The sequence below is a fragment of the Ascaphus truei genome, chromosome 6 (genome assembly GCF_040206685.1).
Source record: "Ascaphus truei isolate aAscTru1 chromosome 6, aAscTru1.hap1, whole genome shotgun sequence".
NCBI classification, from domain to species: Eukaryota; Metazoa; Chordata; class Amphibia; order Anura; family Ascaphidae; genus Ascaphus; species Ascaphus truei.
The window spans coordinates 57,343,586-57,487,764 of record NC_134488.1 but is presented as its reverse complement, the minus strand read 5'-3'; the positions used below and the strand labels follow the sequence as shown (position 1 = coordinate 57,487,764).

The 144,179-nt window shown below is 42.2% G+C and overlaps 1 protein-coding gene across 1 annotated transcript; it reads left to right on the top strand.

Annotated features, from left to right (window-relative positions):
• Positions 1–33,833: 33,833 nt before the first annotated feature.
• Positions 33,834–131,796, top strand: VSIG10L2 (V-set and immunoglobulin domain containing 10 like 2). Its single transcript, XM_075606608.1, has 13 exons — positions 33,834–33,923; positions 42,325–42,445; positions 43,622–43,960; positions 61,994–62,269; positions 63,740–64,015; positions 83,346–83,606; positions 84,547–84,798; positions 86,339–86,629; positions 93,714–94,031; positions 117,117–117,239; positions 117,763–117,787; positions 118,266–118,408; positions 129,063–131,796. Exons 1-13 carry the CDS (start codon positions 33,834–33,836, stop codon positions 129,179–129,181), a joined length of 2,634 nt encoding a protein of 877 aa, XP_075462723.1. The 3' UTR covers positions 129,182–131,796.
• Positions 131,797–144,179: the final 12,383 nt, after the last annotated feature.

Below are 144,179 nucleotides of genomic sequence, written 5' to 3'. Positions count from 1 at the left end.
ACTGTCTTTCTTACCCTCTGTTTGCACTTCTCCTGCCCCATGTGCACACTGCTCTCCATTCCCTCCTCCTCATTGCTGTCTCTCTCTGTCTCTTCCTCTCCTTGCTATCTATCTCTCTACGTCTCCTCCTCTCCTCCTTGCTGTCTATCTCTCCTCCCCTCATTGCTGTCTCTTCTCCCCTCCTGCTGTCTCTCTCTCTGTCTCCGCCTCTCCTTGCTATCTTTCTCCTTTACCCTCCTTGCTGTCTCTCCTCCCCTCCTTTCTCTCTCTGTCATAATCTTACTAACTCCTCCATCATGACGTGCTCCTCTTTGCACTCTCTCCACTCCTGACAGACATCGTTGTCTGTTTCCTTCTCCTATTCACCTTGCTGTCTACTCCCCTCTCTTTTCACTCCCTTTTGCCCTGTGTGCACACTGCTATCCATTCCCTCCTCTTCATTGCTGTCTCCGTATCTCCTTGCTGTCTCTTTCTGTCTCCTCTCCTGTCCTTGCTGTCTCTCCGCCCCTCCTTGCAGTCTCTCTCTCTGTCTCCTCCCCTTCTTGCTATAAAAAAATGCATTGTTTTTAAGGTGTAAGTCATCAATGCGTTTACGCCAAAAATAAAGTGTTTTTGAGAACAGTGATATGAAAGTATTAAAATGACCGGAGTCACGATATTAACTACAGAGAAGGATGTACATGTGAGAGTCATCAAACTGTGTTGTCCGGCGATAATGTATTTCCCCATCTCTCTCTAACTCTGTCCCCTTTCTTTCTCTTCCCCCTTCTTTACCCGCTCTCTCACACTCCGTTTTCTCACCCACCCCTGTTTCTCTCACTCATCCGTCCATCTCACTCACTCACCCCTCTCACTCACCCTCACCACTCACCTACACTTATCACTCACCACTCTCTATCTTGCCCCTCTCATCACTAAATCACTCAACCAACCCCTTTCTCTCACTGTCACTCTCACTCGTATACCCGCCCCTCTCACTGATCCCTCTCTCACTCCACCCCTAATAATTTTACCTGATGGAGGGTCTTCGCTCATAAATGAACCCGGGTGGAAGGGAGCTGGGGCCCCCCAGCTGGATGGGAAAGTTGAATCCGACTTCTCGGCGGGCCTAACTCACAACAGAGACTGGGTGCACCAGTGAGGTAGTTTGGCGAGATAGGGCCCACAGCTGGCGGCCCTACACAAAATCTGGGCCCGACCTTTAGGCGAGTTGAACTTCCAGCATCAGCTGGGCCACCTTTACGCAGCTTGACACCCTCCTTGTCGGCGGCCTGCATTGTGTACTAGTCTCAGAAGTACTGTGCTGAGATGACGTGGTTGCTGTTGTTGTAGTTTGTGGATTAAATAGAGTACATCAATAACCTGCTGTATTAAGGACTCATATTAATGACTACTATGCCGGGACAGACTCCAATGTGAGAATTACCTTAAACTGAATTACTGAATACACAGTATACTGTTTGAACACGTGGACAGTCTTGGCAGGCTGAAGTCATAAAGGACCTTGAATATATATGACATATTAAATACGGGAACAATTGAATTTAATTTTTTGTCATTTTGTAAATATTTGTGGATAAAATATTACTATGATCTCTGTTTTCCTTTTAGTATGTATAATTATAGTTCTTTAATGTAACATCCTATCTTTTAACATGTGATTGTACATACACATATTACTGTCTTTCTTAAATTGTTTAATATATTCATTTTGGTTATAAATGTGTTACGTTTTCTAAGCAATCACAAACATATGTTAGTGGGTAGATACTGTATAAGTAGAGAGAGGAAAACCAGCCCAAATCCGTTCCCCAGAATTTTCTAACGTTTTCCCTTCAAAATCCGTTTCACGGGGTAAAATCCGCAGACGGATTGTTTCAACTTCAATCTGTGTCGATTGGTTAAGATCTCCCTATATAGCTCGGTTATGCGGCTTTAAAATAAATACCCAGTTGGTTTAACGTAAATTCATTCTGCAGAATGTGTTTATTTCTAATCCGTCGTCGTATTGTATGAAAACAGTGCAACGGATTAATCTGCAGTAGGACATTTTGAAAATCCAGCTACGAATTAATCAATCATTATAAAAATCAAACGGAACAAGAAAATGCATTACAAATATTCTTGTCTATTAATATTATTTTCTTCTTTTGTAAATTTGTTACATTATTTTTTATTAGGAGTGGTGGCAGACTGACAGACCGTGTCAGCCAGGGCCGGAATGACTCTCAATGTCACCATGCCCTTCCTGTGAGACGGTGGAAGTCAAATTCAACAACTTTTTTTAGAATCGGTTGACAGTGTGGGCATAAGAGCAAGTTGGCGGTGTGGGCAAGTTACCGGTGGTTGATTTACCAGCGACTGTTCCTGCTGGTACCAGGCGTCGCAGTAGGCATTCTACTGGGTCTGTCTCAACTTCAGTTCTAATCTGGTGTGGAACATCAAAACAAATTTTGGAATTCTTCGTGAAAAGTTTACTTAATCTCGTTGACCCAGGCCTTCAGGTCACTTCTGATGCTTGAGCTTCGTTCCGTATCTGAGTCTGTGTCAACCTCCTCTTGTTCATGTACCGTGGCATCACTTGTTTTTTCTGGAGGTATTGATGACATGCTCTTTTTACTGAAGAACGACGACACCTCTGTTTTTTGTGTTTTCTTGGGTGCCATTCTGCTATTTCTTAAGAGTCAGTTGTTGCACGATATATGTATATTATTTTATTTCTTCTTCTTTTTTTGGGGGGGGGAGGGAGAGGGGGTGTAACTCCCTTTCTGAGTTGCGCTGCGGGAATTTGCCTTTTAACTGGTGTCGCGTATCTTGGCTTATCAAAATTCAAACTTACTCCATCTTCTAGTACGTACCACTTATGTACTGTGCATTTTTTTTACTGCATTAAAGCTGTTAGCTACAGTACTCTAGCTCAGAATAACACCTCTCCTAGCTCTCACTTCCAACTCTGCTTAAGTTTATTTGGGCTTCTCTTTCTAGGTGTTAGGGGGTGTCTGGCTCCTTTGCCTTCTTGCACACAGTCACCTTAGCCTCAGTGCTTAGCTTGACTTCTTCCTTTTTTTTTTAAATGCCAGAGTTCAGTGGGGTGACAGGGCCTCTTCAGCTCTCTCAGCTTGGGGGTGCTCTTTACTCTCCCCTGGGCTCTTAGCTCGTTCTATTACCCTGGTTTATATGTTTTCACATATCTGCAGGCCACTGTAGGGCCATCCCCACAGATTTGTGGATGTAGCTGTCTGGCTGAGGTTCACCCTTTGGCTCTCCACTGCCTCCTGGTGATCTTTCCCTGCAGGTTAGTCTGCAGAGGGTGGGCCCGGTCTGCCTCCTACCTCGCCTCCGCTAGGGGCATGGTATCTGTTCAGCTGATGCTAATGCTGCCCCAGCCCCTCTGTCTCCATCTCTTTACTGGCCTGTGGTGTCCATCTTTACTTCGCGCCCGATCATCCTCACAGCTGAGCCCGCCCCCACCGGTGTTGACCATGTAGAGGCAAGGTAGTTGCCCCAGAGTGGGTGTTTAGGCCTCTAGGGTGGGTAGTGGGAGGGGTTAACCCCTTCATTATCATAGCGGTTACCACTGCTATCGTAGTGAAAGGGTTAACTCCTCCCGCAAACCTCCGGTAGGCATAACCACCCACCCTGGGGCAACTAGCCCTTCACCCACCCCCTCTATCCCAAAGAAACCAGGTACTCTGGCTTACCCCTTCATTACCTTAGCGGCTAGCCTCTAAGATAATGTAGCTGTTTTTATTTTAATAACTAAGTATTGAAGCAGGGAGTCTCCGGAGCACAACCGCATTAAATTTAGCCTATATCTCCCTGGATTGTTTAAATGTCCCAGTCACGGGAGATTTAAACATTGCAAAGATACCGGAACGCCATACCGGGACCGGTAACTCGGGAAGCGGGGGGTACCCGGGGATGAAATTATTGCGGTCCAGCTCCGAAAACCCCCCTGCTTCAATACTGTGTGTTAAAATGTAAATGAAAAAAGTTACAGACTGCAGCAATAGAATTTAGAAAAATACTGAGATAAGGACACTGCGATAATTTTTTGTGGATACCATAACACAAATGTCAGACTGGGAAGTAGGGTCATGTCAAATCGTTCGATTTTTGTCAGTGATAAAATCAAAGCTACCAGAATAGGCCCCACATAACTGGTATTTCTACTACTAAGACATGTTATTGTAATTATTTTACGTCATTTTTGTTATATGTATATAGAGCTACATTAGTATGCAATGGCAGCCAGTCAATGACTGCTGTTGTTGATTTTTGTCCTGCTGCTTCTAAAGTACAGCACTGGATATACTATCCCTGACTGTCCTGGCCATCAAATGTTGCAGAGTTACAATTAAACTGTTGTGGATGCTTAATAATTATTCTTGGGATAATTTTTCCCAGTAATATCAGTACTAATAATAAAGGCTGCTATATATTCCAGTTAATATACGACAATCACTGTAACTTGTGCAGCATAAGGGCCAAGGCCCACTTCACTAAAAGTCCATTCAATCCCAGCAGGTTAATAATGCAAAAACTATTATTAAGTAAATTAATTATTTTAAGCTATTATAGCACAGCAGAAACACACAGCTTAACGAACAAACCGCTAAACCCTGCCACAAATGGCTTTAGCTGGAGGCTGCATCTCTATTCATACTCCTCCATGGCTCCTCCTCCTCCTCATCCGCAGATCCCGGATTACATTTTTTGTTTGGAATTATTAATCCGTTGCGCAGATTGTCAGTGATAGAAAAACACAATTTGGAAAAGGCAGATTCACCTTTTTGAGACATATCAGCGGAAATCCGCAGACCATGGGAACCAGCTGTTCCAAGCCGGATCCAAATCCACATATTATTTTTAGCCCTTCTCTAGTTATATGGTGATACACAACACGTACAGTATTATGCCATTGTGAATCCATATTAAGGTGCTTGTGTCCTGTGTTCCCTGGGCCAATAGGAACCTACATCATCCCATGTGACTTCCTATTGGCCCTCGTGACGTGGGACCTTTACACAGAAGTGAAATACAGGCATCACCTTCAGAAGTAAGTATCTTGGAAAGTAGGGCATCCCCAGAGCAGAAATTAATGATGTTCAGCTTGTGAGACGCCCTGATTGCCACATACGAGGGGAGGGTGAATATATATACACAGAAGGCAGAGCTCCTTTAAGCCACGAATACCTCAAACTATGTGTCACAGGAGACTAGTACTTTTACACCGAAACCACCGGGATCACTAGCACCAGACGGGACAAAATTATTGAATAAAATGAGATTTATTCTGGCACGCCAGCAGACAAAACAAGGATGCACAAAACAACATACAATACAAACTGGGGATCTGGGGAGTAGACTCTAGCCTCGCTAGGTGCAGGGGCCTGCTTCAAGAAGGCTTGCCCTGTCCACTTCTCGTCCAGGATATCAGAGTGCTGATCACACAGCAGCCCCTCTGACATGTATCTCCAACTGGTCACAGTCAAGATCTAAACTCCTTCGCAGAATGTCTCTCAGTCTGACCGTTCTGTTCTGACTGACAGATTAAATCTGTCAGTGGTGATATTGGATACCGAGGCTTGAGCCTCATTACTCCAAGTTCTCTTGTTGAGTGTATTGTCGCACTCTTTAGGAAGCTTCTTGATCTGTGTTACTTGCCACAGTTGAGTTGGTTTCACAGGGTCAGCGCTGTGATGGGTGTCTCTCAGTCTCTCATCAGCAGTGCCTCTTATATAGCCCCCTGTGGCTATCCTTTACATGGTACAGGGGCACTTGGCCAATCAGAGCAGACCGTATTGTCCTCTCTTTCACACTCACCAAATGTCTTTAACACCTCCATGCTCCCAGCCTTTGTCTCAATACACATTTCTCTGCAGGAACCTCTGTTGATTAAATCACAGAGTCCCCTCCATAAAAATGTACACATGCAAATCACATTACCAGTCTGCTATCTTAGAAATGAGTACGTACAGTCACATAATCCAATTTACACTTTACATGGCTGACTCCTAAATTTCATCACAGACCAATGTTGATTCACTAAACTGGGGGAAGGATTGTCACGGGGAATAAAGAACACGGGCTTTGAAATGCATTCTTACAGACATGGGTTACATTTACACATTCCCTGTTTTTCCCCAGGTATTGAAGTGCATTTGGCCAAAATAAGCCTTATATATGTGGCCAAGTTACATGGATTTAGGGGTAGATAGCTGGGCTTCATTTCTGTTTTGTGATGCCAGCTACCCCTACCGTCACACAATGTTTTAAGAATCTCCTCATAAATGCTGTAGTATGTGTTGGGGGTGATCCGCTTTTTTTCACCTTGCACTTCATATCTGCAAAGCGCTTCTTACAGTCATGCACAGATCTTGGAAAGACCACTATGCTATTTACTGAGTCTGCAATGTTGCGCCAGTGCCAGTTCTTTATTGACCTCCAGCATGCCTTCTCTCACCACCATTCCTACCACTGCTCCCATCACCTCCCAACCTGCCCAATCTCACCATGCACACGAAGTATGCTCTCAACACTCCTCCCACCAACACTCACTCCACTCACTCCACTCATTCTCCTCTTCTCCATCTCTGATAACAATCACACACTCACAATTGAATACACTCACTGTTCAACACTATACAAAGAACACAGAAAACCTCTTACAAATATAATATAATACAATAGATAAATAATACACAAGCACTCACAAACTACAGGTAGCAAATTACAACTCACTCATAAATCTCAAAAATCGCAATAAACTCTCCAACTTCTTAAGGAAGTCTTATGTTCTCTCTCCCTACCAACAACGCCAGCTTTTTTTTTTCTCAACACAACCATATATAGCTTTTTATGCAGGCTAATATCACGTGTGTTACCAAATCTCCTGACATTACTGCCATTTTTGAGAAAGTGTTATGTATCCGGCAAGAATTATTTCATTTGTAATGGAATGTGTTATCGTTCGCGTGGACTTTGGAACATTAGAAATGTTAAAAACGTCTGCCTTATTTATGCGCTAATAACACATGGACTATGATAGTAACTTTATTTAAATGGAGTTTGATGGCTCTAGGCCAAGAGTTCTCAACTTCAGACCTCAAGATCCCCGAACAGGTCAGGTTTTCAGGATATCCCTGCTTAAGCACGTGTCTCAATCAGTGTCTCAGTCTTCGACTCACCTGTGCTTATGCAGGCTTTTCGATGGAGCCATTGATTCAGCCACCTGTGCTGAAGCAGGGATATCCTTAAAACCTGACCAGTTGGGGGATCTTGAGGAGTGGAGTTGAGATCTCCTGCTCTAGGCCAATGTGTGAAGAAAGATTTGCACTTGTATTATTATGCAGTTCCTGTACAGTGTATAACTGGAAGATAATATCTGTGTGTATATTTTGGGGGTGCTCTTTTATCATACTATACATACTACTTCCATTGTTTCAGGGACAGTGACTCAGTCCTGAATGAGTCAGTATTTGTAGCCGTATACGCATATAAATTAGGCTAACACTAGTGATAACAATGTGGTCCTATTGAGAAAAGCTCCGGTAAGGGAGAACTATTGTTGATTGCATTGCCGTAAATACAGTACAACCAGGAGCCAATTGTCAAGGTGCGTGTATAAAAGAACACAAATAGTTACAAAATGTTAGCTTTGTTATGCCATGCATTTATGTTTCTGAAATGAACAGAGAAAAGACAACTGCCTCTCCCGTATATTCATTTTTTGTTGTTGTTGTTGTTTTTAAGGATTATGATTTTATTGAATTTCTGAACAAACCCACAAAGTGCAGCTGTGTTGGATTCCTAAAGGACTGAAGTACACCTGGGTAAACAGAGGCACGGGGGACAGTGAATTGCCCAGGGATCCAATATGATGAGTGCAGAGACAGAATTCTAAACTGCTTGCCCCAAGGCCAATGTTCCATTAATAACATTTACTGAGCAAAACACATTTCAAATTATTGTATGGAATGTCTCATATTTAATATGAGTAGCATGCTGTGTCTGACCAAGAAATAGCCCTATTAATTTGATTAGGTAATTACAGCTCATTTAGCAATATGTAGAGATTTATGAGATTTTTACATTTCATAGTAATTGCCAGAAATTATGAGCTCATTATTTTGCTTGACCTGTTTTATATCAGATAGAAATTGATTTCTCCAGGCTGTATGCAAGATTTCTACATGACAGGGCAGATTGGCAGGAAACGAAGACCTTTCTCATGCAAAAAGGGCTGCCAGGATGCTGTACAGTGCTTCATATGCTGGCAGTGCTATTATAAAGTAATACTTATGAAGAGAGATATTGAAAATGAACAGCTGCACCAATCCTCAAATGATATTATCCAGGATAATGACATTACAACAGGGCAACGAGCCAAAGAAATCAATGGCGGTGTGTGAGGACAACGCAAAAACTGGATTACAAATAGATAATCTCATTGGTTAAAGTGGACACGTAGGGAGTAGGGGAATAGTCTCCTATTATTTAACAAAAAAGGAGCTCAAATCTTATACAGATATGTACCGACTCCTTTCCCTTGATTTATATTTAATGAAAACAGTGAGCTACAATCAGATAACACTTTCCCTGTAGCTGATCATTATATACCACCAATAGATATATACTCTCAGACCTCGATTTACAGGGTTTTCCTGAGAAAGATATATTGGGTTGACATCTTATTTCTGCCCTTCTACTATAATAACTGTTCCTGCTAACGCAACCAGGAATCTTGGATAAATAGCCCATACAAAAATCTACCTCTGAAGTTCTGACACCCTATTAGAGATTAAAGAGTGTCATGGGCAGTTATGATAATTATCCTTATTATATAGGTGGCTCTAGGTCTTGTGGGGCCCTAGGCAATAGTTTAACAGAGGCCCCAGCTTCCAGTGTTTCGAGGTGTTTTTATAGCAAAATTTCTTCTAAGCTAATGAATAAAGAAGGACAAATGTGTAAAAATTCCAGCGCAAATTATTTGCGGTGTTTTGACAAAAAAATCAATCTGCAGATGGATATTTTGGACAGTTTGACAGTAACAAATTCCAACGACTGCTCCTGAAAGCAACGTTGTTTTCCTTTTACCCTCCCTTTCTGTGAATGTCGGGAAATACACCCACGAATGTTTATACATTTGCGAGTGTTAAAATATTCAATTTACGTGTGCATGCGCTAAGTCTCTCTACTTTCTCACTGTTTTTGTCCTACACCATTATACCTTTCCCACTGACCTTTGTTGGAACAATATTTAGTTTTTATTAATAATTTAATTTATATTTATTTATGTTTGTATTATTCTATTTTATATATATATATATATATATATATATATATATATATATATATATATGTAGCCATGCATAATAATGACTGCGTACATCTTCCCTGTTGGCAGTAAGCCCTGGTAAGTACAGGCCTGCCAACAGTAGTTATGGAGGTTTTCCCTCACACCCTGGTGTGGTGCCCTGTGTAAGGAAGGGAGTGGCTGTATGCTCTGAGTCCCTGGATAGTGACATCAGAGATGCGCCTGCCCCCTGAGGTATAAAGGGCACAACACTGTCAGTTAGTTTGTGTTAGCCAGCAGTTGTGTGAAGCAGCTGGTAAAATGTATGCTACGGCATAAGGGATTGGAGGAATACTTTTGTGACCCTAGTGCAGTAACTAGCGGTAGCAGAGTGACCAATCAAGTCTGTCTAAGCCACACTGTGTCCAGGGACCTGGCGCAGTGGTGATCTCCCTAGGAGAAAGGGAATCCCACTTCAATACGGGAGGGCGTACCTGGCAAAGGGACAGCACGACGAGATGTGCGGCTAGAGCCGGCAGCTGCATGGGGCAGTCTGCTACATCCCAATCTACAATAAAGATGCTGTGTTCAAAGATACCCCCGCTGTGTGAGTGTGAGATTACTCTGCAGTGGCAGTCACCACCGAGAAGGAGTTCCTCACCAGGACCATCTCCCTGCGGAAGCATAGATCCTGATGAGGTGGAGGCGCTGCACATGAAGTAAGTTGGACTCATAACCACTACCTCAGCTACCTGTCCTGATGATATCCTCTAATAACATCAAGCGGGAGACTCAGGAGTCCTGTTACTTGCAGGTGCACCACCACACACGACCTTGTAATGGGGACCGGTTAGACCACACGGGCCAATGTGAGATTGGGTGGGTCAGACAAGGGGGGTCCAGCCGTTACATATATATATATATATATATATATATGTGTGTTTTTCATTGCATCTCATGTATTATATATGTGTGAATCCAAGCGCTACTCGCATTAGCCAGTCATTGCAATACTCAGGAGTTGTTATGTTATTGCCTTACATCTCTTTGGCTTGTCTCTTTATATATTGAGCACTTCTTGCCAGCTTTACCTCATTCATGTTGTTTTGTGTTTTGGTGCTGTTTACTTTTGCTATATATTAGCAACATGTTACGCTTTGAATATCCATGTACTGGGGAGTATACTCCTCCCCTTTACACAACACAGCGCAACTATTGGTCGCTGCGGGACCAATGGGCTTAGCTCTTAGGGTATTTAACTACCACACTCCCACTAAGCACTACACCCCTCTTCCCCTGAGAAGAAGCGCGTTGATCGCGCAAAACGATTGTCGGGTTCAGTGACATCACCACGCTGACGGTCATGTGGGAACGCGAAGGGACACACATGCAGCTTCCCCTTTTGACTTACACAGAGGAAACGCTACACACACTCTCTCTCTCCCACTCTCTCTCTCTCTCTCTCTCTCTCTCTCCCTCACTCTCTCTCTCTCCCACACTCTCACTCTCTCTCTCTCTCCCACACTCTCTCTCTCTCTCCCTCTCTCTCCCACACTCTCTCTCTCTCTCCCACACACACTCTCTCTCTCTCCCACACTCTCTCTCTCTCAATCTGGATATCTTATTTACCCTATATATCTTAACTGCCCTATACTACACCAAAATAACCTATACTGCTTTCTTCCAGATCTGACTCAACTTCACACGGAAGACATCAGCATCCCCCCTAACCCAGAAGACAGGTAGGGAACACATCTCCTCCAATGTATAACATTGCGGGAATGAGGGTACCTGGACTGTGAGGGACTGCGGATCAGTTAAGATCCCAGGCGGGATTGCTGCTTTAGATATTGTGAAGCGGGGACGTCCAGACACTGGTTAAGGGGTTCAGGAAACTAGTCATTCACACCTGGCTTTTATTTCTAGATCCGACTTTTATACACACACACACGTAACAAGGACTAATTGTAGTATAATGTAATACAATAAATACATTTATGTCAAAAACGAATGTTCTGACTAGGAATTTATTAAATGTATTTTATTAATATATTTTATTTTAAAGCGGGACTAGGGGCGGGGTTGGGGGCGGGACTAGGGGCGGGGTTGGGGGCGGGACTAGGGGCGAGTAGATTTTTGGGTTGGGCGAGTAGATTTTTGGGTGATTTGTCGAACACTGTATATATATATATTTATGTATGAACAAGGGAAGAAAAATGTTAGCGCCTTCCAAAACCCACTGACACAATCCTTGCAGGCTGTGAGATAACTGCAACCAATGAATAAATAAAACATAAGTTATAAAAATAAAAATATATGGATAAAAAACAACACACAAAAAATGTATGTATATAAAAAATATAAAAATGAAATATACAATACAATGGAAAATCCAATCCCAAAAAATACACTGTCCTCCAGAGTAGCTGCAGCCTGATAGAAGGGACCACCAAATTCCTCAAGGATATCTAAGAAAAAAACAAGAAAACAGGAGCACTCATGGTATAGTATATCAGAAAATTTATATGGGACTGGAAATGTAAAAATTGCGCACTCACAACCGTGTGCTACAGGTGTCGGTAGCTGCGTAGCCTCTGTGTACCGAGTGCTTCCTCACTCCAATCTTGCGAGAGTTGTGACGTCAGAGGGAGTTTTTAGGTAACAGGAGCTCTTGGATAGTCTCTTGTCTCCTCTCCGTTAGGAGACTCTGCATCCGCTGGATACAATGTGTACATGCAAATTGCTCTGGATAAAGTCTGATAGTAGCAAGCTTGTGAAAGTGCACAAATGTATACCCCCTGACGAAGTCTTAAGGACGAAACGCGTAGGGTGTGTTTCGGATCATTTGAACCAAGACAATTGTATTTTATAACTTTAGAGCCTAGTGTTTCATTTTGTAAATATTACTTTTCCGTTCCTAAATGATTCTGCGGAGGATGAATTTCCATTATTGTGCAGCCCGGATGAAAGGTAACTCCGCTCTGCGTGCTATTCATTAATAAATAAACCAATGAGACTTCTCATCTTGCTTTTCTCTTGTTTTCAATGCTGTCTGTATTGTTGCATGCCATTAACAATAAAATACAATTAGAACTAGAACCAAACAAAAAAAAAAAAAACACTTTTTAAATGCTTCTTACAACCTATTTCAAAATAAGCTATTCAGAAATTATACTAGACCTACAGTAGATACAGTAGTTATATGGATGATATTCACAGATAAGGGCTAAAGGCGTAGCTCAGTAGTAATTACACAGCATTTGAAAAGGGTATATACTATATAAAGTATATATAGATACACAAAAACACACACATTGAAGTTCATCAACTTGATAACTCTATAAATTGGTAAAGGTTTGTTAAATAAATATACAACATTACTCGTGATTTCTTTGTGGGTGCAGTACTGTGATTAGGTAATGTTTAGTAAAGAGAAAGCAAAGGGTTACAGAGAAGTCCTCCAAGAGAAAACCACTTGATTGCACACCACAATAAATATAATGTGACGTTTAATGGAAACCTAATTAAAACATATCACAATAAACTAAAGGAGTGGCTGAGTGAGTAAAGAGAAGTGAGTGGGAGAAGGATTGGCTCAGTGAGTAAAGGCACGGACTGGCAATGAGTTTGAAGCAAGTTCAATTCCTGGTGTCAGCTCCTTGTCACTTTATCTCCCTGTGCCTCAGTGACCAAAAAATAGATTGTAAGCTCCATGACCTGTGCCTGCAAAATGTCTCTGTAAAGCACTATGTAAAACTAGTGCTATACAAGAACATGCTAAAAAAATTTTTTAGTACTGTAGGTTAGGGTATTCTCAATAATTGAGAGAATATATAAAGTTGAGACATTGTCTGCGTGCAATATGTTTAATAACCCAGTCTATCATGAATGTCTGAGTGTTTTAAATGCCTCATACTGACTGATACACTGACTGACAGATATGATGTGGCTAGCAAACATCACAATTAGGGTATAGGTCAATAGCGTATCATATCTACAGTAAATAAATGAGACACAATACCCAGATAGTCAATCTGTTATTTGCAGGTCCCCTCCCCACTATTTAATTTAGAAGGTTTGTTTTCATTTTGCTGTATGGACAAGACCCACTGCAGTTATTCTCCCTCATACAGAGGTAAAAGAGAAGGTTTCACAGTTTAGTGTTAAGACCTGCAAATTTGGTCATGCCTTGACGTTGACTTGCAGGCTTATAACGGTTTGGGCAAAGGGTTTAACTAAATGACCCTTATTCATGAGAATATTATTATTGAAGTATTTAACTATATACTTATTACTATATATTTTGTCAAATTGGACGTAGCATTGAGCTTTTCTGTTTTTTTTGTTGTATACATTTGGCCACGCTCAGTAGCACTCCTATTGCCATAAATATATAAATATGATGTGGTGGGTGTTGGGGGTTTGAGATTGCTGGGTTATGTGTGTCTGTTAATCCATTATAGAGTCACAAGTCTAACTAGCACTTTACACGAATTATCACTACTCATCTACAAAGAGATCTACAAATATACATATTTGAAAAAATATATTGTTTTTTTAATTTCTCATTTTATAAAAACATCCTCCATTGACAGACAAGTCCTTGAGCTGAGCATGCACCAAAGTGAACAATGTGTTACTATTCCATACACCACATTGTATCTACTTTCGACAGCCGTTGTGTTTTCTGGAGTTGTACTGCAGGTCCTTTAGGTTTATAAGATAGCATACCCCTTTTACAGTGAAAATCTGAGGCCCATATTTATTAAACTGTACTATTCCATAAGATACATTCTAGCATGAGAAGCACCTTAACGCCCCAAAAAGTGTCTGGTCTGGTGTAACACCACTTAGTAAATGTCTGAATGTCTTTCTCTTAATGAAGAAGACATCCGTTTTTATTTTTGTTTCACAGCCAAACAAGGTTCTAGGACGTGTAATAAAAGCTTCTGCATATCATTTAACAATATGTTTTTAAAACATTGATGCAGCAATTGGGTAATAACATTGGCTTTACATAATAGTGGAGTTGTGCACTTGTGTCCTGCAATGCAGAACTATTTTCAGAGGCTCAAAGAACACAGATGCTGGGTTGAAACCCTGGTTTGATTGAGAAGCTACAAAAAAAATTATCTGGGAAAATCCCCTATCTTGCATACACTGTGCCCTTTATTGTGGCAAATTTGGAGCAAAATTGATACACATTGCATACTTTTTATCTGTGTCAATGTTCCAAGCTTTGCGCCATGTGTGTCAGCTTGCGATTTTGGGGAGCGTCAATAGGGAGTGTTAGGGAGGAGTTACATGGTAAACAGATTATAATGAGATGTATCAAATTTAATTTATATTTGTGTAAAAACAAGCCGCCAGGTCTGAGGTGGTGTAAACATCTCTGGTAACAATTTGCGTAAAATGTAGGAAACCATTTCTTGCATTTGACATCCAAGTAGAGAATAGAGCAATGCAGCACAACAAAATTCGATTTGCACTCTTTACGTTGCTACGTAGAATTTTATTACTCTAAGATAACCAGACTTGCAATTAAAAAACTATGTATCATCGAATGCAGGAGGTTATCATTCTTTTGAGCAAAGGGGAAGCCTCTTTTTGGACGAAATTCCTGAAAAGGGATTATTGTGTATTTTATAACAATGGAAAGGGGTTATTTTTTTTAGAACTTAACCTTATTCTTAAAAGAAAAAGTGGAAACTTAGGCTTGTAAATCAGCCTTTGCACCTTCTCATACGTATCGCATCAGGAGAGGAATGCATGGAGTTATGATACTGGCTATAGGAGCTTGTTCAGTGTTAACTGTTATTAAGTCAATGGGACTCAACGCCGATTAAGCTCCCATACCTGTTATCAGAGATTTGTTAATTCCCCACTGTAATTGTAAGAGGTATCATTCCAAGATGTCGCCTGCAAGACCCTGCAAGGAAGGGGTTAGTAAACGACTAACATTCTGCCAGCAGCTGACAGAGGAGTAATCTCAGAAACACTTGAGCTCCCTCCAAGTTTAATTAAAGCTTGTCAATGCCCTATTCTCTCCAAAACGTGTCATTAGCCATTTCCAACATTAAATGGAAAAAACATCTAAGCTTAATGTCCTAAACATTATCTTAGCAAATAATTCTATAATTTCAGAAAGAAATAAACATAGTTGCGAAAATGTTAGATTTTTTTTGGCAATGTTTGAAGCGTTGCAAATTGGAAACATGTGCATTTCCAGTCCAGAACATTCATGAGAACTTATTTTATAAGAGCTTTGTAACTATAATTGCCAAATAGTCTGAATTTTGTATTACATTTTAATTTCAGGGCCAATATGGTGTATCGTTCTCTAGCTCATCAGTAAAAATCCAGAGAGGACTGCATGTTATAGAGTTTTGCTCTTTGGGTCTTTAACATTACAAAATGTCAGTATAGAAACATACACATGTAGCCAGGCCCCCCGGGTCTCTTACCTTATAGTGGGAAAAGGGGGGGGGAGGCATCTGCTCTGTGGGCGCGCAGGTGTTCGGTAGCTGGCAGGAGCGTTAGTGCCGGTGGAGGAGAGGCGGGTGCATCGCCGGGGGCTCCCGGCCGTGTAGGGCTGAGGGCGCCGCCATCTTCAAGGCTCGCGCATGCGCAGACGCTTTGGCGGCGACCATTACATCTAGCTCATGCACAGTGGTAATCAGGAGTTGCGGCGGCCATAACACGAGTCGCACATGCGCAACAGGCTAGGCACACGTGGCGCCAATGTTAGAGTGTAGGCGGGGACTACAAGCCCCATAGTGCTCAGTGGCAGGACCACCATGTGACGCCAGGGAGCCAATATCATGCTACTTCTCATGACACAGGATATACAATGAGTGCACAGCCAGGAAGTGAGTCAGTGTGTGCCAGGCAGGGATAGGGGACAGAGGTCTCTGTGCAGAGAGGCAAGTAGCCTCTGCACTAGGCTAGCATACTCCCCTAGGCCCCAGACATTCCCTGAGTCACTCACTGAGTTTGTGGCTGCTCTAGGGACAGGCCGTAGAATAGGGAACGTATCCACTTAGCACTGCAGTGGTAGTTTAGGGACACTACCTCTCCCAGAGGAGAGGTCTGGGACCAGGCCTCACCAACGAGTGAGAGAGAGAGACATTATCCGGGTGGGACCACCCTTGAGGGACGTCGCGGAGGAGATCGTGGATCGGCTTATCCTTTTTGAAGTCTCTACAGACCGGGTGCTGGAGTGCCCGGCAGGTACTGTCTTTTAAAGTGCACCAACATACCGGTACAACACAGACGCTGATCACGCCTATAAGGGTGGGTTCTTTGGGGACACTATTGAGCTAAGTGACCAAGGGACTTATACATCACTGTGGACACGGTGTGGGGTACACGGTGCTGGGAATTACGATGGGAAGAGGCCCTGCGAGGCGTGGGGCAGTTGTGTATCTACTTACTATAGAGAATAGTGTAAGAGTCATATCCTATATCTCCTAACAGTAAAGGTACTTCTATTTTTACTAATGTGTGTGTACATTTGATTGTGTCCTGTGAGGGGCTGCTTCCGCTCTGCTAGGATCCCTCACAGGTGGAGGTGCTGCACCATATAGTAAGTGATATACCCCAGGCTCTCTGTGGCAGAAGCTTAGGCTCCTGTGAGCCAACAGGTACAAGGGCAGCATGACTAGTTCCTGTGTTCAGGGGGAAAAAGGGCTACACACATAACATAGCAGACAGGTAAAGGATTTCAGCATTATTATAATCCATGTCATGCTGCAAAGGCACTGTCTTGGCTACTATGTAAAGGTAGAAGGGTGGTCTTTTGACTAACCGTCAGTAGGAATAATGCATGCACATACAGTACTAGAAATAGAGTAGAATGTGATGTACTTATCTGCTGGTGCATCGTGTTCAGGGTGATCCTAAGGTCCCAGTAACAGTCACGAACAAAAGATGAAGCAGGCACACGGACTTAAGCAAAGTGCTTTAATGTCCCAAGGTATCCGTTGTTTCGGCTGTGCAATACAGCCTTTTACAAGGTAAGGGCCCTTACCTTGTAAAAGGCTCTATTGCAAAGCCGAAACGTGTTTGTTTGGTCTTTTGACTAAGACACTAGAGTACAGTATACACCAGGAAAATCACTTAAGACCAGCAATGACTTTGGATCTCCATGTGACTTCAGGCCAAAAAATTACGTTATAAGATCTTTGGTGCTAGGACTTGGGATGCTATAATTGTTTTTCCATCCACAGCACAGCATGCCCTGTCAAAACAAAAAATTAGGATGAAGATTGATATAGGTAATAACATACAGCAACCACCTAACAGGATGTCGTCACATAATGCTAGCTTCATTGGGTTTATTACTAATTATAGGCTAAAGCTGGTTAATTCCGGGCATTATTGAAATCCCTGCTGTCTGATTGGTTAACATTCCGGCATTATCAAAATCAATAATGGCCCGGAATTTTTGGCACCCTGCCTCGTTTTTCAGCCAATCAGCTTTCAGTTCTAATTCACAAAGTGTGAAATTTGCTCTTAGGCAGGGGAGGTGATTGGACAGAAAACACCAGCAAGGCACTGACTCCTCCTCCACCCTGCCTGCAGAGAGCTCTGCATAGGAGAGTGAGCGGAAAGGTTGTGTGTCTGTCGTGTGTTTTGTGGGTGTAAAGGGGGCCAACATCGTCTTTTATTAGTGTGTTTGTTCTGTGGGTGTGTTTTGTGGGTGTAGAGGGGGCAGCAGCGTCTTGGTGTGTTTCTACTGTGTGTGTTTTGTTAGTGTAGAGGTGGAGCTGCAGTGTGTGTTTTGTGGGTGGAGGAGGGGTGCAAATTGTTTTTGTGTGTGTGTGTGTGTGTCTGCAGTGTGTGTTTTGTGGATGTAGAGCTGGCAGAGTCTGTTGGTTTGTGTGTCTACAGTGTGTGTTTTGTGGGTGTAGAGGGGGGGCTGCAGTGTGTGTCTTCAGTGTGTGTTTTGTCGGTGGAAGAGGGGTGCAGAGTTTTTTGTGTGTGTGTGCGCTTACATGGGGTCTGCAGTGGGTGTAGAGGGGGGCTGCTGGTGTGAGTTTTATGGATGTAGAGGGGGTTTTGTTGGTGTGTGTGTCTGCAGTGTGTTTTGTGTGTGTAGAGGGGGCTGCAGTGTGTGTGTGTGTGTGTGTGTGTGTGTGTTTGTGTGTGTGTGTCAGTGGGAGTAGATGGTGGAAGAGGGCTGCAGAGTGTGTTTTGGTGTGTGTGTCTGCAGTGTGTGGTTCTGTGTTTTGTGGGTGTAGAGGGGGGGCTGCTGTGTGTTTTGTCAGTGTAGAGGGTGGAGGAGGGCTGCAGTGTGTTTTGTGGGTGTAGAGGAGGGGGGCTGCACAGTGTGTAGGGGGGACTGCAGAGTGTGTATAGAGGGGGTTTGCAGTGAGTGTGTATAGAGGGGGTTTGCAGTGAGTGTGTATAGAGGGGGTTTGCAGTGTGTGTGTGTGTTTGTGTGTGTATAGAGGGGTCTGTGTGTATGTAAAATTTCCTTTGAATAAACTTGCAGTAAAAGCATAAGAATGTAGACAATCATGCTGATAAAAAATCAATATGACTACAAAAATGTATCTTTTTTAAGAAAAATTAAAAAATAAATAAAATAAGCCTACATTTAGCCTATAATAGTAATAATCCCCTCAGAACAGGGCATTACTGGCCAATAATGCCCTGGCTGGGTTAAAGTCCCTCGGCTTTGCTTCGGGTCTTCAGCTCTTCCAGCCAGGGCATTATTGGCCAGTAATGCCCTGTTCTTTGGGGATTATTACATAAGTGATTATCTTTCCTTGTGGAAGATTCACCTCAAATTCTCTTCTCAACTTGTAAATAAGGATTGTTTTTCACACACACACATACAGGGTCAACTTAAATTACTCACGTAATATATTGTTGTTTCTAGATTGCTGATTGTCATTGAGAAATTCCAACACAATCACCCATACTTATGAAGGTCCCAGGGGGGAAAGAAGATTGGCAATGACGGGTTCTGTTTGAATGATAGGACTCTAAAATAGCTTTGCTACTGAATTGGCTCCTGCATTATACATTAAGATGAGACAACAATGTGTAACAGGAAACAAGATTAAAAGAAAGAAGTTAATAATTTAATGTTAGGAATGGTCCTCAGTCTGTAATATGAGAGGTAAGTGTGATGCATTTAGGTGGATGGAATATTCAAAGAATGAGTAGAGCAGTGTTACATTCCATCAGTAGTGATTGCGTAGACTATGGTGGGATTTTGGCAGTGGACCTAGATATCTTAAAAGGACAGACTGGAAACTACTCAAGTCAAACTAGCTTTGGTTGGCTTTTTCTTTCAGCGACATGGAGAAATGGATTATGGTTTGACAAGGAACTCTCATCTAAAACACCTCTTGGCAATACTTTGCATTCTCCTGACAGTGTCTTATGGTAAGCAATGCATGGGGTATCTCCATTGTTCAAGGTAGAGGAAATATGGATTAAGAGTATCAGAGCCCATATTATGGATCGGTTGGTGGGGCGCAAATTGTTCATCTTACTTTTTGTACCAGTTGGGTAACATTTTTGCATTTATAATCTCTGAGTGCTGTAGGGACCTTTACCACAAATTCAAACATGGGTGTGAACAGTGTTCTGCGGCCAAGAAGCTAATATGCAGTATATTCTGTGGTATGTCTAATTTTGCTGCCTGTGTATATTCTTGATATGTAGGTTTCTCAAATGGTAGAAGTGCTATCTCCACACAAAAAAATTTGGCCATGAAGTTATGTGATTGTCTATTAACCTGTTGTCAGCTGAAGAGGTTTTCAGAGCATTGTCATGCTTTGCAGATCTGTTGAGCAACAAAAGGTAGATTTTCTTCTCTATGTGTGTGCAAACTCTGGATGAGCACACAACTCATCACTCATTTTATGACATATTTGCAAACATATTAGAGACATTAGAAAAAAAAAATGTTACGATGTTAGGGTAACTGCTATTGTAGCTTAATCAGCATTAACTGCCATTGACTTGAATGTTAATTGACACTGACCGAGCTCTAATACCCTTATCGGAGCCTCGTGAATCACCCCTATATTTCTTTGAATTTATAAGGCTGAAACTTTGCAGGGATTGCATGAGTTGATGTGAAAAGAGACTCATACAGTATGTTCATCAAATACTTTATTACATGTCAAGTAGTTTCTTTCTACCATTAGTACTGTACTTTGTACTATAGTTTTGTTAAGATTGAAGTGTTGAAGATACAATACAGTAAACCCAACTGCTCATTAAGTGAAACAAAAAAACTGTACTGGTGGTAGATGTAAACATTACCTATAACATATGAAATGAGAAATTAATTGTATATGTTAATATAGGAGATTTAAATACATATTGTAGTTACAGGCAATTAAAGGAGGCCAAGAGAAAACACCACTGAAGCCAAAAAAAGTGTATTGTTCAATTTTAAGCCCAAAGTCCAGTGCAGTCCCTTTGCAAATGTACTGTACACAGCATCCTCACATGTTAAACCATAAATAACAATTTGATTCTAGTCTTATCATTCTGTCTGACTCTGCTGTTTTCTCATCCTGCATTGTCTGTGAACCTACAGATGTAGCAAGAGTAAGTGTATTCAATGCCACTGCCAGCCACAGTCACGCCACACTGTCCCCGGCGCCATGGACTTTTGCTTCTTCATCCGCAACACCGGGGACACTGAGTCTGGCTACATCTGTACCTCATAAAGAATTGGCACACTAATAGAACTTAAGACATTTTAGATACAACGGGTGCATATGTTCTTCTGTGACTAAATAACTTACACTAATACTACTAATAGAAACAACTAAATACACATACCAGTTTTACTTGTGTGGTTTTTCTCTAGTTCTCTAAAAAGAGTATGTTGAGAAAGTTGATGTACTATACATTCTCAGACGTTTTCGGCATACAACTCACTATTAATGTCTTGTTTATGCCACATTTTATACTTTGCTGTATTACTTTTATTTTTCATGCAATATAGCAGAAATTTGATCATTACGTACAATAAATTATCCCTTTTGCAGTTGTTACTGCAAACAAATCACTCCCCAGCATCAGGTGAAAAGTATTTGCAAACAAGAAGGCAGAATTAACAACAATAATTTGCATTAAAAAATCCTTATAGTATTGTACCCAATGTTAATAGGACCAATTTTTTTGGTAATCCAATTTGCTATTTGGCATGGTATTCACTGTGGGTCGGGTTTGTTAATGTTGGTTTTCTCTATATATTGCACGAAGGCCCAGACCCACAAAGCTCAGTTAATCAGTGTTAATAATGATACATTATCAACAAAATATTTAATGGATGTTATTTCCCCTGAGGTTAATGCCTTTCCACAAAGCTAATTATATTAAAAAACAATGTTTTTTGTTGATCTACAGTAATTAGCATATGGTTAACACCAGGTTTATTTAGCACTGCTTCACCTTAGCTTGAAATAACGACTTGTGTTGAGTATCTCTTGCCTAAGGATGACGTAATGGACATGCAAACCTGAAATATGAGTTTTGCTGAAGGGGGAGAGAGCTTCAGGATTGACAGGGTGTGCAGTGATAAGGAGGGATATTATACATTCTAGTGTCTCTGGGCCTAATGCAGAGAGCAGCGCAAAAAGGAATCTCGCCATTTGCCGGCGAAAATGGAGCTTTAAACCGCCGGAAAAGGCAAGTTTAAAAAAAAGCGCCATTTTTTTTTTTACTTGAAATTCGCCGCGCGGCTGGAGAGTTTCTAATCTCTCCAGTTTTTTTTTCTGCCGTATGCAGAGAGCCGCGATCGCCATCTAGTGGCTGTTCGCGCCAAAAAAATGGCGCGATTTTCAACATTTTTCCTCTCCACCAAGCAGCTGGCGCTCCGCGGCCGGTGGAGGGGAAAAAAAAAAAACGCGATTTTTTCCCCACTAGTTTCAACAGCGCTTATAGCGCTGGTTGAAACTCTCCATATGCAGAAAGGATTGTAAATGCAGTTTTCTGCCCTTTCTGCATATGGAGAAAAAAACTCTCCAAAAAAGCTAAAATTTTTCCCCCTCTCCAATTCTAAATAGCGCTGCTCTCTGCATGAGGCCCTCTGTCCTTTAAACCAGTTTGGGACCTGAATTAAGAGTGTGGGTGAAAAGCTAAGTAGTTACCTTAATCTTCTAAGGCCTGAGGACCACGCTGGCTCGTGATGAGGAGTGTAATTATAGAATAGGGTGCCAGGAACTTTTAATTTAATTGGTTTATTGGTCAGTAACAGAGGCATCAACAACAGGACTATTTTTCAGCATTCAGAAATCGTGCTAATCAGCCTCTCTCACTGGCGAGTCACTAGTGACTTAACTCTTCCCTAGAACTTCTTGCCCTGCCAGAGTCCAGAAATCACTGGCAGTCCACCCCAGGTCCCTTCTTAGCCTGACGATGCAGCTACTGTCTACAGCCATGTAGATACTTCTCTGCACCTTTTCTAGGGACTGGCACAGTCCCTATGCTGAAAACAATAAACATGCTTGCCTGCTTTACAGGCTAAGGGCCGTTCTATAGAGGGTGCACTTGCTGCGCCGTGCGCGCACGGCAGTTATAGTTGGCTGAGGTTTGTCAGCCTTTCTATAATGGCGCAGCGTGCGCTCGCACGGCAGTGAGCGTGGAACCGGCCGATGGGGAAGATGAGGAAAATAAAGATTTTGTGCCGCTACCGCCACTGAAATGAATGTGTGTGTGTGTGTGTATGTACAATGTTAATAAATAATTTATTCCAACGTATTTATTTATTATAAACGTCACACACACACACACACACACACACACACACACACACACACACACACACACACACACACACACACACACACACACACACACACACACACACACAGTACCTCACTATGTCGCTGACACCACATACACAAAAAATGTGTGGCACGTGCGTTCGTACAGGCGTGCGCGCACGGCCGCACACACTATATTACGGGCCTAAGAGAGCCTGGAGTCCTCCCTGAAATCCTTTTAGTTGGTACAGGATCTTCCTGATGTTAAATGGGGTCTTCCCTGATGTTATTGGGATCCTCCCTGGGGTCTGAGTACTAAATGGAGGAACCCAACAATGACAGGAGAGGTAGCCAGTCTTCATAATACAGGTGAAGCCCGACTGGTTACCCCTGAAAACCGTGGGTCCCCGGTAGCTTAGTAGCACCATATGCCGGGGACACTGTATGTACAGTATTGTAACCTGTAATGTCTTGCAATAAACCTGGGATTTTGGGAGCGGGGGTTTAAGGGTGGATATTTGGGTGGAAATGTACTTAAAACATATGTACAAGGTCGAGGGACAAAGTTACCGGTTGTCCCCCCATTTTACCTGCAGACCGCATGTGGTCTGCGTGTACGCGTCCGCATGTTGTCCCGATAAATATCTTCCGCGTAGAATATTGTATTTTCAGCCTGCAATGCTTAGTTGAAAGCAGATGATGTAGAAAATTCAGCGCTCGTGCTGCAGGTATATCGTTTGCTGGAAACATTAATCCCCTTGCAGCATGTGTGTAGAGCGTCTCCCCAATAAGCTCCTAGAGCAAGGTGACCCCCAAAAGGGGGACACCTTGAAATGAAAAGAAGAAAAATGCACACAATGCGCACCGGAGATTAAAATAATGTATTATTTATTAATAAAACAAGAAATAACTGAGGGGATCCAACCCCACCTCAGTACATATGAGCCATAGATCCGGGTAAGGTTTACAATAAACAGAAACCACATCAATAATAAAATATATCTAATAAAACTAAATCTATAAACAACATAACAAAAATATATATAAAAGAAGACCATGTTCAATAAAACGGGATATATGTATCCAGAATATGGCTAAAGGTAGTAGCTGAACAACTGCCTGAGGCTGACAGGGGGAGACGGAGACTTACACTGAAGCCCAGAGCGAGTTCTGCGGTGAACGTTAAGGGTCCGGACCACGCCACCGCAGAGATGTTGCCACCGCCCGAACTCCCTGCAAACGCCGTCTCAGCCTGTCAGGATACACGCAGGGTGACCTGTCGTGACCTCTACACGTTTCGCACTACGTGCTTTGTCAGGAGGTCACGTACGCGTATTTACATGAGCTGCAGCCAATCAGGAGCCGAGCTGTGAATAAGGACATATTGGGTGCCAGACGTGTGTGTCCTTCCGAGGAGTGTCTATAACCCCATGTTACTAGAGACAGCAGTTCCTGCTGAAATATGCTAGGGTAAAGCAAAAGATCAGCAAGAACAGGATATATATTCAGTATCACCAATGTATAAACATTACATCCAGAAAGATCGCTAGAATGATGTTGATTAACTCATTCACATCTAAGCTGTGACTTAAGACATGCTATATACCAAACATGCGTATAACCATATAACATATATAACCAAATATAATCATAATCAGAATTTCTATTAAAATATGTTGGACACAATGAATAATCAAAACTAAATAAAGTTACTGCATAGACATTTCATCCAAAATACATATTTATCTTAGAAACGGGGTGAGTTCTATTAACTCTATTTAAGAGAACTATTCCACCACCCTTATCTGCTGATTTTAAGACAATATCTGGGTTTGATTTCAAGTTCTTAATACTTCTTTGTTCCTCCCAAGCTAGGTTAGAGTAGGATCCGCTAGACCTTTTTCTACACAATTCTTTTAGATTGTGTTCAACTAGTTTCCCAAACAACTCAATATGTTGTCCTTTAGAAGCATATGGGAAAAATATTGATTTTGGTTTAAATCCTGTGTGTAAATAACTCCTAAAATTGACAAAATCAGGATCTCTATCTCTTAATAATGCCTCTAGGTCTTCAATGATAGCCAATTGATCTATGTCATTTTGGACAGGATTATCCAAAGGACCGGAATCTGATGTGACCGGTATATTACTGAAGTGACGACGAAGAGTTAATTTCCTCTATTTTTGTAGGTCAATAAAGAGATCAAATTCGTTAGAGTTCCTTGTAGGGGCAAACGTTAGACCCTTTACAGTACATTGGCAAGACAGAGACCATTTAAAATGCGCATGCTGGAACATCTGAGAAATGTTAGAAATATACCGAAAACTATAGCGAAAGGTATGCCTCTTACTCCCTTATTAAAACATTTTAAAGAAGTCCATAACAGTGACCCCAGTTGCATTAGATTCAAGGGATTGGAATGTGTTCCTTTTAATATCAGACAAGGCAATAGAGATCTCAATTTATTAAAAAGAGAACAATATTGGATCTATACATTTCAAACAAGGTACCCTACTGGTTTCAATGAGTTAATAGAACTCACCCCGTTTCTAAGATAAATATGTATTTTGGATGAAATGTCAATGCAGTAACTTTATTTAGTTTTGATTATTCATTGTGTCCAACATATTTTAATAGAAATTCTGATTATGATTATATTTGGTTATATATGTTATATGGTTATACGCATTTTTGGTATATAGCATGTCTTAAGTCACAGCTTAGATGTGAATGAGTTAATCAACATCATTCTAGCGATCTTTCTGGATGTAATGTTTATACATTGGTGATACTGAATATATATCCTGTTCTTGCTGATCTTTTGCTTTACCCTAGCATATTTCAGCAGGAACTGCTGTCTCTAGTAATATGGGGTTATAGACACTCCTCGGAAGGACACACACGTCTGCCACCCAATATGTCCTTATTCACAGCTCGGCTCCTGATTGGCTGCAGCTCATGTAAATACGCGTACGTGACCTCCTGACAAAGCACGTAGTGCGAAACGCGTAGAGGTCACGACAGGTCACCCTGCGCGTATCCTGACAGGCTGAGACGGCGTTTGCAGGGAGCTCGGGCGGTGGCAACATCTCTGCGGTGGCGTGGTCCGGACCCAAAATGTTCACCGTGGAACCCGCTCTGGGCTTCAGTGTAAGTCTCCGTCTCCCCATGTCAGCCTCAGGCAGTTGTTCAGCTACTACCTTTAGCCATATTCTGGATACATATATCCCGTTTTATTGAACATGGTCTTCTTTTATATATATTTTTGTTATGTTGTTTATAGATTTAGTTTTATTAGATATATTTTATTATTGATGTGGTTTCTGTTTATTGTAAACTTTACCCGGATCTATGGCTCATATGTACTGAGGTGGGGTTGGATCCCCTCAGTTATTTCTTGTTTTATTAATAAATAATACATTATTTTAATCTCCGGTGCGCATTGTGTGCATTTTTCTTCTCTGCAATGCTTAGTGTTGCATTTCCAAACCCAGGTTGAAGTAAAAAAAGATATACTTTTAAAATTTGTAGCCATCTCTATACAGACAGTCCTTGTACTCTTTTTTTTTTTTTTATATAACGTAAATTTTATTGAATATTTCAAACATGAGATACACAATACAGGCAATTCTGAAAGTATTCTAAGCTGTAAACAGTAATATAAATCGTAAGAGGATTCCCGACCTGTCGGCCTACTTAGCCGGGTTACTCCGGATGATATAGAAATAATAATAATTATAACGGAAATAATAATAAGAATAATAAAAAAAAAAAAGGGGTAGAGGGAGGGAGAGGTAGGGTGGGGACTAGATATGGAGAGGACATCAATCCGGGTAACAAATCGCCGCTTGTCTCGCATCTTCCTAAACAGACAACCGCTGTGGTATTCCTACTTGTGTATCTGTATACTCAACCTACTTTGTTGTTCCCGCTCCCAAAGGAGAACGCATCTATACCTATCATAGCCAGATTGTGTTACTCTCAACCCCGGGGATATCCGTCTGCGCTAACCAAGGTGTCCAGACTTTTAGGAAATTGGTTCCAGTGTCGTTAACTAAACTCGTCAACTTTTCCATCTGGCAGATAAACCACATTCGATTCCGAATTTTTGGGATGCTTGGAATATCGGGGCGTTTCCATAATGCTGCGATCTCGCTCCGCCCGCGTTGCTATTGCAAAATGTGCTATTAATTTATTGTGTGCTTTGGACAGACCCGTTAATGGTCTGTTCAAGAGGAACAGCCATGGGTCCGGGGGAATAGTGAGGTCGAAGATCCTCCGTATCCAATTTCTAATTTCGTCCCACAGTGGGGAGATCCGCGGGCAGGACCACAGCATATGTAAGAGGTCGGCCGATCCCCCGCACTGCCTAGGGCACAGCGGGGAGGATCCCGGCACGAACTTGGCTAATTTCATTGGGTGAGGTACCACCGCATTAAAACCTTATATGCATTCTCCTTTAGTGTGATGCATATGGAGCTTTTTGCTGTAGCTAGGTATATGGCATTCCATTCCTCATCTTCTAGGGTCTCTCCCAGATCCTTCCCCCATTGGGTCCTAAATGACGGAGGTTGCCGTTTAGAGCCTGCAGAATCGATCACCTCTCTGTACAGCTGTGATGTGAGTCCCATAGTGTCGGTTTCTGCCAAACAGAGCTTTTCAAAAGTCGTCAAGGGTGGATATGGGGCAAATTTATTGTAGAATGCTCGGAGCTGGAGGTATCTAAAAAATTCCGAATCGGGTATATCTTTTTCTAACCTGACATGGTCAAATGTTTTAATCTTTCTATTGTAACCCTCCAGGTCTTTGATCCGTATAAATCCTTTTTGTTTCCAAATTGATGCATCTTCCCCTAGCAGGCCCGGAGCAAACTTGGAATTATTCCAAATTGGGGACATTGAGGAATTACTTGTTGTGAGGGAAAATTAGATTTTAGCAGCCTCCCAGACAGACAATGAGTTGGTCATCGAGGAGAGCAGCGTGCCAGCGAATTGTCGCGCTGTTTTAGGTAGCCAAATCAACCTGCTGAGTTTTAATGGAGCACAAGCAGCACTCTCTAGCTCCACCCATCTTTTCAGTTGCGGATTGGATTGCCATTGTATAATTTGGCTTAATTGAGCCGCTTTGTAATATGAAAGCAGGCAGGGTACTGCTAGGCCACCCTCCAGGACAGGTCTTTTCATATTTAATTTGTTGACTCTCAGCTTTTTCCCTCCCCAGATAAATTTGGAGATTTCAGATTGAAGTGAGAGCAGATCCTTCAGTCTGAGTGGCACTGGTAACGTCTGGAAAAGGTATAGGATACATGGGAATAGATTCATTTTGACGCTATGTATCCTACCTATCCAGGATATCCGTATGGCAGACCACTTACAGTATGTAGGTCAGATATCAATGTCCAAATTAGGTTGGGATAATTTGCATTATAGATGTCTTTGGAGTCTTTTGTTATGTAGACCCCTAGATATTTTATGTATTTCTGTTGCCAATTGAATTTAAAGTTTAATTGTATCAGCTTCTCTACATGTCTAGGGAGATTGAAGTTGAGGGCTTCAGATTTAGATTTATTTATTTTGAATCCCGAAATGACTGAGAATCTGTTTAATAAGTCTAAGAGGTTTGGGAGGGATGTGAGAGGTTTTGAGATAATTAAAAGGATATCATCTGCGTACAGGGCCGCTTTATGTGATTGAGAATATGCGTTTAACCCTGAGATGTCCGGATTTTCTCTAATTTGTGCCACCAGTGGTTCAATACACAGGGCGAACAGAAGAGGGGATAATGGGCACCCCTGTCTCATGCCGCTTTTAATTTGAAAGGGATCTGACGAGAAGCCCTGATGTATCACCCTGGCGGTAGGTCCTGAGTATAGCGATATAATCGCCCCACTCACCCGATCCCCAAAGCCAAATGCCGCAAGCGTCTCCCTCAGGTATGGCCAGTCTATCCTATCAAAAGCCTTTTCTGCATCCAAACTTAACAGCATACTTTGTGTGTTATTTGTATTAGCTAATTCTACAGATCAATAAACCGCCGGGTATTGTCCGCTGCTTGTCTTCCCTTAATGAATCCGACCTGATCTGGGTGTATAAATCTGGGTCGGATTAGACATAATCTATTGGCCAATAATTTAGCATATATTTTAATATCAGTATTAATTAAGGATATGGGCCTATAACTTTTGCAATCCAGCGGATCCTTACCTGGTTTATGAATTAATGATATAGATGCCTGTAACATCTCTCTGGGGATGGGGGCTCCTGCTAATATCGCATTAAACACATGGAGCAACCTAGGGGCTAGTAATTTGGCAAATTTCTTATAATATAGCGCCGAAAAGCCACCTGGCCCCGGGGCCTTTGAGGGCTTGAGTTCCTTGATGGCCTGAGACACTTCCTCGATAGAGAAATAAGCGCCCATAGCCTCCCTCTCCACTTCCGTCAATCTCCCTAGGTTTGAGCTGGCTAAGAAATCTCTCAGCTACTCGCTCGTTTTAACATTGTGTGCCACTTTCTCTCCATTGTATAATGTTTCGTAAAACGAACCAAATTCCTCCACTATTTTCTTAGGGTTGGCTGTGGGTGTGCCTGATTTTAAGCGTATAGCTTGGATGTTAAACTTCGCTTGCCTATCTCTTAGTGCTCGGGCCAGCATAGTATCCGGCCTGTTTTCTTTTACGTAAAATTTCCTCTTAGACCAACTCAGTGAGTTATCTGCCCTGGAGGTCAACAGTATATTCAGTTCAATTTTGGTATCCTTCAATTCTTGCAGTAATTGAGAGTCTCGATTACTCTTATGTTTTGATGTGAGGGAATGTAATTTCGTTTGGAGCTCAACAATTTTGGAGTCTCTTTCACGTTTTCTCCTAGCTGTGGTGCTGATCAAAATGCCCCTCAGCGTCGCTTTGTGAGCCTCCCATAATACAAACTGGGATTCCACAGAGCCCGTGTTTGTGTGGAAGAATTGGTCAATTTCATTGCCTATAGCCTCACAAATCTCGGGACTTTTAGGATTGATTCGTTGATCTTCCAGTTCGCCCCTGGTCTGCCCGTTCGGATGTGTTCGCACCTTAGCTCTATCGGTGCATGGTCAGACCATGAAATGTCATGGATCCCAGCTCGGGAGACCAGAGGGACCAGTTGGCAGGAGACAAAAAAGTAATCTGCTGTAGGAGCTATGAGGGTGGGAATGGAACGTATAGTCCCTATCTGTCGGGTGTAGTTCCCTCCATATGTCGGTCAATTGGTTGGCTTTGAGGCCCTTGCGGAGAGAGGTCATCGTATTTTTATTCACTGTACCCGTACTCCCTGATCTATCTAAACTCGGCTGCATGATTGTATTGATATCTCCTGTGAGTATGACACAGCCCCTAGCATTAGAGCGTAAAATCTGAAAGATGCTGTCGAAAAAGGCTGCATCTTGCTCGCAGGGGGCATAGATTGTGGTCTGGGTTACGAATGGGATTCTATTATTTAACAGGATGGCCATTCCACGCTTTTTGACCGTTGCTGAGGACAGGTAAAACTAGGTGTAATCTTTATCTAGGAATTATGGGGCATTGGTCTTACTAAAGTGAGTCTCCTGTATCATTATGATATCTGCGTGCTTTCTTTTGTAGTCTGAGAAGGCTATTTTCCTTTTGGTTGGGCTATTAAAGCCCTTTACGTTATGTGATAATAAGGTCAACGCCATCTTTTGTTTTGTGAAAAGTGTAGTAGATTAAAGTTTGATGACTCACCCGATCTGTCTTTCTTCTTACCCAGCTGAGCTATGTCCTTGGGGTGTCCGTCCCGTACGACTCCTGCCCCACTCGCCGGGCCGACGTCCTCCCCCTCTGGGTAGGGAGGGACGGACTGGGAGAGGGAAACAGTACAAGGGGAAACACATAGGGGATAAAACAAAATACAAAACATAAATTAAACAAAGATATGATCATAAAAAATAACAAACGAAAAACCAGAGCACGACTCTGACGCCCAAAGGGTAGGTCATTATGCCTGGCCTTTGGAGACGGCCGGCCTTCCCCACTGGGGGCTGACCCCCCTGGGACTTGTTTATGGCCCGACTCATCAGGAACCAATGCGAGGAACGCATGCACGATGCCGGGAGCGAATCCCATTGGCGCGTGTCTGTCTCTTAACAAAAACTTAAACTTCAGTGATTTTTTAATCTTAAACGTCTTAGCGAACAACAGCACTAAATTATTTACAATTTTTGAATACCCTACTTTGAATACCTCTTAAACATTAACTTTGTCCTTAACTTATCTTCCCGAGATCTCCGATCTTTCTTTATTAACTTAACTATATAATTCGAACTATACAACCTCTCTATTCCTAATCGCCACTCCCAAAGTGACAAAGACTAATAAATCCAAGCGTATGGACCCTTAACCTATACCCTGTCACTTAACTAGCTATATTTACTAACTTAATTACAACTGTGCTCAACGCCGTGTAACCTTCCTTGTTCTTTAGTCCCATCAGTCTGTGTGTTGCCTATGGTGAGGATCCTGGGAGAGTGACCCCAAGGCCGCTACCCCCCCATGCCCCTCCATTGTCCACCTCCCCTCTTCCTCCTCATGCCCCCCCTCCTCCTCCTCCTCATGCCCCCCCTTCTCCTCATGACCCACTCCTCCTCATGCCCCCCTCCTCCTCCTCATCCCCTCCTCCTCCTCATCCCCCCTCCTCCTCCTCATGCCCCCCCCCCTCCTCCTCCTCCTCCTCATGCCCCCCCCCCCCTCCTCCTCCTCCTCATGCCCCCCCCTCATGCCTCCTATGTACTGTTCCAGTCATAGCATTCTGTGGCTTTTATACAGCCACCTCTCCCTCTCCCCCTCCCATCTGGCTGCTCCTGAACAGTTGGGCTTCCAGTGTGGGCCTGACGGAGCTCTCGCTGGATGTTGACGCAGCTCCGTCCCGTCAGGATGACATGGCTCCGTCCCGTCAGGATGACATGGCTCCGTCCCGTCAGGATGACGTCATCCCCTCTGCCCGCGAAAGTCAGCACAGTTCCCGCTCTGTTCGTGCCTCAAAAACGCGTGCGGATCAGCTCCTCACCCGGGGACCCCCCCAGCCCCATATACCACGAGGCAGGTCCATCTGGGTCCCGATAGAGCTCCACATCGATTGAAGGGCAGGTAAGGGGACCGGAGAGCAACAGCATAGAAATAGTGAGAAGCATAGTGAGAAGCAAGGTACAGTCAGCAGCTAGAGGCAACGCTAGGAGGCATATTTAGAGGCATAGTTAGAGGGCATTGTTAGAAGCAAAGTTAGGAGGCATCTTTAGAAGCATGGTTAGAAGGCATAGTTAGAAGGCACAGTCAAAGGGCATAGCTATGAAGGCATATTTAGAAGCATAGATAGAAGGTATAGTTAGAAGGTATAGTTAGAAGGTATAGTTGGAAGCATAGTTAGAAGGTATAGTTGGAAGCATAGTTAGAAGGTATAGTTGGAAGCATAGTTAGAAGGTATAGTTGGAAGGCATAGTTGGAAGGCATATTTTAGAAAGCATATGTTAAAAGCATAGTTAGAAGGTATGATTAGAAGCATAGTTAGAAGGCATAGTTAGAAACATAGCTAGAAGCATGGTTAGAAGCTGCGCCTCTGCTGGATCATCTTCTTTGGATGCGGCAAGACATATCTCTCCAGGGGACGACATCACTTGGGGCTCGCCGCCGTTCTCTCCTCCGCTTTAGGTCGGTTAGCCCTCACTCTGCTCCATGTCGGTGTGGGCGATCTTCTCTCCTTTCCTGATGACCGGGGGGATCCCTGAGCCGCTCCGCCGGTGCCTAGTCTGCTCAGGAAGCCATCGCCCTCCTCCACTTTCCTTAAGGTATGTGCCACCCCATTTTTAAGCACCATTAGTGCACAAGGGAAGAGCCATCTGTATTTTATCTTTTGGTCTCTCAACACTTTAGTTATTGGTGCCAGGGTTTTTCTTTTGGCTAGGGTGACCGGGGAAATGTCCTGAAAGATCTGGAATTATATCTGCTCATATTCCATGTTTTTAATGTCTCTTGAGATCCTGCAAACCTCTTCTTTTGTTCTGTAGCGGTGGAATCGCATAATTATATCCCTCGGGGGGTCTCCGCTTTGCGGTCTCCCCCTAAGTGCACAGTGGCATCTATCCAGAAGAAGTTCATTGTCAGACTTATCTGGGAATATATGCTCCAGCCATTTTTTTGTGAATTCCTCTGGGTCAGAGACAGACCCAGGCTCTCCTCTTAGGCGTACATTGCATCTCCTGTCCCTGTTTTCAGCATCCTCTATTTTATCTTCTAAGGATCTGACTTGTGCTGTAAGTGTAGCCACTGTTTTCTGTGTCTGTGCCAGTTCCGTGGTAGTCTAATCAGCTATTGTTTCCAAAGCATCTGTCCGCTCTCCCAATGCGTCAAGGTCTTTCCTTATGGCCCATAGTTCAGTTTTAAAAAACATCTTCATTTGGGCACAGAACTCCTTGAGGTCTTTGCGTCTCACTATCTCCTGATCCCATGGCTCTGTTTCTGGGGTATCTGTGTCTGGGTCTGATAATGCAGGCTGTGTAGGTTTTGCAGGGGTCTCCATATTATCTGCCTGTGCGGCATGTGCTGCTTCTCCTCTTTTGAAATATGTAGACACAGGTTGCGTTTTTCTGCGAGTTACTTTGTTCGTCGCCATCACCGTATGTTCAATGGTGTTTTGCAATCTAAATCGCTGTGATATTCGCACTGCTATTGAAGATATTTAATTATTTAGCACCGATGAGAGTGGAACTCAGAGACTAAGCTGCCATTCACCTCACCGCCGTGGCCATGCCCCCCCCCAGTCCTTGTATTCTGATAAGTAGCCAGGATGTCGGGCTCAAAGAGGAGAAGGGAAGTCGAGAGTTGTCAGAACATTTGGTGAGCAGGGAAGGGCGGAGTACCGGGTCTGGAAACAAAGGGGAGACTCTTTGTTCTCCCAACAGGGATGTATAGGGCTGGTAAAGGGAATCCATGGCTGGCAGGCATGATTCCCATTGGCCAGTTTGAATTTACTGCTTGCCGGCATCCTGAGTCTCCTCGACACACCCCTCCTCTGACGCGTACAGCCAGACGATCCCCCAGCTCTGATTGGCTGGTACAGCTACGATCCGTGCTCTGATCCATGCCAGCCACCACTCTATGTTTGTTAGGAATGTGAGCACACAGCGCCACAGGCGGAGCTCATGGCTCTCTCCTTACACTGCTCAGACCCTTCCGCTACAACCACGCAAGCCCCCTTCAGCTGCATCACTTACCCCTCAGCATGGTAGGACGCTCCACGAGGTACTTCCTCCACGCTCTACGCCGCAGCCGACGGCGCGGAATCGCCGCTCCACGTGCACGTGCGCACCCCATGTTGCTTCCTCTCATGCGCACCTCGGAGTTACAGAGCACACACAACAGCCCCTGAACTTATCCCGCTCAGGCTCTGCCCCCAAACACCGCACGGTTACAATCTGGCTCTTGCTGAGTGTCACCTGGGCTCTAGGAACAGCAGCCAATGCGCTGAAGCTCCCTGGGCTTCTCCAGGCACGCCCCCTCTCCTGGTTGTCTGTTCCAGCTTTATATACCCTCTCTGTTCTGTGCTTCCTCGCTCGTCATAGTTTTTGTATGGGTGTTTCACAGTGCTTGTTCTTTGATTCTCTCGGTTTTGACGCGGCTTGGCAGACTTCCCCCCTTGTCTCTCGACTTCGGAGTGTTCCTGTTTACGTACCTTCTGACTCCCTTCAACCACGGCTCCCACCTCGATCCTTCCGTACTTTTCCTACCCCTGATCTCGGCAACGACCATTCTTCTGGAAAAAACGGTGCAGGCAAATATTCCCGCAATACTCCCTATCTGGCCTGGCACCATCTATACCACAACCCAGACACGTCCCTCGCTCTGTCGGTGTGTGTATTCATACCTGCCACCTCTGTTCTAGGGACAGGCCTGGTCTGCGGGTTACTCCGGCGTAACAATATTGAACATAGAACAGCGATGTCTATGTAAGGTGACTGACCGATCAGAGAAGGAGACGATCTTGAGCTTGGTCTGGTGAAGCGCTGGAAGGCTTTTCGAAAGTGCTTTGCTCCAAATGGCAAAGCATTTGGTACGGAGTTGCCGGAGAAGCCTAACTTAGATGAGGTCAAGTTCTCAGATTGGGGCCAAGTTCCAGCTTTTGCCTTGCTCACGGTTAGTGGGTATAGCCAGGTACCTTTCCCAAAAAGGGTACAGTGTAGTTTCTGGACATGGAGCAGACATGGTAAGCCTTCGGAAGCAGGCACGCTGCACCTAGACGAGGCTAGACTCCCCCCAGACCCTCAGTTAAGTATGTATTTCTTGTATTTTGTGTATCATTGTGTCTGCTGGTCTCACCAGAATAAACCTCATTTAATTCCACTACCTTGTTCTGCCTAGTGACTTGATCCTGGAAGGTAAAGGTGTTAAAAAAGTACTGGTCTCCCGTGACAGGATTTTTCTGGTGGCAGCAGTGGGATCGCTAGGCTTTGAGCTAGGATTTCTTGTGGGGTATCATAGCTCAGATGGTCTTGAAGTTTCAAGATCTTCGGACAAGTGGTGTTAGACATGTTACACAAAGCAGGGAATCACACTGATCTTGTCACATTAGTTAGTGTGAAAGACTCTGAAGATGTCCCTTTGAGCAGGATGGTACAGGACATGGGACCGAGCTGCAATTGTAGCCTGCTGTGGGGGTTATGGACTGCTGACAGTCAGTCGAGCAAAGGTTGCATTCCCGAGCTCTAGAAGCCTAGCTTCGCTAAGGAAAAGTTCTCAGACAGCGGCCAAGTTCCAGCTCTTGCCTTGCGTATGGTTAGCAGGTATCGCCAGATACCTTTCCTGAAAAGGGTACCATGAAGTTTCTGGACATTGTGCAGACATTGTAAATCTTCGGAAGCAGGCACCCAGGATAGAGACTCCCCCCAGACCCTCAGGTAAGTGTGTATTTCTTGTATTTTGTGTATCATTGTGTGTCTGCTGGTCTTACCAGAATAAACCTATTTTTATTCCATTATCTTGTTCTGCCCAGTGAATTTATCCCGGAAGGTAAAGGTGTTAAAAGTACTGGTCTTCCGTGACACCAACCTTATATACTGAGGGGTGTGACCAATACTCTGCCCCAGTATCTGGGCAGAATATATGTTACAAACTGGTCAAACCATATGCATGTGACCATCTAGCAACTTCTAGACAGAACACAGTGCCAAACATGTGCTTTAAAAGTGCAACATATAATAACTATAATGTGACTAATTCACATGTCAGGGCCTGGTGATGACTTAACCCCTACACTGCCTGCAGCTACCAGGACTGTAATGTATAACCCTGCTCACTTAATGTAACTATGCATTTGTAATCATAACTCTGTGCCGAGGACAAACTTTTAAATGAGAGGTAACTCTCAATGTATTACTTCCTGGTAAAACATTTTATAAATAAATAAATAAATAAGGACTGACATGCAGGGTAAAGGGAAATTCCCCCCTTAGTAAAATTCCCTTGTCGTCCCTGTACGAGGTAGTCAATTGTACATTATCTATATAGTAAAAAAATACAGTTGCATAATTACAAATACAAAAACACAATTGCATAATACTATTACCAAAAATGCACTGACTAATTCAATACGCATATCATATAGCTACTGTAACATCCTGCGAGAAACCTTACTTAATTAACACAGCCGTGTTACAATATACACCATCAGACATAGATAATGTACATTCTATCTAATTTATATACAAAATATATAGAAAACACACATAAGAACACATTGTTCTTGCTAATTAGGTCCCCTCCTACTGAAGAACAATATCACACATCACACAGCAAATGTCACAGGCATTTGTAACTTTATATTATACAATTTCCTTAAGATATTATATAGCACTTGCAAACAATATCTACTATATTAGTTACTTCACATAGCATATAACACAGTACAGGCATACCCCGCTTTAAGGACACTCACTTTAAGTACACTCGCGAGTAAGTACATATCGCCCAATATTCAAATGGCAGCTCACGCATGCGCCTGTCAGCACGTCCTGAACAGCAAAGTTGAACTCCCTACCTGCACCGAAGCTGTGCACAAGCGGGGAGACTATAGAGCCTGTTACAAATGCGTTATTTACATCAGTTATGCCCGTATATGACGATTGCAGTACAGTACATGCATCGATAAGTGGGGAAAAAGGTAGTGCTTCACTTTAAGTACATTTTCACTTTACATACATGCTCCGGTCCCATTGCGTATGTTAATGCGGGGTATGCCTGTACATAGCACATGTCACGAGCATTTGTAACAATATACTGTATATACAATCTACCTACTATATCACATAGCATCTGCAAACACAGCTGTTACATAAATACCATATGCTGGTGTAGCCCTTTCTCCTTATTACTTCACAGGTCTAATGATGCTGCATATACCTGTGGCTCACAGAGATCTGAGCCTCCGCTAACTGGGAGCCTGGGGCAACAATAAGTAACTTGGCAGCGCCTCCACTTGCCCAGGATCCCCGCTGTGTGAGATTCCCCTGGACAAGAATAACAATAACAATCCACAACTCTGTAACCTTTACTATAAACTTGTGGCATGAATACACATATACTGCATATAACATTGAACAGCATATAAACATATATCATATATGGCAAGTAATATTACATAGAACATATGCACTTCTACAATGGATATAACTGTATATCAGTAGTCCAGAATGCACACCCCTGTGCAAGTGTCCCTCTCCCACAACCGTGTGCACCCCACACCGTGTCCAATGTACTGGACCAGTTCCTTGGTCACTTAACCCCCCAGTGTCCCCAAAGAACCCACCCCCAAGGTGTAATCCGTGCCTGCAGGTACTGGTGTTGGTGCACTTATAATAATACCTGCCGGGCGCTCCAGCACCCGGTCGCTGATACTTCAAAATGGATCCACAGATCCAGCATCATCTCTCACGAGTAATTCCTCACGGTCAGGGAGGTCTCTCGCAAGTCTTGAATCCGCTCTGTAGTCTGATCCCAAACTACCGATCACCATGCAGCTCAGGAAGATACTGTGCCCCTGACTGCCACTATCAATAAGTGAGTAATTCCCTATCTAGGGCTGTTCCCTGCAGTACCACAAGCTGGTGGTGACTCCGGGCCTGTACTGGGGTCAAAGGGGAATTCCTGGCCTATTCAGTGGGTCACTGACCCCCTGCACTACACGCCTCCTCTCCCCTTGCTCTCCCAGGACTCACTGGCTAGCGTGGTCTCTGCTGCACGCTTCCCTTTCCTGCCTGCCAGCAATCCTCACACACTATTGACTGCCTGGCCCCCTTTGACCCTGCTGAGACTCATGGGAATTGTAGTCCCAGCTCAGAGCCTCTTCTCTATTGGCCAGCTGTTTGTGCGCTTATACTGCGCATGCGCGACCTACCAGGAGCCTCCCGATGCACATCTACACTGTGCATGCACAATGACACAACATGGCGGCGCTCTGTACTTGCCAGGCCGCCGCGGAGCCTTCGGAGCGCTCCCTGCTCGGCCCCCACCATCCAGACTTGTCGGCGGTTCTGCCGCTTGGCTCCGGCGGCACCCGCGATAACCCCTTGCAGCGGAGGTAACGAGGGTGGCCAGGGGAACCCCATTACACTGGATAAATAGACAATCAGTAAATCATTTTTTTACGCCCTTTCCTCTGTTGCTCCACTGCTAAAACTCTGACACAGGCCCACATTCTCTCCCGTCTCGATTACTGTAACCTCCTGCTGTCGGACTTCCTGACTCTCACCTGTCTCCCCTACAATCTATCCTAAACGCTGCTGCCAGAATCACTCTACTCTTTCCTAAATCTGTCTCAGCATCTTCCCTGCTGAAATCACTCTCCTAGATTCTTATCAAATCCCACATATCACACTCAATTCTCCTCTTCACTTTTAAAGCTTTACACTCTGCTGCCCCTCCTTACATCTAAGCCCTAATTTCTCGCTATGGACTATCCCGACTCTTGCGTTTCGCTCAAGTATGTCTTCTCTCTACCCCCTATGTATCTAAAGCCCTCTCCTGCCTAAAACCTCTCTCACTAACTGCCCCTCACCTCTGAAATGCCCTTCCCCTCAACACCTGACTAGCACCCTCTCTATCCACCTTTAAGACTCACACTAAAACACACCTGCTTAACGAAGCATATGAGTAGTTCCGTGGCTAATACTATTCACCTGATACATACAGCTTGGCCCCTTGCAGACGCACTTACAGAATGCCCTCCTACTGTCTCTGTATGTCCTTCCTACCTACCAATTCGATTGTAAGCTCTTAGAAGCATGGACTCCTCTTCTTAAATGTTAATTTTTAAGTCTGAAGCTGATATCTGGGATATATGTTAATTTTGGTTTTGTGCATACTGTAGGTGTATCTCCACATATTATGTAAAGGTGTGTTTAGAGAGGTATTAAAGTAACTTGGGACTGTAGCAAAGAAGAGTTATCTCTCTCCCCATCTCTATATTTTATGACAGTACTTTAACAGAACAGATGCATCTTCAAATTCATAACTTCCTTTAGTTAGTTTTAAAGGTGGAAACCTTACTATTATAATAGAATTATGTAACATTTAAAAAATAAATAATGTGCACCTGATCTAAAGCTAAAGCATGGTTTTATAATGACAACATTGGCTCATCCTTTTTGTCCCACTTCTTCCTGCTGCAGCACTTTATTCATTTAAATGGGTCTTAATCCAAATTAAGAAAGGCCAAAATCATAAATAAACTTACTGAAATGACTGGAACCTTTAATAAAGTTACTCAGAGTGCAATAAACTTAATAAAAGCGCACCAAACACAATGCTTTGCACAATGTAATCTGGGCGCTTATTATGTTCTATTCATCCTCCAACTAATAAATATTGCTCAGTGAAACAGGGTCTGTTCAGGTTATTGAGTTCTTTGCAAAAGGTTTCATACTCTGTCTGATGTGGTAGTGTCTGTTTATAACTAGCAGCATCTTCCCTTTTCCAGAAGTCAGAACAGATATACAGTAGAGTCAGGCAGATTACTTATAACAGTTAAGAAAATAAAATCATGACTGCATAGCTGTCTTTCACATCTCTCCACCCACTCTCACTTTTGTAGATAATAAACTTCAGTCAAGGCTTTTATGTAGGGATGGGCAGAACTGCCAAAATCCATTTCCAAGAATTTCCCAGGCTCTCCATTCAAAATCCGTTTGGCAGAGTAAAATCTCTAGATGGATTGTTCCAGTTGACGGATTGTTCCATTCAAATCTGTACTGATTAATCCAAACCCGCTATTGGATACAATCTAGATGGATTTTTAAGAATCCAATGCACAGATTTCCCAATCTTTTGCCGGATTGTTAAAAATCCAACCACAGATTATTAATTCACCATGTGGATTGTCAGTGAAAGAATATAAACCAAGAGAGAGGCCGGATCCACATCCGCAAACAAAAAAAGCCTGTCTCTACTTTTAGATAATGACATACAAAGGAGGATGTTACTTTTAGCTTTTATCCTTTTTGAACATGGCTATTTATTCAAAACTGTTGTCTTCTATACTACATTTCTTGTACAGCAAAACCTAAGTTGAATGAATACAGAGAGAACCCGGGTTCAGTAAACCCACATGAAGACAGCTTTTATATTCATCAGTTAGTGCTTATTTGTTAATGCTGCACTGTGATGGTCGTGGTCAGAACCAGAAACATTAAGGTTACGGTGAGACAGTAATTCGAAGCAACGTACAGCACAGATCAGAAACACATTTACACTACAGTAGAGGCAACTCTTATTCGAACAAAAACCAGTGGCAATTCCCCAAAAAAAGCTGTGTGTGCTGAGCACGCGCATAGTAAGTGAAACTTCTTTGTTTTTTGTCACAGAAATTTTATTTGTGATGGTGATGTTTTTAATTAAAAATCACAAAACAATTTCACTTCCAAAACACAAAAGTTTGACAACATGTTTTAGCTATTTGCACATCTATATTTATAGTAACTGAATTCTTTGTATCTGCGTGGGTCAGTCAGTGTGTGTGTGTGTGTCAGTCAGTGTGTTTGTGTGTGTGTGTGTGTGTGTCTCTCTGTGGTGTGTATGTCTCTCTCTGTGACCTACCCCCACCACGACGTAGCTGCGGACACGGGGAACTCTGTCTGAGTCTCCCCCCCCCGGTGGAGCTGTGGGCTGTGTTTCCTGCTGCAGCCAGCCCCCCAGCGGAGGTACGGGACATGGGAGGTGCTCGGCAGCGGGGGAGTAGGCACATCACTTGGGGGCGCATCACTGGGGTGTGTGTGTCAGTCTGTATGTGTCAGTCAGTGAGTGAGTGTGTAAGTGCGTCAGTCAGTGAGTGTGTGTGTACGTGCGTCAGTCAGTGAGTGAGTGTGTACGTGCGTCAGTCAGTGAGTGAGTGTGTACGTGCGTCAGTCAGTGAGTGAGTGTGTACGTGCGTCAGTGAGTGCGTGTGTACGTGCGTCAGTCAGTGAGTGCGTGTGTACGTGCGTCAGTCAGTGAGTGCGTGTGTACGTGCGTCAGTCAGTGAGTGCGTGTGTACGTGCATCAGTCAGTGAGTGCGTGTGTACGTGCGTCAGTCAGTGAGTGCGTGTGTACGTGCGTCAGTCAGTGAGTGCGTGTGTACGTGCGTCAGTCAGTGAGTGCGTGTGTACGTGCGTCAGTCAGTGAGTGCGTGTGTACGTGCGTCAGTCAGTGAGTGCGTGTGTACGTGCGTCAGTCAGTGAGTGCGTGTCTACGTGCGTCAGTCAGTGAGTGCATGTGTACGTGCGTCAGTCAGTAAGTGCGTGTGTATGTGTGTCAGTCAGTGAGTGTGTATGTGTCAGTCAGTAAGTGAATGTGTGAGTGTATGTGTCAGTCAGTGAGTGTGTGTGTCAGTCTTTGTGTGTGTGTGTCAGTGTATGCTTCCTGCGGTTTCTCGCCTGGGGATAGCTGGCCAGCTCCCCCGCAATGATCCTACTCAGGTGCCCCACGAGAAGCACTCCTCTCTCACCCCAATACCCTCCATCAGGCGGTTGAGTCTCCGGATGTGAAGCTGTAGCTCGGGGGGCAAGGAGGGCAGCTCCACGTCCCCCAGCCCCGGGATCCTCTTCTTGTCTGGCCAGCTGCAGTTGAGAGCCTGCAGGTCTCTGCCAGGTAGCAGCGGGAAGAGAGAGGAGAAGGCCGGGGCCAGGAATAGGTGCGGGGAGATCGGGATCAGCAGCAGCGGCGCCCACATCACCTAAGCCGTGAAGTTCATGTTCCCCATCCACTCCTCCAGCTGCTGGTGGCCCCCTCGGCCTCCCCGGGGCTCACCGCCGTCACCAGCCCGCAGTACTGGAAGGAGCTCTGGCTCACCATGTCCCGCACCACGTCCACGGCCCACGCGGAGAGCAGCAGCAGTTCGGCGCAGCCGCACTAGTGCAGGATCTCGGCTGTGAGTAAATGTTGAGCGGGGGAGAGGGGAGCGGGGGAGGAGGAGGAGAAGGGAAAGCCGTCCTCCTCATTCACCCGGCAGCGCAAGGAGGTCTCCGAGCTGTCAGTGAGTGTCGCCATGACTACCGCGCATGTCAGCGGGCGTGGGCAGCGGCGGCAGTTAGGAACGGCGGCGACGGACGTGTGGGAGGAATGGCATGCGCAGGGGGGCTCTGTCTGAGTCACCAGCCCGGCAGAGCGCGCGGCTGGGACAGAGAGCGGGCCTGGTCCCAGGAGCCGGTCAGCTGGTTGCCCCGGATGCCGCCCGTGCGCATCTCCACCTGGGGGAAATTGCGGACGTTAGGAGCGGCATGTCTGTGGCTGTGTAGGGGGAGTGGTGGCCATTAGGAGCGATCTGATTTGTGGAGCGGGTGTGATGTCAGTGTTGGGGTCGGGCTGAGCCAGCACTGACGTCACATCCGTTTCATTTCTGTCTCCACAATCCATTTTTGCCCCAGTTCGAATGAGGTGCCACTAAGGAAGTTTCACTTCAAAAACCCAGGAAACACCCAGGTACATTCTGAATACATGCCTTAAACTTTCCTTAAACTAGCCCCAGCATTTCTGCATTGATTAATGGCCTATCAGATTAACAGCGGGGGTCCCTGGCAGTCCCATTCAAACTGAATTGGACTGCCAAGGATCTTTGCTGTGTTAATCCTACAGTATGGGTCGTTAGTCAATGCAGAAATGCCTTAAACGTGCCTCAAACTAGCCCAGAACATACCCAGCACATACCCAGAATGTAACCCGGCTAGTTTACGGCAAATGTTAGAATAAACTTTGCCTCTACTGTACGTTTTTCCAAGATTCCCTAAATCTGCTTCGCACTATATAGCATTTTAACAACTGTAACAATAAAAACTGATGTACCAAATATTTCTAATTGATGTACGATAATGCAACAGTGAAGCTGATTATTCTACAACAAGCCAGCTCGAAACTAAAGAGATTCCACAAAATAGCTGCATTCTGGTGACATTGTGTTGTCCAGTCAATGTTAAACACTAGTGATGACCAATGTCACATTCTGCATACAGCTGCATTTGCTGCACCTCTCAAGTGATGCAAAGTACTTATTTTTCTTTCTTTCTTTGTTCCAGGTCAGATATTAGATCTCCAGAATGAAATTGTCATAGAACGAAGTGCTAAGGGAGTGGTGGCTCGTTCTGTGAATCTCAACTGTGTTGAGGTTGAGTCCCCCTACATTTATTTTATCTGGAATTTTGTAAAATTAGGGACAGACAGACCTATAGCGATTGCCTTGATCTATGGCGTGGAGAAGGCAGCAGCAACGCTGGGAGATGTCAGCCTGACAGGCAGTACCCTGGGGATAAAGAATCTTCAGATAGCAGCGGAAGGACGTTATGTATGCCAAGGAACCTACCAGAAGGATGGGCAATCAATGCTCGCCACAGTATACATTGACCTGGCTGTTTTAGGTAACAACTATTATATTATGATGCTTGTTTTTGAACCTAATGTCTTGTATTGGGAGTGGTAAATAGGAAATTATGGATGAAGACAGAGAAATATGGTTATTTTAATGATAGTATTCAATGTGTAGCCCCTGTGTTATGTCAGGGTAAAATAGAGTCCTGACTTCATGGGCAAATCCCCACTCAAAAGTAAAGAAGCTACTCACAGTACATATGTACAGTATCACAAGAAAAATGTTTTATAACATCTCTCAACCATTTGGCCCACACACACACTATGAATTCCTCCCTCCCCCCTCCCCACTATCCCCCCCCCCTTACAATTTATTATGTATCTTGCAGTAGTTTACGGGAGCAGCAGTTTGGGGGTGAACTCTGGGTAGCATTATCATTGGTTGATAGTAGCGAGATGGTAAATGCAGCACAGAGATTAAGGGAGGCAAAGTTTGCAGAGTATCATCATGCAAAATTGTTGATTTTATTAAAAGCAGCCTGTTACGAATGAGTACCTTACATAGTGTGCGTACTTTCCATAGATTCTCAATAAGTATATACAGAACAGAGGTCAAAAAGGTACTAGTCTATGGTACTTTCTTTCAATAAAAAAAAAGGAACAGTACATGATGTGATATAATCTTTGAACCATGTAACTCTGTCCCAACTATTTCTACTGACACTACCAAAGTTGCCAGCTGGGGAAGTCATGGCAAAATTGGAGCAAAATGCTTTTACACAGGTGCAGGAAGGAAATGCCCCTGTTTTGCACCAGGCTAGCCTTAATACACTCCTGGGGATACATCTATGTAAAGTTTAATACATTTGGAATTAACATTGATCAGTAGAGTAATGGACAAAACATAGTAGATGATGCACATATTTAAATTCTGCATCACTATGTGTTATTTTGTCACATTTTACTAATATCAAAACATACTGTATGTGCCAGGTTCCAGGTGGCATCAACTCCCCTAACTGACAATCTGTGGCAGATGTCAAATGTCTTACTTAGATTTAACATTGGTTCCAAGAAAAAAAAATGTGCTGTGATACAAATCTACATTTCCTTTGCATTGATATATCTAAAAAGAAGCATTTTGGAGTATGTTTATCAAGCTACTTTGTGCTTTGCTCCCCCCACTCACGTGACTGAGTTATTTGGGAAAGTGGCAATAGAAGTCATTAGAGAGGCATTAAGTAATCCACATTTGTAATTGGGTATATCAATTTCTGTTTCTCAATCCATCAGTACTCATTTACCCAAGGACTGTGGGGGCATAAATCTCTTTGGACAAGGTTTAAAAGCCAAGAGCACTAATGGTATTTTGGAAAATGCAATGTATGCACAACAAATTCATGCGGTGAATAGATTACAAAACAGAACGCACACTCATGTGGATAAAAAAAAAGTCAAGTTCCATGTGAGTGCCGGTCCTGCATTGTAATCTATAATATTTTTGGAGGGGACATAGGGCCAGATTTACTAAGAAATGCTTTTCCATAAGACACCTTCCGTGCTGAAATACACCTTATAGACCATTCACTTATTTGGTGGTAAGGGGTAATATTTGTATGTATGTATATTTACTATGATATGCTGGTAAGGTGTCTAATAGAGCTGCACTGTTTAGTAAAATGTACATATTCTATGACAAAACTTAATTGATATTTAGTGCATATGTCAGTTCAATTTTTGAAATGTTTGTCAAGACACAAATATTGGTAGCTTTGTAACTGGACCCAGGGCCGCAGACAGCTTTCCTGGGCCCAAGGACTAACGTTTCCACCGGGGCTCCCCACCCATATGTCCGCGGCCTTGCAAGAACCCAACCCAGCCTTCTCACACAACTCCTCACTCTCACCCCCCTCTTACCCTCCCCTGTTACCCTTTCCTTCCCCTTCTCTCTCTCTTACACCTCCACTTCTCCCACCCCCATGTATTTTTCTCCCCTCCCCACACTCGATAACCACCCTCCCCAACAGAAGCGCGCGCACACAAACACACACACACACACACACACACACACACACACACACACACACACACACACACACACACACACACACACACACACTGGCACAGTCAGACACGGTGACACATACACACACAGTGACACAGTGACACATACACACACAGTGACACTGTGACACATACACACACAGTCACACAGTGACACACAGCCACACAGGGTGACACACACACACACACAGTGACACGGTGACACACACACACTAAGCCCCCCTCCCCAAACACACATAAAAATAAGCCCTCTCCCCCCTTTGGGTGGTAAGGTGCCTGGGAGGGTGGTATATGGGGAGCCTGGGGCATGTGGGCTTACCTGGCACCATTGGATGGGCCTGCTGGAGCAGCATGGCCAGTACAAGGCTGAGACCAGCAGGCCTGCGGAGGCTTAGGGAGGGAGGTACAGATGGGCGGTGCCGAGGCAAGGGGAGGGCCCTGCAGCATGGAAGGGAGGGACAGATGGCAGTGCTGAGGGAAAAGGAGGGCCCTGCAGTCCTACAGGAGGGAAGGGAAGGGGGAGGTAGCCAGGAAAAGGGAGGGCCCGGCTTGTTGCACAGAGTGGAAACTGTAGTGTTGCCAACAGGAAGGCCAGGCCCCTTGACTGGGTGGGCCTGGGACAGCAATCCCGGCTGTCCCCCCTGTCGACGGCCCTGACTGGACCCCTTAGAGTCACATTATTTGAAGTCAAAATTATTCCTTTAATTCACGGTTTGTGGAATGAGAAATTGTTATGGAGAAAACAGTAGAACCGGCCAATTCAAATGAGAGGTAAAATAACTCTTAACTATTAGAAAGTAATGCTCAGGGCTTTTTTCATTAAACCATGACAGTATGGGAGTCTTCGTGCTTTAGTGCCCTGATGTGCACTAACGCTGTTTAACAAAAGCCCCCTTAGAATCTGATTCCACAGCTAGAAACTAAAACTATAAGGTTAGCACAAATAAATTAAGGGAGAAATATATCAAATGCGTAGTTACAGGAAACCCGCTTCTCAATAATGTAGAAATATCTTTTTTTAATAAAAATTGTATTTAATTTGCAAATATCTGCAACTAGCAAACTCTATATCCCAAATTGCTAGCACCCTCGTACCTTTGTATTTCTCCAGGTCTAGAAGTGAAAAACAATCGATTATAATAACTACCTGAAGAAAATGTTAACTGTGCATGAGTAGAAAAGTTGCCACACAGTAATTAGGGATGTCAGAAAGGCCTTTCAGAGCTAAAAGGGATTCATATAGTAGTTTAAACTAATGTCATAAGTGAATAGCTGTCAAAATCCAAAGATGCAAAAGAGTGAGATTAATGGGGTCTATAGAACATGTGTTTGTGTGTGTATATGTGTATATATATATATATATATATATATATATATATATATATATATATATATATATATATATATATATATATATAGACCATACTATACCGGTTGCAACACGACATCAAGGTACAGCACGCAGGTAAGTAAATCATACATTTTCTATATTTGATAGAAGACACAAAAAACGACATTTCGGTCCCCCAGTGCAGCACCACCTTGAGAAAGGTCCCACTGCGGGACCGAAACGTAATTTTTTGCATCTTCTATCAAATATAGAAAATTTATGATTTACTTACCTGCGTGCTGTCCCTTGATGTCGTGTTGCAACCGGTATCATATGGTCTGTTATTGCTTTATGGGATAAGCACCAAAACTTATTTACTTGCAAATGGTGTGCCGGCTGTGCATTGGATTATATATATATATATTATTATTATTATTAAATATATTTTTCTTGCAGAGATATCGATATTCAAGGATCAAAATCTGTGAAATGTGAGGGTTCTGCACCAAAAAGGGCACATCAATGGCAAAGTGCTGATTTTTATCAGTGAGTCTCTATTGAAGTCTATAAGACGGCTCATGCTAAAAATCAGTGAGACCCTCAGGAAATCATTGCATTGACGTGTCTTCTATTAAATCTATGGAACGAATCATTCTTAAAATGTTTAACACTGCTCTCCAGCGATTTTACTTTGAATGTACGTTCTTGATTGCCTTGTTACAGTGCTAATGTTAAATAATTACCCTTATAGAGGGTAGCAGATCTGTAGGATGGCAACCTTCCACTTATGTGACATTGTGGAGATGAATGCTCAGTATTTACAGGCAGGAATAAACAGCCTAGAATAGACCTTAAAATTAAACAATGTGTTTAAGTTCTTGAAATCTCAAACTACTGGCTCTGAAATGTATTTGTAAAGATGATAGTGAAAGTATATAGCACTGCTAATCGTATCTGGCTGTCAAATCCTTGTGGGTTGCTCGGGATTAGCTGCGTGAAGAAGGTTGTTGACAGCTGGATTAATGGCCTCTGGTGCTATGTACACTAGAATAACTCTGCTGAAACATTGATTAAAGCAGTGAAGCACAACGGGAGGGAATTGTTTTCTATAAGAATAAACATTGCATTCTATAGATACTGACTATACAGACTTGTAATTTGACCAGTAACCAACAACCAGTCCTCTTATTTAGAGGAAATAAAAGTGATTCCGCTTTTTGCCAGAGGACAAGGCCCTTACAAGAGCGAACTGGTTTAAAGTAGGATAGTTAATTGTGAATCTGTCTGAAACTTTGATTTTGTTTGGTCACTAGTGCACTCTAAAAAAAACAAAAAAAAACAGCAGAGTAATGTGTCAAAATTTGTTTCTCTATAACAGAAGTTGTCTGCGGGCATTAGGAAAACTTGGAAAGATCACGTATAAATATTGGTGCCCAATAATTTTTGGAGTTTCTGTTTTCTCTAGAGATTAAGGCAGATTCCAGTAAACAAATAGAAAAAGAAAAGCATATTTTACATGGAATGATACAGTATTAAAACATACACATGCAGTATTTGACTTTATTTTTGTTAAATAAATCATGACACGGTGTAATATGTCATGTGTTGTTGTTAATCTGAGGTTGTATTTACCTCATTCTAAGACCTGCTAAGGAACAGATGATTGGTATTATGTCCTGATATGTAAAACCATAGAATTCAAAGAGGGTGTACTTTCTTTTTCACACAACTGTACATACATACATGCAGTATACATACATAATGGATGCGCAGTAGCGCATCCATAGTTAAGGTTTGATCGAGACTTCCATTATTACCCCACTTTATCAGTTGTTTATAAATATCTAAAAAAATCACCAATCTGTCTTTTTTTTAGTTTCAGGGGAGAAAAATTTAAGTGTGTTAAAAGTGTGTAGCCTATAGTTTTAACATAGGAAAGTGTTAGGCCCCTGTAACTTAAAGAGGAAAGCATGGATTTGTGTAAAATTTGGCGTGGAGTTAGTGACTTAGGGGTAGAAGTGCTTTTGAGTGGTTGTTTTTAAAGGATATGGTGTTTTGGAGAAATGTTAACGTTAAAAGATCAAAAAAAATCCCAGGCCGCACCATCAACTTTACACGTGGATGGAATCTGAAGCCTCCACACTCGCACCTCTCTCTTCACCTGGCGTGTTCAGACTACAGATCCCCTGGAACTGATATCAGATGGATCCATCCGCACTGCACATTCTCTGCTCCTCGCTCAGGATCTCCTCGCTCCGCTCACTCTGTACATCAGGCAATTGACTCATGATAGTGAGGGGCAGTTACCATGGAAAATAGAATTGAGGGGCAGTTACTGAGGTAAAATTGATACGAAGGGCAGTTACTGAGGTGAAACTGATATGAATGGCAATTAGTCAGGTAAAATAGAATACATTGCCCCGCTTATAGCTCTCGTGTAGTCATGGCAATGAAATATACCCATGGCCGCCGGTCAAAAGCAAAAAGTGACTTTGGGCACACTCCAACCCTACTCCAGATTCGTCTCCTTGTCGCGCGCGTGCCCACGTGCACGGCTTCCCGGTCTGTGTCTCTCACTCTCACTCGCGTCTCAGGTTGCCTTGCATCCGCCTCACGTCAGCCTTTAAGTGGAGTGGGTACTGTGGCCTCTGCAGTCCACAATGCCCAATGCGTTTCGTCTGTGTATCGACTTCTTCTGGGGTTATGTTACGTGTCTCTCTGCAGTCTTTCTTTATTCCCTGCATTATCACAGCCTAAGTATATTCAGCTGCTTGATCCTAGCAATTGGTCCAATTGCTGTTTCTCCTATGCAATTAATTCTTATTGTTACTGTAGTCTAAACTGTCAGAGTATTAATTTCAACAGTCTCTCATTTAATAGTACAGAGATACACAGATCAAAGACAACGTTTTATACATTGGTACTTAAAATAACAATAATACATTTTATAACTAAATGTAATACATATTTAAATACAGTACATTTAAAAAATAATAATAAATTGCATGAATTCCTACATAAACGATCTCTTTCTATTGTTTGTATATAGAAAAGCAAATGTTTCAACTAAAAAGGAAAAGAGAAAACAAGTTAGTTAAAATATGAGGGATATACAGTAACAAATCCAAAAGTTATGACTTCAGATAAATATAGAACCTTTCTTACATGTAGAAAATGACATATATGAAATATTAATATATTTAATAGATGAAATACAAAAATGCAAAAATATGAAATGCAAAAATATGAAATACAAAAATAGACAAGGGCCAAAAATACAATTGGAAGTTGTGAGAATAAAAGTGTTCCTGTTAAACTATACTCCTGCCTGGTGTGCAATCTATCTGGGGGAGTGGTGTGAGTTCTCCTGCAGGGATTGCCTTATCTTACTGGAGCCTGCAAGAGATGGAGGTGCTGATCAACATGGGATAAAAACCAGTCATCTACTCCAGTAGCCTGTCCTGATGTCCCCACTACCACCGGCGGATGACTCAGCATCCTGTAAGCCAGCAGGTATCCAGCACTACACACCCTGTAATAGGCAGATCTCCAAGAGGTTGGGGGAAGCACCGTTACATTTGGAGGTGCTGCTGAGATGCTCAACAGGACAGGCTTTGAGCGAAGCAGAACTGAAAGAACAAAAGTATGCATCCAATGTTAGTACTGCGCAAGGATGGGAGGCTAGGTGTAGCTCTAGGGGACTCCTGCATACCATAACAGGAGCCCAGCTTCCCCACCAGGGTGCTACAGCCTATGCTAACCTAAAGGGCAAACTGTGCTGAAGAAGATAGCTATTGCTTTGTTCTGAGTCACCCTGAGGACTGATAGGTGTAGGATGGCTGGAGGGGGTGTTTTGGTTGCCAGGGGTCCAGAAATCTCTGGAAAGGGACAGCAATTTCAGGACTATAAGCAGGGTGACATTAAGGTACTGATAGGTAGTGTCTGAGGAGGGGTGCCTGATCCACGGGTGCCATGAGCCGCTGCTGGAGTAGCTACCACTTTACCACTAGTTGTTGATGCACAAGGAGCAACAGGTGTCCAACATATTGGACTGTTATTGTGTGCAGCAAACTGGAGGGAGTTTTGCCTAGCCTGGGGTATATTGATGCTCAGCTAGCCAGCTAGCCATGTGCTGTGGCAGCTGAAGGAGAGCGGATTCCCGCCAAAGTCGTGAGGAACGAGTGTTAAGGCATTTTATCTGGCTCAAAATGGTGGTTCCTTTGCAGGGGAATTCACCTCATGGACTTTGGTTGACAAAATGGCGGTTCTCGCCAAGAATGGGGACCGCGTGTGCAGCCTGCAAAAAGGTTGCATGCTGCTTCTTTGCATAGTTTTGCAAGGGCTCGGCGCGAAAGCAGGGGCCGCGCCCACCTGCTGTGAGTGGCTTTGCGTGCAGCCAGAGTCACGCCCTACTACCGTGTGCCCCTACTCTTGACTCCACCAGAGGGAGGGGGCACTGTAACCAATCCAAAGAGACTGTCTACACTGGTGGAGGTGCCGGATGTGATCTGCCGCACCTTCAGTTCCTCATGTACAGCAAGGGGCACAGAGCTATCTTCCCTGTGCTGCCGCTTTGCAATATCCAGCCCTATCTGACAATGGCCACCTGCAACTTTTCCCACTACCGGCTACCAGGAGGCTTCTTTGTAGTGGAGGTAGAAGGGAAACACTTTCTAAAGAGCATATGCCCAAGATGCGACTTCACTGACGGGGATGTTAGCCTGACCGCCACATGCCCTAGATGTGGGGCCTTCTTTCTCAAGCCAGTGCTGTTGTGCCCAGCGGCCTTCATAGACCACAAATCGGCCAACACGCAGACTAGTGCGGCCAAGAATAATAGTACGGGAGTGGAGGTTCCAGTGGCACATGTGCCCTAGTGGACAATCCAGGGGGCCCTTGTGCCCTGGTTCCTGTGCTGGAACCAACCCAAGACCCACCGGGTAATGTGACTTCCCGGGGAAAGGAGGGTCCGCTATCGTTGGTGGCGCCAGAGCGGGATAGTGTAAGGGTTCCGGTCTTGGCTTTGGCTGGAAGGGCTATAGAGCTTCCAGGCAAAGACCTCCCAGTACTGGGCAATTGGAAACACCTGGTTCTGGACTTCAGTCTGCTTCATTCTGCCTTCTATGCAGCTCTGTCCCTATTGGCAGCCCGTGCTATTTGGTATAGCCCTTCCATCAGGAAGAGGCTGAGCATAATTCTGGAATCACTGTTTCCTGGTAACCTGTGCTTGCTACAAACATCTCTGCCTGGCCTACCTTGGGCCTTCCTGCTCAAGTGCTGAAGCGCTGGATCCCCAGCACCACAGCTTCAGTGTTTCTGTGGCCTTTCTGCATACTCTGCTTCCTGAGGCCTTCAACACTTCCTGCCCTGTATCTGTGCTTGTCATAAGCACCCCAGAAGCTTCCAGTCTCCTTGTCTCCTGTTACACAGGTCCTCCTGTGCTGGAGCATCTGCGCTGGATCCCCTGTGCTGTAGTTGCTCTGTTCCGGAGACCTTCCTTTGCACTGTAGCGCCTACGCTGAAGTCTTTCTGATGCCAACCCCAGTTTGTGACCTCGACCATCCTCCTGTGCTGCCTACCTTGACCCCAGCCCATGACCTGGACCATCGCTCCTGTGATGCCTGCCTTGACCGCAGCCTGGATAACATTTACCCTGCCTTCACCAACCCCAACCTGGTCACCCATGATGACAAAATCCGCAAGCCGGATCTGGCTTCGCGGTCTCAGGTCGGTGCTTTAATATCCCACCTCAGCCCCGCGGTCCGGTCCTGGTTTGTGGCGAGCACGCTCGTTACAGATAGCAGCTGCCTGCTACTGGCTGACAACGACTGCTAAATGCTCCGGTTCCTCCCCCCTCCACGAGGTGTTCCTGCCCTCATCTGACGGAAGCGCAGTCGAACATCTGTGGTGATGCGCCCATCGGCGAACCTACATACCGACGCTGCGAAATAATCTCTAACCTGCGGTGCTGAGCGACGGCGGAGTCTGGCATCCACGATGATGTCATGGCAGGCAATGGTGCGGCCTGAGCGGCGGAGTAGCATCCCGGACGTGGCAGATCCCAGCGACGCAGCAGACATACCTGCGGCTGATCCCGAGAGTCCAACGGTCCATGGGAGTCAGCGGAGCGGTGAGAACCATCCACCTTTCTTCCTGCAGGACCCAATGGAGGCTTCCACTGAGGAGGTACCGCCCGGTGCCTTCTCTTATGCGGAGGACTGCGACAGCCTTCAGCAGAGACCTGATATCTATACTTCCTTATTGATCCAGAGGAAGGCAAACAAAAACCCCAGTGTCATATCATCCAATGATATCTCATAAGGGGAAAAATAAATTCCTTCCTGACTCCACGAATTGGCAATCAGATTATTCCCTGGATCAACATTCTTTCCATATTTACTTATTTGGTATATCCCTGTATACCTTTCCTTTCTAAAAAGATGTCCAACCCTTGTTTGAACAATTCTATTGTATCTGCCATCACAATCTCCATGGGTAATGAATTCCACATTTTAACTGCCCTTACTGTAAAGGACCCTATAGATCAGGCCTCTCTGTGCGGCCCGCGATGACTCCCTGACTCCCCAACTCCCCCCCCCCCCCAGGCAGCTCTGCAGACACAGGAGGGAAGGAGCGCATTGTGACACGCTCCCCCCGCACCCGCTCTGCCGAAACAAATGGGAAGGAGTGCCAGAATAGTGAGTGCGGAAGGAGCTCTAGCATTGTGACGCGCCGCACCCCCCAACCCCCAACCCGCTCTGCCGATACATAAGGAGTGCCAGCAGTTTGATGCGATCCCCCCCAGCCCCCCTGCCCGCGCTTCTTACCTTCTTGCCGCTAACGCTAACACCTCCTGGGGCCAGCTTCCACCGCCGTGATCGGGTGCGGTGCTGGGCGGGGGGGGGGAAGAGATGATGAGGGGTGCGGGTGGGTGATGTGAGGGGCGGGGGGGGGAGAAGGTGATGGGTGATGTGAGGGGCAGGGGGGGGGATAGGGTGATGGGTGATGTGAGGCTCAGGGAGGGTGATTGGAGGTGCAAGGGGGATGATTTGAGGTGCATGGGGGGTGATTTGAGGTGCATGGGGGTGATTTGAGGTGCAAGGGGGGTGATTTGAGGTGCAAGGGGGGAGAGTGATGTGAGGTGCAGGGGGGAGAGTGATGTGAGGTGCAAGGGGGTGATTTGAGGTGCAAGGGGGGAGAGTGATATGAGTGCAGGGGGGGAGAGTGATGTGAGGTTCAAGGGGGAGAGTGATGTGAGGTGCAAGGGGGAGAGTGATGTGAAGTGCAGGGGGGAGAGTGATGTGAAGTGCAGGGGGGAGAGTGATGTGATGTGAAGTGTAGGGGGGGAGAGTGATGTGATGTGAAGTGCAGGGGGGGAGAGTGATGGGAGGTGCAGGGGGGGAATGATGTGAGGTGCAGGGGGGAGAGGGATGTGAAGTGTAGGGGGGGTGGGATGCTTTTGGTGTGCAGGGGGAATTGTGTGTTTGATGTGGAGGGGGAGTATTATGTGTGTGGGTGAGGGGGAGAGATGGGGGTATGAGAGATAGATGGGGAGTATCGCAAATGTTGATAGTGAGGGATTCTGGGGGAGATATGAGGATGAGGATGGAGGGTGCTGGAGGAGATATGAGGATGATGATGAGGGGTGCTGGGGGAGATATATGAGGATGATGATGATGAGGTGCTGGAGGAGAGATGATGATGATGATGATTTTACCCGTGCAGCCCAATTTTTTTTACCTTGGAGCAGTTCGGCCCTTCTCACTTTACGAGTTGTGCAGGCCTGCTATAGATCAACTTGACTCCTGTTGTATTCCAGGGGGAGCATGGAGGAAAATAGAACAGAAAAAAACAATCTAAGTGTAAACAGTATTTAAAGTGCAAAATTCAATATCTTGTCTTGGCTCGTATGTTGTACCTACTTACAAGATGTAAGTTGTATTCAAGCGTTTTAGACACACAATGGTCTCTGCTATGGATGTTGTTCTCCACTTAATGAAGCAGTCTCCAATAGTCAGCTCAGCAACCCAGTGCATGTAAAGAAAAATGATACCATAGTGCAGACCAGTATAATGATAAAACTAAACTTTTTATATTTAAAATTGAACACTTACAATAAAAATGAATATATTAAGCATTGTTCACAATATTAGTGAGGAGAGAAGAGTGTGTTAGCTTCCGGCTCACCCGCCTCTTCCAATGGGACCCGGTACAGATAGCCTCTTTCCGCGACTCCACGTCTTCGGCTGTGTACTGTGTGATTTGGGCTGTATTCTCCCGTGGGCTGTTTGAGCTCCCCTTCAGCTATTCAAGCCTGGAGCTGCCTCTCGGGTGGGTGATCTCGCCTCTCTCACCGCCGGAACGTCACTTCCGCTTAGTTCCGTCGCGTCACTTCCGGGTGCGGCTGGTAGAATTTCTAAATGGCAATCACGCCTCTCTCCTCTCTCCCGTCTGGACGGCTCCCACTCTACGCGTTTCGCCAGAAAAGGGTGTGTGGCTTCCTCAGGAGTGTACCGCCCTTTGCACTTAGGTATCTTTTATATCATCCCCAATTAGTATTTAATTGAAAACAATTATACAAACATTTAAAAAACATGGTCTGCACTTGTTGTCACTTCTACCCACATACATATGGTGGAGCAATTATTTTGAGAAGCAAATTCTCTGACTGATTAAACATTTTAACCTTATTCTTTCTCCATGATGGTTGAGGAACATATATGTTCCTAATATTATCTATACATAGAAGGGGATCAGATGGACTTTATTTATGTCCTTAATTTGGGACTAAGTCGGTTGAGGAATAATTTTATTTATTTGGTCAATTTTGATAGAATTTGACTAGATCATAATTATCCTGCGGGGAATCGATTGCAACGAAAAAATGATCAAATTACAAATAGCATAGGGAAACCAGTCCCTACCAGCTGGGTTTGAGCAGGGGGTTTGAACCTTTTAAATATCACTATTTGCACGTTATTTAAGCACGTTTTGATTACCTGTTATAATCAATTGATTTTGTTAACAACATTCACTATATAGTTTTTTAGTGAAACATTAATAGAGCTAGCGCCGTTTTTTTCACCTTCACAAAGCACGTATCTTGGTTTCTGGTGATTGGGCTGCTTACTATTAGTTGAAATGGCGACAAGAGGTAGCAATGTGTTTTCTAAGAGACTATCTAGAACTGTTAAATTTAACAATACTACGGAAGAAATAATAGAGGTTGATAATGACATGGGGAATACAGTGGAAATTGAATTTGCCAAACTTGAAAAACTTTTTGTAAGGGACACTAGGAAGTGGCTTGACGTCACTTTTCTAGACGAATACAAAAGATGTAATCGTATACCGAGGGGATTAAGGATCTCTATTAGTCCCTCTTTTGATTTAGAAGACAGTGATTTTTTATTAAGATGGAATGATATTTTGGATAAATGTTCTTTTACATTAATAGATTTAATTATTGAACAACAAAACAACCATCTGAAAAAATTAGATGAGGATATACTGGAAATCCAGGAAAGACTAATTCCCCTAGAGGATACACATGAGTTTAAAGAAAAAGATAAGGCCTTGCAAAAGAAAATTGACACACTAGAAAAAGAAGTAGAGACAGCAAAGCTAGGTAAATTCAAAAGGGATGAGGAAGATTATCTAAAGGGAGAACAAAGGACTTGGAAAAAGAGAAGAATTAGAAGAGAATGGGATCAGGGAAGAGGAAATTACAGAGGCAAGAATAGTCAACATTATCGGGGCAACAACCATAAAAGCTGGGGACAAAATAGGGATAGAAGCACCTCAAGGGAAAGATCAAGAACAGACACTGAAAGAGGGAAAGGTGAATCACGCGTAGTGGACACCGAACCCTCAAACAGTTCAAATTCTATTGAGAGAAGCAAGGCCAATTTTACACCCATCAATAAAGAGAAAAGAGCCCAGAGAGATAAAGAGAGACGACAAAAAACACATAGGTCTCCAGAACGCAGTCATGACAAAAGAGATGGAAGCAGGGAGAGGAGTCAATCATTTAATAGGGAAAGATCAGATTCGAATTCTTTTTTAGAGAAGGGAACGTCTTCGAATTTAGAGGACAAACCAAATCATCAACAGAGAACACAGGAAAAAGGGAAACTAAAAAGAAGCCGACAGTCAGAGGAAAGAGGGGGGGGAGACAAAGAGCACGAAAGAAAGAGAAGTGCCAAGTAGAGCCTAAGAGCAGTGTATTCAATTTAAGTAAAGTTATACTGACAGACACACAAAAAAGTGTAATTTCGAAGGGACTGTCATTTGCTCCAGTGAAGAGTCATAGCAGTTTTGACCTCTTTATGGATGCAAATAGATTCCTTCGTAAGCTGACTCTAAAAAGGTTCTTCATGGCTAAAGATCAAGCCCCTAGATTGGGACCTAGCATTCCTCCAATAGTGGCACAAGAGGTCAACATAATTCACACGGGTTTAAAACCTAAATCCTCCTTCTACCCTCAATTTGCCAAGGGTAATCATCTGGAAACATTTTTCCAGATGATAAATACAGATTTTGAGAACCTAGCGGAATGCAAACATAAATTAAAAGAAAATCTTACCAAACAAGAAAGAACAGCCTTGAAAGAAATTACAGAAAATGAAGAATTGGTCATAAAACAGGCCGATAAAGGGGGAGGCACTGTCCTAATGGACAGAGATAAGTATAATCAAGAGTCTTTAAGACTACTGGGAGACGAGGAAACATATATTAAATTAAAAAAGAATCCAATAAACGAATTCACAGAAGAACTGAAGTGTTTATTGGAGAGGGGGAAGAACACAGAAGTACTAGATGAGGGGGAGTATAGGTTTCTGTACAGTGATAAATCAAAAGTTCCGGTATTTTACCAACTGCCAAAAATCCACAAGAGTGAAGTCAATCCCCCAGGTAGACCTATAGTCTCGGGGATTGACTCACTAACAGCAAATTTGTCACTGTACATAGACATATTCCTCCAGAAATACGTCACAAAACAAAAGGCATATTTAAAAGACACCACAGACTTACTAAACACACTAAGTAAAGTGAAATGGGAAAGGAAATTTATAATGGCCACATGCGATGTCGTATCGTTATACACATCAATCGACCACACAAAAGGATGCAGGGCCATTAAAAGATTCTTAATGAAAGACACAGACCTTGCGGAAACACAGGCAAATTTCATTATTGATGGAATTATGTTTATTTTACAGCACAATTTTTTCTGGTACGAAGGCAGTCACTATTTACAAAAACGTGGAACGGCGATGGGGACCAGGTTCGCCCCGAGCTACGCCAACCTATTCATGGCGTCGTGGGAGGAGGATAACATCTGGCCGAATGGAGAGCTTGGGGAGGGCCTGGTCCTCTGGCGTCGTTTCATCGACGACGTGTACCTAATCTGGGGGGACGGAGAAAGTAAGTTGAAAGAATTTCTAATAGGCATAGAAAACGAAGAGCTGAATCTTAAATTCACAAGTGAGTACAGTGACAAAACAGTGAACTATTTAGACCTAGAAATCTACATAGAAAATGATCTGATTAAGACAAAAACATTTTTCAAGCAAACAGATAAAAACAACTATATTTTGCGGACTAGCTGTCACCTTCCAAGATGGATGGACGGGGTTCCGTCCAGTCAGTTCACCAGAATCAAAAGGAACTGCAGTGAGAGAGAAACATTTTTACAACAATCAACAAAACTGAAGGAGAGATTTATAGAAAAGAAATATAAAGAGGAGAAGCTAGATGAGGCCTTACAGAAAATAGACCAACTAGAGAGGGAAGACCTTTTAAAATCTAAGGAGAAAGGAAGTAAAATAACGAACAAGCTAGATTTCGCATTCCTTACAACATATAATGGGGAAGCAAAAGAAATTAGGAAAATTATACACAAACACTGGGCCATATTAAAGAACGACCCAGTTTTGGGAAAGGAACTACCAGAGTACCCCAATATTGTCTTTAGGAAGGCGCGAAATCTAAAAAACACACTTGCCCCGAGTGTCCTTAAACAAAAATCTAAACCTCAGAACTGGTTACAATCCAACAAAGGCTTTCATGCATGTAAGACATGTAGAGCGTGTCAATTTAAATCCAAAGACAAACTGGAATTTACATCAAATACTACAGGGGAGAAATTCACTATACAATCTAGTCTGACCTGTAGGTCGGACCATGTGGTGTACCTCCTGGAGTGCCCATGTAAACTGCAATATGTGGGGAAGACTGAGAGACAAATACGAACTAGAATTATAGAACATCTGAGCAGTATTAAAAGATCTCTTCTAACACACAGTCTTTCCAAACATTTCATGGAAAAGCACCAGGGGGACACCACAGGTCTGACATACATGCCTATAGAACATGTTGCGGGCCACTGGCGGGGGGGAGATCGCAATCTGGAACTCATCAAGAGGGAGACTTTTTGGATTCACAGGTTGCGGACCCTATCCCCCAGGGGCCTGAACATGGAGATAGAGCTGGCACCATTTTTGTAATTTAATGAGATCTACAAATAATGGATGATATTAACCAGTCTTTTGCTTTCTCCATCTTCTGTTGTCTCTTCCTTCTTTCTATCTCCCACAGCACGCAATAAATATCAGTTATGAGAATGGAAAATGTTTATGTCGCTGTTGTCACTTCAGCCTAGTTCCCCCAGACGGATACAAAATATGATAAAGTTTTTTTCATCAACATAAAGACTTTGGATACATATTGAATAAGTGCTGTAAAGTATAAGGCAATTCAATTTATTGACTTTAATTTTTGCAATGTGAACGCTAATATTTTATATATATAAAAGGCCGTGTATTTCCCAATCACCTAAATATGCGAATATGTATATTGATTAGACCATTTACCCCTCTTGATAACCTATGTACAAATTATGATAATAAATGTATCCATATATATGATGGAGCTCCCATTTTTTACACGTGCATACTTCTTTATACGTGTATACATTTCTAATATTTCCATATCATTCTAAGGATTGCCATTCCTCTTAGGCCCCTGAGATTCATCATATGGATTTTTCCCTTCCATCTTTTTTCTCCCCCCTTTTTCCCTTGATTCCCCTATGCTATTTGTAATTTGATCATTTTTTCGTTGCAATCGATTCCCCGCAGGATAATTATGATCTAGTCAAATTCTATCAAAATTGACCAAATAAATAAAATTATTCCTCAACCGACTTAGTCCCAAATTAAGGACATAAATAAAGTCCATCTGATCCCCTTCTATGTATAGATAATATTAGGAACATATATGTTCCTCAACCATCATGGAGAAAGAAAAAGGTTAAAATGTTTAATCAGTCAGAGAATTTGCTTCTCAAAATAATTGCTCCACCATATGTATGTGGGTAGAAGTGACAACAAGTGCAGACCATGTTTTTTAAATGTTTGTATAATTGTTTTCAATTAAATACTAATTGGGGATGATATAAAAGATACCTAAGTGCAAAGGGCGGTACACTCCTGAGGAAGCCACACACCCTTTTCTGGCGAAACGCGTAGAGTGGGAGCCGTCCAGACGGGAGAGAGGAGAGAGGCGTGATTGCCATTTAGAAATTCTACCAGCCGCACCCGGAAGTGACGCGACGGAACTAAGCGGAAGTGACGTTCCGGCGGTGAGAGAGGCGAGATCACCCACCCGAGAGGCAGCTCCAGGCTTGAATAGCTGAAGGGGAGCTCAAACAGCCCACGGGAGAATACAGCCCAAATCACACAGTACACCGCCGAAGACGTGGAGTCGCGGAAAGAGGCTATCTGTACCGGGTCCCATTGGAAGAGGCGGGTGAGCCGGAAGCTAACACACTCTTCTCTCCTCACTAATATTGTGAACAATGCTTAATATATTCATTTTTATTGTAAGTGTTCAATTTTAAATATAAAAAGTTTAGTTTTATCATTATACTGGTCTGCACTATGGTATCATTTTTCTTTACATGCACTGGGTTGCTGAGCTGACTATTGGAGACTGCTTCATTAAGTGGAGAACAACATCCATAGCAGAGACCATTGTGTGTCTAAAACGCTTGAATACAACTTACATCTTGTAAGTAGGTACAACATACGAGCCAAGACAAGATATTGAATTTTGCACTTTAAATACTGTTTACACTTAGATTGTTTTTTTCTGTTCTATTTTCCTCCATGCTCCCCCTGGAATACAACAGGAGTGACGATTTGTGGGACTAGCGAAACCAGTCCCTACCAGCTGGGTTTGAGCAGGGGGTTTGAACCTTTTAAATATCACTATTTGCACGTTATTTAAGCACGTTTTGATTACCTGTTATAATCAATTGATTTTGTTAACAACATTCACTATATAGTTTTTTAGTGAAACATTAATAGAGCTAGCGCCGTTTTTTTCACCTTCACAAAGCATAGATCAACTTGACATCATGTAATAATGCAAAATTCTAGTAATTGTTGTCCTAAAGAAGTGTAGGGTGTGCTGCTATAATGGACCACATGGTTGTTCATCATACGTGTACAGTGATGGAATGTGTTCATTCAATATTGTACATGATCTTTCATGTGTACTGCTTGTTTTTTTGTTGTTGTAAAGGAAACAACTCCGTTTATGAAATCCATGTGAACTAATTTTGAATGGAATACATTGCCCTTTCACCTCTATAAAGATTTAATTTAAAAAAATTGTATTTCAGTGCCTGTTCTGAAGCCCATTTTACAAATCAACAACTCGGTCCCAGTGGAAAGATCTCCAGTGATGCTGACATGCACAGTTAAAAATGGCACAGCTCCAATTGAATATATCTGGCAGAGACATGTAAGCCAGGAGGGCACCTTTGTTGTTGCAGAAGGTGCAGGAAATCTGGTTATCCTGACAGCAGCTAACAGATCCCATATTGGCTGGTATACCTGTACCGTAAAAAATGAGGTGAATGAAGAGACCAGTGACAGATCGTATCTAGATGTCATGTGTGAGTCAAATTTTCTTCTTTTCCATCAAATGTTTTCGTATACTGTATAGCCAATAAAATGGACTTTTATTTTCCTATTTACATCCTCAATAAATATTAGCAACATAAGAGGAATGCATAGGATATTCTCTGATATTTGTTGTTGAGCTGGAAGTTGGTTGTTCATGTGCAATTTAGTGGTACATTTTTTAGTTTGGCACCATATCACAGATTGGGCCACATGTGACTAATGTAGCACAAAAGAGTACTTATAATATATATAGATATTTCAACCTGAAAGCTTTCTCTATATTTTATACAAAGGACACGTCCTGGGTGCTCAAAGCAGAACATAAACACTTAATGAAGAAGGTTTTCAGTGCTGAATGTACTCTTTGATAAAGTTCCTTCACGGAACGAAACGCGTCAGAGGTGTTCTCCGTTATGTGATGTGCAGCACTACAGTGCAATAAAGCTGTTTTTATTCATTCATGTATCCGGCTGAGTTCCTGTTGCTGTGACCACCCACCAACTACAATTCATGTCAGTGCTGAATGTAGCCAGATAGTGTGGGAGGATGGGAGGAAAAAATATTTTAAATAGATATTGTAGCATAGAATTTAGTCAGAGGATAAGATGGTGCTTATTTTTCGTGCCCTGCAAGGAGGCGAGTCAGCTGGATAGCTGGATGTTATTAACTCATTCCACATACACAAGTCATGGGCACACACAGGCAGAGGTGGAATTCCCACAAGGCTGACTAGGCTGTAGCTTAGAGCGGCAATTTTTGTGTATGTGTGTTGAGAGGGTGTCCCTACCTTCTCTGGAGTATCGCGTTGTCATGGCTACCTGATGTGAAATGACACAGCAGCGTCACATGATGGATTGCCAAGATTACGCAACGTCACATACCGTTGTGACATCATGACACCGCTATGCTGTAGAGGAGGGCCGCCCATGAGCCCTTGGGAGACAAAAAGGTAACTCTACCACAGCACACAGGTGTGGTGTTTGGGACAAGTATGTGCATACATAAGTAATCATATTATAGTATATAATATAGAAATCAAAATGTATAATATTGCGTAGTATAATATTACTGGCCAAATTTAAAACAGTTAGGGATCCAAATAATGCAGTTTGTTTAGGACTGTATGGCTATACTCTGCTTGGATTTATATATGCAAAACTGAAATTAATATTTAAGATGAATTTACTCAATGAAACTAGACTTCATCATTTGTACCACCAATTTTCACTCTGCAGTTTGCAACTCATTTATTTAATTGGTGTCAACATAACGGAATTAAGAAAGGTGCTACTGTCTTAGGCACAGGGGTTCATTTACATTTCTCTGGCTTGAGTATCATCAACTTCTGTATCTAAAATATTGGCCAAAACTAGAAATGAACATTTGGAATTTTATATAAAATATGTGGAAGATGGACTAGAAAGATATGACCAAGTATGCCTTCTTATTTCCTCTTTTAGATGGTCCAGATGAACCAATCATCAACATCCAGCCATTTGCTATAAGTCAGAATGGTTTTGCTGCCAATGAGCAGGATGAGATTACCCTGACCTGCCTAGCATCCTCCAATCCACCATGCCATTACGTCTGGTTTTATAACAACTCTCAGATCTACTCTGGTCAGGTGTATGTAATATCAAGGATTTTACGGAGCCAGACTGGCATGTACACCTGCTTGGCACAGAATAATCACCTCAAAACACGAACTCAACTTACAATCAGCCTCACCGTCTTCTGTAAGTGTGCCTCTTGTGTGATCTTTATTGTGCCCTTCTGCTTTTTCTATTATTTTGTGTTTCTTTTCTACTTGCTAAATGAAATAATAATAGCAAAATATTGTCATATTAAGGGCCAGATACACTAGGGCCTAAAGGAGCAGTAAGGATTAGAAACATTTGTGATTAGACCTTAACTTACATTAATGCTTTAGCACAGATAAATCTGGGGTATAAATGCTAGAACTACATACTGTAGATGTTCTATTTCAATTTAGAACAAAGAAGCACATACATTTGGAGTCAGTAATAAAGTGGCCTTCTGTTTTGGCAACAGAAGTTGTTCGTACTAGCCATTCAACTAACCACAAAGTATATTTATTATATTTAAATGACATTTTTCTCCATCTTCATCAAAGAATTTCCTCCAATAATGCATACTCTCTGGTCAGACAGAATACATGCATAGGGCATACATAGAAAATGAGGTGGAAAAAAAGACATGTCATATGTTAAATTTAGTCAACTGAGATACCCATCCTATACTTGTATTTATACTGATCCGGTGTAAGGCAAACAAAAAACCCAAATGAAATCGTGGAATCGATCATTGGAATAATAGAAATAATAATAATAATTATTATTATGATGAAGTGGTTTCATATTATGCGCATCTATAATTTATTGGTTTGCTACTTATTTAGGTCACAAAATAAACAAACAAATGAACTATCGGTGCAGTTCAGTAAACTGGAAAGATGAGTATAAATGAAAATGCTCAGTAATCCTCAATTTCAGTGAATGGAAGAAAAGAGAAAAAAAAGGAGCACTACATCCAGTGCTAGTAAGCCACAAATTCTGGTGTGCTGTTTGCTACTATGATCCATTAAATAACTTTATTTTTTACCGTGGGAATGCACTCTTGTGATTTTTGGCTTACTAGCACTGGATGTAGTGCTCCGTTTTTTCTCTTTTCTTCCATTCATTGATCTCTACAGATGGATGTGCACTCTCACCCCTAGACTATTGGACACAGTGGACTCACTATACCTGAGGATACACATCTCATGTGAGTTCATTCCTTTTGTTCTATACCTTGTGACTGGGAATCTGGACATTTATTGTATACTTACCCCCTATATTTTGATGTTACACTAGTACTGGACACCGGCAGGTGGATTATATATCATCCTTACTACATTGCTATGTGGGATATTTATATGCCAGTCATATATCAATTGGGAATCACCAGTTTCCAGCATCAACATTGATTACTGGAGGGGTACTCCTCATAAGACTTTGCCACTATACTATTGAATACTGCTGCTTCCGGTTTTGGAGCACCATACAGCATTTGTTCTATCCTCAATTTCAGGGCTGATGGGAGAAAATTATTGTAAGATGGTACTAAATTGTGTTGGGAAGTAAGCAGCACTTCATTCAAATATCAGAAATGTTGTCTCTTCACTTCAAGAGGAACCAGCAATGCATGTTATTTCTTTTTTAGATGTGATAGGGTTAAATACACATACCATTTACAATAACTTTACTGCCTATATAATATACAGAGCTTGTACTTATTACCCATTTCTGTTATCCTTTTCTTCTTTTTTTTTAACATTTGTTCTAACATTTTTGTGGGCTACACAACATTTGTATAATCACTTGATGAAAGGTCCATAGGGGACCTGAAACTTTGCATTCTTCACTGCTCCTTAAATAAATGGAATAGACTGGACTAAGAAACTTGTGAGCAGGGCTCCACTTTGTATCTCTTTTGGGAAACCTGCCTTATGTGCTTTTTTGGTCTATCTTGTGCTGGCCACACATCCAGGTTTTTCCCTCTATAGTTGTTTTCTCCAATTTATTTTTTCTGATTATAATACCTCTTGAAAATGCTCATTTATTTTTACAATGATATGATGGCTTCTCTTGTAGCACATTCCTAAAGGAAAGGATGGGAGGAGTAGTTTCATGTTTAATTATTAATATTATCATTGATTTGTAAAGCGCCAACATATTCTGCAGTGCTGTACAATAGGGGCACAGTATTATGTATATTACATAAACAGAATGACATACCAAATAAGGAAAATCAAGCGCAAACAGGTACAGAAGGTAATGAGGACCCTGCTCGTGAGAGTTTCGATCTAGAGGGAATAAGGGCAATATTGAAACAGAAGATAAAGTGGCTGCTCGTTGTGGGGCAGAGTATGACTCAGGATGGAGTATGGTCCAGCTGCGCAGCTGATTCCATTTAGGTTTTGGGGGTGTGGATGTAAGGGGGTGTTAGCATGCAGTTTGGTTCAGCCGCAGAGCAGGTCCCAATAGGGTTGGAAGGGAGGGTGGTGATGGTGGTAGATGTTAGAGTTATGCCATGTACAGTAGGCTTCCTTGTAAAAGGGAGTTCTCAGGGAGTTTTAAAATGTTTGAATGCTGGGGGGAGATTCTGATGGTAGGGAATATCAGACAGGGGACAGCACGGGAGAAGTCTTGTAGGCAGGAGTGAGAATAGGTAATAAGATAGGAGGAAAGGTGACTCTTATGGGCAGAACACAGCAGGGATTTGGGGATGAGGGCTGAGATGTAAGGGGGGCAGCATTGTTGACAGTTTTATAAGTCCGGCAAGGGTTTTAAATTGAATTCGAAAAGATATGGGAAGCCAGTGTAGAGATTTGCCTAGTGGCGCAGCAGAAGTGGAGCGGTAATTGAGGTAGAGGAGTCTGGCAGCAACATTTTGAATGGAGATACAGTTGGGATAGGTGGACAAGGAGAAAGTCAGCTATTTGAAGGTTACAATAGTCAAGAAGGGACAGAATGAGTCAATTGGGATTTTAGTTGTGTCATGAGTGAGAAAAGGTACAGTTTGTGTACCATGGTTGTGGATTAAATTGTCCAGGGCAACATTTTTGTGGCATGAGCTATCTTGTCTAATGCTGAAAGTGTACTGTTGTATAGAAGTTGCTAGGTTTGAGCAGTAAAATGTAAATGTGGGAGTGAGTTGTAAAGATGTTGAAAATTGGAGGATGTCTATAGCATGTAGGTTTCTGTAAATAGTATGTGTGTGTGGAAGTAGGTGTTGTGAAGGGTGCAGAGGGTAGAGTGAGGCTAAAGGTTAGAACTCAGGTGGTGATGATCAGAGAGAGGGAAGGGAATGTTAGAGGAGTTAGAGACTGAGCAGAAGCTGGAGAAAACAAGGTCAAGGGAGTATCCATTGCAGTGAGAAGGAGAGGTGTTTAATTGGGAGAGACCATAGGAGGAGGTTAACGAGAGGAAATGGACACCTGAAATGACATTGGGGTTGTTAATAGGTATGCTAAAGTCTTCCAGGAGGACAGTAGGTGTCAGAAGTGAGAAAGACAGGCAGAAAAGTTGTCAATATAAATTTAGGGATTGGTTCAGGGGGCGATAGATGACAACAACATGGAGAGAAAGAGATGGACAGCATGGACTTTGAAGGATGAGGAGAGGGAGGGAAATGGGGGTATGATATGAAATGTGCAACGTGGGGAAAGTAGTATGCTGTTTTGTCTTAGGAGGTGAAACAGGTTTCTGTATTTGCTAGGATGTTGAGAGAGTTGGAAATGAATAAGTCATTGATAGCTGTTAGTTTATTGCAGACTGATCGTGCATTCCAAAGGGCACAGAAATAGGGAAGGGAGAGGTGTAATCGGAATGAGGTTGGAGTGATAGGGAGTGCGCGTTAAAAAGGAGACTTTGGGGTAGGGTGTAGGACCTGAAAGAGTTGGTAGGTGGATGGGGCCAAGATTAGGGGACGTGTCACCATGGAGTAGGATTAATAGTAGGGACAGGAAGAAAGAGTGGGATAGAGAGTTGCTGGATTAAAAAAAAATGGTGATGTGAGAAGCAGATGGAGTTGATGGCTGCAGAATAAGGGTTTATAGGAAGGTGTGGGAGATAGGGGTAAGAGAGGCAAAAGTACAAGTGAGAGAGCGCAGGTAAATAAGGGAAAGCAATGTAACAGTAGTCCAAAACTGAGATTGGATTGAAGTAATTATTTAACACCAGACTGTGGTGTTTCCAGTTTGGGTTATTGGAAGGTGCAGTGTACAAATGTCAGCAAATGGAATGCACGTCTGCCTGCTGTCCTATTCAGGGTGTTAAGAGAGAGAAAGCGAGAGAGGCCGGAGATGGAATGTGATTCAGCTGTGCTTGGATTCTGCTGTAACATCCACAGTGCAATAAACTTGCTAGCTGAGATGAGATATCTAGCAGTTTGTGATTTTCCTGAGCCTTTAACCCTTTGCACACTGGTCAGCGGTCCTGCACAGAGAGTGTCTCAGGGTGTGCTGCCTTAGGCAGCGTGTTAAGAGAGAGGCTGGAGATGGATTTAATGATGATGTTTAATGTCACTAATCTATATGCAATAGTGTCATTTTAATTTGCTGGTGGCTAATGTAATTCAACCGTAGAGGCAAATATGGTAAAGAAAATATCCTCCTTGTACACATTAAAAAGTTCTGGAGTGTCATTTCCAAAATATGCAGGGTTTCCAGTAAATAATAATGTGTTTAATAATGTATCTCTAGATTAGAAAACTGCTACAAAACACCTTATACTTACAGTATATTATATACATATATTACCAGGATGGGGGAAAAAGAACATAACAGTAAAAAAAAACAATATATGCAACAATAAAGGCATTAAAAAGTATTATATTTGCATGCATAATGAGTTACTTTGACGTTCCTACATTCAATAATTGTTCAACCTATATTACTATTCCGAAACATGTGATTTCAGCTTATAATAACAAATGATCTTTATTAGATTTGGCCTTTCTATAATTTAGCTACATTGTTGGCTAGCAACTGCCGCATTGACTATTGTTAAATCATGTTACATTACACCATTGGCCTCAGTTCAGGACATATAATAAGGTTTAAAATGAAGTAATTTAAGCATTCCAATAAACCTGGCCACCATTGCCTATGTGTTAAGGAAACAGAAGTACATAATCCTTGCAGAACATCAGATCATCATCATAATATCATTTTGTTTCTTAAGATAGTTGGTTTTCTAAATATGCTGGCCACTTACAAAAAGTTGTAAAGATTTATTATACTATACTTATGTAGCGCTGCTTCCTCCCCCCTCTGGGAGATTTTGTCTAGGCTACAGGTACGTGTGGTGTTGGTTACCTGTGAGGGTCTAGGAGAGATGAGCTTCCGCGATGTTGTGGGGAACAGGACAGGCTTTAGGTGATCCTCAGGTTCTTTTCATTGGTGACAGCGCCTCCAGTCACTGTAGGCTACAGCAGAGCTGCAGGCAGTCCCTACCATGACAGTTCTTTTCTCCTATACTTCTGTCCAATACACTGGGACTTAGCCAGAAGTATATAAAAGGGGTCTTTATTTGATGCAGCCACTGCATATGATAACTGCGTTTGCATATAGTGGAGAATGGGTTTCAGGCCCTTGGATGGTGCTGACCAGCAGATAATGTTGAGGCCTTTTGCTATGCACAGATCTTGGTTCAATCAGCCCCAGGACGGGCTGAGCTCCTCTCCCTTCCCTGGGTGGGAAGGCACTAACTCTATAATTTGGAAGGCATCCTCCCTAATGCAAAAGGGGCAGGCACAGGGTCTGCCCCATTATTGGCTACAACACAGACACAGTGTCACCACTTCTCCTGCCACTCAGCTAGGCTGCGTAAGAGGGGGGGGGGGGATAAGGGGGGGGGGGGGTAAACCCCACAGGATAGCCTGTCACTGCCTGTAGCTACTAGGACTTACGTGACAGAAGTGCAGAAAGATAGCCTGGACCAGCTACGGCTATACTCTCCCCTAGGTGAAAATTCTCATGTCCTCACTGGTATTCAATTTGGGCACCATCAAGTAACTTGAAGCCTGCAAAACAGGGGGAAAAATGATAAGGTTTATTCTTACTTATATGATAATTATAGCATCAGATTCTTTGTTTATTATTTTGGTGTAGGGGGGGAAGGGAGCCCGCAGTGGTGTTGGTGTCTTCGTCCCTCCTGGCGGCTGCAATTTTGAAATGTTTTATTTTTTCGCAAAACACTTAATTTTACCTCACGGAACGACAGTTTTTTATAGAAGTCCCCCACTGTCCCAATACATTTTAAAAAGACCTCAGGGTTCCGCGGAACCCCATTTGGGAAATGCTGCTCTACAATACACGTGTTACTCCTTTACTATACAACACACACACAAATTTATATATACATACATATATAATACATATACTATATACACACACACACACACACACACACACACACACACACACACACACACACACACACACACACACACACACACACACACACACACACACACACACACACACACACCCTAACTCCTTCCTATACACTTCCCCCTATACACTTCCCCTCACTCCTTCCTATACTCTCCCATACACTTCCCCTCACTCCTTCATATACACTTCCTCATATACACTTCCCCTCACTCCTTCCTATACTCTCCCATACACTTCCCCTCACTCCCTCCTATACTCTCCCATACACTTTCCCTCACTCCTTCCTATACACCTCCCCTGCTCACTCACACCTTTCTATACTGCCATACACTTTCCTTATAAGTAGATGCGCCCTCCTCTCCTGTCACTGCTCTCCTGCTCCGGCGCGAGCTGTAACCGCCACCCTACCTCCTCGCGCTCCCTTCTCATGTACCCGTCTCTCCAGTTTCTTCACCGGCAGCTTTTGCCACAGGTCAGCCAGCTGCGCTAGCGGCATCTTCCCGAATGAGCAGCGTGCAGAGCCGGGGCTTCCCGCACGAGCCTCGGTGGAGCAAACAGTCTGTCTCTTCGTGGCTGCTCATCCTCTCCACAGCCTCTATGGGGGAGTGGGGGGAGAGGGGGGCGAGAGGGGTGGAGGAGAGCCATGGTGGAACCCCTAGGACTGCTCCGTGGAACCCCAGGGTTCCATGGAACCCCATTTGGGAAACACTGACATAGACTCATCACTACTCTCACACCCACAGACGCACTTACCAACCATCGTGGTCAGGCACTGCCATCTACTGCACTTACTTCTTCACCTACAGTCTCTATAAATCTCTTACATACCACTTAAATTAAAAGCTCTGCGGGTCAGGGATTTACTTTCCTATTGTCTGATTTTATGTTTATGTCACCAAATGTATTACTGACCCCCCCAGACCCCCACACACACTGACTGACCCCCCCAGACCCCCACACACACTGACTGACCTATAATGTATTGTTACTTTTGCAAAGCGCTGCATAGATTGGTGCTGCTTTATATATAAAAATATATGATTATACATGTGTATATTTTTACTGTTTATCCTCACAAAGATGTCATACAAATAATGTAGTAATATGCAGAATAAAAAAAGATCATAGCTATTTATTTCTAGAATATGTGGTTTAATAGATTATTGGTGATATTAACTCTATTTTATTCTGAAGGACTTGAGTAATGGAACTGCAAGAGTATGTTTCCGAATGGCGATTATCTTTGTTTAAAGAAACATACTGTAGATATTGACATCAAATGAGGACTTTTTGGCCTGTCAATTCTGCCTATTTACTGCATAACTACAAACAGTACTAGATCAAGATTGTTTTTCTATATTGCATACCTGTAAATACTGTATTTCCTAACCTAACTTTTCTGTTCAATACACTTTTTACTGCTGACTAAATATTTGCTGAACAGTCTTCTGCCATAAGACACTTTTGTGTCCATTTAAGTAAATTCAATGTAGATGATCGTTTAGTGCTGGGAGGAGTCTAACAGAGCAAAACTGCTCAGTAAATGATGGCCTAAATCTCTTTATTTTTTCCAGAATCGATTACCCTTCAGGTTCAAAGTATTACCGTTTCTTTTGGTATTCTTTCATGCTCTGAATCATAATAGAAAAAAGAGAAAAACCAGCAAACCGCCAAAGTGGGTCCCAAGCCAATGTATTGTAAAATCTTCTTTATTTAATCCATCTAAAAGTGGAGGTTAACACCCTCCTACGCGTTTCATGTAAACATACACTTTATCAATAAAGAAGATTTTACAATACATTGGCTTGGGACCCACTTTGGCAGTTCGCTGGTTTTTCTCTTTTTTCTATTTGCCTTCTGAGACCAGCATCTCTCTACCAAGCTGCACGCCTCCATAGGACATTGGCAAAGGGGATTTTGGGAGTATCATACATTACTGAATACTTATTGTGAGTCCAGGAACCATCCCAATGAGGGCTTGATTCAGGTTAGGTTATTTTAGCCTTTTTCTTACCCTCCAGGGATTATTGGTTCTCCTGGGGACTTTACATCAATTTTCTCACATACCCTCATGTCCTATATTGCTTATCTGTTTATTGCAATCATACAAGGGATCAAGCGTTGAGCGCCTTTATCACTTCAATTGATGCTCTGAATCATGTTTACTTAACATTTGTACACATATGTAGCCAAGTCCCCCCGGGCTACTAATTCTCTGGCCCCTCCAGCCCAGTACAGAGTGGGCAGTGTTGGGAGTAAATCCTGCAGGGCCTGGTTATGTTAGTGTATAGAATGTAAGGTAATACAGCTCAGGATTAGCCTGGTACTATAGGGGCCTTTGCCTGATAGGCGGCCGGCTTACAAGCCTCTCCCCTGGCAAGGAGGGGTTTTCCTCTAGAGGTTAGAGTAAGTGTTTCTGGGAGCTAGTTCTGTGCTCACCTCCCTGCCTGGCATATCCTCGACAGGAGTGGGCAGAGGCCTTGCCCTGTTAGGGGGTAAGATGTGATGAGGAAGGGTGCATAGGGCCTCAAGCCCTGGGTACTGCCTTCAGGAAATGGAGCCTGAAATGACTATGCTGTATCCAAATAAAGTCCAGTTGAATTATCCTTAGTGTGATCTGTGAAAAGAGTTGCCTGTGAGGACCATCCTGGCTACACCAGGATCCTCATAGTATGGAGGTGCTGCGCTGACAGAAGAACCATCACTGAGAGCCTGTCCTGATGCCTCCCCTTACCATCGCAGAGTTTTCAGGCCTTCTGATGTATGCACCGCACCATCATGCAACAGGTAGAAGCCAGAATCTCCCTTAACGGGGGTGGGAGGGGGAGGGAAAGTAGATGGGCTACATTGTGAGGCGCTGCTGAGATAACATAAGGACAGGCTCTTGTAGCGAGAGAAGGAGGTGCTCTCCTATTACGCCAAATCAGAGGGCCCATGGGTGTAGTGTCCATAGGGACTCTATTGGATCTTAAGGACCGGACTCCCCGTTAAATGGAGATACAACATGGACCCCTCCTCTCCAAGCTACATATACACACATGCAGTGTATGTAGCCTTATGCACTAAAAAGAGGTGCAGGGTCAGTTTACCAGAGGCTTCACCAAGGGGAACTATGGCTTGCGCCATGCAACTTTATTCTCTGAACTGAATACTGTATATGCGGGTAGTATCCAAGGAGGAGCTCTTGACCTTCAAGAAGCCAGGACCTCAGTTTGAGGAGCTGCAGCTATACTATGGCAGTTCACACCCAGGGGGATGCTGTGGGGTTCTATTACTATGAACTGGTGCGTGGGTAGTGTCCCAAAGGCCTCCCTGAAGGGAACTGCAGCCTGCACCGGGCAACACCAATTACTAAAAAGTGGTGCAGGGGTCGTTTCCCAGGGGCTCCACCCAAGGGAACTGCGGTCTGCACCGTGCAACTCTATTTTCAAAGAAGTTCTGTGTGTGTGGGTAGTCTCCGAGGGGGAGCTATTGACCTTCAAGAAGCTCCCGTTTGAGGTGCTGCAGCCATACTGTAGCGGTTCCCACCGAAACGGGAGACTGTATGGCAACTTGTGTAAACGTTGCAAGAATCTGCCTGCAAATGTCTGGGCTTGGCGCGGTCTAGCCGTGACCTTTATGGAGAGTTATCTGGGTTTGGCACGAAAAGCCAAGCTGGACCCTGTTCTCTACAGCCGTTGTACTGAATTACCAGAGGGAGGAGCTGAGGGCGTGTTTACCTACTGCCACACCGCGGATGTGGCGACTTAGCCACAGTCGCATGTGGTAGTATCGCTGAACAGATGCACGCCTATCCGCCCCCTCTCAACTAGCTGCCGACAATGGATATGAGGCAAGGCACACACTTTTCCCTCCCAGGAGATCTGCTACTACTTCCCAACGATGGGGAGAACTCTCTCCCCTCTTGGTCTGCCCATTGTGCGATTGGGTGGGACCTGCACTGGAATCCACTCTGGGTGCCATGCACATACCTCCACCTCCAGGCACCTGGAGCAGAGACCGCCAAGACCCCTCTGCACACTGGGGGGACTGCCCAATATCAATGGGTTTCTCCAAGTGCTGATGGATATGAGCATCCAAGACCTACCGGCCAGACTACTGGACCCAGTTTCACAATTCTGTATGGGAGCCACAGCTCGAAAAGTATGGACTCTGGAGCGGGCTCTCAGGGAGCTATGGGAATTGATATAAGCGGCCTCTCCAGCCCTGTGGATGGAATACTATCAGCGGATGTACCTGAGTCCACACCGGCCGGTGTACGACGGCATGTGTCACCTTCTGCTCTCCAGTCAGTTCCCGCTCCGATCTGAGCCTTAGAGGAGGCAAGCCGTTGCCTTGACAGGCATGGTCGACCGATGCCTACAATGCTCATGTTGCCCTGCTCCCGATAGGAGGTATCTTCCACCGCTGGATCCGTGAGCTTCCAGCAGGGCAGCGAAGGTGCATCCGACTATGAGGTGTCGGACAAGGCCTCCAACGATCCCAAGGTAAAGACCTATTCATCCATCTCGAGCTCCGACATATACCAGGGGGTGTCAATTAGGGATGTTGATCACCGCTGGGCCACTGTCCCATGAGGAATGTCCCAGCTATGGTTGCAGTGTAAAGCCATTTGTGAGGCCCGAGATCAAGCCATGGCCTATATGGCTGCTGCCTATGCCGAGCGCCCGGACGAGATGATCAACGCGGAGGAATCTTCGCTAACGGTACTGGCCAGTACTGCTTCTCTTCCTCATCCTGCAACCGCCCCTACTGTGTCGGTAAGTGCCTCTACGGAGAAACTTTTCTTGCTGCAGTGCAGGGTGCAGAAGCAGGAGCATGACAAGCGGAATAGCCCTTGTGCCATTCGGAGCATAGAGGCTTTGCTAAGCCTCCGACTGTCGCTGTTCCCACTCCCGGGCGAGGACAGTTGCAGGCCCTAATACGGACGACCTCTCCAGTTGCCAACAAAGTTGGGGTATGGAACACTATATGCCCGGCTGAACGAGACTTTGGGGTGCTGGACTCACCCCGTTCATTTACCCCAGCCCTGTCCTCTGTCCCCGAGGAGCTGACTGTGATAACCGATACTGGCCAGTTCCTCTCAACCTGTGTTCCCGGTACTGATTGTGGCCGCTTCTTATGTGACATTTACCCAAAAGGTGAAGGCTAAAGTGTCTGAAGGGATGAACACATTACCGTGGTGGGATCCATTATATAGAGGGTATGTGCCACATCTGCAACGAACCCAGTTCATGCTTGAGAGCGGTCCCCAGACAGATCACTGGTGTTAGGATGGCCAGTTCACTTTTGAGCAGGAAGCTGAAATCATGCGGGAGCATTGTGCTAAAATGGATGCAGGCCTTTTCTCTTTTCCAGGAGGAGAGGAACCGGCTAGTGAGTCTCTATGGGAAGGACCCATATACTGGGTATTGACAGGTCAAGTAGACGTGCATAATTAACCAAAAACTGCCGCGTTGATAGGGTCCTGATCCAGAATTTCGACATGAAGGATTTTATTATCCCTACCTTCCTGAATCTCTAATGAGGTAAGCAGAGATTTACTGGGATGAGTGGGTGCACGCAGCCATATTAGATTATATGAAGGTAAGTACCAGCAGCAGTATGCATTACCGAGAAGTTAGGGCCCGCTATCTAATGAAAGTGTGGCAGGTAGGCCGCAACATCCACTTAAACTGGGTGGAGTATATTGGGGAGTCTGGACGCAAGCGCTGCTATGGTAAAGTTACTGGATAGTGAAGGGAAACTTGTGCGCAAGCCAGAGCCGGCTCACTATTACTTATCGGTTATAAGTACTGTTGTACCAAAGTCAAGGTTCCACCATTAAGGGTGGAGTCAGTTATGTCAATGTTATAATGTTCCACAAAATCAGAAGAGAATATACCGTTCATTAATGGGTGAAATGAGTATTGTAAATATGATTTTAGCCATAATACCTAGAGTGGCACTGGGTGCTACCTAAGTGCTGAATTGAAATGTATTTTCCAAAATAGAGAAAAGGTTGGTATTCCCAGCCAATCTCTAACAAGAAGTACATTTTATGATGCACACCATGGCTGTTTAAAACTAATTACTCCTTGGTTATTGCTATGACCTGCTGATAGACCGTGTGGGAAAATTAACTGTAATTAAACTAGCTAGCTAAGTATAATGGTAAATTAACTGTAATTAAACTAGCTAGCTAAACCGTCTACTAGAAGCACACTTAGACTTATGACAGATAAGGTGCGTTTTTTAGATCATCCCCCCGCAAAAGAGCAACAAGAAGAGGGAAAAAATTAAGAGCCAAAACAGGACAAAGTCAAATAAAGATATAGTGAATAGTGTGTCCAATGAGGATAAGTTAAAGATCTTTAACCTATCAACAATAGAGCTGAATAAACATCATATTTTAATATTAGAGAAGGGGTTGTCCTTCTCTCCGACTTTGGACTTTAGGTTCTTTGATTGGGTTAAGGATGTTAACTTGTTGTCACACAAATTGCTTTTACATAAATTACATAAATTTCACGCTAGGAAAGTACAGCGTGAAATTGAAAATAACGGTATGACAGCAGCAGATCAAATACATAGAAGCAATCTTTTATCACTCCATGAGGATAATGAGGTCACTAGGGGCATTCAGGAAGGTCCTTTCACAAATCTAAAGCCAAAAAGCAAGTTTACACCACTTATGAATATTTGCCCCAAGTCAAAGTATTCACAGATCCTGTAACGAGTAATCTAGAGAAGATCAAACGAGCACAACATAAAAAGAATAACATCACTTAAGAAGAAACTATTGCTCTGAAAGATCTGATGTCACAACAGGAGATAACTATAAAACCGTTCGACAAAGGGGGTAATATTATCATAATGAGCACTGACGATTATGTAAGGGAGAATAAACACATTTTGAAAAACAAAAATAGTTACTGCATCTTAGACCGTGACCCGACTATCAAGTTCAAGAGTGAATTAAATTTGTTATTGAAAGAAGCGCTTGATAAAAAACTCATTGACAAAAAAGAATTTGAGTTCATAACAGTTGAATCGCCAACAACACAACATTTTTTACGCTGCCAAAACACAAAGATCAACATAAACCACCAGGCAGACCGATAGTTTCAGGGAATAACAACTTAATGGAAAAGAGCAGTATCTATCTTGACAGAATATTACGACCATTTGTAATTGCTTAACCATCATATGTTAAAGATACCAAAGACGCACTCCCTGAGGTTGAATGGTACCTTTACCAATCAGAATACACTTCTATCCACATTGGATGAGGAAGCTTTATACTCCAGCATAATACATACAAATGGACTAATTGCCTGCAAACATTTTTTGTCAACTAAAAATTGCGGTTACAACATGCACAATGAATTTGTGATGGACCTACTGCAGTTCGTTCTGAGCCATAATTACATCTCTTCGACAGCACATATTACCACCAGACCCAGGGTACAGCAATGGGCACATCTATGTGCCTCAACATGTGCCAATCTGTACCTGGGCTGGTGAGAATGCCAACATGTGTTCGTCGACGGTTTGAAGAGGTATACGGATCATATATAATTATGGCTTCGATTCATTGTTGATATTCTATTTATTTGGAATGGCCCTGAATCATTGTTCAGTGAATTTGTGATACCTTGAATCTCAAATTAACATCAGATTAAATAAAAAAAGAGATTACCTTCCTGGACTTGAGAATTTCCAAGGATGTTGATAATGCAATTCAAACAACTGTGTTCCGTAAAAAAAAAAACAGCAGCCAATAGCTTACTAGAGGCCACTAGCCAACATCCACCGTCGTTGGTAAAGGGGATTCTGATAGGACAGTATTTGTGCCTTAGACGCAACTGTTATACTGAAAAAGAGTTTTGGAAGCAAGCGACTGATCTCAAAGAAAGGTATCTTAATCGTGGCTATTCCGTGGTGAGTTTAAAATGTGCCTACAACAGAGCATTAGCAAGTGACAGAGACACACTATTGTTACCTACCTGTAACAACAGATCCTCTAGCACGGAAATTCGCTGCATAGGCACGTGTAACCACAGATGAAAACATATTAAGTCCATCTTCACCAAACATTGGCACATTTTGAAATCTGAGGAAGATCTAACAAAAGTACTGGAAGACACACCTAGCATTACTAGCAGATGGTCAAAACATCTACGTGATGAGCTAATACAAAGCCACTTTCAACGTAAGCCAACAACTGCCTGGTTAACATCTTTAGTGAAGGGAACATATCAATGTAAAAGTTGCAAGGCATGCAAGTATATTAAGACCACTAAAGTATTTTGAAACACTGATAATTCTAAACAATATGATATAAGACAATATATCAATTGCAAAACATCTAATGTCATACTGTATATCTTGTGTGAGTGTGGCTTAAGATACGTTGGAAAAACAATAAGGGAATTCCGAAGATGTGTACTGTAGCATGTGAACTCCATTAAAAATCAAGTTGACACTCCATAGGCACATCATGTCAATAATTTTCATCAGGGTGATACCAAATGCATCACATTTTTGGGGATTGAAAATCTTAAAAATAGCATGAGAGGCGGTGATATTGATAATAGACTATTAAGAAGGGAATCAGAATGGATATACAGATTAAAAACATTGAGTCAATCAGGATTGAATGAAGGGTTCACATATACTCCCTTCATTTAGATATCTAATTAGTAGTTTCATAACCATCAATGCAATAACGTGTACCATCATCTGATATTTATATATACATAGTGACCCATTCATAGCCTATATGTTAATCATTATCACCAATCTTTACCATCTACTATTATTGACTTCCACCGTATTCAATATGATACTGTACATATTATAGCATATGCCAAATTCCTTTCATACTATGCAACTTGGAATTCAGTGTACCTATTGAATTACATAACTTCCTAAAAGGGAATTTCAAAACAATGCATGATTCTGCTGCTGTAATTATTACTGTATACAGTACATATTGACTCCTTCTGTATTAGCCATCCCTGTTTGCCTTAAAGTCTGATGTCTGCTACAGTACATTGGACTTGGGGTTCGCTAGCACCATTGCATACTGTATAGGTACTTTTGGCTAAGACATCCACACATTTTGTTACCATTAGAATAAATAAGTCATAATATTTTTAGAATTTGTACTTTGTTGCAATATCTCTACAATTGAGTATGAGTCAGCATTCAGAGGCATCACACAGCCAATAGAAATAGCGTTGCTCATTAGCTCGGTTTATTATGAGATAAGCCCTGATTGGACCAGGGTTGTCATGGCAATAATAGACGCTATTTAAAGCTGGTAATGCAAGTTCTGTCACTCATCCGCCCCTGACAAAGCTCAGTTCGGGAGGGAAACGCATTGGGCGTATGACGTAGTGACTTCGTTCTAGTTGTAGGTTCGAAGCTGTGTATCGTGTCTCCGGCAAGGTTGTAGCTGGTTGTTTAAAACACCGCCATGTGCTCCACTTTACTGGTTACTTTTGTATCTAAATGTATCTGAATGGCAGAGGTGGTCTTATATGGTAGTTTACTTCTATGAATGGCATTATTTCTAAGATATATTGATTGCGTTGTATTATTAGATATATCTTATACCATATAAAGTTACTCTCCAATTCACGCCTTCAGTCACTACACCATACAACCTGTTTGAGCACTGCTATGTGAAATTTGCACTATACGGGTGTCAATAGACACAGGATCAATCCACATACCACTCGCCACTAATTGTGCTAACTTCTAACATCTATACAGCAGGGATTACAAACTACTGCTCAATACTATCAGTGCCTGCATTACCTATTAGAGTAGGAGTAAAACTATACAGCGATGTTAGAGCTGTGCTGAGTTAGTCACAGCCTTTATATTTAGCTAGCTACTGTAGTTTAATTACAGTTAGTTTACCCACACGGTCTATCAGCAGGTAATAGCAATAACCAAGGAGTAATAAATGAGTCATGTATTTATTTCCCAATTAATGGTGAGTATATGGTATGCTGTGATTTTGACAACAACCCCAACAGTGCATTTTACTATCCCTTATGTTCCGCATGTATGCCTATGTGTCCTCCATATGATTAATATTGGAATTTAACTTACATTGGGCTATAGGTTATTTATTCATGTGAGGGAATATAATTAATGGGGTACACAACTACTCTATATTTTGTAAACAGCTACATTGCGCTATAGGCTATTCATTCCTGTGAGAGAATATAATGAATGGGGTATACAACTACGCTATATTTTGTAAATAGGTACAGTGTACCAAGTTGTCATGTGGATTTTACCATCAACACCATATGATAATCCATTGAGAATCTGTTGTGTTGTGTGAATACATGGTATATAGCAGCTTCCTTATCCTACCTTCTGGCAAATAGTTTTAGAAAAAATACACACAATAAAATATAATAACATTTATTTGTACCTGTAGACTTATATTAATTGTAGAATTATTAAATGTTATGTTTTAAACAACCATGATGTGCACCATAAAATGTGTTTCTTGTTAGGGATTGGCTGGTAATACCAACCTTTTCTCTATTTTTGAAAATACAATGTTATAATGTTGTACCAATGTGTTTTTTTATTATATAAAAATGTGGTGTGATGTTATGCCCTCATGGTTGTGAGGGATTTAAAAACCAGAAGGAGGGTGTAGCCAAGTCCGCCCGGGCTATTAATTCTGTGGCCCCTCCAGCACTGTAAGTCCCAGTACAGAGTGGGCAGTGTTGGGAGTAAATCCTGCAGGGCCTGGTTATGTTAGTGTATAGAATGTAAGGTAATACAGTTCAGGATTAGCCTGGTACTATAGGGGCCTTTGCCTGATAGGAGGCCGGCTTACAAGCCACTCCCCTGGGAAGGGGGGGGGTGTTCCTCTAGAGGTTAGAGTAAGTGTTTCTGGGAGTTAGGAAGGGTGCATAGGGCCTCAAGCCCTGGGTACTGCCTTCAGGGAATGGAGCCTGAAATGACAATGCTGTATCCAAATAAAGTCCAGTTGAATTATCCTTTGTGTGATCTCTGAAAAGAGTTGCCTGTGAGGACCATTCTGGCTACACCAGGATCCTCATAGGATGGAGGCGCTACGCTGACAGAAGAACCATCACTGAGAGCCTGTCCTGATGCCTCCCCTTACCATCGCGGAGTTCTCAAGCCTTCTGTTCCACCTAACAGGTATGCACCGCACAATCATGCACCAGGTAGCAGCCAGAATCTCCCTTAAAGGGGGGTGGTTTGATGTACTACACATATAAAATAGAATTATATATGATATCCTCACCCTCCTACCTCTCTTTAGTGGTATTTAGGTTGAAGTCGGATGTTTTTCCTCATAAGGTTTTCTGTATGAATTCTACATCCTTTATGTTGTATTTCCTTAGACAACCTGTACTCTGCCTATGTTCTTTCTTGATGTGCCCTACAGAAATGGGCACAGAATTTTTGGTGATATTTTGTTGCCATGCAAATTGGAAGACTGTCACGTACTTAATGAAGGCATCGTAACCAAACGTCTACTTTGCTAACTTGATAAAACAAGTGACATCTCAAAAGTTCTTATGGGTTCAAAAGTCATCACAGGTCTAGTACAAATTGTACCCAGAACTGATTCTCAGGGAAGACAGAAAACCACTTTAGTACTTACAGTATGTGATTGTGAAAGGATTAAAGAAGCAGACGACATAGATAAGCTATCATATAATGTTATTTTTTATGGTGCTCTTTTTATGGACTAGTTTATGCATATCAGACATGTATGGCACACTTACTAAAATAGTTGAAGTAGTCTACTCTCATTTACCATTGCAAAGTCCCTTTGTTGCTGGTTTTAGCAATGCCACCTGTTTCAAATTTCATTGTTAAATTCTGGAGATATCAGCTGCTGAAAATTTGCCACACAGGGAGGTTAAAATGGCCATTACCATTCACCCCCATTAACCATTTCCCTGCCAGAGGAGTCTGCGTGGCATTGCTGGTCCTCTGTCAATAAAAGGGTTAAAAAACTGAGATTGCTATGTTAACAGCCAATGCAATGGGATAATAAATAGGGGTAAATAAAGTACTAACAATGGGAATAGGTACAGCATGTAAATGAAAACATAAAGCAATGTGATACCATGTCTCAAGAGCTTACATTCTAAGGTCTAGATCCACAGAGGTCCAATAGCTCAGGGCTTATAATGGGCCGTTATCAAAATTATTAACAAGCATTTTTGTGCGCATTTTTTGTGCATATCCACAAAGCTAATTATGTGCAAAAACAACAGTTGCTGTGTATCTCATTAGTATAGCTTTAATGCCATGTTAAGTTGGCAGCACTACCTTGAGTTATCTTCCAATAACATGGGTTCTATTTAGAGATGGGCAAATCCACCCAAATCCATGCCCTGTATTTTCTCACATTCCCCCCCGCCCCCAAATCTGTTTCACGGTGTAAAATCCGCAAATGGATTTGGTCAGTTTTAATCCACGTGGATTCATCAAAAACCACCATTGGGAACAACCCGTGGTCGGATTTGTAGAATTCATTCCACGGATTCAGCAATCCGTTCGCGGATTCTTAATAATTCACCAAGGGATTATATGCAGATTGGATTCTATAAATCCACTTATGGGTTGCGGAATATGTGGCGTGTATTGATACTAATCAAAAATCTACAGAATGCGAATCTCTCTTTGTGAGATTGATCCACTGAAATCCGCGGTCAAAAGAAACCGGCCGATCCGCAACTGATCCAAATTTGCCAAAAACATTTGCCCATCTCTAAGTCCTATTACACCTGTCTTATTTAAAGGACACGGAGATATGAGTTTTGAGAGAGAAAAGCATTGAGTGTGCATGTGTAAAAGCAAATTCTTTTAAACAAGGGGCAATATTTTGGATGCCATTAAAAAATATATGTTATGCTTTAAGTATAGCATGTGAATTAAACATGACAGTGATGTTTAAAAAGATCCCATTCAAGAGTTTCATATGTTAGTCATGAAAAGAGAATTGGTACAATACTTAGTGCCACTTTAATAACTGGTTATGTTGTAGGTAGGTTCTTACTATCTCTTGCTCTTGATGCAATGTTTACCCTCCTCCATGCGCACAGATTTACCTGAAGGATTACCCATGTGTACAGCAATAGCACATAATAATTACAAGGAGGTAGCTCTCTGGTGTACATGGGATGGGGGATTTCCTCTGGCACAGCTTCGATGGTTGAAATCAGGTGAAGAGGATAGCGAAATGTTGACATATTCCAATGCAACCAGGATAAAAAGAGGGACCGACATCCTTAATGGCAGCACTTGCACATGTATGATCTCCCATCCGGCTCTCGATGAGGATCTCATATGCAGGACCACTGTGTGTAAGTAACATATTTTCTTGCTCTTATGGACCATTCTTAATAAGTAAGAGTATCCAAGACGATTATTGTTGTGAATTATGAAATATAGCTTAACAGAGTTGGTGTTCAGGTGACCAGCATATTGTGGAATAAGAATATGACACTCCAATTAGTTACTGTATGAAGCGATTTCCCCATACTGTACAAGAGATCAACTTTCTTCAATTGAATGACACCTAAATATTTCTCCAGCACTGGGCCTTCGCTTGTCACAGTTTTGCAGCTTGCATGGCTTATTGTGCTCGCTTTATCTGACCCTATTGAAAACCTACAGTATGTGGATTGAAGATATAAACTAGTAAATCTTATCCCATTCAGTGGTTGCATGAAGTAATGCTAACTGATGCATAGTGCATTCTCCAATTTAGTGCAATTGTCCTGAATATCAAGTGATTATTGAAAACACTATTAAAAACAAACTGTGTAAGGCTCTGCTTCTTGTTGTTTCACAGATATGTATCATGAATAGTCAGTAAGTGTTTCCATATTTGTTGCCTGATAGTAACCACCCCTGTGTCCTCTGTTCCACTTTTATTTTAACAATGCCAAATAAAGTTTGAAGTTTTATTTACAACAATATTTTACTCTGGTTGTTGTGCACCACTAAGGGATTGTTTTCTAAGTACATATGTGTACTTTTTTCATGGTCCTCTTCAATTTGCCATGAAACGCTTGTCCGTATCAGATAAGCCTTAAGTCCCACTTATTTCAAATGAGCTCAGAGTCTTCCCTGTCATGGAAGCTTAGAAGTCTAAATACAGGAGGGGGCAAACTTTGCTTCTGTATTCAACACTGTTTCGCATATTTAGTCTATGCCACAGGGTGAGTCAACTATTAGAAGTCAAAACTGGCCACATCACATGTACTGTGCTTATGAATGGCTTTTGTTTTCATATGTCAGCTGTCCCTAAAGGTGGCCCCAAATGCTCAGCAGTAGCCACAAAACAAAACGAGTTTGTCATGCTGACCTGTGAATGGGCGGGGGGTCTCCCACGGATTATGCTGGAATGGAACAACAAGCAAATTGGAGACTCAAAGGAATCCTCCAACATACATGTTTTAAAATCCAATGTGACATACAACGGCAAGTTATTTACCTGCACTGCCCTCCATCCGATGAATACAGAACTGAAAGAGTGCAATGTTAAGCTGGGTAAGATTGCACCTCACTACAGATATAAAGGGTGGACGTTGAGGTGGGACATTTTACAGTGTTCAATTTATTAGTGTTCAATTGCTTACTGCAAATTAGTATTCCTTATTATTAAGTCCATACTCTACAGATTGGTTTTGTTTAAACCACAGAAAATAGGCATTTATTAGCTGAAATATATGCAAATTTGGGTATTCCATGCTTATTGTTAATCTTTTAAAAAGAAAATATACTTGTCTTGCACACTGGATACAAAAAACCTTATATAGCAATCTATGGATAGTGCATTTCTTCCTCAGTGACAGAATCCTCTTGAAACAACCACTAATATAAATCTAGTCATTCAAAAAAATGAGGTTAAACGTAAACTATAAATAAAATAAGGGTTTTACCTAGACTATTTATTATTATTAATTAGGGACCAGGTGCACAATGTTTCACGGGTGCACACAGCCCCTGATTGTACCTGAGGAAGGTGTTGTGTGTGCCCCAGAAACATGGTGCACCTGGTATCTTAATAATAATAACTGGCATTTTTCATCTATAGTGTGCGTTTAGCCTCTTTTTGTTAAATTACTATTAAACAAAAGTGGCCAAATCCAAGGGCTGGCAAGGTCAGGTTTTAAGGCTATCCCTGCTTCAGCACAGGTGACTAATTCAAGTGCTCAACATTAACACACTTTAAACTTGGATACAACTGTGCTTGAGATATTGATGTTTTCTGATAACATAGTTTGTACATAAATACATCAAACAGGGTCCCCACAGAGGTATTGCACAAAGGCAGCAGTTCATGTTATTTTCATAGAGTAGCCCTCTAATAGTGCCAATTGTGCATCGCATAGTTCCTTTAGTTCTCTTGTGTATTTCCAGTTATTTGAAATTTGCAACCATATATTATTAATACCATATGATTTTATTATTGATTTGCTATGGGCAGCAGTGTTGCGTACATGTCTTTATACTCTTGCCTACAACGTGACACTTCATTTCCGAACCCATAAGTTCAACATTTAGTAAACAATAATAGCAATATCTCCCTTCCTCTACTTTCTTCATAAGACGTAAAAAAAAAAAAAACCATTGAAAAGCAATAATATTCCATGTTTTTAAATTATTATACTCTTTTGGTTTCAAGCACAAAACCACTACTTTTTTATTCCATTCGCACTAATGTTGCCAACCAAATTATTTTCTGAAATGTCTAAAAACATTATTTCAGATATACATAAAGAAGTGCTCAAACTATGTGGCAAAATCGCATTCTTAATTACACACATAGCAAAACTGCAGTATAGACATAATGCATAATGTATCATTGATGATATGGTCCTTAAAATACTATTAAATACTATTTATTGGCTGCAGGTCATACAAATCATAGAAATGTAATCCCTTCAGTTACTGCAGAATTTGTCATATGAGCTTTTCAAGTTTAAAATGGACTTAATATTAAATCGAATCCAATGATAAAACAGCCATTGCTTGAAGAATTGAGCGTTTTAGAAAGTAGAAATTGCCTGATGTCTTGTTTTCCCAGAGGCTCCCAGCCTGGATACTTATGAAAAAGAGATGTCTATACTTGAAGGAAATTATGTTAAACTGACCTGCTACCTGAAACAGGCAAACCCAACTTCAGAAATCTTCTGGTATGATAACAAGAACAAGGAAATAGTACCAGACTCACAGAAGTATGGTATACTTCAGGAAAATGGTTGGTCCAATTTAACCATGAGGGAAGCAGAATGGAACATAGACAGTGGGAAGTATCGCTGCTTGGCTGTTAACGCAGTGGGGAATGCCTCAATTTACATAATGCTTCAAATCAAGAGTATGTGCTATACTTTTATATTTTCAATGTATTATATCTTTATTTTATGTACTTATTTTGGTAACTCTTTTTTTAAGCATAATAAGTTATTGCAATATTTCCTCTGCCTTTGTCACTACAGGAAATTTGGAATTTCATGTCACAAAACACAACACTATTGCCAGTGGTGAAATTTTCCCTTTCAGACCCCCAAAAATCTCCACTTTGACAGAGGGATTAAACATGCACTAAGTAAATGTGCACTGCAATTTGATCCCTTAATATACAAACTTTCTAAATTTTCTGAAATCCCAAAATCTGCTTAATGCCACAACTATAAATTGGGCGCAAACAATATGTTTTGCTCACTGTCCGGCAATATTTCACTTAACTTAATCGCATATTGTAGAATTAATTTCACAACATTATTATTTATTAGCCATATGAGGCTTGGCAAAACATTTCGCAATGAAGAGAAATGGGGGGGAAAAAATACTAAATATTCTGCAACTGCATTTTTGACCGTTTTGCATATTTCTAATCAGGGAATCTTCAAATAAGGCCCCTGAAAGTGCAGGGTTTTACAGTACCAGTAAAGTACTTCATGTGGTGTGTGGTCTACATCACAAAAGGTATCAGAAAAGACTGAAGAATCTCATCATTCGAGATGGGCGAATTTTGGGGTGGATTTGCCGCGGATCGGCCAGTACCTTTTGGTCCGTGGATTTCAGGAGATCACTCTCAAAAAGGGTGATTCATGTGTTGCCGATTGTTTACTATTATTGCTAATACACTCCGCGAATTCTGCAGCCTATTGACGGATTTGTAGATTCTAATCGACGGATTCAGCAATCCGTTGATTAATTTTTAAGAATCTGCCAATGAGTTGCTGAATCCGCAGATTAGATTCTATAAATCCGTCAACGGATTGTATGTGTATGTATGTATATGTCTTTATTTATATACCGCCATTAATGTACGTAGCGCTTCACAGTGGTAAATAACAAATAATACAAATAACAGATCATGGGAATAAGTGCTTCAGACATAAAAGTAACATTTCGGAAGAGGAGTCCCTGCTCCGAAGAGCTTACAATCTAATTGGTAGGTAGGAAGAACGTACAGAAACAGTAGGAGGGCATTCTGGTAAGTGCACCTGCAGGGAGCTAAGCTTTATGTATCGTGTATAGTATTAGCCACGGTGCTGCTCATATGCTTCGTTAAGCAAGTGTGTCTTAAGGTAGGTCTTAAAGGTGAAAACGTGGTAAGAGTGCTCAAGTACAAGGCTGGTAATAATAGATTAAATCCAGAACCATAGGTAAGGTGAATCAATATTCAGCATTGAGAATGAGTATGTCCATAACGCAATTCATATGACAAATAATCCCTGAAAACCGGAGATAAGTGGAATGACCACCCACTCTCAGTTTCATTGGGAATGTCCACTTAGCATGAAGATATGCTACTCACGGTCGTCACCTTAGTCTGGGTAGACGTGCTGCTGCTGATAGGTAATCCAAGTAGAAGCGAAAAGTAGAGCACAGCCAAACAGGAGAAGGGAGAGGATCCAGTAATACAAAAATGTATTTGACATGAATCAAGTTGCGGATTATGTTGCTGTAACCATGGCAGTCCTAGAATTACCTTAACAGATGGAATATGGATGACATCCAGGGAAATCTCCTCCTGATGGCCATCTGTAGTAAGAAGGATACATTTGCCGGTTTCCATAGAGATGAATGCCGGTTGAAGCTGGCGTCCGTCTATGGCTTCCAATCCGACAGGCACGGCTTTATGAATGAGAGGAATGTTATGTTTGAGAGCGAAGCTATGGTCAATAAACTTGTCACCAGAACCTGAATCAATAAAGGCAGAGGTAGTGACCTGGAAGTTGGCCCCTTTGAGGGAGGTGGGAATCATGATCCGAGTAGGATGGATTTCTGGGAGAGTCGGGGAAGGAGAGATAGTGCCCAATGAGATTCCCCGGTACCTCGTTGACCGCTGGCGTTTCCCAGTTTGAGCAGACAGGAAAGGACTTGATGGTAGGACTGGCCACAATAGTGACACAGTCCCTTGGTACGTCTGCGATGCCTCTCCGAGAAGGATAACCGGTGGCTTCCCAGCTGCATGGGTTCCGGATCATCTAGAGGCGGCGGATCTGTAGGGGAAAAATAAAACGCCTGTGATCTGTCTGGAAACGGCCGAGGCATTCGGCCTTCCTCTCCTGAAGGTGCTGGTCCACTCTAATGCAGATAGCAATAAGTTCCTCCAGGTCAGCAGGGTGTTCTTGAGCAGCAAGTTCATCCTTAAGAGAGTCAGATAAACCTTGCCAAAAGGCAGCCGGCAGAGCCTCATTATTCCAGCGGGTTTCAGCTGCTATGGTACGAAATTCCAGGGCGCAACGAGCGACTGGGCGCGTACCCTGGGAAAGGTGAAAAAGAAAAGATGCAGCAGTCACCTTACGGCCTAGATTGTCAAAGACACAATTCCATAGTGATTTATTTAACAAAAATATAGCCAAAATGGAGAAGCTGTGTGTGAAAAACTAAGTACACCCTTACAGCTTCCATAGGAATTAAGATGCTAAGTAGCAGACAGGTGCTGCTAATCAAATGCCCTTGATTAATTGATCATCAGCAAGTGTGATCACCTCTATAAAAGCCAAAGTTTTAGCAGTTTTCTGGTCTGGAGCATTCAGGTGTGTGTTAACACAATGCAAAGGAGGAAAGACATCAGCAATGATCTTAGAGAAGCAATTGTAGCTGCCCATCAATCTGGGAAGGGTTATAAGGCCATTTCCAAACAATTTAAAGTACATCATTCTACAGTGAGAAAGATTATTCAAAAGTGGAAAACATTCAAGACAATTACCAATCTTCCCAGGAGTGGACGTCCCAGCAAATTCACCCCAACGTCAGACTGTGCAATGCTCAGAGAAATTGCAAAAAACCCAAGAGTTACATCTCAGACACTACAGGCATTAGTTAGCATGTTAAATGTTAAAGTTCATGACAGTACAATTAGAAAAAGACTGAACAAGTATGGTTTGTTTGGAAGGGTTGCCAGGAGAAAGCCTCTTCTCTCTAAAAAGAACATGGCAGCACGGCTTAGGTTTGCAAAGCTGCATCTGAACAAACCACAAGACTTCTGGAACAATGTCCTTTGGACAGACGAGACCAAAGTGGAGATGTTTAGCCATAATGCACAGCGCCACATTTGGTGAAAACCAAACACAGCATATCAGCGCAAACACCTCATACCAACTGTCAAGCATGGTGGTAGAGGGGTGATGATTTGGGCTTGTTTTTGCAGCCAAAGGACCTGGGAACCTTGCAGTCATTGAGTCGACCATGAACTCCTCTGTATATCAAAATATTCTAGAGTCAAATGTGAGGCCATCTGTCTGACAGCTAAAGCTTGGCCGAAATTGGGTCATGCAACAGGACAATGATCCCAAGCACACCAGCAAATCTACAACAGAATGACTGAAAAATAAAAGAATCAAGGTGTTGCAATGGCACAGTCAAAGTCCAGAACTCAACCCGATTGAAATGCTGTGGCTGGACCTTAAGAGAGCTGTGCATAAACAAATGCCTACAAACCTCAATGAACTGAAGCAACGTTGTAAAGAAGAGTGGGCCAAAATTCCTCCACAACGATGTGAGAAGAGGAGGATTGAGAAGATTCGTGATCACAGCAAGGAAGAGGTTAAAGCACAGATCCTCTCAACTGAAAGTTGCAAGATTTATCTTGTAAGTAGTTCACTGTGGTCGTACTGTCCTGTATGCACCAGTCCAGATATACTATGCAATTTGTGTTTTTTCTTTAACCCTTTATTAGGGGGGACTAACGAATCCAATTGCAATCGTCATTTTGGTTGGGAACATCAGTTGGACATTTAAAGGACTGCACTGTATGGACACTTTCTACTGTATTAAGCGCCAGGTATCCCATATGGTTTTTGTATGAGTTTTGTGTGTAGGTTGAGGAGATAACCTGCACTGTGGGACAACTTAGGCTGCTTTATTTGTTTGTTTTTTAGTCATCACGTTCACTTGATATTGTATGTGCACTTTATTATATTGTAGGCGCAATTAAGTATGCACACCATTTAATTTAAGGCACATTTTTTAGCATTAGCTCATTATAGGTTAAGCGCTGTAGTTTTGGTGTATTAGTTAGTTATTTACAACGATGTGAGAGATTGATAAAGTCATACAGAAAACGATTACTCCAAGTTATTGCTGCTAAAGGTGGTTTTACAAGCTATTAAATCATAAGGTGTACTTAGTTTTTCACACATGGCTTCACCATTTTGGCTTTATTTTTTTTTAAATAAATCACAACACGGTGTAATATGTCATGTGTTGTTGTTCTTCTGAGGTTGTATTTACCTAATTTTAAGACCTGCTAAGGAACAGATGATTGTTATTATGCCCTGATATGTAAAACAATAGAATTCAAAGAGGGTGTAGCAGCAATAACTTGAAGTAATCGTTTTCTGTATGACTTTATCAGTCTCTCACATTGTTGTGGAGGAATTTTGGCCCACTCTTCTTTACAACGTTGCTTCAGTTCATTGAGGTTTGTGGGCATTTGTTTATGCACAGCTCTCTTAAGGTCTAGCCACAGCATTTCAATCGGGTTGAGGTCTGGACTTTGACTGGGCCATTGCAACACCTTGATTCTTTTCTTTTTTAGCCATTCTGTTGTAGATTTGCTGGTGTGCTTGGGATCATTGTCCTGTTGCATGACCCAATTTCGGCCAAGCTTTAGCTGTTGGACAGATGGCCTCACATTTGACTCTAGAATACTATATATATATATATATATATATATATATATATATATATATATATATATATATACACACACACACAGTGGGTGATAATGGTGAAAGGCAGGGTTGCAGACCTGTTTAAGACATGCAAATGAGCAAACAGTAATATTTCCATTTGCTATATGCTTTGCTGTGGAGGGTTTTTGTCACTTTTTTTACCCACCATATCTTAACGAAGTGTGATGAAACCTAAGCTTCAAAGGGTAAAAGGGGACGATAGACAGCACTCTGATAGTGTTAAATTTATGCAATTGCAGGGTGCACGGAACAAAAGGGGACCCTTATTCCCCTGTATAGTACTAACAAATCTACGTTAGTACCAGCACTCACTGTCTAATAGCTAAATGATGAAAATAGTTGTAATGCAGAATAAACATTTAATAATAAAACGAACTAGAAATAAATCAAATGTGTTTGCAGAAACCAGTATCACAAATTGGCATGTCACAAAGTGAGAGGTGGGGGGGGGGGGGTAAGGAAAAGGGGAAAAAACATGAAACACAAGGAATATACACAAAAAACGGAGAACGGAAAGTATGCTAGGGGGGCGACGTTTCGAGGGACTACCTCTTCATCTGGCCCATTCCCCCTGGTCGAAAAGGTCCCAGAGGTACTTCCCTAAGCCTCCCTTCCCCTATAACTGGTCAAATCAGACACCCCTGAAAATAGATAGCAAACATACAGTGTAGGCTAAATACAGCTAAACAGCTAATTGCAGGGCAGCAAGAATCCACTAAAGTCAATGCCAGTAGTTCAAGTACCACAAGAAACTGTGGGCAATGGTACAGTAAAGGCTGAACACAGCTTGCAAGAAAGCAGCTTGCAAAGAAGCACCAGGAGTCCACAACAGTCAATGAAAGGTTAATGGGAATAGCAAATGAAGACAGTAATCAAACCCTCTGTGGCTCTGCTTCATGTGCTCGTTTGCATGTAATTTCCCAGAATCCCTTGCTGCAGTGGAAGCACTGTGTGGTGAAAGGCAGGGTTGCAGACCTGTCGAAGACATGCAAATGAGCATACAGTAATATATATATATATATATATTCCATAATATATATATATATATATATATATATATATATATAATGTGTGTGTGTGTTGGCTATTTGTGAACTCTCTACCAACCATCTTACATAAGATACCCGTGAAGTGTTATTAAAGTTTGCCAAAAAAAAAACGTGAGCCACCCTCAGACCACATTATAAACAGATCCGCGTTGTAGCGGATCGCGCTATAATGGGGTTGAGATGTATGTGTGTGTGTATATATATATATATATATATATATATATATATATATATGTGTGTGTGTGTAGTTTAAAGTTTAAAGCACTTGCATCACGCGGGCCAACAGGATGCTAAACCTGAAGATGTAACAGCTTCCTATTGTCCTGAAGGCTGCGGGAGCTTTGAAACACCACCATAATGTGATTCCTGGTAGCCGAGTGGTGCGGCTACCGGCTACCTCTATGGATGTAAAGTATCTTCGAAAGCATGGGGTCCCCGGAGCAGAAATTAATGGTGTTTAGCTCTGGAGACCCCCTTCTTCCATCCTGTCTAAAAAGTAAGAATAAATGTTTAACGCTGTAGTTCACATGAATCTTCCCTTTTTATATGTGCATATTTCTATGTTTACTTTAAAATTCCTAATCTGGCTCTTTGAGGGGGTGTTTTTATGTTTTCAATCAGATGCTTCATTCAGAAAATAGGAGCAATTGAAATCTTAAGTAGGAGGTCAACATTGATTTCTGCCCAGAGTCCAATGCAATCTAATGGTTACCATAGTAACCTCATATACTAGAAAGTAATACAACTTTTTATCACTAAATTTTTATTTTTATTTTGAAGAGCCGGAAATTCTCAGGGGGCTAGATGCTATCATGTTAAACTTGTGTTCAGGGAGGGAGGTAAGGGGAGGGTGCTGCTTTAAAAAAAGATTCTTTCCATAATCCTATAAAACAAAGATATAACCTATATTCAATTCAAAATACTTGTTTTGAATAGAAGTCCTATTTTAAATAACATCTAAAAAGACATGTCACACAAGGACATTCTCAGCCAAACAAAGAAGCAGTGCACAAAGGCAAAGCCATTTGTCTATCAAACTGGGGAAAAATCTACATTTTTTTTTATCTGAGGAAAGATAAAACAAAAATACACAAGGTCGTGCTTTATTGTAAATGACTGCATTTCGTGAATTATATGATGACAAAAATGGTATTGCTTCAAAGTTGTTTTCTGATATATTTTCTTACTTTAACAACAGAATACCCTACTCCTCCCAATGTAACCATCAGTAAACTAATCTACAGCCGGCAGAGGACAGAAGTGGATTTGGAATGGATGACCCAAGGAGCAGGTGACTTGACAGGTTTTATGGTGCAGAGACAGGCCAGCATTCGTTCCTTCCCTGGCCCTAAGAGGTCTGCTCAAACTGCTGCCTGGGACACTGTGGCTAGTGACATTGAACCAGATATCCGTGGCCATAAACTTGGAGGATTAGACCCTGCAGTAGTATATGCTTTCAGGATATTGGCAGTCAACCACCGGACTACAGGATTCCCTTCTGAGGTCAAAACCCCAGGTAATAGCAAGGGATATCTCTAATGTCAAAATATAGCAAAAATAGTTAACTGTATGTATGAATGTATGTATGTTCTGGTTATTTCATAATGAGTGGATATATGTAGGCAATGTAATAGTTTTTATTTGCAAGTAGTTTTAGTACCAAATTAGTTTCGGGTTATGTAAAAGGGAGGTACTGTATATGCATCAATAGGTTGTATGCACTAAAATTTTATTTCCGTATTGCCTTGTTACACATATTTGTATTATTAAATTCAAACAGAAATCAGCAATACAGATTTCAAGCCTAAATATATTCTATCTGCATTCACAATTTAACATGGGATACAGCATGACTTTCTGAATGAAGAATTGTTGATTTTGATAATGGATCCAAAAACATTCTCTAACATGAAAAGGCACAGTTGATTTTTAGATGCAGCTGTAAAAGTCAAAAGGGAAATCCTTCCTTTAAATGATCCACTATAACATTTTAGTTAAAATTTGTTGTTGTCTTTTTTATTGAGGGAATTTAGCAGTATATAAATCATTAGCGACCGGAAGTCCACAGGGGGGAAGCAAAGCGGTGCACTGCTCAATGGTGATGAAGGCTGGATCGCATGAAAAAATCACTTTTATTCTAACCTGGCAGCATAAAAATCAGAACATAGAAGACACTAAGGCATTTTGCGCTGTGCAGTGCTTTGTCAAAGAGTGCTGAAATGAAAAGCTAAGTAGTGATCCCCAGACCAGTAGTTCCATTTCCTGTGTTCTGCAAACTGAGTCCCCAAGTGTAAGTTCTGCAAGATTCTCTGCTCCAGGATTCTCTATAAATCATTAACGTTGTAAGTTTTAGGTATATTAAAGTGGGTATTTGTTTGCCTGCTGTAAATCCTTGACTAAATGCCAATACTAGTCATGTAGTAAAAGTGTTTGACAATTTGATTAAGAATACAATTAGGGCATACTCTATTTAAATACATTTGGACACCATTTAGATAAATGATGCTTTCTGTGTTTGAGGTTATGTAAATGCATTGACCTTTTTGCGAATCATATATATGAGATCGATTCCACGTCAACTGACAAAATCAATGACAGTTAACGTGGGATTGAGCTCCAATATATTTTATGGAAATGTAATTTGTCCCTGCCATTAAGCATTGAAGCTCGTTGCGAGTCAACATTATTTACATTATATGCATTGCAAAATTTTCACTATGAATTCAGGAAGCAAGAGAACGAAAGGGTTAGGTGAAAACTATAAGAAACAAGTTAGAAAATAAAGGATTAGTAAAACGACTAAAGAATAAAGATTAAAAACACAAATTAATTAAGGAAATATAGACACTGACACATTGAAGGGATCAACAAAACAATTTTTTTTACATTTACATTAAAATATCAGTTGCTTATCTTGGCGACACATCCAGCTGTGCAGACAGTGTAATCTTAAAGAGGCAATCCCAGCGGATGCAGCCTTTGATTACCTTTATTGAAAACTAGTTACTTACTGTAAGATGCCAATCAATTTGTTCTCCTGTGGTCGTTCAGAAAGATCCTGTTTACCAGGGTTCACTAAATGGCTGCTTTTCAGTTTCAATCAATCCTTCAGTCAGTGTAATTCAGCAGCTGCAATGTATTCATTTGTAGCCATGGCTGGGGGTGGCTACTATTCTGCCCTGTCCTGACATATCAGTCCTGGTAATAGTAGGCAGTGTTAGGACCAATCATGGGTTTTCCCCACTTAGGGCTGGGACCCGCTGCACCCGGTGGCGCGGGCGGCTGCGTGAGAGTTCCCAACCAGCAGGGGAATCCTTCTGAGCCAGTCCCAGTCCCCCCCCCCTCGCTGCATGGCTCACTACGCGCTGTGACGCGTCAGCCACCAGGGGATGCAAGAAAATTGTGATCCCGAGCGGTGACGCATCACGTGGTGCGCTGATGAGCCTATCAGCGGTGGGAGCGGGAGCTGTCAGACAGCTTCCTACACAAGGTAGGGGGTGGTGTGTGTGTGTGTGTTTGTATCAGCGTGTGTGAGGAGGGCATTTGTGGGGGAAGGGGGAGGGAGTGGGAGCTGCTTACCTTCCAGCAGCCCGCAGCAGCTCCCTCCTGCAGCCCGGGAGACCGAGCCCGTGGAGGGAGGGGGGGGAGTAGCGGGTCCCTCCGTTCAAACCACACACCCCCGCCCCCCTCCTGCCCCGGCTCCCTACAGCCCGCATATCACGGTCTGTGCCTGTCAGCGCGCCGACTATCTGCAGTTCGGGCGCGCTGACTGAGGGAGCGGGGCCTTAGACCTGATTCCACCTCCTCTCCTGTCACTCGAGGGTACTGCCTAAGGCTGTGTTCTACCCAATCATGGGTTCAGACCTGGTACCCTCCCCCTGCTATGCTTAAGGGGGTTGCATCCTAAGTTATAGTTAGTTGGTCTCTACCATTGAGAGAGAAAAGGTATCACACCCAGGCTGCTGTGCACTGGCAGGCCCAGGTTAACTTCCCTTCCGGGGAGTGAGTGATGACCTATAACCCTGGTCCTGCTAGAGGATCAGGAAAGAGCTAGGACTGCTTCAGGGGCCCTTGACCCATAGTGAAGGTCCAGGGACCATCCGAAGTTTGAGACCAGAGCTGTGACTGCCTTGGGCAGAGCTCCCTATCGACTGTGCTGTACAGAGAAGAATAAAACCTTTCCTGATTCATATACCTCCTGCCTGGTGTGTAATCTTTCTGGAAGGAGGAGAAACCATTCTACTGTGGGAGATTACCTTCATACCTCTGGAGTCTACAGCAGATGAAGGCACTGAGTACCATGGAGTAAATGTCAGGTATGTACCCTAGAAGCCTGTTCTGCAGTCCCCCCTATCATCGGCGGACACCTCAGCCTCTTGTGAACAAACCGGTAGTATGCACCATACACCTGGTAACAGGGAAATCTCCCATCGGGTGGGGGAAACACTGTTACACTTATATTACTAAGGTAACATTATCTATTGTTACAATTTGCAGCTCAAAGTGCTGGGAATATTAGCAACAAATTATCACAAACAGGAAACTGATACAAAGATCTTTCACAGCTGGGGATGTGTGTTAAAAACTTATATAGAAATCAAAGGATGTTCACTATATAATCTCATTAAAATTGCATAAAGCTTTCAATATATATTTTTTTAAATGCAGTAAATATTATTTAATACTACAGAACTGATTCATTAAAAAAAATAAATGTAGGATATTGCTTGGAGTGTCTCTTTATTAACTAATGCCAGTCAGTATCCTTTTTCTTACTGTGTTTTACATCAGTGGTGCGCAAACTGGGGGGCACAACAGTAGTGATCCCACTGGGGAGGGGGGGGGGGGCAGCAGTTATAGAGGTCCTGTGCTCTCCCCCAAGGCATTTAAATTAAATGCCTGGGGACCACGCAAGGCCTCTATAATACACTTCCCTTCCAGTGACACGTCATCCTGGTAACCCGGTGTCAAATGACGCAGCGGGGTTACGTGACATCACGTTACCACAGTGAATTGACGTCACATGACCCCACATGTCATTTGACGGGGGAGGGGGAGGCGCCGAGGAGAGCAGACAGGGGTACGCACGGGTAAAAGTTTGCGCACCCTTTTTTTACATAACATAGTCAGGGCTGGAACAAACAGCCATGCATATAATCACTAAATGCACCCATCCACAGTGTGTTTTACAAAAGGTGTCAAGATAATAATATACCATGAACTTTCTTTTCTAATGGCATGTGGTTAATTGAATGTACAAACATTCAGGATTCAACTGGCCTCAAGTTTATGAAAGAAAAAAAAAAGACAAAAAAGGCAAAAGCCAAGCTCCAAGTATTTTTATTGTGAGTAAGGGAGAAGCAAAGGGGAGAGACATAGTACAAGTTTCCACGTTTGTACATGAATAGAGTCTTTGTCTTAGACGGGAGGAGAATGGCAATGCCCTTCATAAGGCAGCTGTCCTGGCACTAGCTCTTGGACTCTATATTGTGTTGGGACCACTGAGGGGGCAGAAAGATTAAAAATAATGGAAGACTTTTTCCTATAGTAGTGTAACCATGAGTAAGAATACATAAGTAACATGCTACAGGAAAGTAACTGTGCATTGATACCACTGATACCGTATACAGTACAAACACTATGTTAACTTTGTAATACAGTTTGATACTCCCTGTTATACTGACAGTTTGACTATATGCTTTCATATGTAAATATGTATCATTTATTGAATTGTAATAATATTTTAAAAAGCATGTACAGTGTGTATATATATATATATATATATAAAACACTCATTTGCATTCAAATTCTACAAAAAAGGAGTCATTTACTTTGATCCTATTGGGCTTGACAATTATATCCAGAATTAAATAGTTTGTGGAGAGCTCATGTGATCCTGATGTTTCATCATCAGAGGGTATTGTCTGTAATCCATTTTTAGGTAGCTGTCCAGTTGATTCGCCATATGAAGCTTTTGATGTAAATAGTTTTTACGTGGTCCATTTTCTCAGTCTAAACTGTGGACAGGGCAGAGGACATCGGAAGCACAGACTATCTTAAGTGTGCTTAGTGCAAGGACATCATATTCTGAACTCAGAGAGGATAAATATTTTGTAAACACAAACTGTTGCATCTCAAAGAAGAGGTAATTGTGCACACTGCTAATTCCTAATGTAATCACCTGATGCGCTTTAATGCCACTGAACAAATTCACTAACACACACTAATGCCGCACATTATATACGCATTAGCACACTTATGCAAACATGCACTGATATGCACTCAAAGATACTGAATGATACACATATAGTTACACATGCACATTTACACATGACAAGGAAAACGTTATATTTTATACTGCATTGTGGGGTGAGAGATTAAAACTTATAGGACACAGATTCATAATATGGAATGAAACATGGGCAAAACCAAATTTGAAACACCATCAATTTGTGGATTTTGTCATCAAATTGTCCTAGTATTGTCAAACTTCAGTTAAAAATAATAGAGTCTGGACAATTTAATTCTCATACTATTGTGTGATAATATACGAGGCGATAAATAAGCCTAGTTTCCACTGACAGTTGAGGTAACGGCAAAGCTGTAGCCCAGAAAGGCTGCTATTAGCTGTTACAACAATCAAGCACTGCCTTGAAGTCAAACAAAAATGTAAATAATGAATACCACTTTGACTCTTACATTATTGCGCCTTGAAAATACTGTAAATACTTTTAATATAATATCACAAATGGCAAAACATTTCCCTGTAATCTCATTTGCAACAAACTGTCCGAAAGTTGAAAAACAAAAACTACACACAACAATGATGTATGAACATAAATACATAGATACATAGGGGATGGGGTTGACAAAATACATATATCCATCGCGTTCAACCGGTATAAAATTGTGACCACTAGATATTGACAGATCATTCTGCCTAAATTCAATGGTATAGTTAGTATAGTTAGTTTAGTAGTATATAGAATACAAAGGTGCAATGAGGGAAAATCACCTACTTCTACATTATCTTCTTTTTTAGACCAGGATGGTCCAAACACAACTTTCTCAAGAGGAAGACAAGGAGGGGGGCGGGTGGACTTTCAGAGACAGAAACAAATGGGCATACAGTGAACAAGGGACAAAGAAGTCAAACAGGAGGAAAACACAGAGAACACCTTTTTGATCAACCTCTCCCTTAAAACACTCAATAGTGACCATCTTAAAGTTTTATCCAAAGGCCTATCATTCTGTCCTACCAATAAAATGGACACTTCTGAGTGTTTCAAAGATCTGAATCTATTCTCCAGAAAACGTTTACTACATAAATTCTTTAGTAGATGTCATCAACTCAGTAGTGCCAATATCCCGTATGAAGATTTTGACCATAAGGATTATGCCTGTGTCACAGTATTGAACAGCTTACTGGAAGAAAGTGAGAGACTGCCATGGGAAGGCCCCTTCACAGACGTAAGGACCAAATCCATCGTTATACCTCCAATTGAGACATGCACCAATGTGGATGTATTCACGAGACTAGTAACCAAAGAACTATTAAATTTAACACCTAAAGAAGGTAAACATAACATGAATTATCGTGAATACATGGTGCTTAAAGATATAGAAAAGAATGATACAATCATCATAAAACTTCGGCTAAAGGGGGCAATGTAGTGGTTCTTGATGGTAAGTCCTATGCTAGTGAATGTGTACGACTCCTATCAGACGTTAAGTGTTACAACATATTTTTTTCTGATCCTACCAATAACCTCCAAAAGGAACTGTTACAGATAATAAAAGAGGGTTTGGAGAGCAAAGTGATTTCAAAGAATGAATACAACTTTATTTTTATTAAATCACCAAAAATCGCGACGTTTTACCATCTGCCCAAGATTCATAAGGGGTCCATCCCTCCTCCAGGTAGACCAATTGTGTCCAGCATGGAGAATCTTACATCCAATGTCAGCGTCTACATCCCTTTGAGTGCTCTCTACCCTCTTATCTGCGGGACACCAAAGATGTAACTACTGACTAATTGGAAGACGTCACTACTGACTCCCATACCTTAATGGTAGGACTAGATGTCGATAGTTTGTACATGAGCATCCCACATCATGTGGGTATGAAAGCGATTGCTCACTTTGTTAGGTTCAGAGACAAACACGAACACAAGCTGCATAACATATTCGTCCTCCAACTCTTGCACCACGTTTACTAGGAATTATTTACTTTTCAACCACAAGTATTGCCATCAAATACAAGGTACGACCATGGAGATCACAAGCACTTTAAGACCAAAATACTTGAACATATTGGGTCCATTTGTAATCATCTAGACACATCGGTTGCCAGACGTGGTAGAAATGCACCAAGGAGATAGTAGTTCATTGGGATTGAACATGTATCATGGGGAACATGGAAAGGGGATTGGGCTAAAAGACTCCTTCAGAAAGAATGCCGGTGGATTTACACCCTACGTACATTAGCCCCAGCAGGTCTGTATGAGGGGTTTATATACTAACCTTTCCTGTAGATAATAAAATAGAGAGAGAGAACCCCAATGAAGCACTCTTACACTGTGTTGAGATGATTAATTGAAGTTAAAACTAGATTTTATTAGGAACATGATAAAATAATGGGATTTAAAATAGGATTAAACTAAATGACAATACGCTGAAAATCCCTAAGGGATACTTTAATCCAAGGGTTGGTAAGTATTATCAGTGTTAGGTGAATACATCAGCCCCAAGGGTCCTTATAGTGAGGAAGCCTTGGTGAAAGCTAATTGAGGGATTAAATGCAATCCTTCTCTGTAGTGCCAAAGTATACTAGTGGTGCAATAGTGTTGAGATGACACTGTAAGTAGGCTGGTAAATGCATACAGCCTTTGTGCTAGCAGATGAGTGTCATATCAATCTTACACTGGCCATAATTAAACACTTCTAGCGAAATGTGCACGTCGGCATTTCTAACCACATGTGCACGCGCTGAGCCCTCTGATGCAGACGCTGACATTTAGACTCAATGACAGAGTGAGTCAGCGTTGCGGCTCAGCTCCTGCACAGTATACACTCCTGCAAAACCTGATGGTCTAAGGGAGCCTCTAACTAAAGGGATTATACGTTTTGATACTGACAAGTACTTTGGCACATTAGAGCATACTTAACCTTGCTGATTTTTTATATCCTACAGTATACTGCACACTGTAGAATAGCCCTTACTGAGGGCTATCTAGGCATAACAATCAGCCAATACTGGTGCTCCTTCAAAGGTTACAATTACCTTCCTATTGATCCGTCCGTTTACAACCTTATATGGCAAGATACAACACACTATTTGGTTCAGGGCAGGTTGCCAGGTAACTTGCTACTATTACATCTACAAGGTGTTATATCTAGTTAAGTACCTTTTGAATTGCCAGCAAAGATCTTAACAGCGCCCTATATGTTCAATTATACTTTATTTGTGTGCAACAGCTAAGCTACAAGTTCTGCTAATAAGACCTAGAGCTTGAGAAAATCTTCCCCCAATGGGACAGATAGACAGCAGCACAGCAATAGAAGGAGAGAGGCTGGGTAGAGTTAAAAGTAGACTTTAATCAGACATCGTGCTGACAGGTCCTCTGATGCATTTCGGTCCGTGGGATGCATCAGAGGACCTGTCAGCACGATGTCTGATTAAAGTCTACTTTTAACTCTACCCAGCCTCTCTCCTTCTATTGCTGTGCTGCTGTCTACCTGTCCCGTTGGGGGAAGATTTTCTCTGTCTACTAACACCGCAGGCACGCCGGGCTGGTGCTGCGCCTACACGCTGATCCCACGCCTCTCCTCGTCATCCTGCAGCGACGCCTGAGCCGCCGGTCATGTGACCGCCCCCTGCGACCAGCTTGGTGCAGGAGGGTTGGCGGCGGATACATCCACGCTCCTTACGGATGCCAGGACCATCACTTCGGGGTACGCTGCTAACGGATTGAAGGCACAGAGGATCATCATCATTTCATCCTCCACACCACACATTCATCAACCGTGAGTCTTTCTATCTCGGCGCTTTGGAGCTCTTTCTGAACCAGCCGCTGGGAGAGACATCAGGTTATATATTCATGCTGTTTCTATACAGCCGTGTGGTATGATTTCAATGTGACTATCTCTTTAAGGCTTACAGCACCACCCGCAACTTTCTACTGAGCACCTATAGGGTTAAGAATTTTCTTCACCTGTGTATACCAAGACCTAGAGCTTGTCATCGTTGGTGCTACTCTACAGGACAACATCGATTGTTTATTTAACCCCTGAGGTACACAGATGCATTATCTTACTAAGATTGATATGACACTCATCTGCTAGCACAAAGGCTGTATGCGTTTACCAGCCTACGTACAGTGTCATCTCAACACTATTGAACCACTTGCACCACTAGTATACTTTGACACTACAGATAAGGATTGCATTTAATCCCTCAATTAGCTTTCCCCAAGACTTCCTCACTATAAGGACCCTTGGGGCTGGTGTATTCACGCAACACTGATAATACTTACCAACCCAAGAATTACAGTATCCCTTAGGGATTTTCAGCGTATTGTTATTTAGTTTAATCCTATTTTAAATCCCATTATTTTATCATGTTCCTAATAAAATCTAGTTTTAACTTCAATTAATCATCTCAACACAGTGTAAGAGTGCTTCATTGGGGTTCTTTCTCTCTAGTTTATCATTTAATTCTGCCCCACAAGCACCTACACATATCTATCCCATATTATATTACAGCAGTAGCGGGGGTTTCTCTTTACAGTTTATTTTCTTTCCTGTAGATACCAAGTAATTACATGAGATTACCAGGATATTATGTATATACAACAATTACATTCACGAGCTGACATTTTTACTGTATATTATATATGTTTGTACACTATTTATCACATTATTCCTTTGTTATACACTAATTGTTGTTGTCATATATTTTTACATGTAAAACTTTATATAATTGTGCACACCTTTCTGCACTATTGTTAATAGTCATCCTTACAGCCACTACAATTAGGTGTACATACATGTGTATAACAATGGGCGTATACTGTATGTACATGTGTATGTGTGTATACACCTTCACATTTATCACTGCACATTTATCCCTCAGTCATCTTGGAGTTTATTGCTGATTCACTATGATTCACTATATTTTAGGGTTATTTATGGGGATCCAGGTATACAGTCTTAAGTAATCTACTAGTGAGTCCATTTTGACTACAGAGGTGGACCAAATAGCATATTCCACTCCTACACATTAACACAGTTAATACCAATGTGGCCTGTGGTATATACATTCCCTTCCCTTCCTCCCCCTTTCCCTCCCTACACTTGAAATCAGTTACATCATTATTTTCTTTATTAACTGGCTATATATACTGTACTGCTTCATTGACTGCAGTTACAAGTTATTATATTTCCTTTTTCTATCATGGGACTAAATACTTACCAGTTGATGTCTGTGATCGCCGGGATTTTATACTCATTTCAGGTCTTACCTGTGATTTGACCACTTGTATAGCCACACCTACTAGCTGAGGTATATCAAGTGATCTAACAATTGTATGTGTGAGTCCTCCTCCCCAGAAGAAATGTGCCTCGTAACGTGAAACGTGCATCGGGTTTTTAGTGACGTCACAACGGTAGAGTCTGAGTGAGACGGCCGAACCCTGAAGTGAACGACGAGTTACGGTTGTATAGCAGTGTTTGCTACGATCATCTCTGCATTAGTCTACTAGTATTGAGTCAACCATGCTAATATTACTAGGAGCATAGTTATTTTATTATCATATGCCATACCACTTACTTTGAGACGGTAACCCACTGATCATACTGAGATACAGTAACTAGTTGTGGCATTTCTTGGTTTGATCATACTGAGATACAGTACCTAGTTGTGGCATTTCTTGGTTTGATCATACAGAGATACAGTACCTAGTTGTGGCATTTCTTGTTTTTCTGTAATTGTCTACATATGTATCCTATGGAAGAACATTTTGGTGTCTTTATATACATATTTTGGTGATGTATATTGTGATACCCTCTCAGTGCATGATATACAGTATGCATATAACCATTTTGTATTCACCGATATACATTCTAGTGTATTAGGAAATGTTGTTCCAATACACAACTAATATTGGTAGCAAAGGATTTGTATCTTATATTATCCTTGGATATACAGTACCCATCCCTGGATTAACCCTTGATCTGGTTACTAGCCATCGTGCTGATATATGGTTTCTTCATGTACCAATATATGCAGTCGTCTCACTTGTGGAGATTTTTAACCATTTATTCACTGTGTGAATCCCTTGCTGCAGTGGAAGTGCTGTGTGCTGGGTGATAATGGTGAAAAGCGGGGTTGCAGACCTGCCTAAGACATGCAGATGAGCATACAGTTGTATTTACATTTGCATATTTGCTTTGCTGTGGAGGGTTTTTGTCACTTTTTTTACTCACCATAACTTAACTCAGTATGGTAAACCCCATCCTTTAGCTTCTCTGCATACCCAGTTTACCAACCCCACACTGATGAGACCCATAAATGTTGAAACAGCTGTCTGTGGGTGGGTTTTCTGGGTATGCACCTTAACCCTGGCTGTGCTCAAAGCTGTGACCATGCAGCAAGCTTAAGCCTATAGGGAACCATGTTAAAAATGGTTTTTGAAGCAAAAAGTGGCACTGTGTGCTCATTTGCATGTCATTCCCCAGAATCCCTTGCTGCAGTGGAAGTGCTGTGTGCTGGGTGATAATGGTGAAAGGCGGGGTTGCAGACCTGCCTAAGACATACAAATGAGCATGAAGTATATTTCCATTTGCTATATATATATATATATATATATATATATATATATATATATATATATATATATATATATATATATATATATATGTATATATATATATATATATGTATATATATGTATATATATATATATATATGTATATATATATATATATATATATATATATATATATATATATATATGTAGAGGTATCAGTACCGTGTTAGCCGAGCTTCAATAATCAAAAAATAAATAGATGATACCGTTCTGTGGCTAACGAAATGCTTTACATACAGTATATATATATATATATATATATATATATATATATATATATATATACAAATGAGCATGCAGTATATTTCCATTTGCTATATATATATATATATATGTAAATAATTGACTACTGATATACACTGAGTGCATCTCTGAGGGACTTCATGTGAATACCCTATTCACACATTGTTTTTGTGCTATTAAATTTAGACGACAGTATATACAATATTCCCAATACAGGTAAACCCCGTTATAGCGCGCCCCATTATACCGCGAAATCGGTTATAACGCGTTTTTCACGTAGCTCCCGTTTTAAAAAAAACGTTTTTTTTGCACACTGCACACACTGCACACACTGCTCACTGCACACACTGCTCACTGCACACACTGCTCACTGCACACACTGCTCAATGCACACACTGCTCACTGCACACACTCACTGCACACACTGCACACACTCTCACTGCACACACTGCTCACTGCAGACACAGCACACTGCTCACACTGGTCACTGCACACACTGCTCACTGCACACTACACACACTCTCACTGCACACACTGCTCACTGCACACACTACTCACTGCACACTGCACACACTGCTCACACTGGTCACTGCACACACTGCACACACTCTCACTGCACACACTGCTCACTGCACACACTGCACACTGCTCACACTGGTCACTGCACACACTCTCACTGCACACACTGCTCACTGCACACACTGCACACATTGCTCACACTGGTCACTGCACACACTGCACACTGCACACACTGCTCAATGCACACACTGCACAGTGCACACACTGCACAGTGCACACTCTCGAACTGCACACACTGCACAGTGCACACACTGCACAGTGCACACACTGCACAGTGCACACACTGCACAGTGCACACTGCACACACTCTCACTGCACACACGGCTCACTGCACACACGGCTCACTGCACACACTCTCACTGCACACACTGCAACGTGCACACTGCACACACTGCTCAATGCACACACTGCTCACTGCACACACTCTCACTGCACAGTGCACACACTGTTCACTGCACACACTCTCACTGCACACACTGCTCACTGCTCACTGCACACACTCTCACTCACACCCACACACACACACATCCATACACACACACACCCATATACACACACCCATATACACACACACACACACACACACCCACATACACACACACACACACACCCATATACACACACACAGTTTCTCTCCCATATTTACATACACACACACATTCTCTCACTCTAGACAGATGGGGGGGGGGGTCGGAACAGAGGAAAGGCCGCGACCAGGACCACCACCACCTCCCCCCCTTCTCCCGCGCAGGCAGCGGGAGCGCCGGGGACAGCGGTGGGGAGAATAAACCCCCCGCTACCTCCTCCATGCAGGCAACGGGAGCACCGGGCATGTGGGGGGATCAGAGGTAAGCGGGAACCCAAGGGACATCCCTGCTCCCATCTCCTGCCCCGCGGGCTGTCACGCGGTGACAGGGGGAAGCGGGAACCGGAGGGACATCCCCGCTCCCATCTCCTGCCCCGCGGGGTGAAGGGTGCTGCGGGGGGGAGGATGATGATGCGCCGATGCGGCGGCCATTTTGTTTTTGCACGACCCCGTTACTATCGCAGTGGTCTCGGGGTGGACCCCGAGGACCGCGTTATAACGGGGTTTACCTGTATATACAATATATTGATCCAGAGGAAGGCAAACAAAAAACCCCAGTGAAACATTATCCAAAAATAAATTCCTTCCTGACTCCAATAATGGCAATCGGATTTCTCACTGGATCAACATCCTTCCCATGTTTACTTATTTGGTATATACCTTTCCTTTCTATAAAGATGCCCAACCTTTTTTTTTAAATATCTACTTAATCTGCCATCACAATCTTCATGGGTCATTGTGAGGGACTGTATAAGAGGTTAAAAACTCTCTCACTTTAGCAGACCCGAAAAACTACACCCTAGCTTGTAGGTCAGTTAGCTGATTAGAAAGTGGAAGTTTATAGGGCCTGCTGTCTCTCAATGTGCTCTCAATCTGTGAGGGAACAGGTTTCAGAGCGTCTGGCTGAGTAGAACCTGAACTCCCTTTTGTGTACCTGAGAGTAAGGACAGTTATGTTATTTTGCAGTCCTATGAAACTTACTTTAAATGCTTTATTTTATGTTCGTTACAAGTATACTGCAACCTGCTTTCCCTGTTAAGGGAAATAAAGGACTTTCGTTGCAAGGAAGTGGTGTGTGAGCTACTTTCTGACATACCTACAAGGCCGCTCCATCACACTAAGGAATTCCACATTTTAACTGCCCTTACTTTAAAGAACCCTTTCCTTTGTTCCTGGTAAAATCTCCACGTGTAATGTCTATTTTATGGAGTTATGCCCCAAACTATACTCCATATTCAAGGTGTGGTCTTACTATTGCTTGATACAGTGGCATAATTATGCTTTCTTCCCTTCCATCCATTTCCCTTTTCATGCAAGATAAGATCTGACATTGTGAATATTGTGAAAAAACAATCAAAAGCCTATTGAGTAGTTAAACATTATTACTGATACCTAGATGTCAAAGTAAAGCTACAGGCTGTTGTTGTACAGTGTTGTTTGTTACCAATTTATTTTCATTTGAAATATTTAATTTCACTGTAACGGTTCAAGCAAATTGTCTGTAAAGGAAATTCAAGTTGCAGAATAATACATTTAATATTTTGTATCCAGAATCCGGTCGATGACATGTGCCATTTACTTTTTTTTTTTTATCACTTCAAAGAACAAAACAATAATTTCAAGATGAAAATTGCACCGATTTGGTTGAAACGTCTGACAGATCTAAGTTAGGATGGTATAAAGATATATTCTCAACGTTTCATCGGGGGAAGAAATCACTTTTCTTCCAACAGGTTACATGTTGAATCATAATTATGCTCATGATGCAGCATCTGTGACTCTACTGTATATACAGTAGACTGTCAGCAAGTGTAAGCTTGAGTCAAGCAGATACTTTCTATATGGACTAATCTAGGTGTTTAGGCAATGTCAGGCCAATGGGAATCCGCTATATGTTTTATCAGAAGCATAAGCCTGACCAGAAAGACTCTGCAAGACTTCTACATTCATTCTCTCTACTTGTCTATATTTCAAAGTGAGTTTTCACTTTTCTGCATGGTCTGTCTGCATGGTTTTGTTTTCTACTTTTGTCTGATGTTGTTGCTGCTGTTTTCTGCATGAAAAGATTTGTGAGTGGAGATAAGGCTTCTTGAGTCTCTGGCTCACACCCTCATCTTACAGTACACATGTTTTATTAAGTATTTTGGAATACTGTACTTTTGGGTCTAATTGGTATAGGATAGATAACATGATGGAATAATAAGGTAGTATGCCTGTTGTTTTAACAGCATGGCATGTTCTACACACCCTTACAAATAAATGTAATAAAGGTTATTCATTAAACTGTGAAATTTTCAATTGGGTACTATTGCATGGAACTCCCACTGATCTAAATTAGAGTTTCCATGTGGTAGTGCCCGATTGGCATGATGAAACTTTAATGCATAATAGCCGAAGCATTTGAATGCAGCCCTAATTGTTGCTATTAGATTTCATCATTGTAATGTTTTTACCATGTACAGAAAGCAGAACTAAAATATTAACCCTTTCGCTGCCAAGGAGATCATCAATTTCAATCATTACAACTTTTTATTCCAACACCTGTCCCTAGTCTCCTATAACCCATTCAAACATGAATACTGGAATTCCTGCTATGGAAAAACTCTTTATTTAGTTAGAATTGTAGCTTAGTGAACTAAAGTGAACAGGGAAAAAGCAGGATTTTAGGGATGGTAATGCTCTGTAGATTTTACCTTATTCAAATATTATGTGTGTAGTAGACAGAAGTACTCATTAGTAATATGTGTGCTTCATATTAATGGATTTGAGATGAGAAGAGCAGCCCCGCAACTTACAATGCTGCTCAAATATAGAAAAGCATAGTAGTAGAAATCGGTAAAAAGTTACTGGATCCCATGTACAGAATGTAACATTATTTCATAATACACCAGTCTCAAAGCTGCCCTAAATTTTCATTCATTTTCTAAATATCCAAATGAAATCAAGGTACTAATTTTAAAATCTTATACTTAGCATTTTTCTCTGAAAAGGAAAATATCCCCAGCATACAGTGCTTCCACTGTATGCAAGGGATTCTGGGAAATGACATGCAAATGAGCACACAATGTGTCACCTTTTGTCTGAAAATCCATTGTTATATGGAGCCCATATAAGCTAATGCTTGATGTTAACACAGCTTTAAAAGCACAGCATGGGAATTGGTGGAGGTTTCTTGTTGTGGGCTTTTTCACCCACCATAACTTAAAGTGTGCGTGTGCGTGTGTGTGTATACACCGGAGGAGTCGCAGTGGAAAATGTAGGGCCGGTCGGTGCAGCAGATGAGAATGTCTCCGCTGGGCTCGCCACCAAGGTCGGGATCCTGAACGCTGAGTGGAAACTCTGGAACTGGGCGGATGGATGATTCATCAGGTGTAGGATAGCCATTGCACCCACACCGCTGTCCTGCCCAGAAGAAAACAGCACCGATGCTCCGCATGGGTCCTCCACAGCTGCAGAGGCCTCTTGGTCGGGGAACCTGTAGAGATCGCTCCAAGTAGTGGTTTTGCTCCATCTCCAGTAGGGAAAAGGACTCAGTGCCTCTCACACCAGCCGATGTGGAGACAGGTGAGTCCATTAGTCTTTCAGACGAAACAGCACTATGTTCAGGCAGAACCATATTTGGCTCTCGAAGCCCCGGAAACAGTGCTTCTAAGGTAATGTTCTCTGCAGTAACCACATTAGGCTGGACGCACAACGGACACACCAACGGTGGCAAGTCAGCTTCATTGATGGTCTACTGTAAAAACCCTCCAGGCAGGTTGAGTCTCTAGGCACCGAATTGGTACCAGACTCCTGTCCTGGACAAGCAACATCTGGCACTGATCGCAGGTCAGACTTGTTCCTTTATCATAGGCCCCTCCCTCTTGAGTGCTGACACTGCGTACGCCGTCACACCCGTGATCATGATGTCCTCACATTCTCCTCCCCCTGGTGGAACCAGGAGTCTCAGGCAGCACAGAAAGGGCACGGTCATGGCTTTCGCGCCACACCACAGCAGATTCGCAACAGTAGACTCTGCATTTTGCACAACAAACACGCAGTCGTCCCGGTTTTGGCGGGAACCGCCGCCGACCATTTTCTCTCCACCATGCTTGTAAAATCACAGTCCTGAGTGCCACAGTTCAACACAGTTGCATACTATCCGTTGCGAGGTCCCAAAAGATCCAAACCTGAACCCCAAATTTGAGAAATCACTCCTGCACCTCACGCTGGCAATACCACTCCAAGCCACGCGGACAGTATCCACTCCCACGCCCCACATTGGGCACCAAATGTAACACCCCTATCCCCCCCCCATCAGGGGGTAGGTTGTACATGTTTATTTAGCACCCTTTCCACATCACTAAAGGGACTACCAGTACTGCCGGTACCTGTTTGGCTACCAGAAGGCCTGAGCCTCTGCCACAGGGAGCCTGGGGTGATTGCCTCCACCTGCGAGGGATCCCAGTGTAGTGGGATAAGCCCCTCACAGGAACCAATACCTATAGTGATCACACACACGGGTCTATAATAATGGGTTTTACATAGAATATGCAACCTGCACCCCAGAGTATATAACACACACAACCCCAATACACCAAGTGAGTGTCCCCAAAGTACATGGGGTGCCTGGCACCAATATCCCTAATGAACTATCCCCAATGTCAGGGCCCACCCAAAAGTGGTGGGAGTAGTGCTACCCCTGATGACTGTTGGTGCACTTTTACCTCCAAGGGCACTCCAGTACCTGGGTACCCTGTTTAACACCAGGGATCCGTCTGATCCAGCGACGTCGTTGTTCAGCAAAGGCATCCGCCTTTGCATGGGGTTAACTCCCGTTGGAGGGTCTCACCTTTAAGAATCTATATCGTGAGTTGTCTGGTCCCAGACAACAGGCCGCGAGTCACCGCGCGGCATCCTGTCGCTGATGCCTCTCACTCTAAGGCTACTGGGGAAATGTCTCTATCTGGGGGTCTTTCCCTGTAGCAGCCAAAAGCTTAACATTGTTGGGGTCTATCTGGGACCTAAGGGGCAATCTGGGCCTAGTTTGGGGGCCACTGGCACCCAGACACTACCTTGCCCTTCTGTGTCCTGGCTCGAACTAACCCTCGTTGTCCAAGCACGCCAATTGTATCAATCTGCCCATCCGGGGAGCCCTATTGGGTGTGCTGCGCCTCCTGACCATATATCCTATAGCACTCTGGGGAGTGTAGTTCCCCTGCGGAGTCCCTTGCAAGATGGGTGCCGCTACTCTGCTTCTGCGCATGTGCAGGTGTACCGCGATGGAAGTGCCGATTAATCCCTCACCTATGGGTGTGTGACCAGGGAATGTGTAGACTGCCTTGAGTCTCAAACTCCAGGGATGAACAGTCTAGGGCCAGAGAAGAGTACAAGACCTGCCCTAGTAAGCAAGTAGGAGTATTCTGGATACAGGGGATAGGGACTAGGGCACCAAAAGGAGACGGCTCTTACAGAGGAGGTTGGGGGACCCAACTCCTTGCTAGGTGTGGAATTGAGGTGGGATTAGAAGCTAAGTATTCACTGGGAAGGGTCTAATATAAAAAATGCCCTAAGGAGATTTGTACAAATGGAAACCCTTTACATTGATACTGATGTACGGTGACCTATAAGAGTAACTATACTCAGATAGTGTCTGTGATACAGCAGTGAGATTTATGTGCTTGCCTATTCAATAAACATTTTAAGTTGCAAAAGAGATCCTGGCGTCCTATTTCTGTGTTCCTGCACCTGCGCCAGCACCACTACCGTCAACTCCCTTACCGCCTTGGCCTGAACCTGCACAGAAAAGACCCTGAGATCACAGGTACTTGACTCTAATCCTACCGGGAGAGGGTTGGACCTCTGTTTCAGACTAAAATACATTATCTACCCATGTACAACCTCCTGCAGCCAGGGGGGGGGGGAGAAGGGTAAGTTTATCACAAGTTCTTTGTATTGAAATAGACACAAAAAATGACATTTCAGTCCCCCAGTGGTACCTTTCTGCAGGGTGTGGTATATATACCCCTGAAGAAGTCCTGGCGAAGGACGAAACGCGTAGGATAATAGATTGTTACCTACACTCTATGTGTCCTTTATTGTATGTCCATATACAATAATACAGCTTTTTGATACATTGACTGACTGGAGTTTGCTATTTTTTTTACCCTTCATACGAGCCAATGCATATCAAGATAGGCAGTTGATTGGGTCAAATCGAGAGCTCTGTGCAGACCTGCAGCGCAACATAGCGCATATTGAGAGCTTGCGCACCTGTCACTGCGCATGTTTGGGGAAGCAAACCGGAGCAGAACAACGAGCGAGAGGCTTACACACCAGTAGGTGATTGGAAACCCACGCACAGATTGCGGTTAGGCGACGGGAGGTCTGCTCAGTACCTGGGGATGTGACCGGGCTGAAAGTGTTGCAGCAAACAACGTGGGAAGTGACGGAGCATTTGCACGAGTAAGCGAGTGGAAGGAGGTTTGGAGGAATAAAGCTGAGACTATCTGGGAGATCGTAATCCTGGATAACCACGCGGAGTCTATGGAGGTTTGTGGTGGTGGTTGTGGGGGGAGAGGACAACTGGGCTGGAAGCCTGGGCACTGCATGCCTAATTGAACTGGCGGTATACACGGAGGGGCAGCGTGAAGGTCCCATTAACCACAGTAACCCACTTACACCCCCGGAGTGACTGTCTGCTATTATTGACTCCCTGCATCTTCCATTAGCTCTCACGTTTGAACTCTCCAACTAATTTGTTATAGAGACATTGTATTTTATTCACATCTGTCTAATCATCTCTCAGTGTATTGTATTGTATTGTATGTCTTTATTTATATAGCGCCATTAATGTACATAGCGCTTCACAGTAGTAATACATGTGGTAATTGAATAAATAACAGATAATATAAATAACAGATCATGGGAATAAGTGCTTTAGACATAAACATAACATTAAGGAAGAGGAGTCCCTGCCCCGAGGAGCTTACAATCTAATTGGTAGGTAGGGAGAACGTACAGAGACAGTAGGAGGGAGTTCTGGTAAGTGCGTCTGCAGGGGGCCAAGCTTTATGTATCATGTGTTCAGAATGTTCACAGTGCTATTCGTATGCTTCTTTAAGCAAGTGTGTCTTAAGGTGAGTCTTAAAGGTGGATAGAGAGGGTGCTAGTCGAGTACTGAGGGGAAGGGCATTCCAGAGGTGTGGGGCAGTCAGTGAAAAAGGTTTAAGGCGGGAGAGGGCTTTAGATAAAAAGGGGGTAGAAAGAAGACATCCTTGAGCAGAACGCAAGAGTCGGGATGGTGCATAGCGAGAAATTAGGGCTGAGATGTAAGGAGGGGCAGAAGAGTGTAAAGCTTTAAAAGTGAGGAGAAGAATGGAGTGTGAGATGCGGGATTTGATTGGATGCCAGGAGAGGGATTTCAGGAGGGGAGATGCTGAGACAGATCTAGGAAAGAGTATAGTGATTCTGGCAGCAGCATTTAGGATAGATTGTAGGGGAGACAGGTGAGAGGCAGGAAGGCCGGACAGCAGGAGGTTACAGTAATCAAGACGGGAGAGAATGAGGGCCTGAGTCAGAGTTTTAGCAGTCGAGCAACAGAGGAAAAGGGCGTATCTTTGTTATATTGCGGAGGAAAAAGCGACAAGTTTTATAAATGTTTTGAATGTGAGGGGCGAATGTGAGAGAGGAGTCGAGTGTGACCCCTAGGCAGCGTGCTTGGGCTACTGGGTGAATGATCGTAGTTCCAACAGTAATGTGGAAGGAGGTAGTAGGGCCAGGTTTGGGAGGAATTATGAGGAGCTCTGTTTTAGCCATGTTGAGTTTAAGGCGACGGAGGGCCATCCAGGATGATATAGCAGAGAGACATTCAGAAACTTTGGTCTGTATAGCAGGTGTAAGGTCGGGTTTTGAAAAGTATATTTGTGTGTCGTCAGCATAGAGGTGATATTTAAACCTAACAGATGTTATTAGGTCACCTAGAGAGAGTGTGTACAGAGAAAAGAGAAGAGGTCCCAGGACAGAGCCCTGGGGTACCCCCACAGAGAGAACAATAGAGGAGGAGGAGGTGGTGTTAGCAGAAGAGACACTGAAAGTACGATGGGAGAGGTAGGATGAGATCCAGGATAGAGCTTTGTTCCGAATACCAAGAGTATGGAGAATGTGAAGGAGAAGAGGGTGATCCACAGTATCAAATGCTGCAGAGAGGTCGAGTAATATGAGCAGAGTGTAGTGACCTCTGTCTTTGGCAGCATGGAGGTCGTCAGTTATTTTAGTGAGGGCTGTTTCCGTGGAGTGAGCAGTGCAGAAGCCAGATTGTAGAGGGTCTAGGAGAGAATAGGTGTTGAGAAAATGGAGCAAGCGAGAGAATACAAGACGTTCAAAGAGTTTAGAGGCAAAAGGCAGGAGGGAGACAGGTCGATAGTTAGAAAGACAGGTAGGGTCAAGCTTGCTGTTTTTGAGTAATGGTATGACTGTTGCATGTTTGAAGGAGGATGGAAAGGTTCCAGAGCAGAGGGAGGAGTTAAAAATGTGTGTGATTATAGTAGGAGCAAGAGGTTTTAGGAGATGGGAGGGAATGGGGTCAAGAGGGCAAGTGGTAGAGGGAGAAGAGGCGATCAACAGCGACACATCCTCCTCTGAGACAGTGGAAAAAGAGTCAAGGAAGGCAGGAGGAGAGTTAGGAAGACGTGTAGGATGGGAAGAAGAAACAGAGGGGATGTTCTGACGTATGGATTCCACCTTTTCCTTAAAATAGTCAGCAAAGTCCTGAGCGGAGAACAGTCGGCGTGGGTTAGACTTGTGCATGTTGATTAGTGCAGAAAAGTAGGCTTGTTTAGCTAGCGAGAGGGCAGAGTTGAAACAGGATAGCATAAATTTGTAGTGAAGGAAGTCTGCGAGAGTGTGAGACTTCCTCCAGAGGCGTTCAGAGGAACGAGTGGAGGAACGCAGCATGCGTGTGTGGGAATTTAGCCAAGGTCTAGGGTTAGAAGGGCGAGTGCGGCAGAGAGAAAGTGGGGCATGTAGATCAAGAGAGGATGACAAGACAGAGTTGTAGTTCCTGACCAGGTTGTCGGGGTCTGTAGCAGAGCTTAGAGAGGAGAGGGAGGAGCGTAAAGTGGACTCAAAGTCAGGTAAGTGAATAGAGCGCAGGTTTCTGCAGAACCGGGGTGTAGATGGAGGTGGAGAAGGGGAGAAGCGAGATAGAGAGAATGAGATGATGGTCAGAGAGAGGAAAAGGGGAAATGGAGAAATCGGAGAGAAAGAAGTTCTTAGTGAAAACCAGGTCTAAGTAGTGGCCATCCTTGTGGGTGCTGGCTGCAGTCCACTGTTGAAGGCCAAAAGAAGAGCTTAGAGAAAGAAAGCGGGAAGCCCAAGGGAGAGAGGGGTCATCAATGTGGCAATTGAAGTCCCCAAGGAGAAGAATAGGGGAGTCTGAGGAGAGGAAGAAAGAGAGCCAGGATTCAAAGTGAGAGAGAAAGGCAGAAGGGGGATGAGTAGAGGTAGGTGGGCGATAGATGACCGCCACATGAACAGGGAGAGGAGAGAAAATCTGGACAGTGTGAGCCTCAAAGGAGGGAAAAGCAAGAGAGGGAGGAATAGGAAGGGTTCGGTAACGACAGAGAGAGAAGAGCAGGAGCCCCACGCCTGTATATGGTTAGTGATTATACACCTCAGGTTATAATTAACAACCTATAACACTTTTTATTAACTTGTGGAGAAATTGAGTTATCTCTTATTTTTTCTCATTTAATCTTCTTATTAATTGATCCAGGTTTTTATTATTATTATCCTAACCATGCGCCAGGGGCTATAAATATATATATATATATATATATATATATATATATATATATATATATATATATATATATAATGTTTATATATATATTTATGTGTGTGTGTATATATATATATACACACACACACATACATATATACACACACACACACATATATATATATATATATATATATATATATATATATATATATATATATATGTGTGTGTGTATATATGTATGTGTGTGTGTGTATATGTATATATATATATATATATAGACCTGTCTAAGACGTGCAAATTAGCATACTTAATATTTCCATTTGCTGTATGCTTTACTGTGCAGGATTTTTGTCACTTTTTTTTAACCCATCCTTAACTTAACTAAGTGTATATGTGTGTGTATATACATATATATATATATATATATATATATATATATACACACACACGCATGAATACTTTATACATACAGTATGCATTTCACAGTTAGGCTTTTGGCTTTAAATTTGGAAAGCTATTTAATGATCTTTTATTATATGTATTTATTTCTTATTTCTTGTAGCTGATCCTCCATTTAATGCCTACCCGGCTGTGATAGGGGCTGCCATAGCTGGCATGTTAGTGGCAGCTGTTGCCAGCCTTCTGGTGTTTCAATACATTGTCAGGAACCGTGAGAATAACCCAAGTGAGTATTGTGCTCTACTGAACCCCAGTGACAGTAGCACATAGGATTATACAGCAGATAGCCTTTAACTAAAAATACATGGGATAAGCATGGGGAAACACTTGGAAAACGATTAATTATAAATGTTATAGGACATCTGGTTTGACAGAATGTGTCAAAATATAGGCATTCCAGGTGGGCAAATTAGCCTTTTATACAGTCATTCTTTGTAAAAACTGGTAGCAAATAAGTACAATTTAAACCACTGCATTTGCCACCAATAAAGCCATGTCTGTTCCCTTTCTATTAGAGTTTGTATGTGTCCATTTAGTCATTTCAGTTATTATCTTTTGTATCCCTGGTGCTTTTTAGAAGTTGGGATCAACACGTTCATATAAAAGGTCTTCACCCAGATGTTTTATGTAACAGTAATCAGGGATTCTGCCATATGGCCATTACTGGAAACTCTTTCACAAAGAACCAATTTGTGACATTGCCCATTGCCTAACAGACCTAACATATCTGTCTTTCTTTCAATTCATAGGGCTCCATGACATGTTCTTCAGACCGTAAGTAAAACAATATACTCTGATCTCGCTATTTCTATATTAAATGTAAAGTTTAAAATATCTATGCATTGTATATTTAAATAAAAAGTAACCCCATCATCCCTGGGGATTATTGTTAGAATATTATAATGCAGACATTTAACATGATCATATAATGTTCATTGCCAATGCTGCAGTAGTGTTAAAAAAGCACTATGTTTGGGCCACCTCAGCTAATGAGAGGATAGCCTTAAAATCTGCAGGTAATGGTCCTTGAGAACTGTATTTGGGAACCTTTGCCCTAGATATAAACATTACGTTTCTTTATAGATTAAATTATAATGTCATAACCTACAATGAATTCCAAGGACCAATACGATTACTAGAACTCCATCATTGATGGAATAAACTTAACACTTTAAGCACTTCCTACTGGAGTGCCGATTTATTTGCTCGTATCTATTTCATGCTTTTACAAAATGTGATCCCACATGCACAGAGCCCCAGCTGAAACTCGTGAAAACATCAGAACTCCTGAAGATGCTGAAACTGCAGCAGATTTGGAAGAGGGGGCTGACAATATGGAAATTCTAAACCCAACAGCCGGGATATCAGATATACCATCCACAGACATCACTGCCGGTAATATATATATACTTTATTGATATTATAGCATTAATCTAATATGTCTAATGGTCAGTTAAATTATTGGATAATGCTAAAATGACCCAGCACCTACATTAATATTCTTGGACTCCTACACTCGATGAAGATGGGGTGCTAGAGCCCAATCAAACTGAGTTATCAAAACCAAATATGACACTATCGCCAAGGAAGTAATGTACAGTAGGTGTGCATCAAACGTGCTAATAGACCAAACAGAATATAATTTTAACTTCTTGTGACTCTCATAGGCAAAACCTTCTGTATTGAAGGACCATGTAATATGGTAAATTTCAATGCGTGACATGTGTATGCAGAGCAACAGAAAAGAGATTAATGGAAGAAAATTTAACCTTGGTCAGAGATTGCTAGAACTGGAATGAATTGTGTTTTCACTTGCTCACCTTCATGTAAAAAACATTGATTTACAATGTTTTAAAACACGTGTGCAGAAATTGTTCAGAGCATGTTACATGTAATCTCTAGATATCTTATTTTGCCAAAGCAATACTAAATATATATGCATATGTCAAGTACGGCACACCTATACGTACATGACCTGCCTTCTGGACAAGGATTATTACACAGATTTCTACCTTGCCCACTTTGCCCTTTGCAAAGGTCCCTCAAATTAACAATATCCCCCCTCAATCCGTCCCCATATACCATCTGTCACGAACAGCCCACTGGTGAGCACGTGACTTAGATATGCAACGAGGGTTAATACACACGGCTACTCTAGCCAATTCACCTTTCTTCTCTGCAAGGTACTTTTAATGAGTTAATATTAACCCCTTACTCAATTGCAATCATACAAATAACACTGGATGGCGGTCTGACCCTCCCTATTAAACCCAGTGAAAGAAGTGTGACACAGTTATTTAATATGTAATAAATAATTTATAAAAGTGCAGACGTTTTAAATCTACAACACTAAAATAGTGCAACAGTGCAAAAATAAATAAGAAGCAAGGACCTCCACTCAACCCTTAAAAAAGACTCTTCCAAGAGTCGCCATACAAATTTTCTCCAAACCATAAGGTAAACTCCATGTAAAAAAGAAAAAATCAAATAGTGCAATAATGCAATACAAAAAACATGAACAAAAAAGCAATGAAGTTCCTACTCACAATGGAGGAGAAAAATAAGACAGTACTGTATCCCAAACAGTGGCAATGTTGTCTCTGACTTGGTAAGATGCAGGTGGTCCAGTGTATCTCAAAGATAGAAAGACAGACCCACAGTGTAGATCAAACATAAAAGCACAATTTATCAGTGAATCTCACAAATGGAGGCTTACACTTAGGTGCTGATCAACAGGCAAGATAGAACAGACAATGTCTCAATGTGGTGAGTAGCGATCTCACCACTTCCTCGTCCGTCTGAGCCTCCGATCGCATCCGCATACATCACAACCTCCGACGTCACTTCCGGTTTCGGTGATTCGTCCATCAGTGCGTCAGAGGGTGCTCCACTCTCTTCTCTCCGGATCATACAGCTGAGCTAAACGCACTACGCGTTCTGCTGTTCTAACAGACAGCTTCCTCAGGAGTAACTCCCACCTACATCTATAGCGGTATATATACCCCCTAGAAGTACACCGAGCCCTCCCTATTGGCTCTGAAGTGCATTAAGCACACCAATGCTTAACTGGACTGAATAAACATAATTATAAAATATATTTAGCCTAGTCTCTGACCACTATTTATTTCCATGGGCCCTACCAGTGTAAGTCCTGTTAGGTACAGGCTGCGGATCGATACATTCCTCCATAAGGCCTTGTTTGCTATTGCAGCCTTAGATGCAGTAGCTGTATCTAACGGTGGGCCTAGGAACAGCTAGAGAGTGTCAGCCTGAGGGAGGTACTGGCTGGGTGTCATGCTGGATTGTGATGATCTGTCAGTATCAGACCTGCTCTGTTATGGGGCAGGGTTACAAGCCCAACCCTAGGGTATAAATACTGTCTCTCTCCCAAAAGTGGGTATGTCTCTTTCCTCCCTCTGTGGAGTGAGCAACAACTTCCCTGTGTCCCATAAGGTTGGATGGGCCTCAAGCCTTGAAGTGACCTTCTTAGGGGAAGCAAGGAAAGTGATGTACCTGATGTGTAAGATCCTAAACACTGCAATAAATACAATGGAACCATATACAAGTGTGATTCACTGTCTTGAGCTAAAGAAAGGTGTCAGTCTGCACCATCTTACTATCCACGCTGACTGGAGACGCTGCAACCAATGATCAAAGGTACCCTGTAAATCCTCTCCTGATGATTCTCCACACCACCGTGGAAGTGCTCATCCCTCCTGTTACCTCACAGGTATGACCATTCTACACCAAAAACACTTGTAGGTGACCAAATCTCACTTAGGGTGGGGGTAAAGGGGCTACAGACATAATTTAATACATCACAGTATAAAAAAAAGGTCAAAGAGTATAAAAATAAGTATCATATATATACATCATTCCTATGTACTCCCCCATACATAGATATATAATACAAGCTATAATACAAGCTGATAAGGGGGGTGGGGAGTCGATATCATGCATAGGAGTTATATCCAAGAGTCAGAAGAATTTGGGGGGATCAAGACACATATCTTAAGTTACCTAAAGATCCAAGTGATTTCCTTAAAGATCTGAAAGTACTATTGACTAAGGGTAATGATGCAGGAGTACTTACAGATAAAGAATTTGATTCTATTTAAAGACCAACCTGACTTCCAATCTTTTATTTCCTTCCCAAAATACATACAGTAAGAGCTTGACGAACCCTCCAGGGAGACCCATCATTTCTGGAATGGACTCCCTTACATCCAATCTGTCTGCTTACATAGATGTATATCTTCAAAAATATGTAAAATTATTATGGTCCTATCTAAGGGACAAAACAGACATTTTGGCAATATTGGAGAATCGGCTATGGGAGGACGGACTTTTTCTGGGTACTTGTGATGTCACCTCCCTTTATACTTCTATTGGACATATACAGGGATGTGAGGCCATTGGAAAGTTTCTTTCTAAGAATGTAGAGACGTAATATATTCAGGCTGATTTTCTTCCTGACAACATAGGGTTAAATTAGACCACCATTATTTCTTGTTCAATTAGATATTTTACCTCCAGAGATGTGGAACCGCCATGGGCATGTGGGAGGAGGATAGGATTTGGTCCTGTTGTGGGACTCTGCGCGAACTTCGTCCTGTGATGGAGATTCATAGATGATGTCTTCTTTATCTGGAGAGGGGACGAGGGAAGTTTAATTGATTTCATCGAATATATTAATGATAATGAATTAAATTTGAGATTCACATGTAATTATAGTATCAAACAAGTAGATTTTTTTGATCTCACCATTTATATTGAAGGGAATCAAACAGATGCAGCGGCCATTATTCGATCATCTACATAGGTAAATCATGCACTATGCCGCGTGGTGGTCCAAGATGGTCTGCTGCAGACATATGGCCCATCGGATTAACACAGCAGGGGTCCCTGCTGTGTTAATCCTACCGGAGTTTACCAGTGTGTAAAAGACGCACAGTAAGAGATAGGCTGAATCAGTCACTCTAACTGCGTGTCTCTCAAAGGCGATCACAGAGTTATTATTTCATTTAAACATTACAGTAATGTAGCAGGGGGTCTCCGGAGCGGAACCGCATTGATTTCAGGACACCCTTCTTACTGAGATACAGGCACCGTTATGGGGTGCCGGTATCCCTGCCATGTTAAAATCCTGTGGGTCACGTCACCGTGGGATCTAACAAAGCAGAGGGATACCGGCACCCCATAATGGGGTCTGTATCTAGGAAGTAGGGGGTCCCAGAGGATGAAATCAACTTTGTTAAGCTCGGAGACCCCCTGCTCACGTATACTAGTATCAAACACCTCCCCGCCCCCAATAAAAAATCATTACCTTAGCGGATAGCTACTAAGGTAATGAAGCTGCTTACATTTTATTTTTATTTATAGTGTGCATGAGCAAGGGGTCTCCTGAGTTGAACAAAGTTGATTTCATCCTTGGGGACCCACAAATTCCTCAGACAGGCCCTGTTATGGGCCCCAGTATCCCCCTGCTTTGTTTAGATCCCACGTTCACATGACCCACATGATTTAAACATGGCGGGGATACTGGCACCCTATAACGGGGCCTGTATCTCGGGAAGTAGGGATTCCCCGGACCTGAAATCAATGCGGTACAGCTCCGAAGACCCCTTGCTACATTAGTGTAATATTTTAAATTAAATAAATCCCCCGTGATCTCCTGTGAGAGGCGAGCAGTTAGTGTGACTGATTCAGCCTATCTCTTACTGCGCATCTCTTACAGACAGCAGACCCTGGTAGGATTAACACACCAGGGACCCTGCTATGTTTAATTGATGGTCCATTAGTCTGCAACGGCAAATATTGAAAGAATCTCGGGCAAATCTCGAAATCCATTTTGAGAAATAATCGGATAATGGCAGCTGCATCTGTATTAAGACAAAAACTTTTGTCAAACCAGTAGACAGTAATAACTATTTATTACAATAGAGCTGTCATCATCGAGTTTGGATCAGGAATGTCCCCTATGGACAATTTAGGAGAGTCAGGAGAAAATACCAAGAGCTTGATGTGTTTAATGAACAATCTTAATTTCTCCAGGATAGATTTTTGGAAAGGGACTATGAAACAGATATTGTTGAAGATGCTATTAATAAAGCTCGCTGTATGGACAGGATTGACCTGATGAAAATGAATAAGAAAAAAGTCAGGTCTGAGAAGAATAACTTTAACTTTGCATTTCTCACTCATTACAATAGACAAGCCGACAGAATGAAGAGTAATATAAAAAGACATTGGCATATCGTGAGAAATGATCAATCCTTGGAGAAGTAGTCCCAGCAAATCCCAATGTGATTTTTAAGAGAGCAAACATCTTGAAAAATAAACTTGCTCCTAGTGCATTGTCTAAAATAAAAAAACAAACTAATAATTGGTTACCGCAGATCAAAGGTTTCTATGGATGCACCACATGCAAAGCCTGCCGTTTTAGAGCCATAGATAAATTCGGATTTGTCTCCAATGTCACCAAAGAGAGATTTGAGATTACCAAACATATCAGTTGTCGAACATATTATGTTATTTATTGTATTGTATGTCTTTATTTATATAGCGCCATTAATGTACATAGCGCTTCACAGTAGTAATAAACGTGGTAATCAAATAAATAACAGATAATATAAATAACAGATCATAGGAATAAGTGCTTTAGACATAAAAGTAACATTAAGGAAGAGGAGTCCCTGCTCCGAGGAGCTTACAGTCTAATTGGTAGGTAGGGTAGAACGTACCGAGACAGTAGGAGGGAGTTCTGGTAAGTGCGTCTGCAGGGGGCCAAGCTTTATGTATCATGTGTTCAGAATATCCACAGTGCTATTCATATGCTTCTTTAAGCAAGTGGGTCTTAAAGGTGGATAGAGAGGGTGCTAGTCGGGTACTGCGGGGAAGGGCATTCCAGAGGTGTAGGGCAGTCAGTGAAAAAGGTTTAAGGCGGGAGAGGGCTTTAGATACAAAGGGGGTAGAAAGAAGACATCCTTGAGCAGAACGCAAGAGTCGGGATGGTGCATAGCTGAGATGTAAGGAGGGGCAGAAGAGTGTAAAGCTTTAAAAGTGAGGAGAAGAATGGAGTGTGAGATGCGGGATTTGATCAGAAGCAGGAGAGGGATTTCATGAGGGGAGATGCTGAGACAGATCTAGGAAAGAGTAAAGTGATTCTGGCAGCAGCGTTTAGGATAGATTGTAGGGGAGACAGGTGAGAGGCAGGAAGGCCGGACAGCAGGAGGTTACAGTAATCAAGACGGGAGAGAATGAGGACCTGATTCAGATTTTTAGCAGTCGAGCAACAGAAGAAAGGGCGTATCTTTGTTATATTGCAGAGGAAAAAGCGACAGGTTTTAGAAATGTTTTGAATGTGAGGGGCGAATGTGTGAGAAGAGTCGAGTGAACGCCCTTGCGGGTTACAGTCCATGGGTAAAACCACGAGACCCATCAAGGTAAGAGTACTAGAACATGTGAGCAACATTAGGAGGAAGGTTACCACACACCTTCTGTCCAACCATTTTCTCACACACCATCAAGGGAATCCTACTGGTTTGAGCATGTGATGTCTCATTGGAGGGGAGGGGATAGGAACATTGAGCAAACCAAAAGTTAGACTTTTTGGATCTATAAGTTAAAAACGTTGGTACCATCTATGTATGGGGGAGTACATAGGAATGATGTATATTTATGATACTTATTTTTATACTCTTTGACCTCTGTCTTTTTTATACTGTGATGTATTAAATTATGTATTTTATAATTATGTTCATTCATTCCAGTTAAGCATTGGTGTGCTTATTGCACTTCAGAACCAATAGAGAGGGCTCTCTGTACTGCTAGGTGGTATATACCCCGCTATAGATGTAGGTGGGAGTTACTCCTGAGGAAGCTGTCAGTTAGAACAGCGAAACATGTAGAATGTGTAGCTCAGCTGTGTGATCCGGAGAGAAGAGAGTAGAGCACCCTCTGACCCACTGACGGATGAATCACTGAAACTGGAAGTGACGTCGGAGGCTATGATGTATGCAGATGCAATCGGAGGCTCAGACGGACGAGGAAGTGGTGAGATCGCTACTCACCACACTGTGACACTGTCTGTTCTATCTTGCCTGTTTATCAGCACCTAAGTGTAGCTTCCCCAGCATCCCCGTCTGTGGGAGCTGTTGCTCTGGGCAGACCATTTGAGGCTGCCCCAGAGGTACCATAGCACTGGGGTCCCCCAGGCCGACTGCCTGCTGATTTGTCTGGGAAACCTGTATGCAAAAATCTTCCATGAACCGCTTCATCCTCCAGCCTGATGGCTGCACTCTGCTGCCAGTCAAGCTGCATCTCTGCACCGCTAGTAGCTGCTGGAGGGACCGCTGGCTGGGTCCTCTGCTTCTCTGGCTGCACAGCTTCTGTCTGTTCCTTTGCTTGGGCTAGCCTGTCGGCCCTGTAGCTGGGGAACGTTGCCCTGGATTGGGGTTACTCAAGCAGGATACTTTGGGGCACTCCATCCGCGGATGGTACATCCAGTCTCCCAGGGAGCACCGGCCCTCGTGGGCATCCCCTGCCATCTTGGTGGCCAAGAGGCACCCGTGTAGTGTCATACTCATCCAGCACAGTCGCTCTCACAGAGGCAGGTTCGCCGGCAATGTCTCGGTCGACCTCAGCCTCTCTGGCTCCTAGCTGACTCCACCATGGCTTGGTGGATTGGGAAGAGTAAGCTACTGGAAGTGCTCGGCTCACCCGCACTGTAGCAGGGTTTAGGACCTGCTTCTTGGGCTGCACCAGTAGTAATCAAACTGGCGCAGGTCCTGCAGGACCTCACCAGATGGACAATGTGCCAGCGAAAGTCCTCGGTTATGTCTGGACCATACGCTGCAAGGACATCTGCATAAACACTCTCCGTAGCAACATACTCATACCACTCCAGGTCCTCCGCAAGGCCCATCGTAACTCGGCAGCACATATCTTGCGCCCCGGGCAACTAATGATTGTCGGTCCCAGGAAGAATAACGTCCTCCTGGACCAGACATCTTCAGATTTACCCAAACTAATATAAATGTGATTTGAATAGTAAAATATCAGGTTTGTACAACCTTTGTCTTGAACACCTTGTCCTGCGGTCTTGACAATTCAAGACCGTCTTTGAGCTGTGATTTCCCGCAAGAGATCCCAACACAAAGCCTAGAGATCCCACCACTATGCCACCAGAAAAAGGCTGTCATGGAGACTAGTACTTTTACACCGAAACCACCATGATCACTAGCACCAGACAGGACAAAGTTTTTGAATAAAATGGGGTTTATTCTGGCATGCCAGCATACAAAACAAAGATGTACAAAACAAGATGCAATACCAACTGAGGCCCTGAGGAGTAGACTCTAGCCTTGCTAGGTGCAGGGGCCTGCTTCAAGAAGGCTTGCCCTGTCCACTTCTCATACAGGATATCAGAGGGCTGATCACACAGCAGAGCCTCTGACACGTATCCTCAGCTTATCACTGTCAAGATCAAAACTCCTGCACAGAATGACTCTCAGATAGTTTCTCAGATGCTCTGAGGTGCTCTCAGATGTTTTCTGCACTCCTTCCCAGCGTATATCTCTCTCAGATGCTCCTCACACTCCTTCCCAGAGTGTCTCTCTCAGATGTCCTCTGAGGGAATCTCCACACTCCTTCCCAGAATATCTCTCCCTCTATTAGTCTCTCTGAGGAAATCTGACTTCTCTGATCAGCAGCACCCCTGATTGTCCACTCTTTCACACTCACCATATGTCTGTAACACCTCCACGCTACCAACTATTGTCTCAATACACATTTATCTGCAGGAACCTCAGCTGATTAAATCACAGAGTCACCCCCAAGAAATGCAAATCACATTACAAGTCTGGTATCTTAGAAATAAGTACATACAGTCACATAATCCAATTAACACTTTACAGGGCTGACTCCCACATCACATCACATTGCTTACACATAGATCACAAAACACTTTACCTCATATTACTTGCTCAACTAGACTTGGGGATTGCATTAACAGGGAATAAAGTGCTTTGGAATACATTATCACATACATAGTGCATTATACATTCCCTGTTCTACCCCAGATATTAAATACATTTGGTTGAAATAAGCCTCACATATGTTGTCAAGTTACAAAGATTTAGGGGTAGCTAGCTGGGCTGCATCCTAGTTTTGTGATGCCAGCTACCCCTACCGTCACAGTACCTTATGCATGTCAGGCCACGGATCCCATGCCAATGTCGGTGTATTACTCCCTACCTCTGCCCTGCGGTCTGTATCCTGTTTGCAGTCAGCAACATTACAATGCCATGATCAAAATAAATCTCAGAGGAGCTCAGAAAAACAGTTATTGATGTTTATCAGTCTGAAAGGGTTACAAAACCCTTTCTAATGATTTGGGGCTCTGCCAATCCACTGTAAGACAGGTAGTCTACAAATAGGGAAAGTTTTAGACCACAGAGTCTACCCAAGAGTGGTCGTCCTACTAAAATCTCTCCAAGAACAAGCTGCCAAATTAATCAGGAAGTCACAAAGAGCCCAAGAGTAAGATCCAAGGATCTTCAGGTCACTCTCGCCTTGGCTAATGTTAGCATTCATGACTTGTGGCAAGAAGCCCTGAAATGTCATTGAGTTGAAGCAGTTCTGTAAGGAGGAATGGGCCAAAATTCCTCAAAACCGATGTGAGAGACTGACCACAGTTACAGGAAATGCTTAGTTGAAGTCATTGCTGCTCAAGGAGTGCTACCAGGTACTGAATTTAAAGGTTCACATACCTTTGCACCCATGGATATTGAATGTTTAATCATTTGTGGATAAATAAATGTTGGAAAAGTATCATGTTTTTGTGTCATTTGTTTGAACAGGTTATCTTTATCTATTAATAGGACTTAGATTAAGATCTAATAACATTTTATGTTTGAAATATGTGAAATATATGAAAATTCTAAGTAGTTCAAAAATGTTTTCTCTCACTGTATGTGTGTATATATATATATATATATATATATATATATATATATATATATATATATATATATATATATATATATATATATATATATAGACCATACGATACCGGTTGCAACACGACATCAAGGGACAGCACGCAGGTAAGTAAATCAAAAATGGTGCACCACCTTGAGAAAGGTCCCACTGGGGGACCGAAACATCGTTTTTTGTGTCTTCTATCAAATATAGAACATTTTTGATTTACTTACCTGCGTGCTGTCCCTTGATGTCGTGTTGCAACCGGTATCGTATGGTCTGTTATTGCTTTATGGGATAAGCACCAAAACTTATTTACTTGCATATGGTGTGCCGTCTGTGCATTGGATTCTATATATATATATATATATATGTATCAGTACCGTGTTAGCCGAGCTTCAATAGTCAAAAAATAAATAGATGATACCGTTCTGTGGCTAACAAAATGCTTTTATTTGTGCGAGCTTTTGAGATACACTGATCTCTTCTTCCGGCGATGTTACAATGAATGAAGCAAGCAAAGGGTATAATTAAAAACAGTGTCTCTTGGAATGTTATCTGTGATTGTCTTTCTACACCCAGTTTCTGGATGTATTTTTGCTATCACTAATACACTTTGTTTTTCAACATTGAGTGTTGTCTCTTGTTTACCAATCCTTGGAACGGTAACGTATAACTATATATATATATATATATATATGTGTGTGTATTTCTATATCTACACATGAGAATGTATAAGATAAATAAAATATAGGCATTCATTCTACAAAAACTGTCTAGTTTGAAATTCTGAAACTGGCTATTACTTACAGAAGGAAGTAGACATAAAGGGGATAATGCATGAAAGTGCAACAGTGCCAATCAGGCACAGAGACTCCAAGTCAATAGGTATTTCTGTGTGCTAGTGCCCGGTTCAGACATAGATATATCTATATCATTTGTTCACATGCCCCTGTTTCTTTGACATACAAATTTTAGTGCTCACAGGCACTACATTTCTTGATCCAATGTTTTAAAAATAAAATTCAATTTTATGTGTCTTTTCTTAACACTTTTATTATTTCAGGGGTGACGGCACCTACTTCCACCAGCAATGCGGATGTCCCTCTATCCCAGCTGTCCGTGGCAGACCTACCTGATGATACTCCAGTCAACGTTACCATCACAGTAACAGCAACACCGTAAATCCAATGTAAAGATCTCACACTGGTGACAATCAAAGTTCAAGATCCGTTGTTCAATACTGTACATGCTAGAAACATACTATATTAACATTTCCTTCCTTGGGGCCCATCCATAGTAGGATTTCAACATGATGTGAAATAGGTATTTACAATAAATTTTGCAATGTATAGAGTTTCCAACATGTCTATGTAGTTTTGTAAAAACGATTCACAAAAGCATATAATAGCGGTTGAATTTGTATGTAAATGTATTTATTTGGATCATGATTACTATATTTTGTATTTTCTTCTATTGTAAAGCTCGTGCATATTTATTATCATGGGAGCATACTGTAACTTCAAAATAATCTATAACTGCTCAGATTAGAAATGCAACATAACTAATACTGTATATAGCAGAGAATTATAGTCATATGCAGAAGGCTTTTCCTCCTTGTGTTTGCATTAGTTGCCTTATAGAACCTGCATCTCCTTTTTCACTATTCGCACCAGGCCTCCATAGCTCCAGTTTACTGTACAGTATGTCTCCATATACACAGTGGGAACAACTAAGGCTAAACCAGTTATTGCACTTTAATTCCTGTATGACTATGAGCAAAAGAGGAGAAAGGGGCACTAATGTGTATTATTAATTAAATATAATGGTAGATCAAATAGCATACACTCCTTCAGCCAACAAGAGAGGGTCGCCCAAACCCTAAAGAACAGTGGAAAAAGGAAACTGGCGCATGGAGAGTACAATTAAAATTCCTAATGAAAATAACAGTGGTGGGACTGAAGAGAAATATAGAGGACAGCAGATACAATTTTTTTTTAATGTAATAAAACAAACAGTATGACCTTTGTCACTGAATTGATCTATTCAGTATAAGCCTTTACTTAATAAAATACATCAATACATATATATAAAATAATGAAAATAGAAGATCCCAATAAGTGACTATTACACGATAGGTACAGTAACCTGTATGTTTGGGGATATTCTCTTAGGATGATTGGAAATAACCCAAAGGGAACAGAAAGCCCTATTTGTAAAACTTAGGCTGGAATGTGAAATAGAATAAATTCTTCCCGATGTTGGTCTTTCTATAATTAGATTTTCAAATGTCGAATGGTTTGAAATACATTGACCTAATTGGTATCCATCTTACCTTAGTATGTTCTATGTTGTTCCAATAGAGTGAACTTGGCATGTATGCACAACAATAATTTTGATTGTAGGAACCCTGGAAGTATATATTTTTAGTGGACACACATACTAATGTGTTAACGGTATAACACACTATCTCATACACTAGCCCAGCGCTCCGCCCTACCTTCACACTCCCCTACGGGGATTTTTATCTTGTTTCATATATTCACTGTAAATAATTATACACACTGTGTCACTCAATAATTGAATGCAATAAAATGTTATAATTTTGTTTTAGATACTACATACTGATCTTACAGTCTGTCTTACAGCCACTACTGAAAATTATCTGTTGGGCGACTGCTGTCCTCTATTAAGTTTTTACTATTATACTTTGAGTGCAATCATTTGGAGGATCTTTTCTGATACTTGGGGATTAATTCTGTATACACAACTCTATTTGACCATGTCTACGGTGGCATCAATTCCTGTATCGGAGATTGTTGTCAAAAGAACCTGGATCAAAGATGCAATCCCTCATAGGTCCAAAGTAAACTAATGGTATGTTTTATCATATAAATAAATGTAGGCAATCGACTCAATTGTTGTAGAAATGAAACATGTAAAAATATTTCTTAAATATTTTTTTACAACTTTTATTGTCTCTATGATAACCAAATGCTTTGGATTATGTATACAATCTTCATCTAATCTCTTTTGTGATAACTCTGTTTGTAAACTTGTATGCAAAGAGAGATTTGTTCATTCAGAGTCATTCTGTGCGATGTTTGACTAAAGATGCATAATTTGTTTAAAGAGAATAAGAGGAAGAGAAATAATTACTGAATAACATGTAAATTAATCGAACCCGGAACATTTGCAATGGACTTATTATTTTTCATACTCTTGATGTTAATAAGTGGAAATATTACCTTAGAGGAAATTGAATCTTTAAAATTAGAATTGCCCCTTTAACAGCTTTCTTACATTCAGCACCTGCATACATTGATACTACAGAAAATGAGTGTTATCTGTGTATATACTAATATCATAATACATATCAACCTATATGTTGCAAATTCTGTTCCATAATTTTATCAATAGTGTAATTTCTTCAGTGACCCTAATCAAATGGGTATTATTAACACTCAGAAGTTAAACTACGATGTCTTGAAATCCTTCAAAGCATTTTATCATTTCTATGGCAACAGATGTTACAATGTGACTGCATTATAAATTCCCTTTTATATTTCTTGCATACATGATTCATTAAGTTGCATACTACTGTATACGCTGCAAATTAATTGAAAAAAATATCATAAATTGTAAACTGTATTAAGGAATTCTAATGCAGACTAAGTAATAGGTCTTTTCTCAGTATTGATGTTCAGAATATTTTTAGGGGAATATTTTGATAAAGGGAGTCCGCAAAATAATGTTAATGACTGCTTTAAGTGTGACATGTTTGTGGTACAAATAAAATGTTTTATGTGGTCAAAAACAGAATATGTTTTGTTTTATTTTCATGGAGGGTGTTTCCATAGAAAACAGTTGGGGAATTTTGAACCATACTGTAATGTAGCCTAAGTCAGTGTAACTCTACATAAACTGTACAGGGATTAAAAAATTGTAAAGCTTTGTTACCGCTACTTAGCTTAGATATCCAATGTTGGATATTGTAACAAGGTCTTTTTAAACATTTTTTTTTTTTTTTTTAACCATTTCTACACCTAATTTTTAAACATGACCAAAGGTGATAGAGTAAACAGCTCAGCCAGGAGAACCCATGACTTACTCATACCTCAATCCTCGGGGGGTGCGTTTGAACCCCTTAAACCAACCCTTCATTAAATAATACACATACAACTAGTATGAAGAAACAGGTCTCGGCTTTTATTAAATATAGACAAAATATACCAAAACTAGTGCACCCTGCTCCGTAAACAATCCATAAGCCTGAGGGATACTCCCGGATTGTACCTCTATTTGCCAATAGCTGCCTAAGCCACTTGGTCCAAACCAACCCCACCCCTGGAAAGTCACTGTTATACCGTCCGCCCAAGCCAAGTATGACCCCCACCTTCACCTAAACGACTACTGAAGATACCTTAGACCATAATGAGCCAACTTCTGCCAGGGTTCCTTCTTACTCTAATGCCTCCCCCTCACCAGGAAGGGCATTTAACTGACTTAAACTGCCCTTGCAATCGCCACCAAACTAACTGCCTTCTGACTGCAAACTCAAATTTATATGTTGTTCCCAATATCGGACGTATGGACCCCATCACTCCTAGACGAGACTACCTGCCCACCTTCCAGAACTGCATGCCTCAAAGTAACATGTTCCATCACAAACTCAGTCATTGACTTGTTCACCTTTCCCTAGAGCACTCAAATACCTTGGTATTCCTAGCCCCTGTCCACACAACACTAGGAGCTAGCACTACACCTCTTTGTATCAACCTCAACAAATCCAGCGACTGTGCTGCCATCACATCACTCCCCCACATGTAAAACTATCACCCTGGGCAAGCCAAAAACACCCTTACACCTCCAAACTTTTGTCGAGCTGTGATACCCTCATCTTAGCAAACCAAAGCAAACCCCTGAAATCCAACAGCTTTCCTCTGGGCATTTTTTAGCTCTCTGTGTGTTCACTCGGGAACAACTTCAAATACAAATAAAATGGCACTATCTCAAACAACAACCTCACAAAACTTTGAAACCTTGCAGAAGACCGCCTTTGTGCATGCATAATAGCCCCCTCACTCTGATTCAACCTCTGATGCCACCCCAATAACCACTCATAACACCTACAACCGAAAGAAAAAGGCCAAACCAAACTACCTCTCTACTAAGCTGCTGACCAGCCCCCATCTCCCAGTTGACCAACTGATCCCTTGTCCCATTACCCCATGGACAAGCCATCATTCCTACTGTATCATTCAGATTCCAGAAATGTAACAATTCCCCCAACATAAGCTATGTATAGGTAAGAGGGAGAAGGGTGCTCCAACCGCCGGGAGACCTAACAATCAATCAATAAATCTTGAAGAACTCCAAAATAGACTAAGACGGAGTGGGTATACAGTATTTCCAAATGGCCTGTGAGTCACCAATATACACCAAGATCCACAATACTGGAGGAAGCGTAATAATGCTTAAGTCACCTCACGTGCACCTCATGGGGATGATCGAGGTAAAGGTTCTCATCTATGATTGGTCATAAAGAATAATCAAAGTATTCTTACCCACTCCTGTAGTCTCTGGTAGTTCACTGTGGCGTGCCAGCCGTAGAGGTAGAGATCCAGAGCAACAAAAAAGAAGAAAACAGCGCACTGCCAGGGAGTCAGGTGGTGAAAGTTAAAATCCTATTTATTCAGCACAAAGCCAGTAAAAACATCACCCCAGGAGGGGAACAAAATCCTCCTACGCGTTTCGGACAAGTAGGTCCTTATCAAGGTGTATAGACCCTGGAGCAACCTAGATACCTTATATACCTCTCTCATAACCCTAAATAATCAGGGATAATTGATGGTCGACGCACCCCTCTGTTGCGCATGCGCATGACGTCATGCGAGGCGCCACTGTGTCAGTAAGGGTGTCGACAAGTGAACACGCCCCCTCTCCGCCAGCGCCCGCCTTCCAGAGGGCTGTACTAGCTCTATATCTCACCACTGGCCTGGCAATTCACCGTGAGTCCCCGCCCCCCAGGATGTACCTTCCGGCAGCTGATTGGTCCGTGCACCGCACCTAAGCCAATAAGCACTATGGCAATAGGATACTCCTCACTAACCCCTCCGTGCCTCCGCGAACAGCCCAGGGTAACTCGGGGATAACACTGTGATATCAAACATAGCCACTCTGTGAATACACACACTATGCGATCGTATAGGAATGCAATCCCCCATAACTGTGTCCCACACATATAAAGTTAAACAATACATATTATGCCAATCCCCTGTCCTAATTATACATACATAAATGACAGGGGAGGTATATAAAAGCAGTGCAAGATCAAACAATGAACATAAAAACATTCTATCAGCATTACTAAATAAAGATATAGTTCTGCTCTATAATAGATGTGCTCATCCTCCCAGAGTGATGAACAGGTAACACAACAATGTATCTAATGTGATGATTATCTATTTTTCTTCAAAAGTCCAATATGTTTATATAAAGAAGCAAAAACATCTGTTAATATTGAATTAAGTAAACCTTCAGCAGACCAAAGACCATTCACTAGTTGCATGAATTCTTATTAGCAAATGATAGATTTGTAAAACATACAGGACACCTACAAGCTCATATTGAACCCCCAAAATAACCACAACATATACTGTATATAAGCATATAAGTGTCACAGAGGAGTGCTACTGAGCATGGCAATATATATTTAGAACCAGAGACAGAACATGAAACACAGACAGAGCTCAGTGCACATCCAGTGAAACTTATACACGATACAGTGCCTAAATATATATGTATAGATATCTATTAAATAAAATGGTCTTTTAGTTTAACATTTTGGCCAAAGTGTTGTAAGCCCCTGAGCCACTGCACTGCAGACCACATCTCAAGGGTCCCTAACAATAATATATGATTAGAGGGAGGCAACCCCCTACCTAATTGAATCTCACCCCCCCGCCCCCACATTTAAATGGTTAAAAGCTCACTCCATAGCATCTCCCACTCTCAGGGGAACTTGGCCAACCAGAAGAACCCAAAAACAGGGGACTGAGAATAAATGCCCCCTCTTATGCCAATCTTTTTATGGGGTGGTGGGAGCATAATTTTATCTATAATAGCACTAATAAATATAGACACAATATTATTTTTTATAAGCGTTTTATTGATGATTTACTTATTATTTGGCACGGGAGCACTGACACTTTAAAATCATTTTTTGAATATCTTAATGATAACACTCTTAATATTAAGTTCACTACTAATTTCAATGCACATCACATTAGTTTCCTGGACATTCTGTTATTTATTGATATGGATTACCAGATACAAACCGACATCTTTAGAAAAATCAATTCAAGGAATTCAATCCTTAGGGCGGACAGTTGTCACCCCAGATCTGTGATTACTGGCATTCCCAAGAGTCAGTACCTCAGACTGAGGAGAAACTGCTCCACTCTTAGCAGTTTTCTGACTCAGTCTGAGGCTCTCACCAATCGATTTATAGAAAGAGGCTATGACAGGGAGACCCTCCAATCCACACTAGAAGAGGTAATTAAAAAGGATAGGAAGACATTGCTTCCCACAAAAGGATGCAGAGTGAGGGATGGTGGTCATAAAGGGGATATGAAAAAGATGGAAAAATCATCTCCTTTGTTTATCTCTCAATTTAGTAAGGCCAGTGGCCAGGTAAACAGAATTATCAACAAACACTGGGGTTTGCTACGTATGGACCCCATACTCGGTGAATACACCAAAAGGGGACTTAAGATCGTATATAGAAAAGCGAAAACTTTAGCAAATTATGTATCTCCAAGTGTAATTTCTACCCCTGTTGATGACTCTAATACCTTTACCACAAAAGGATCGTTCAGATGCAATAATTGCAATATGTGTGAATTTATGCAACCTTCCAAGTGTGTATTTTCCCAAAGCCCACACAGACGTTTTAACATCGATAGCTTTATCAACTGTAATACGTCAATTGTGGCTGTGGGAAAAGATACGTTGGCAGGACAACAAGGGCCCTTAAGACAAGGATGCAGGAGCACTGCAGACTTGTTAGGAAAGGAGACTTGATGCATCCTGTCTCCAAACATTTTTCGGAATGTGATAAGGGGGGCATCAAAAACTTCTCTTTCATGGGTATAGAAAGACTAAAGGCTAGTCTTTAAAGGCTAGGAGATCAGGTTAAGAGATTGGATTGCAGAGAATCCTATTGGATTTTCATGCTCAAAACGAGATTCCCAGAAGAGATTAATATCGAATGGAAAATTAACCATTTCCTGACCTAACTACCCATCCTAACAGACCAATCCTTACTAGTGTTATAGAATACATATGATAAGATGACCAACTGAATTTATACCTTTCAAGTAGATAACTTTATCAGATGATTGCCCTGTACAGAATGGTCACTATATACATATAGTGGCCTTAAATTAAAAGACAGAATAATTCAATAGTGTTTAGCTTAATTTTAGAAGTATTGGTTAACTAATATTAATAATGTAATTGTATTTCAACCAATGACATAGGGACATGAATATTCATGATTCATCTAAGCAGACCTGTCTCTAAGGATTATGACTGTGTTGTTCTTCTCTTTTTTCACTAAAAATCAATTATGTCCAAAAGGAATCCTATACTTTAATTTAAGGTTAGAATAATGTTTAGAACTAATATGTAAATAAAAGAAGATATCTCTAACATACATATGAGGATCATGTTCTAATGAACAGTGTATATTTTAGGAGTACACTCCTTAGATTAGACTATATGATCTTTTTCAAGTAACTATGATAACAATGGTAATATCCTCTGCATCATTAGAGGGGTTGTATATATGTGTGTTTTTAATACAGGTATAGAGATATACTGTTTTCTTTTAATACTAGTTTAATTGTATGCTTATTTTATGTTTTGTTATTATATTCTGTGTATGCATTTGTTAACATATGGCAATGTTTGACTGATTGTGGAAAATTAAATTGTCCCTTGCTCTTATATATTTATATATATACAGTAATTGTTTATATTTGTTATGTCCTCCCCTCCCCTAATCTTGATATACACAGGGGTGTTCTTTTCTGTGTTCTTCACATGTAAAGAGCCCGTGTGTTGCCGGGTTGGGGGAGTTGGAGGTATCTATACTTATTATGCATTCATGTATCACCTTACAGAGGGAATCAATGAGGATTTTGAGCGGTCCGTGTGCGCATGCGCGAGCAGACGGGAATTGCGTGAGCCGCATCTCGCGAGAGCTGGCTCTTCACTGCTCATGGGGTGCGTGTCACTCCTTTGGGTGCTGATAGGCTTGTGTCCCGCAGTGAGGCCGCGCAAGGAACAGATCTGCATGACGCTTGCGCAACTGGGACATTACTCATTGGTAAGATTATGTTGTGACGTCATTGATTTTTGGCCCCAAATCAGCAAACAGCTGCTATTTAAATGTTCTTTGTACTGTGTTAGACACTTCTTGATAAAGTGCCTGTATCGCATGAAACGCGTAGAAGGTTTGCAACCCTCTATTTTATGGCCTAACAATAAAGGATTTTTTTGCCAGATCTGCTCTTTACCCTCTTTTGGCTGTGCGCTGCACACACACACTGCATTGTTTTTTTAATTAACCTTACATGTTCTAAATATCCTGATTTTTAGAGATCTAGTAGTCCTCCCCACGTAATTAGTTCCACATCCACATGTCAAGAGATATGACATAGTGTGTCACAATTTATAAAAGATTTAATTGAAAATATGTCAATATATGGTACCCTCAGCTCATTTTATGGGTTCCTCCTCTAATAAAAGATTTTCAATTAAATCTTTTATAAATTGAGACACACAATATGTCATATCTCTTGACATGTGTATGTGGAATTAATTACGTGGGGAGGACTACTAGATCTCTAAAAATCAGGGTATGAGAACATGTTGAAGCATATTGGATTTTTATGCTACAAACCAGGGCTCCCTGTGGTCTCAATATAGGGTGGAATCTCAGTCATTTTCTAAACCGATAATTTGCATTATATCCAGGATTATGCGATTGGTCAGGATTTATTGAGTTATATTTGTAATTCCCTGTATTTTCTTCCTTTTCCTTTTCCCTTTCCCCCCCCCCTCCCTCCCTTTTTCCTTCCTTCCCCCTCCCTATCTCCCCCAATCCCCTCTTTGTCTGGTCCTGACACTACTAATTCTAAAACATGATAAATCTATCATTTACTAATAAGAATTCATGCAACTAGTGAATGGTCCTTGGTCTGCTGAAGGTTTACTTAATTCAATATTAACAGATGTTTTTGCTTCTTTATATAAACATATTGGACTTTTGAAGACAAATAGATAATCATCACATTAGATACATTGTTGTGTTACCTGTTCATCACTCTGGGAGGATGAGCACATCTATTATAGAGCAGAACTATATCTTTATTTAGTAATGCTGATAGAATGTTTTTATGTTCATTGTTTGATCTTGCACTGCTTTTATATACCTCCCCTGTCATTTATGTATGTATAATTGGGACAGGGGATTGGCGTAATATGTATTGTTTAACTTTATATGTATGGGACACAGTTATGGGGGATTGCATTCCTTTACGATCGCATAGTGTGTGTATTCACAGAGTGGCTATGTTTGATATCACAGTGTTATCCCCAAGTTACCCTGGGCTGTTCGTGGAGGCACGGAGGGGTTAGTGAGGAGCATCCTATTGCCATAGTGCTTATTGGCTTAGGTGCGGTGCACGGACCAATCAGCTGCCGGAAGGTACATCCTGGGGGTCGGGGACTCACGGTGAATTGCCAGGCCAGTGGTGAGACATACTGCACCGACACACTTTATTTGAGCAAATACCCAGTATGTACCTGGCAGATACCTGGAATGCGCCGCTCCTCACCTCTGACAAGCCCCGTTGCGTTTGCCTTCCCAGCCTGGGTTCATGCCTGGCTGACGGGCGGCTGATCTGTTAAATGATAATGATTAGGATTTAATAGGCTGCAATGCTTCGCGTGTCTACCAGATGGCATAAATTCATGAATTGTAATGCAGTATATATATATATATACTGTGCAGTATTGCAGCCAGCGGGAATAAAATGCTTCAATCCCTGCCTGGAAAATACCTCAATGCACTCGGGCAGAAAACAGTCACAAACCTCAATACACCCGGGTATACCCGAATTCGTGGGACTAGCCGAGCTCGAATAAAGTGTGTCGCCAGTGTAGAGCTAGTACAGCCCTCTGGAAGGCGGGCGCTGGCGGAGAGGGGGCCGTGTTCACCTGTCGACACCCTTACTGACACAGTGGCGCCTCGCATGACGTCATGCGCATGCGCAACAGAGGGGTGCGTCAACCATCAATTATCCCTGATTATTTAGGGTTATGAGAGAGGTATATAAGGTATCTAGGTTGCTCCAGGGTATATACTCCTTGATAAAGGACCTACCCGTCCGAAACGCGTTGGAGGATTTTGTTCCCCTCCTGGGGTGATGTTTTTACTGGCTTTGTGCAGAATAAATAGGATTTTAACTTTCACCACCTGACTCCCTGGCAGTGCGCTGTTTTCTTCTTTTTTGTTCCCCAACATAAGCTGACCACATTCCTGGGGCAATTGAACATCGAACCAGATCCATCTCCCACAGGAATCCCGGGTATGGCTCCATGACTGGCTGTGCTCCTGGAACCAGGTATTAAAATTCTGAAAATTCTGACATCTGCCATCCTGTTCTCAACCCAGATGTTGTAATCCCAGAAATACAATACAAATGCCCTGAGAAGACTCACAACCAGATAAGACAAGGCTGATACCCTGTTCACCACAGCCCTTTCCCTCATATTGTGAAGGATAAAATATGGAGATCATATCTCTATGCTTTATAGAAACCACTCGTCTCCATATTTATCTGTTTGCTGTGCTTTTTTACTAATACTGTTTTCTATCCGAGGTAACTGTGACCTAAAGCCGACTGATTACAGAGAAAACGAAACATAACTTCAGAAAGCAAGGACACACGGCATTTCTGTGAAACTTGCATCAGCCGACAAGACCCCCGCCCCCATCGTGCCTTTTTTCTACTAACTAATGTAATAATTGGATAAGCTTTGCCGCATAATAGGTGTGGCATTGAATGGCATTGAGTGACATTGAATGATTGGCTAGTGTTAGCCTACTTTGATATAAATAGATTGTAATACAAAAACTCGGCAGTCTTGTCTTGACTACTTGTCTGAGGAAACTAATACGTGACTCTGTGTCATTATTGGGATCCAGGGTGCGCACCCAGACTCCAAGTTACATAATTTGGAGCCCACATCTGAGCAGTAGAGACCCTCGATTGAAGGGACCTTAACAGTTGGCGTAGTCGGCAGGATCCTTGTGAAGGGACATCGGAACAATCCTGAACCCATCTCCATCCAAGGAGGACGTCCCCTGTCCGGACTGATCTGGGGGTCTGATCAACCTCTAAGGACAAGGTAAGATATATTCAGAATATATTTTTACCGAACTCCTGTCAGTCTGCTCAGGTTGGCGACACTTGGTTGATGGGCTAAGTATTGTTAATCTATACAAGACCATAGAGTCCGGTGGTTCCCACCAAGGATTTATATAGTTGGTAAGGTCTTGTGCCTGCCAGATGTGTGGTTTATGTTCATATGTCATAAGGGTTACGGAATAAAGATATTATAAGTAATAAGGGGACGAGTGTGTAAGGATATCTATTGTTAGAAAATACGAGGATCGTCCATACAGGTGACGGTCTGGGGAGTGTCTGCGCGCCTCCCCGTCTAGGTCAATTTATCGCTGAAGCTCAAGAGTCCAGGTACCGCCGGTAATTGGCGCACATGTCCGAGGTTGTTTTTAAAATAGACAATGTTCTCGCAGTTTTTAAAGAAGGATTTGCCTTCTGGTGCACGGGATTCCGTAACTCTTGTGACAGAACGGGAGGGAAAGAAGTATACCAAGAAATGTAAATTGTTGTTTAAAGTATTGGATTTACCCTCTACGGGAAGGTTGCAACCAAAAATGTTGAAAGATAGAATCCAGGCATGTAAAGGAATGTTGAAAGATGGAGGATTGTGGGAGAATGCTGAGAAATTTTTGAGTGTGGCTATTGAGCTTCAAAAGGAAGGTTTCACTGAAATAGAATGTGGAGGGAAAGATAAGAAAAGTTACTGTTATATGAAAGTACCCGAAAGTGACAAAACTACACCTTCTACCCCTAAAGTTGACCCTCCCCCGCCATATCCTCAAAATAGTCAGAAAAGTCCTGAGGTGAGATGAAGGAAGAGTTAATGAGGATTAGACTTGTGAGTGTTGACTAATGGAGAGAAATAGGTGTGTGTAGCTTGAGAAAGGACAGAATTGCAACAGGATAGCATAAATTTGTAGTGAATGAAGTCATGAAACTATAAAAGTTCAAAACAGAAAGCATTAAAAAGAACTGAGTGGAGGGAAATAGCATGAGCGTGTGGAGTTATTTGTGTGTTAAGAAGTTATATGAACCTCAGCTATATAAAAGCCTGTTGGTTAATTTTTGAAAGGTCATAAAAAATGTAGTTCTTAGGGCTCTGGATAAAGCTCCATGTATTTAAACTTTAAGCAAAAGTTTCAAGCTAATAATTATTATTTTTCAGGAAGAAGCCGTGGTGTACCTTTATCTTATCTTTTCAGGGTCAATTGGCGAAACGCCCAGAAACAAGATGGCTCTTTGCCCGGAAACAAGTCTTATAGAATTATTTTTTCTTTAGTCAGATGAATATGCAGAGTGTCTTTAAAATTATAAAGCTGACCGTGTGCTCAGCACTGTGCAAAGAGATTATATAAAGCAAGACATTAGTGTGAAGTCTTATACAAAATCATTTGTCTATTAACTGAATATGTGATGTATGTTATAACGAATTAACCATTTATTTTTTCCAAAGGTGTCCGTAAGCAGTGGTTATTGTAAAAATTGCTGTGTAATCTAGAATGGGTTTGCCAGGAAGGGGTGAATTTGGGAGTCACCTCTCATTTGTGGGTGTGTCTTGTGTATAGGGTTAAATACAGGGGATACATAGTTGCAAAAGCAGTTACATAAGTGAATAAGGTATGCATTATATACAAGGCATTTCAATTTTTTTTAGCAGAATAGTTACAGTGGAGTGTTCGGGGTAAAAGCCAGATAGGGATTGGCTAGGGAAATTTGTATGGGTAAAATAATTGCTTAAATTGGGAGGGAATATTTTTCCATGACAGTGGATAGTATTGGGAAAAGGGATATTGGCCTGTAGTTTGAGACAGTGTTTTTTGTCCCCACTTTTGAAGATTGGGACAAACTCTGGTAGTTTCCCAGGTCTTAGGGATATGGCCTGCAGACAGGATAGGATTAATTATGGAAACAAGTGGTTAGGTAAGATGAGGCCCTAAAGTTTCAGGAACTTAGATTGTATCAAAATCAGGTTCACATTAGCTACTTAGTTTTAATTTGAGGAATGAATTAGGAACATTAATAGGGAATACCTCTGTCTATATGTGGATGCTAAGACAGGAGTAAACACATTGATACAAGAATTTAGTCCTAGGTATAAATTATCTCCCTATGAGACACATATGGGATGACTTATGACTATCAGCAGTCCAAAGGAACGAATTAAGGACCATGTTATTGGTAATAAAACAATAAGTTGTATGCAACTAATACATTTTTTGAGTCTCTCTAGGCATAAGGTATGATAAAAGTGCACCTACACGGGACGGAGTTAAAGGTCAAGTAGTTCCTAAACAAGCATGCTTTTCATCTCAGGTGAAAAGGCCTAAAGTAACCACCAATACAGCAAAGTCAAAGCGGCAGAGTCATTTTCCTGGACCCAAAGTACAGTAAAGCTCGTTCCAGCTCCACCAAAGACCAGAGTCACCTAAAGCACAGCCGCATCAAGTTAACGTCTTGCCGAGTCAAAACTCTAACCGTTAACCAACGAGGAAAATAAGACACCAGGCTAAGGCCAGGTTTTATCAGAACATTTCATTTTTTCAGAGACTCAATATTTTTATTCTTTAGAGTGTGTTAAGTTAGAAATTTAAGGTGTATGTAGAATTGAGCCTTGATGGGAGGATTGGTTTCCTGGAAGCGTGGCTTGTGAAAGCTCTTGTATGTGTTTTGGCAGTACTCATCACTCTCTATGTATGTGTCATGTGCAGCAAAACTTTGATCCAGAAGTGTGTTGCACCTCCACCGAAAGGAGGGGGTCACCCAGGGGCGTGTGTCAGCCACAAGGAAAGGATCATAAGTCAGCCATGTTGACCATCGCAGACATCGTCTGTTCTGATATTCTGAGTGAATGATGTATACAATGCGTGCAGGGGTGAGGATCATGCATTCGCTTCCACAGATACCAAACCCCCTCAATTCTCAGTAATAGAATGTTGTGATGATTCTGAAAATCCAAGAACAGGTTCAGATTAGGCTTATGGCCTTACAAAACAGAATTGCTTTAGACTATGTTTTAGCTTAAAAAGGAGGGGTATGTGTTTGATTAAAGACAATGTTGTGTTTTTATTCCAGATCAGTGTAGCAATGTGCAGCATGAACTAGATTAAATACAAGAGATTCAAAAGAGGTTTACAAAGGGAAGTGACAGATTATCACCCTTGGGGTTAGGTGAATGGCTTAGATCACTTGGAGCAATTTTTTTTGAATGTTTTGATGTGTTTGGGAGTGTTACTTGTTGTCATATATGTGGGTGTCACGTGTTGCAAAGGTATGATCCACAGGTGTGCGACCCCCTCCCCCAATCGGATGCCACTCTTTACAGATGCCAGAAAACAGCAGTACCGTGAAGAAAGAAGATGCCGACCACAGTTATTCAATTCATCAAAAGACATATTAGCCGCAGCGCCTTACGAGACTATGACAGTGAAGGGCACGCACCCTTGTCCTCTGAGTTATCCCTGGACTATCATCATGAACTTTATTCTCAAAAGCTATGTTTTAAGAATAAAAAGGAGGGAGTGACAAAGTGAGAATATGACGTAAGGGGGGGGGGTCTGACATAACAGCACTGGGATCTAAGCAACCATTTTGAGTCAGCATCCATCTTAGGTGCCTGATATTGTCTATTGTCTGTATGAAAGTTGGAATGAATGTTAGTTTAAAATACATTTTTTCTTCTGAAGTTCCAATTGATATTGAGCGGT

Bases quoted from the DNA above. Each gene is read 5' to 3' on its own strand.
- VSIG10L2 (XM_075606608.1), top strand. From the start codon at position 33,834: ATGCCCCCCCCCAGTCCTTGTATTCTGATAAGTAGCCAGGATGTCGGG. The intron at 84,799-86,338 runs GTAAGATTGCAC...TTGTTTTCCCAG, and splicing joins AGAGTGCAATGTTAAGCTGG to AGGCTCCCAGCCTGGATACT. The intron at 118,409-129,062 runs GTAATATATATA...TTATTATTTCAG, and splicing joins ATCCACAGACATCACTGCCG to GGGTGACGGCACCTACTTCC.